The 137,072-nt window shown below is 34.4% G+C and overlaps 23 protein-coding genes and 1 pseudogene across 29 annotated transcripts; 5 read left to right on the plus strand and 19 right to left on the minus strand.

The window, feature by feature from the left end:
• Window positions 1–6,344: 6,344 nt before the first annotated feature.
• Window positions 6,345–9,360, minus strand: LOC118036681 (uncharacterized). Its single transcript, XM_035042467.2, has 3 exons — window positions 8,461–9,360; window positions 6,935–6,996; window positions 6,345–6,817 (listed from the first exon to the last, which is right to left on the minus strand). Exons 1-3 carry the CDS (start codon window positions 8,555–8,557, stop codon window positions 6,620–6,622), a joined length of 357 nt encoding a protein of 118 aa, XP_034898358.1. The 5' UTR covers window positions 8,558–9,360; the 3' UTR covers window positions 6,345–6,619.
• A 2,944-nt stretch (window positions 9,361–12,304) lies between these two features.
• On the minus strand, window positions 12,305–13,643 carry LOC118036664 (small ribosomal subunit protein uS14z/uS14y/uS14x-like). 2 transcript variants are annotated; one of them, XM_035042458.2, is made up of 3 exons: window positions 13,453–13,623; window positions 12,938–13,037; window positions 12,305–12,479 (listed from the first exon to the last, which is right to left on the minus strand). In XM_035042458.2, exons 1-3 carry the CDS (start codon window positions 13,512–13,514, stop codon window positions 12,471–12,473), a joined length of 171 nt encoding a protein of 56 aa, XP_034898349.1. In that variant the 5' UTR covers window positions 13,515–13,623; the 3' UTR covers window positions 12,305–12,470. The 2 variants fall into 2 exon arrangements, with proteins under 2 accessions (XP_034898349.1, XP_034898333.1); XM_035042442.2 differs by lacking the exon at window positions 12,305–12,479 and having other exon boundaries at window positions 12,562–13,037; window positions 13,453–13,643.
• An 833-nt stretch (window positions 13,644–14,476) lies between these two features.
• LOC118036663 (protein SYM1-like) lies at window positions 14,477–16,210 on the minus strand (annotated as a pseudogene).
• A 663-nt stretch (window positions 16,211–16,873) lies between these two features.
• On the plus strand, window positions 16,874–18,464 carry LOC118036653 (uncharacterized). The gene is made up of 2 exons (XM_035042418.2): window positions 16,874–17,650; window positions 17,794–18,464. The coding sequence occupies exons 1-2, from the start codon at window positions 17,060–17,062 to the stop codon at window positions 18,151–18,153; spliced, it is 951 nt and encodes a 316-aa protein (XP_034898309.1). The 5' UTR covers window positions 16,874–17,059; the 3' UTR covers window positions 18,154–18,464.
• A 147-nt stretch (window positions 18,465–18,611) lies between these two features.
• On the minus strand, window positions 18,612–25,320 carry LOC118036643 (transcription initiation factor TFIID subunit 4b). 2 transcript variants are annotated; one of them, XM_035042413.2, is made up of 14 exons: window positions 25,067–25,320; window positions 24,887–24,992; window positions 23,755–24,245; window positions 23,564–23,659; window positions 22,552–23,475; window positions 20,931–21,055; window positions 20,727–20,814; window positions 20,481–20,616; window positions 20,300–20,355; window positions 20,172–20,228; window positions 19,926–20,066; window positions 19,641–19,706; window positions 19,290–19,554; window positions 18,612–19,170 (listed from the first exon to the last, which is right to left on the minus strand). In XM_035042413.2, exons 1-14 carry the CDS (start codon window positions 25,103–25,105, stop codon window positions 18,998–19,000), a joined length of 2,763 nt encoding a protein of 920 aa, XP_034898304.1. In that variant the 5' UTR covers window positions 25,106–25,320; the 3' UTR covers window positions 18,612–18,997. The 2 variants fall into 2 exon arrangements, with proteins under 2 accessions (XP_034898304.1, XP_073260505.1); XM_073404404.1 differs by having other exon boundaries at window positions 22,552–23,471; window positions 23,560–23,659.
• Window positions 25,321–27,411: 2,091 nt separating this feature from the next.
• Window positions 27,412–28,811, minus strand: LOC118036634 (uncharacterized protein At2g23090). The gene is made up of 3 exons (XM_035042402.2): window positions 28,571–28,811; window positions 28,390–28,430; window positions 27,412–27,712 (listed from the first exon to the last, which is right to left on the minus strand). Exons 1-3 carry the CDS (start codon window positions 28,644–28,646, stop codon window positions 27,593–27,595), a joined length of 237 nt encoding a protein of 78 aa, XP_034898293.1. The 5' UTR covers window positions 28,647–28,811; the 3' UTR covers window positions 27,412–27,592.
• Window positions 28,812–34,311: 5,500 nt separating this feature from the next.
• Window positions 34,312–37,747, plus strand: LOC118036625 (acyl-CoA-binding domain-containing protein 3). Its single transcript, XM_035042385.2, has 5 exons — window positions 34,312–35,283; window positions 36,082–36,187; window positions 36,270–36,370; window positions 36,485–36,559; window positions 37,470–37,747. Exons 1-5 carry the CDS (start codon window positions 34,466–34,468, stop codon window positions 37,501–37,503), a joined length of 1,134 nt encoding a protein of 377 aa, XP_034898276.1. The 5' UTR covers window positions 34,312–34,465; the 3' UTR covers window positions 37,504–37,747.
• A 664-nt stretch (window positions 37,748–38,411) lies between these two features.
• Window positions 38,412–39,668, minus strand: LOC118035418 (uncharacterized). 2 transcript variants are annotated; one of them, XM_073404458.1, is made up of 2 exons: window positions 39,285–39,668; window positions 38,412–39,176 (listed from the first exon to the last, which is right to left on the minus strand). In XM_073404458.1, the coding sequence occupies exon 2, from the start codon at window positions 39,169–39,171 to the stop codon at window positions 38,584–38,586; it is 588 nt and encodes a 195-aa protein (XP_073260559.1). In that variant the 5' UTR covers window positions 39,172–39,176; window positions 39,285–39,668; the 3' UTR covers window positions 38,412–38,583. The 2 variants fall into 2 exon arrangements, with proteins under 2 accessions (XP_073260559.1, XP_073260558.1); XM_073404457.1 differs by having other exon boundaries at window positions 38,412–39,194.
• Window positions 39,669–45,888: 6,220 nt separating this feature from the next.
• On the plus strand, window positions 45,889–48,873 carry LOC118036610 (subtilisin-like protease SBT1.7). Its single transcript, XM_035042361.2, has one exon. The coding sequence runs from the start codon at window positions 46,163–46,165 to the stop codon at window positions 48,500–48,502; it is 2,340 nt and encodes a 779-aa protein (XP_034898252.1). The 5' UTR covers window positions 45,889–46,162; the 3' UTR covers window positions 48,503–48,873.
• A 532-nt stretch (window positions 48,874–49,405) lies between these two features.
• On the minus strand, window positions 49,406–51,507 carry LOC118036618 (protein arginine N-methyltransferase 2). Its single transcript, XM_035042374.2, has 3 exons — window positions 51,157–51,507; window positions 50,652–51,047; window positions 49,406–49,829 (listed from the first exon to the last, which is right to left on the minus strand). Exons 1-3 carry the CDS (start codon window positions 51,428–51,430, stop codon window positions 49,519–49,521), a joined length of 981 nt encoding a protein of 326 aa, XP_034898265.1. The 5' UTR covers window positions 51,431–51,507; the 3' UTR covers window positions 49,406–49,518.
• An 898-nt stretch (window positions 51,508–52,405) lies between these two features.
• On the plus strand, window positions 52,406–55,901 carry LOC118036599 (uncharacterized). Of its 4 annotated transcripts, none has more exons than XM_073404210.1 (5): window positions 52,406–52,828; window positions 53,329–53,443; window positions 53,533–54,174; window positions 54,290–54,473; window positions 55,524–55,901. In XM_073404210.1, the coding sequence occupies exons 1-5, from the start codon at window positions 52,791–52,793 to the stop codon at window positions 55,547–55,549; spliced, it is 1,005 nt and encodes a 334-aa protein (XP_073260311.1). In that variant the 5' UTR covers window positions 52,406–52,790; the 3' UTR covers window positions 55,550–55,901. The 4 variants fall into 4 exon arrangements, with proteins under 4 accessions (XP_073260311.1, XP_073260313.1, XP_073260312.1 ...); XM_073404212.1 differs by having other exon boundaries at window positions 53,537–54,174; XM_073404211.1 differs by having other exon boundaries at window positions 52,408–52,944; window positions 53,537–54,174.
• Window positions 55,902–56,934: 1,033 nt separating this feature from the next.
• LOC118036590 (uncharacterized) lies at window positions 56,935–57,561 on the minus strand. Its single transcript, XM_035042329.1, has 2 exons — window positions 57,420–57,561; window positions 56,935–57,339 (listed from the first exon to the last, which is right to left on the minus strand). The coding sequence occupies exons 1-2, from the start codon at window positions 57,501–57,503 to the stop codon at window positions 57,013–57,015; spliced, it is 411 nt and encodes a 136-aa protein (XP_034898220.1). The 5' UTR covers window positions 57,504–57,561; the 3' UTR covers window positions 56,935–57,012.
• Window positions 57,562–58,071: 510 nt separating this feature from the next.
• On the minus strand, window positions 58,072–59,623 carry LOC118036563 ((S)-8-oxocitronellyl enol synthase CYC2). Its single transcript, XM_035042293.2, has 2 exons — window positions 59,505–59,623; window positions 58,072–59,385 (listed from the first exon to the last, which is right to left on the minus strand). Exons 1-2 carry the CDS (start codon window positions 59,541–59,543, stop codon window positions 58,246–58,248), a joined length of 1,179 nt encoding a protein of 392 aa, XP_034898184.1. The 5' UTR covers window positions 59,544–59,623; the 3' UTR covers window positions 58,072–58,245.
• A 2,365-nt stretch (window positions 59,624–61,988) lies between these two features.
• Window positions 61,989–63,660, minus strand: LOC118036582 (3-oxo-Delta(4,5)-steroid 5-beta-reductase). The gene is made up of 2 exons (XM_035042317.2): window positions 63,506–63,660; window positions 61,989–63,412 (listed from the first exon to the last, which is right to left on the minus strand). Exons 1-2 carry the CDS (start codon window positions 63,542–63,544, stop codon window positions 62,276–62,278), a joined length of 1,176 nt encoding a protein of 391 aa, XP_034898208.1. The 5' UTR covers window positions 63,545–63,660; the 3' UTR covers window positions 61,989–62,275.
• Window positions 63,661–68,598: 4,938 nt separating this feature from the next.
• Window positions 68,599–70,172, minus strand: LOC118036575 (3-oxo-Delta(4,5)-steroid 5-beta-reductase). The gene is made up of 2 exons (XM_035042305.2): window positions 70,012–70,172; window positions 68,599–69,920 (listed from the first exon to the last, which is right to left on the minus strand). Exons 1-2 carry the CDS (start codon window positions 70,048–70,050, stop codon window positions 68,784–68,786), a joined length of 1,176 nt encoding a protein of 391 aa, XP_034898196.1. The 5' UTR covers window positions 70,051–70,172; the 3' UTR covers window positions 68,599–68,783.
• Window positions 70,173–73,963: 3,791 nt separating this feature from the next.
• LOC118036549 (3-oxo-Delta(4,5)-steroid 5-beta-reductase) lies at window positions 73,964–75,757 on the minus strand. The gene is made up of 2 exons (XM_035042266.2): window positions 75,598–75,757; window positions 73,964–75,505 (listed from the first exon to the last, which is right to left on the minus strand). The coding sequence occupies exons 1-2, from the start codon at window positions 75,634–75,636 to the stop codon at window positions 74,372–74,374; spliced, it is 1,173 nt and encodes a 390-aa protein (XP_034898157.1). The 5' UTR covers window positions 75,637–75,757; the 3' UTR covers window positions 73,964–74,371.
• An 824-nt stretch (window positions 75,758–76,581) lies between these two features.
• LOC118036557 ((S)-8-oxocitronellyl enol synthase CYC2) lies at window positions 76,582–78,313 on the minus strand. The gene is made up of 2 exons (XM_035042276.2): window positions 78,046–78,313; window positions 76,582–77,930 (listed from the first exon to the last, which is right to left on the minus strand). The coding sequence occupies exons 1-2, from the start codon at window positions 78,082–78,084 to the stop codon at window positions 76,797–76,799; spliced, it is 1,173 nt and encodes a 390-aa protein (XP_034898167.1). The 5' UTR covers window positions 78,085–78,313; the 3' UTR covers window positions 76,582–76,796.
• A 3,902-nt stretch (window positions 78,314–82,215) lies between these two features.
• Window positions 82,216–85,099, minus strand: LOC118036540 (uncharacterized). Its single transcript, XM_035042258.2, has 3 exons — window positions 84,530–85,099; window positions 83,374–83,721; window positions 82,216–83,279 (listed from the first exon to the last, which is right to left on the minus strand). Exons 1-3 carry the CDS (start codon window positions 84,980–84,982, stop codon window positions 82,656–82,658), a joined length of 1,425 nt encoding a protein of 474 aa, XP_034898149.1. The 5' UTR covers window positions 84,983–85,099; the 3' UTR covers window positions 82,216–82,655.
• Window positions 85,100–97,664: 12,565 nt separating this feature from the next.
• LOC118036528 (peamaclein) lies at window positions 97,665–98,400 on the plus strand. Its single transcript, XM_035042255.2, has 2 exons — window positions 97,665–97,853; window positions 97,960–98,400. The coding sequence occupies exons 1-2, from the start codon at window positions 97,772–97,774 to the stop codon at window positions 98,142–98,144; spliced, it is 267 nt and encodes an 88-aa protein (XP_034898146.1). The 5' UTR covers window positions 97,665–97,771; the 3' UTR covers window positions 98,145–98,400.
• A 2,208-nt stretch (window positions 98,401–100,608) lies between these two features.
• On the minus strand, window positions 100,609–106,636 carry LOC118036518 (aspartic proteinase 36). Its single transcript, XM_035042246.2, has 12 exons — window positions 106,255–106,636; window positions 106,047–106,167; window positions 105,370–105,797; window positions 105,116–105,272; window positions 104,038–104,120; window positions 103,811–103,907; window positions 103,463–103,535; window positions 103,133–103,336; window positions 101,911–102,035; window positions 101,548–101,649; window positions 101,348–101,445; window positions 100,609–101,080 (listed from the first exon to the last, which is right to left on the minus strand). The coding sequence occupies exons 1-12, from the start codon at window positions 106,500–106,502 to the stop codon at window positions 100,912–100,914; spliced, it is 1,905 nt and encodes a 634-aa protein (XP_034898137.1). The 5' UTR covers window positions 106,503–106,636; the 3' UTR covers window positions 100,609–100,911.
• Window positions 106,637–107,946: 1,310 nt separating this feature from the next.
• On the minus strand, window positions 107,947–112,041 carry LOC118036508 (pumilio homolog 12). The gene is made up of 5 exons (XM_035042235.2): window positions 110,911–112,041; window positions 110,651–110,813; window positions 109,194–109,357; window positions 108,834–109,092; window positions 107,947–108,462 (listed from the first exon to the last, which is right to left on the minus strand). Exons 1-5 carry the CDS (start codon window positions 111,729–111,731, stop codon window positions 108,340–108,342), a joined length of 1,530 nt encoding a protein of 509 aa, XP_034898126.1. The 5' UTR covers window positions 111,732–112,041; the 3' UTR covers window positions 107,947–108,339.
• Window positions 112,042–117,011: 4,970 nt separating this feature from the next.
• LOC118036491 (cytochrome P450 81Q32) lies at window positions 117,012–119,462 on the minus strand. The gene is made up of 2 exons (XM_035042219.2): window positions 118,482–119,462; window positions 117,012–117,913 (listed from the first exon to the last, which is right to left on the minus strand). Exons 1-2 carry the CDS (start codon window positions 119,358–119,360, stop codon window positions 117,293–117,295), a joined length of 1,500 nt encoding a protein of 499 aa, XP_034898110.1. The 5' UTR covers window positions 119,361–119,462; the 3' UTR covers window positions 117,012–117,292.
• Window positions 119,463–123,200: 3,738 nt separating this feature from the next.
• LOC118036500 (cytochrome P450 81Q32-like) lies at window positions 123,201–125,856 on the minus strand. The gene is made up of 2 exons (XM_035042229.2): window positions 124,913–125,856; window positions 123,201–123,952 (listed from the first exon to the last, which is right to left on the minus strand). The coding sequence occupies exons 1-2, from the start codon at window positions 125,789–125,791 to the stop codon at window positions 123,338–123,340; spliced, it is 1,494 nt and encodes a 497-aa protein (XP_034898120.1). The 5' UTR covers window positions 125,792–125,856; the 3' UTR covers window positions 123,201–123,337.
• Window positions 125,857–129,392: 3,536 nt separating this feature from the next.
• LOC140954301 (cytochrome P450 81Q32-like) lies at window positions 129,393–131,464 on the minus strand. The gene is made up of 2 exons (XM_073404648.1): window positions 130,508–131,464; window positions 129,393–130,195 (listed from the first exon to the last, which is right to left on the minus strand). Exons 1-2 carry the CDS (start codon window positions 131,384–131,386, stop codon window positions 129,575–129,577), a joined length of 1,500 nt encoding a protein of 499 aa, XP_073260749.1. The 5' UTR covers window positions 131,387–131,464; the 3' UTR covers window positions 129,393–129,574.
• Between the last annotated feature and the right edge of the window lie 5,608 nt (window positions 131,465–137,072).

Consider the following 137,072-nt stretch of genomic DNA (forward strand, 5'->3'; position numbering starts at 1 on the left):
ATTTCTTTAGAATTATGGAAAAAATAGCCGTTTTGATTTTGACATGTGTGAAACTACTCCATTGGAATACAGTTAAATCTGTTTTTTTTAGTATTTTTATTTAAAAAATATCAAAGCAATATTTTTTAAAATAAAAAATATATTTTTTAATTAAAAAAAAACTTCACGAAACTAATTTCCACCACATCGTTAAATACACAATAATTTTTATATATTTTTATTTTTAATTATAAAACTCATTTATATAATTAACTCAATTGAAACTTTAAGTTGCAAGGTTGATGGTTTAATCTAGGTTAATTCAATTTATTTATTTTTAAATTTGAAATTACTTTTTTTTAAATTCAATTTTCTTAACGAACTAATTTGAATTAAATTTCAGATTAATGAATTATAAATTAACTTCCAGGAGCAGGCTTAGATCACAAAAACAATGGTTTCGATTACCAAACTTTCCTAAAATGAAAGTGCTGAGCCATATCTACCGTTTACAAACAAGAACTCGTAGTAGGTGGAAATTATCATGGCTAAAATGTTAATATGTATATATAAAAAAAAAGTGTCAAAATAACGTTGATGATGATTTTTTTGGCCTTATCTAAAACTCTTAGCTTCACCTAAAAGTAAATTGAATGCAAGATCTACAAGGAAGAAATTTCAGTTCAAACTAAGTTGCTTAAGGTAAATGAAAAGTAATTTTCAAAGTAAGTTATTGTATTGGGGAGGACAAAGACAATCACAGCGACAAGAAAAAATATTTGTTTTTTTAATTAATATACATATTTAGATTAATTTACGTGTATTTTAATTAATTTTTGTAAGTTTTAAAAGCTAACAATCATGTAAACATCTAGTGATCATTATATTAGCAACTTTGAAGCTTGAGCTTAAAATTATAGAAAAAACAAATTTTTTGTTCTTAAACTCTTATTATTAGAATATTTAGAGAAAAAAAAAAATCTATTTTTTAATCTTTGTTTTGATAGCTAAAACAATTCTTCATCATCATTTGATCATATTCATCATGCTTTTCCTAGACCCAAATGATGGTTTATGTCTCTTGCTTGAGGTAAAATGGAAAGTGATATTCAAAAGTAAGACATCGGACAAATAGAAATCATGGTTAGACAACCTAATTGTGCTGACAAGACATTTATTCATGGATTTATTCAAGCAATAAAAGAGAGATGGGATGGAGAGACTTCAATGCCCTTTTGTTTTTCTAGTTAGATTCCAAAACATATCATCTAAAAATAATAATTTAATAATCATAGTTTAATCATCTCTTGAAGTAAAAAAAATTCACTATAACATGGGGGTAATGATGTTTTGTGCGTGGTAATGTGTTCTAAGGTTTCATTTAATTGTGATTAGTTAGTATTTTATGATAAAAAAGATAGGTACAAAGAAAAGAAAAGTTTAATTCAAAAGATATAAATAATGATAAAATAAATTTGTTTATATAATATTTTTTTATTGAATTTATATACTTTGAAATATATTTTTAAACATGAAATATATTCCTTGTGCCCTTACTATTTGATTTTTTTTTTCAAGATAATAACAAAACGTTGCTTTTTGAATTTTGAATTACATGCTTAAGTACGCTTTGCTTCTTGTAAAAACCTTTTTTTTCTTTTTTTTTTTTAATATTTTTTAAGTGTGTTTGGTATTGTAATACATGGTATTTTTCACTTAAAAATATTTTATTTTTTAGATTTTTTTTACATCAACATATTAAAATTATAAAAAAAAAACTAAAAAATCTAAATTATTATTTTTTTAAGATAAATATATTTTTAAAAATATCTAAAAACAATAATTATTGTATTTTCAAACAAACAAGTAGAACATCAACCACTTAATAAGGAGAATAAAGAATGTAATCACCAACTAAATCAAAACCCAATAATTAATATATGGGCCTAGGAAAGTCACTTGCGTCCCCAATAACCAAATGCTAACTAACTATAATTAATATTCTTTTGTTGAAAAAGGACTATCATCCTGCTTTGAGTTTTTATAACTCAAACTCTATATTAAGTTAATCCAAGTCATTAGTGTTTGCTTTATTAACCCGTGTGGTATCAAAATCAATCCAACTTCTTTCCACCCCGGACCCCACATTAATTCTTATTTATTTTTAACCTTCGAAATACTTTGGATAGTGCTTTCTTATTATTATTATTATTATTATTATTATTATTATTATTAATTTTTGTGTTAAGCATGCATTTTATCTACTTAGCTTGAGTATATATGTGGAATCATATTCAGGGTGTATGCAGGGCTATTTTGAGCCTTAACTCGCACTAACTAGCTGCCTTGTAGAAAAAGGGGGGGAGAGGTAGGCAGCTTTGGCAGAAATAAAAGCGTGCCTCTCTTGAATGAATTTAATTGAATTTAATTTATAGTTATTCTACCCACCCTAGCTAAAACATTACTGAACATTCATCATCTCCAACTGACATAACAACTCTTTGAAGAGTGGGGAAGGCCTTAAAAAGCACTCTTGCCCATCAAAATCAGTTATTTTTTAAATTTTAGGAAGTTATTAATACCAGAATTAATATTTTTCTCTCTAAAGTAACATGTCTCCAAATATAAATTTAATTAATTCAATTAAAAACTTGATTGTTATTGTTATAGTTATCAAATTCAACAAAGAGATTGATGTAGGACAATGTCTAGATCAAGGTTGGACAAATTAATTATTTTTTTTAATGAATCAAAGTAATATTTTTGTGATTTTTATTTTAAAAAAATAAAGGGTTTTGATTGGGTTGTGGGTCAATTAAGGTATTTTATCGGATCACAATTGATTAATTATTCCTTTTATTTTTATGAAACATAAATAAGTCTAGGTCACATGAATCTGTATTTAATAACCAAGGTTACTATATCTTAAAAAAAAAAGGAAATCAGTCGGTTCAAGGCTCAGGTTTTGACCGGGTTAATTTTTTTTAAAATCAAAACGACATCATTTTAGTTAAAAAAAAAAGTCAAAGGATTACAATTGAGTTTTTGACCGGATCTTGTCAGGTCAACTAGATCGCCGCGTCATCTTGGATTAATTTTGCCTTTCTTTATTTTTTTAAATCCGGTCTGGTTATAGCTTCGGGCAATCGGGTCTCAGGTTAACCTAAGTCGGGTTTTAAAACTATAAAAAAAAATTAAGGCTTAATGTAATTAAGATAATTATTTCGAGCCAATAAAAAATTAAAAGGAAGTTAGTTTTAGTGTGCAGTTATGTAACGAACAGGATCTAGTGGCCGCTAGCTTCTGCTACAGCTAGGCAAACAAAGCAGCAATGGAAAATCTACTGCGGAAAAACTATACAAATTGCCATGGACGAGTTTGAGGTCTGTGAATCAGAATCACGACTTGGACGCTGCGAGCAGTACTTCGCATGTGCTCGTAAAATTAATGTATAAAAGGACCACTCGGGAAAAGTCTGTTCCTTCGTTAGCACTCAAATTAATAAAGATCGACATTCTCTTTTTTTTTCCTTTTCTTTTTCTTTATAAACAATTCTCTTCACATAGAAATCATAAGTTCTACAAACCATAATTATTAAATTTGACCATAAATTGATTTATAACTTGTATATTTAAAACTTATTTTAAATATTAACTCGATCAAACTTAAAATATCCACGATCCAATTAATAGGTAAGGCCTAAATGAGACTTAATTGGGATGTTTATAAAAAAAAAAAAACATTTTCCAAAACTATGTTATTTGCGGATTGACTCGGCAATCAATGACTTGTGACTTAAACCGGCCGGCAACAATGACGCAAACAAGCTTTTGCCCAACCAGGCGTTTTTGTTTAAATTTTTCATTTTATTGGCAAGCTTTAATTATTAAACATCTTATTGATTAGATGGCAAGGAATTATAACTCCAGAGAACGATACATCATTATTTTATGAGGCAAGATGATGGAGATGGAAGTGATTGCTTTATTAACACTACTCATGTCAAGCAATATTCTTCTCTACAAACATTCATCAGAAGTGCTTAATTGCCTTGCAAAAATGGTGATAAACCTAACCCAAGCACCCAATCACACCCTCAACTTGTTCTTTCTCTTACAAGCACCTGACGTGAGTAGTTAGCACTGTTTTATTGCAATAAAAGATGTCCCAAGCACTCCGATATCATCACTGCGCGTAAGGATCAAGGAGAAAAACACTACATGAGCGGATAGAAAAGCATAGCTGATCTTTCTAGGATGCCCTGTCCCAAGCTGTCTGTTTCTGTCCTTGCCTCTCTCTCTAAATGAGTATTTCCCTTCCTTTTATATATAGGCTATTGATCTCATGTGCCCCAGTGGCTCCTTTTCTATTTTAATGTAATTTTGGTATTATGGTAGTTTTTTTACGTTGGGGTTTGAAAAACTGGTTTTAAAAAATTCATAAATTGTTTTTTTTTTTAAATTAAGTTACCTGTGTAAAACCATGTTGCGTATTAATTAACTAATTAAACAGACTCAAATTTATGATTTGAGTAAAACACAACATCGCGCCGCTTTATTCCTTGTACTGCAATACGATGCTAAACAGAGCTTTACACGGGCATTGAAACCTAAGAAATATGCACTAGGTTATAACTTTTTTGATCTGGTTCCGTTGATGGGAACCGGTGGTTTGGACGGTGATGGCTTCCTAACTGGAGATAGAAATTACAAAACTATTTTTTTAGAAAAAAATAAGAAAATAATTAAAATCCCTTAACATGAAATGATTTAGCAAACTAAAAAGTTGACAAGGACATCATTTGGTTCCAAGCTGACATCTGCACTGATTTACAGGCAAGCTAATTCGTTAGTAAATTAAAAAAGATGGCAATCAGTTTAAAATCAAATATTTATTAACAAATCATGATCGTTAGGACTTAGAAAGTGTCGTGACTTGAGCAACAATTTATATTATAATTGGTTTTAAAGTAACTAAGCTTTACATTAAGTAACGTTTCTAAACTAACGAGCGATGCCCCACTTTGAGAGTTAGGATAAATGGCTTTTTTCCTTGGTCCAACTGCTTTAATGAGTACGATGCTCATCTTTCCACTAGCAAGCCCAGAGAAGAAAAGAAGGAAAAAGAGTGAGACAGCACGTAGGGACTAAATGATGGTTGGGGCTCTCTTTTGCAAGTCTTATCATGATTCTCTCTATCTTCTCATTGAGAGATTGTGAAGAGAGAATGAGCTAGGAGAATATTGGTGCACTAGCTAGGTGAGACGTTGATTGATGGGAAAAATTGGATGGTAAATAAGATTTAGCTTGGAGAAGAAGGTATCGTTTTTGTTCTCGGTCTGGTCAATGAGGGTTGGTGCGTGGATAATTCTACTTTCCTTGATCTTTCTTCTGCTTTTAGGTTTGGTTTTGGTCACCCTCTAGATCAAGCTTGTTCATGGTTAGCACTCAATTCTTGTTAGGACTCTCGAGAGGGACAACATTTGGTTTGGTTTTTGGCTTGTTTTCTGCTAGCCAGTTGCTTAGTAGGTATATATAATTCTCAGTATAATATTCAGGGAAATTAAACTTCAAGCAATATATTCGTCAAGAATTGCAAAAACAAAAGTAGATGTAAAGTTAGAAATGGAGTTGCCATTGATTGAAGGTCTCATAATGCTTATAGCTGGAATCCCCAGATCCTTCGGTCAGGGAGGAATGATAAGTAGGCAAAGCTTATATTAATTAAGGTTAATTAATTGCTTAAACCTTTCTTGAACTGAAATGGACGAGTTTGAGGTCTATGAATCAGAATCAAGACTTGGACGCTACGAGCATTTTGCATGCTTGTGAAATTAATGTATACAAGGACCTCTATGAAAGACGTCTGTTCCTTCGTTAGCACTCAAGTTAATAAAGATATTTTCTTTTTTCTTTTTCATTTTCTTCATGAACAATTCTCGTAGATAAATAAAGAGTATACACTACAGCTATTAAACGTGATTGATTCTCTGATTTTGATTCTATGAATTTGATCAGAATATTTAGATTTTATTTCGAATTGTAATGGATACTGATCAAGCCAGATCCATTTAACTGGTCAACTTAGGATCTAGACTATTCCAAGCTGAAAAAAAAAAAAAACAAAATAAATAAAAATTCACTGACCTAGTTAAAAATTCATGTTGACCCGATAACTTGTTCAAAACCCGGCCATTAATCCGGTATTGAAATTATAAGAAAAAGGATACAAGAGCACAAGAAGAAGCTTTTAACAAATCTAAAAAGGTGCGTGGTAGGTTAAAGTGACCAACCATAGATTAGGAGACGAGCTTGAGCATCTCTTTCAGGCCACAGATATGGATAACGAAGTGTAAGCAAGTAATATAACGAAAAAGCATGCAGCAAGATCTGTCAATCATTACTCCACTCAGGGAAGAAAGCGATCTTGCTACATTAATTCACTGCATAAACATTAGAGTTATTGTTGAGGGATAGCAAATCCCAAGAACATCATCAAATTACAAGAAAATTCAAACCAGGCAAAGCAGGATACAAGAGTTAGCTATACGCAGACATTAAAACAGGCAAGGCACGTACACAAAACACCAGATAGAGATTAAGGGCTACTTCATTTTTGAGAAATGAGTATGTTCACCAAGCTAACCCAAGGGTTTTGGATGACCAGGTCTAGGAGGAGAAGGCTTGGGAATTAATGGGTTAAGAGGAGTGCCATGCTCAATAGGACCAGGTTTTATGGAAGCTTTTGAACTTGGAACTGGATCGATAGGGTGGTAATCTTCCAGGTTCACGTTGTGTGCATTGGTCCTAACATCATCGTTCAGATGATAGCCATTGTCCTGCAGTTTCATAGGATAAGAATAAAAAGGGATCAGTTAATTACTTCGTTGCATCTTCATAATTAAAGCAAAATGAATGATTCTTATATTAGCCTTTTATGCCTACAGTGCATGTACCTTGAGCTTCCTGCTTGTTGTTGCCATTGTCATGCTACCACTAGAGTCAGTGAAGACCACATCTGGAATTACATTCAGGAATAACATAGTGTTAGCATGTTTACTAGCCATTGGTTCCTGCTAGCCAATGATAAGAACAATTCAAAAATTGGTGTTTCAGCATCATTGAACAATTTCTCTCTGGAAAAACCATCTTACAAGATCTTGTGCACCAATTCCACAGCATAATCACTGACATGAATTCCAAAAGACTCCACATAACATTTAATTTGATCATACAAGGTTTGACAACCCTTATCCACTGTTGGAAAGGCAAAGAATACAAGAAATGGCCAAAAAATTGTTGTTTCCAAGGACTAATTGCCCACAAATGTATAATTGTTGCGGTCCTTGCTGCACAATGCGCACTTTATTGTTGTATCTGGAAAAGATTTCCAATTGTTCAAAGAATCCCATGATTTGAAGCCAGCATATTCTGGACTGACCCTTAAGTTGCAGCATGATTACAAGACAACAAATACATATTATTCACTCTTCTGCTAACTATTCAGTCTCTACAACCAAGGATCCATTCAAGAACAACGACAGGTGCCAGATGAATACAAGTTATGCCCTCTCCAAAGCAGGGATTTTAAGAAGGGAAAGCTAAGCACCTCTTCTTTATTTTTGTATCTAGTGGCTAGTCTTCCTTTGGTTACACAAGCCTTTGAACTAAGAATTCATTTTTGCATAAATCAATGCGCCTGATAATAGAATCCACCCAGCGCTCCATGTTTAAAAAGAATTTTGGCCACCGATGAATATTATTTAACAGTACTCTCCAGTCTGTCGAGTTGCAGAAATGCCTGTGTTCTAACTTAAAGCACAATAATGATTAAATATATTGATTGCTTGATAAATATTTCGGATTTAAAAAGCTTTACTCGGGCATGATTTGGATTTCTATGTATACTGTCACCTGATTTGTCATGGCGGCTAACTACAATAATAAATGCTAGCTGCTGGTATGATGATAGAACAACCCAATAGGGATCACGAAATTCGACTCTCAAGTAAAAGCAGGGACTCAGCTACACAAGGATTTTGTATTGCAAGCCCCGATTTCTTAGTGTGACTTCGGCAATTGATAGGTGAAAGAAAACAAACAGTTCTGCTTCAATTACAGAGAGAGATCAGAATCATAGCCTTGACATTGACAATTCGTAGTGAAGAGGGGCCGAACTCATTTTAGGTATCGATCATTGAAAACATATCTCCACACACAAAAAAGGTTATCATTGCATTATTTTCTCAATCTGTTTCCTAATTGTGAGAACCAAACGTGAACATGCAATAAAAAGAGCAAGCAATGTCAAGAATCAAAATCCAACAACCAAATTAAGAAAAGACAATGAGAATGAGAATCTCTACAAGATCCTACATGAAATCATAAATTTTCTGCCAATGTCTTTGTCTTATAGTGCGATGATGCAAACAAAACCACAAGTGGAGCTGAAAATAGTTAGTAGTACCGCTTAGGCACTTACCAGTAATTGCCAAGCAAGTTGTGCCTGGTGAGCAGTTAAGGAACATTAAGGCTGTCCCAGCCATCAAGTACAAAATCCAGAGACCAGAAACCTTCATAATGTATTGAGAATAACAGAAAGGACACACAAACAAAAGCCTGTCTCCTCGAACCTAACTGTAGAATCTTTCCTTAAGAAGACACCTTACAGCCCCTTAGTATGCAAGTAAGCCCACAGAGAAGACCAGAAGAAAAGGGATGGTCGCTGATCAGCTTTCGTCACAAAAGATTGAGAGAGCACGAAAGTCTTCCAGAAAATCAGAGGAGATAAGGAGTAAAAGGGTAAGAGCCCATGTCTAGGAAATTAAAAAAAGAGACTGCGTTGTTTTTATGATGGTAAGTGAACAATAAAAGAAAGCATGTGGGCATCATTGTCTCACATTGCTAGAGAGATGCAGGAAGGGATTAAATTGGGGTTTTGTCTTTGTGTTGTATGCTTTTTAGTGTGGAAGAGAACAGTGAGGAATGAATGAAAGAAATTAATGCAGATTTCGAAAGAGTTGTGGTGGAATGCGAGCCGTCAGGCACGTCCTCTGCTGCTCCTGAGTCCTGACAGCAAAGCAAAAGCAATTTGGCACCGAACAGCCATGCATCACCTTGTTTATTCAACGACACCGTTTCCTTTTTTGCTAGGAGTTTCCTATTAAATTTGATGCTATAACTATGAAGAAAGTAAACTCGTTTATCACTGGACCAACCCTCCTAGCTAGAGGATCATTGATACGATCATACGAAGTTCCAGCTCTTACATCTCCTTGGGGGCTAAGTTAGTTGATGATCCGAATACTCCTTGGCAACCAAGAAAAGAAAATCTATGAGATGTTAAGCAGTTTTATTAACTGAACTAGCTAGAGATCTTATTTTTCTTTAAGTACTGGAAAGCTGCTCCAGTACTCTTCTTTCAGTTCAAGAAGAGCACTGATCTCACTAACTAAAGAGTCAAATTCTACGGTTGGATGAACGATGTAAGACCCTCTTCTAATGACATGCTAATCCAGGGTATTTTGGAGTAGTGATGATGCTAACTGCCTTGACAAGACATAACATTTTTAATGCAAGAGATGCATGTCGCAGGCATCAAGATATGATGTTTTGAGGTTTTTCAAGACACCAAATTCTACTATTTAGACATTTGTTTTTAGTTCGTATAATTTTTTATTTTCTAAATAGTAAAAAAATTAACGAAATTTTCAATCCTAGCTGTTTAAAGTCACTTTGTGAGCTCTTTTGGATATCACTTATCAGAATTATTATTCAGAATTTTGATGTGCATGTGGTTCTCTCTCTTGCCTGGGAAACGACAACTGAAAGTTTTCTCGGTCAAAATTTGCAGTAATAATTTATCTCCTTAAAAGCCAAGAGCAGGACGATATCCATAATGGAAGGCAAGCAGCCAGCCGATATATATATATATATATAGAAGCATTAACTTTTGACTTGAAATTCTTCTCTTTCTTCACAGAAGAGTCATCGAAGTATGGGCAAATTAAGCCTTTCAAAGCACGAAATACGGGACAGAGACCCGACATTGTTGATGGGGAAGATGAAAGCGAGAAGCTGGACAACTGATTGAAGATCAAGATTTAACAAGATTAATATTTAATGGAAAATTTGATCCAATTTAATGCATCACAGGTCTTCATAATTGGAACTGCGAAGGGACGCAAAAAACTATTGCGCAGGCGGAAGCTACACTGTACAGTAACGGCAAGAAATCACAAGAGAAGGATACCGAAGATTAATTAATGGATTACGTGAATCCTCAATTCATCATTTTTATTGTGTGGAAATAAAAGATACTGTGGCTGCTTTATTTAAGAGGTTACAAGAAATTTAAATAGGTTAAAAAAACTCTACTATTCTTTTAGGAATTAACAAAGAATTTTAAAACATAAAGAAAATAAATAAATAAATCCGAATTAAAACACTGAATCCAAAAAAAAAATATAATAAAATACTAAAAATTATCATATTAGAAGCATCAATACTCAAAATATAATTCATCTGAATGGATCATGAATCAATCCATTTCTAGTAATATCAAAACTACCTTCGTCTACAAGCCTAACTACATAAACAAGTCTTGTAAGCTTGTAATCCCATCACACATCAAAATCACAACAAACAAACAGAGCTCCCGTAAGGGCATTGTGAGCGTGTAAGAAATAGATCGTAAATAACTAAGGACAATTTCAAGGTTGGAAGTATCATTGGCTGTGGGTTCTGTTTTTGCAATTTAGGCTCATTCTCTATCTGGACCAGGAGTGTTTCAGATACAACTCTTGTTAGTAATTCATTTGCCCTGATCGAGTCGAATTGATGCAAGAGACTCGGCAGATTTAAGCTATCAGATATGGATTTGTCATACTATGGCTACTAGTTTAAATCCATCAAACAGTTCATACGTGTCATATGAATTTTTTTTAACAAAAATATATATAATTTTTTATAGTGTTTAAATTTTACCATGATGTTCTGAGAGCCATATTGACCAGTTGAAGTCGAAAAGGTCCCTGAATTATACCCTGGAGATGTTTTTTATTTATTTTTTACATTTCGTAGGTATTTTCGGATATTTATATTTTATTTCTTTGTTTTTCCTGGTTATTTTATGGTTTTCTTTTCTTTCCAACATAAGACGGCCAGGTTCCTATTTTAATAATTGTAGATTATTCGAAATTATTTTCTTTGTGTAAGAAATAGAAGCGGCTAATAATTCATCTAGTTCAGACAGCGTCACGAATACCTGGGACTTGCATGTTCAAGCAATCTTTTGGAAACACGACCTTGCTAGTGACCAGACCCCAACAGGCATCAAAATCGAGGATGGTGAGTGGATTACACAGTGAGCCCCCAATACAAAGCCATGCAATACAAGCACGCGAAAGAAAATCGAGCGTGTGTGTATCACTGGTACGTGCCCTGTTCATAATTTCTCATTTGCTTAAAGAAAAAGATAAGGGTAGCAGTTTTGACTGCAAAATTACGATATAACCTAGTGGTGCAACCCATCTCTTCAGTGGTTTCTATTTCTTATAATCCAGAAAGAATTTTCCAAGAACTTCTTGGATCATAGCTGGTTAAGGTCCTCTATTTCAATTTCCTTGAATTTGGCAACCACGTTATACCATTTTACGAGCTTCGGGGTACACTTGGTCATTGGCAATAGCGATCTTGACTGTGCGCGCGCGCCAAGCGGCATGACCATTTGGCTATTTCGCATTTGGAACTTGTTTTCCTTCACTAATCACGTTTAACTGGATAAGCAGTACATTAAAATTAAGAAATTCACAATTCCAAGTCTTGCCGTTTGGCATTAAATTGAATTATTCGTGTAATTCTTGGCGGAGGACAGTCATTTATCATGATGCAAAGAAATTTAACTAACAATATGAAACATAAGAGATATGAAAGAACTTGGTAAATTGCTTTAACCGGTTGAATGTCAGGCTAAATTACTTTTGGAAACACGACTTTGATAGTAACCTGGCCCCAGCTGACTTAAAATCATGGGTCGGGTGACACAGGAACCTAACACCAAGGCCATCCAGGCGAACCAAAAAAAATTCCACTGTCTGAGCTAAGGTTGCAAGAATTACCATGTGGTACTTGAACATCAGTTCAATAAGGTATCTGGGTTGGGTTCCTCTTTACACAAATCTGTTGAACAAGTGCATGCTTTGACCAAAAACCACATCGGTAAATCCCCAGGATTGGCTAATGTTAAAACAGAACTCTTAACAAAGGAGAAACCATCACAAAACATAAACGGCGTGCTACGAATGAAATGAAAACACAAATCTAAATACTCTAAACAAATTCCTTTCGAAAAATAACACAAGACAATATAGTTAAGACTTCAGAATTCAGTAGATTACATCACTGGAGATGATAAAAGAAAAGGAAGATAAAACTCCCGCACACCATATTTCAGACAGAGCCTTCAAAAACAGATATCAACGAGTTCTCCATTCAGCGGTACTGCAGTCAGAAACAAATACGAATATGTCTCACCTCACTTAATAAACAAATTTACCACACTTCAAAGAATTTGTTTTTGAAGTTTGGTTAAAGTTCTTATTTTATTCCTTTTTCCTTTGCAAAGAGAGGACGGTTGAAGGCTCAAATACTCTAGGGAGAGTTCAAACCGTGAACCTTGCATAATAAAAGAGGCCACTACAAATTCAAGCCAAGTCGAATTGGTTCCTGTTTTGCTTCATTCTAACTTATGGGATTTATCTAAACAAACAGTTCATTGTAAAAATTATCAGAAAATATAGGATCTCTAGAGTTCAAAATTGTATGACAAACTATTTACCAATCCAAAATTAAAGACATTCCGAAAACAGTTCATGCAGCAACCATAAGACTGTATGAGCCAAAAAAAATAAATGAAAAAATAAAAATAACGGAATTAAAAAATATTTCTGTCGTCTTACCTTGATGAAGCCTATTTCCTTCGCATTGCTGCGGAAGCACTGCCTACAACACATCAGTCCATACTTCCTGATTATCCCATGAGGGTTTCCACACACTCGGCTGCCAACAAGGAGATTTCAAATCAAAATCCTTAACTGAATGAAGTAAGGACGGGAAATTCACTCAGGAAAGAGATTTAGTCCACATAGCAACTAGATAATCAATAGAAAAAAATACAATATCTTGACCTAAAAGGGATCACTATCATTTTACAAGGACCTAAACAAACAAGGCAATCAAGAAAAACATCAAACCTAAGCAAAAACTTAAGCAAATATGGATTTCATGAGTTGTTCTTTCAAATTTGAAAACTAAGCAACGAAAAAAAATAGCATACAGACATCGAACACCAATTCAAAAAGAAGACAGGACATTAAACAAAAACAACATGGGAATCATCAAATCAAGATGGCGGTAAATAAAAAAAATAAAAAATAAAAAAACAAACAAAGAGAAGCTGAGTTCCATAAAATACCAGGTTCGGGATCCAGGACCGTAGCTCTTGGGATGCGAGTTCCAAATATTTGAGTGGCCCATCTAGTTGTTGTGATCGACGGAGTAATGCCTGACTCGCTGCGCCGCCCTCAAGTGCCAAAAACCCTGACCGCGATTTCGTATACTTGGGAGGTGATATGTTGCTGCTTTTATAGGTCATTTCATAGTTGTCACAACTGACTTGGAAAACTACATGGGCTTGGATCAATTATCGGTATATTTTGATAAATTATAACGATATTGTTTTATTTTTAAAAACAAATCCTTAATATTAACCCGGTTAAAAAGTTATTAGGTTATTAAAATTTAATCAAATAAACTAAATTTTATTATGTCAATATTTTATTTAATTTAACTATGATTTAATCCTTAATTTTTTTTACACAGATATTTTCCAAAAGAATGACGAATGATGGTGATTAATTTCTTATAATATATTTAATTTTAAATAAAGATAGGAAAATCCATATACAGCAACTTTTGTATCAAAAAAATATTGGATTGCATTGTTTTTAATAAAAAAAATTATGAATTGCATTGTTCCCAGCAAAGAAAACACCCCTTTAGGTAAGTTAAGTGTAAATAGTTTTATTCTATGTATTTTACTTTAAATATGAGTTTGATTTTTTATTATAGTATTTAAATTATTGGTGTGAATTGATTTATAATTAGCAATTTGTCATTTTCTAAGTTGATTGTCTATGGCTGGTTGATCCACTTCTAAAAAAATATGACTATGCTACATATTGGTTTAGTCGTGGTTTCAAATGTAGGAATTCATAGTTTAGTAGTTTACAATCCCATAAGAGCATGCCAAACATAACTTTTTCAGGGTGAGAAAAAAACAATGAATAAAATACTAAACTGAGAAAATAAAACTAATTTTAAAAAAACTAGTTTCAGTTTTAAAATGTTAAAACCAACTAAACCAAGCTAAACTGATTTACACCCGATAAATTTTTAAGTTAATTGTTATATAATTAAATTAAGCCATGAAAAATAAAAATAAAAACAAGATGTGAAGACAAAAAAATAATATCTCATGCTCATAACAAAGATAAAAAGAAATTCAAAAAAAATACATTAAACTCATTGTAAAATAAAACCTAAGAAAAGCTTAGAAAAGCTTGAGCCCATTACTGAGAAAAACTTAGAAAAACATGTAGTTTCCATTATCATGTTGCAGCCGTAAAATCCAGTGGGGCCTGCTGTTTGAGCCTGTTTTAATTAGCTGCAGCACTGGCTAGGTAAAGAAATCATCAAAATGAGCAGTAAAACCCCGCGGAAGACCTATAACAGCTCCAAAGTTTTTTTTTTTTTTAAAAGCTAGCTTGCACAGAGTATGTCAGCAGCCAATAACATCCAGGATAACGCCAAGCTTTCACTGGTATCAAACAGATGGATCCCTACCATAAGGCCAAATTGATCCGAGCACGGGCATTGATACCTAGAGGAGGGCTCTGGTGTTGCCTCCACAGACTTGTACAAATAAGAGATGATAAAGAAGTGACCAATTACTGCCTCTCTATAACCTTGTGGTGGAAAAAAACACAAGATAGCCTGGAGAGCCAACTTTAAATGCCGTTATAAAAATACTAGTGCCATAGAACACTGAAATCATAATGAAATGAAAATTTTGTTCACCTTGTAAAGCTGCATTATAGGAGAAAAAAGGGTGGCATTAGCAGGTCCATAAACTGTTTGTCCCATAAAAACTTTCTTGAAGGTAGTTAGCACATCACGTTTTGGGAGAACTTTCTCATAAAATTGAACCAGAGATGCTGTGATGGCCCTAAAAATAGCAAACCATATCCAGCCATGCGTAATGTCCTAATGAAGTCAAAAGAACTAGATGATGTTGATGAAATCATCTGCACAAATGTTTATCATAAGCAATCAAGGAACTTAATTTCCACACCCACACCCCTCGCACACACAATGGGATAAAAAGAGATCCTGCAAGATCACTTAAACCAGAAGAAATATCATAAATCTACTAAACAAAGTAATTCATTACCTGCACAGCCAATTTTTTATACAGTTTTTAACCCGGTGAGCCTAGCTATAGAAAAGAGGAGTGCCTCATAAATACCATGCAATAGCTCCACAAACTATAATTGCAGTCCATGGAGATTGTGACAGCTAACTGAAGTTAGATAAAACTTCGCTCAAATGCCTTGTCAATTACATGAAGAGATTCTTTTTTCATAACAAAAAAATTGTTGGCATGCTAAAATTCAACTAACATTTCATCAAACATAAGTTATGCCCCCAACCAATGCTTAGTATACCCATTTAGAAACCAGAACTGAACTAGTGTAAATTGAAGGAAGCTAGGGCTCACCTGAGCGGTCAAATCAGCAGCAGCGTAAATAAGCAAAGTAGTGAAAGTTTTTGTAACAAACTGGGTGTGATTCTAGCTGGTTCAAGTACCATCCTATAAACCCACTTTTGGATTTAGAATTCGAACGAGATGGTCTTGGTGGTGATGTTGAAAATGGGTGTGAAGGGGATGGTTTGTAGAGAGTGTAAGAGACTCTTGTTTTGCTCGAATGATGACGAGGAGAAAGAGACTCTGTGTTTCTAATACATGTTTGCCTCATGAGATTTCCATGGAGAAAGCGTTTGCTAATTGTTCTTATGGCAATGCTGCCCATGATGACGAGGGGATAGGGACTCTGGGTATCGTATACCTTGTGCGCTGGGTTTTCTGATCCTCTGTTTCTGCTCGCTCCTCTCTCTCTGTTTCCTTCCAAAAATAACCTGGAGTGTTGTATATACACGAAAGCGAAAGAGGAAGGAAAAAAAAAAAAACACTACTTCGGGCATGCAGGAGAGATTCTGTTTTTTTTTTCCCCTGAATTTTTTAAAATGTTTTTTTTTAAAAAATATTTTTAGTTAAAAAATATATAAAATTAATTATTTTTAGTATTTTTTTTATAGTTTTGATGGGTTGATTTTAAAAATAAATAAATAAATTTTAAAAAATTATTTTAACATATTTTTATATAAAAATATATTTTGAAAATTATTTTATACTATAATCTCAAATACAAATTAAAAAATTAAAAATTTAAATTGAGATTAAATTTTTAATTGAATTAAATCAAATTTTATTGATTCTTACAATGTTTTTAATGAGTACGGAGTTTCTAGTTGATATTAATTTTAATTCATTAAACCCAATTGATTATGAAAAGATTTTCAATAATTTAATTAGCTTAACTAACCTTCTTCAAATCTGAAAATGAATAGATTTAGAAAATTTGAAATTCATAGTTAAATTTATATCGGATTTCTAGTTGAATTAAACTATATATGACTCAACCAAACCGGGAAAATCCGGCCAGTTTTTCAATAACCTGACTCGGCAAACCCAATTAAGATTTGACGAGTTAATATTAAGAAATTTATTTTAAGAAACAAAACTCAAACTCTTTGGAGAAACAGTTCTGGGATCGGATCCGGGAAGCGAGAACTATGTTTGGGGGCAGAAACCTATAAAAGTCATCTTAAGAAAATCAAGTGATTAACATCTCACGACGGTTAGATTGGGTTGGATCCAATCTTCCCTCACTTTTTCAGGGATGGCAAATGCCTGGAAAAGAGAAAGCAACAAACAGCCAAGATACCTCTCTCCAATCCTTCTCCTCCTCTCACTATCTCTCTTCCTCCTGTTTCTCTTCTTTTTCTCCGCTCGATCCACATTGAATCCTCCTAACTCCACGCTTTATGTACCCCAAGTTTACCCAATCCCACCTTTTGATTGCTTAAAATCTCCACAAGCTCATCCTGTGGTTGCCAACATAGTGGAAAACCTCAAATACCCCTTCCTCTACTCTCTCTCGGATTTTGGGTCCTTGCCCGACAAGCCCCACAAGAACATTGTCAGGCTCCTGAAAGGAAAGCCTTTCAGAAAGCCAGATATTTCAGCCACGATTCAGCAACTTCTTGAAGGAATGAAAGGGAGAAATGGGTTGGTTGTGGATGTTGGGGCTAATGTGGGAATGGCGAGTTTCGCAGCCGCGGTTATGGGTTTTAAAGTGCTGGCTTTTGAGCCAGTGATTGACAACCTTCTGAGGATTTGTGATGGGATTTGGTTTAATCGTGTTGCGGACTTGGTTACTGTTTTTGAGGCTGCTGTCTCTGATCGGATTGGCAATATCACTTTTTACAAGGTAAAAATTCACTCTATTCCCAAAATTTAATCTCTTTTTAGGGCTAAGATTTATACTGGTTGATTAATTTAGCCTAATTTGAACCCTACTTCTTCCATCTGCTGTACTGAATACTCATCATCTTAGTCCTTTTAAACTGGCAGCTGGTAGGTCGACTTGACAATAGTGCTGTTTCAGCCACTGGTGCAAAGTTGGCATTCAAGTCCAACGAAGAAATAGCCCTTCAAGTAAGGACCATCCCCCTTGATGAACTAGTAACAGATTCAGAGCCTGTGTTGCTTCTCAAAATAGATGTCCAGGGATGGGAATATCATGTACTGAAAGGGGCCGTGAAATTACTGTCAAGAAAGAAAGATGAAGCCCCCTACCTAATTTACGAGGAAGATGAAAGGTTGCTGCAAGCGAGCAACAGTAGTGCCAAAGAGATCCGGGATTTCCTCCGAGGTGTTGGTTATAGTCATTGTGTCCAGCACGGTACAGATGCCCATTGCACCAAGGATTAGTGAGCACCAGATCATTTCATGGGAAACACAACCTATCTAACTGGATGGCTTGGTTTCCACACCCCATCACTTGCAAGGAAATGTAACACGTTGGCTGCTTGGTGCCTGTCATTTCTTCTTGCCTTGAGAATTTTTTAGGTATGAGAGTTCGCATGTAAGCTGTAGAAGACTGCAATTTAGGGCCTCGGCATCTGTGCTGGCCGAGGAAAGTCAGATTTTCTTGGATGCATATTCAAGCTTTTCAATTGTAACTTCTCTTGATGCATTGATGTCTATGAAAATCTATGACCTCCTCTTTGTGTTGGCCAAAATTTTTTGTTTACAAACATGGAGCAAACTGTCCATTTCTGTAAAAAAAAATTGTTACGGGAGATCTTGCAATCCTTGTACCATTTGAAAAACAAGAGTGTCAATCATCTTGCAATGATAAAATCTTGCATGATTTTTCATGGTCCTGCTTCGGAGTGTCAAGTGTACACTTTTATTCGATTGGAGTTCCAAACTCACAAATCCGCTCAACGCTAATTTTTACAACAAAAACATCAGAGTATATTGTTTCCACGGAGGAAAGCAAGAATTAAGGTGGTGAAATTAACACGAGGAACAGCAAAAGCATTGAACGAGGCACATCTTTTGGCGGCCACAAGATTCTATGGATGCTTACAAGTCGAACTTCTGAGCCCTGTCATGCAGTGGCAAGAAAATTACGACGATTTATCTTACAAATTTGTCCTTCCAGCGAAATCAGACGATGATTGGCCATGCAACAGTCAGGACTCAGGACCGTAATCTTGTCAGGTACCGAACACAAAAAAGCACCATTTTTGGGGAGGCACGTGTGGCGTTATTCAGCTGTAGCATCAGACCTGATTCGCTCGTACAGTTGGTAAATCAGAGTAGACCTGGACATCTGAGGTTCCCTTTCCAGCACTGACATTACATCCTTAACAGAAATGGTACGAACCACCTTGGTTTGAGGCACAATTGCTTGATTCCTTCCACATTTCCTCCCAGCTCCTGCCAAAGGACAAAGGTAAGGTTAAAAACCAAACAAATGTAATGAACACCAAAATACATAATGTGATTACGAAAAGAAAGTTTGCTCCAGCATGTGTCCCTCGAATTGTCACACTTACCAGATGCAGAAGAAGGAACCACATGGCTCCTTTTTTCTGCGTCGAGATTTTCCATCATATTTCTTCCTGATGGTGATAGAGGTTTGCGGTTCACATCTTTAACTGGCTGGGAACCGGATGCCCCCTCCATCCCTCCTTCACGTTTCTGCCGGGCTTGCTCAGCCATTAGTTGCCATTTTGACAGTATGTCATCTCCCCCAACAGCTGCTCGAGCAGCAACATTAGCAGCTGTTGTCCTCATTTTGTCATCCTCCTCTTTGTTAGCCTACATGGTTATAGAAATTAGAAAAACAGAGATTTGTTTTATTTGGCTAGAAGGCAAACTTTTAATACTTGCAACATCTTTAATACCTTCACTGATTTCACACGACCTTCATCTTTCTCCTTCTCACCTTCACCTCCATTGTCACCATCCGGCTGTATACAGATACAAAGTACGTGAAAAGTTAAGGAATTCATGCTTGAACAAATATATCATATGTAGAAATATTACGTATGTACTTGTGTATTGTTCTTTGTGAATGTACTTCTTGAATCATATATAATGATAGTTTAAGAAAGTGTATTGTTCTATATGAGCATGCACTTCTTGAATCATATATTAAGAAAGTAGATAGTATCAAACAAAGCACACACTTCGTTAACTTTTTGGAGCTTTTCTGCTTCAGCCTGCTTTTTCTCCAATTCTTCCTGGGCTTTCCGGTTCATTGTCATGATCTGTTGCTGAACATCTGAAGTGATTAGAGTCTGGTGTCTTGGCTTCTCGGCATCAACACGCTGTAGAGATCCAATTTAAATCATGAAAGATGATTAAAGTAAGCAAATAAATCCAAGAACAGAGAAAGAGTCTGAGAAGTTAGAGAAAAGAAAACAAAAACTCACCTGTTTTGACAGCCTGATCATGTTACTTATTAGTCCGCGCATCCTTTCTTCCACACACTAAAAATTGCATTCCACAAGAAAACGTGTGAAAATTATCTCAAAAAATGGACCAAGAGCTAGCAACTCACCAAGGACAAGCATCGCTCCACATCAGTTCCAAAGTTCTTCAAACCACATTTGGCCACTGAAACAGATAGACCGATAAATATCAAACCATGTGAATAGTACTGCCTTCCATAAAGCACAAAGTGCATAGACAAATGGATTTACAGCAGACATAAACAGGGGCCAAAGAACAAAAATACTAACTGATCTCTCCTAATTTTTTCTTCAAAGGAATTTTCTGCAACATCAGCCTTTCTTCTTCTTCTTGTACAAATCGTCGTGATGCTTCTGAAACTCGACTATCCTCCTTTGGCCCTGAAAATAGCTGTTCTTCCTCTTCCTATATCAAAGCAAAACATCTTCAGAATTCCAAGCTTATTTGTCAAAGGAGTGCTTTTCCTTGCTAGATGATACTTTTTTACACACAATCTTGATGGTTGCAAAAAATACCCTGAGATTAACTCCACTGACAGCAGTGACATCATTGAGCTGTTCAATGCTTTGATCCGAAAAAGCCCCAGATACCTTATGCTTCTTACTGCATGTTATCCCATAGATTATGCATCAAACATGATTAAAAGAGCTTTTAATAGAATTAAAGAAATAAATGAGTCAATTAAAATCATTCTTGGTCCATAAAAGGAGCTATTTTACGTTGATGCAGGTGGAGAAGAACCCAGTGCTTCAAATGGCTTCTTTTGGCCAACAGAAGGCTTTTTGGGAGGTGTTCTTGCATTAACTCCAGCAGGAGAAGCTACAGATGAGATTCGCGAGCCTGCCTGATAACATATAGAAGCAAAAAGGATGTTATTCATCAATGGACAGAGAATGTCTAGTTTAATCATTCCAGCAGTTTTGTTTGTGAAATTGAGTGCACAAAACATATTTCTGATGAGTTAAATTAAAAAATCTTAATAAAATTTCATGGGATTGGGTAAAGACAAATTCACCCATATATTCCACCAGAGCTAGGAGCCAAACCACAGGGAAATAAGCTGGTAAAGACAAATTCACCCATATATTCCACCAGAGCTAGGAGCCAATGTTAAGATGCTTTTAGCTATATACCATGTTGACACAGGAGCTTTCGGAAGATTTTTATTTGCTTAGTAATTTTAGTTTTTTTATTTGGTTAAGAAAATGCTTGTGTTATTTGGATTCACTATTAGTCCTATAACTTTTAATAGAGCTTCCTTTTCTGATAAGGATTAGGATTTAAACCTACAACTAGTATAAATAAGGCTGCCTATGCTATTATTCCAGACATTTCTTATATTTTATCAATCGGTTTACGTTTTAGAGACTGTCTACAAACTGTGAACTTATTTTTCCAGTTCCAGCTTCAATTTTCTTCTAGTTTAGACATCACATTTACTGTTCTTTGCTATTTGGATTTGATATCTCTTCCCACTATACATCATATTCACACACCAAAAGAGTACTTGAGTTTTGCAAAATGCAGGATGACATTTGTGGTTCATTTTCAAGGATCTTGGAGAAGGCTGCATTTTTCAACTAGTTTCAAAGTAGCTTCCTTCAATGAAGCAGGTTCAAGTCCAACTAACTCCAGTTTATTTGCTCATATTGTGTAATGAGAGAGGCCTAGCCCCATTTGTGTAGCTCAAGACTCAAAAGGCCACCCTATTAACCAAAAAAAAACGTCGTCATGTTTCATCTCAACAGCTGGATAAATCATCATTGGCTAAAAGAGTTGGGCTTGTGCAGCACCCAAAAACTCCAACCTAATAACTATTGCTAATTGGTCCAACCACCATTAACTGATTGACAAAGAGTCGGGGATGCAGAGCAATTTGCATTATTTCTACCACTTTTTTCAATCCCTGTTTCCCAATCATACATGTTTGCTCTCATTGACGCTTGGTCTAAGATATCAAGTTTCTCCCATGCCCAATGGACAAGTTATTTTAATCCAGCCTCATCAATGTTCATGGTAACAAGAATAGAACAAAATCAAATGTTTCTAGCATTACATGAAATTAATTATCCATTGCAAATTAGTAGGAAGTACTGGGGGTTTTTCACCACTTGAAAACATAAGACCAAATTAAAAATGAAAAAAGAAAGAAAGAAAGTTTAAAAGTAAAGCAGCCATGCAAAAAACAAATGGTCATGTTCTTCTGTAAATGTTTAACCTGTCAGATTAAGAATCCATCTAGTGGTTAAAAAACGACCTATAAGATGGTAGATAAACAATGAAATCAAGACCTAACAACTAGATGTGTTAGAATTATATTCATGATCAGTATGAAAGTACCTGGCCATTGGGGTCCATTTGAGTCGCAATTGAAGGGGGGCCAGAATTGGGAGGCACTGTTGAAAAAACAATTTTAGTAGACTGCTTGTCTAAAGATTGATCCTTTAAATTTCCTGAAATTGCATTTCCCTTTTCAACAGGTGTTGGAGACAGCACTTGAGGGCTCGACAACTGGGGTTTGTTCTGCTGCTCACCAGCCTGTTCAAGCGAACCTGGTTTTACATAATTCAACGAAGAGAATGAAGCAGGACTTTTCTCTCTATTTGGTGGTGCTTGCCAAGGAGCTGGATTCTGTTGCAATGCTGATTTGTTTGTATAATGGGAAACAGAACCACTGTGCACTCTACTAGGATCATCAGCAGAATTTTGCCTCTCAAACTTCGGCGTGCTTATCATGCTGTGCGTTGGCCCTCCTATTTGAGTCCCACCCAGATTTTGATGATGTGAAATTTGCCTTGTTTGTGGATCATGGGGTTGTGGCTTCACAGATGGTCCTGAAGTACTAACATTTGTCCCAGAATATGGATGGTAATTACCACCACTGCTTCCATACATTGGAAAGGAAGTTGGTGGAAAGTTCACATGTTGTTGCTGCTTGTTCTGCCCTTGCATTGAAATAGAGGATCGCTCTCTTTCTTGATTGGAAATGCTGGCATTGGAGGAATGCGATTGGCTCGCTTGCTTTACAAGAGAATCTGGCTTCCATTCTACCGCTTTGGATTTCTGAGAATTGACAATGCTTGAATCAGTCTGCAATTGGACTGCTGAAGGAGGATTATGAGATGGTTCTGCAGGAATAGATCCCCTCGGATGAAGTACAGAATGATGTGGATCAGGAAACTGAGCAGCACTGATACCAGCAGGCATTCGCCCATCGAGCTGGCGACCAGCTTGAGGCTGTAACTGGGATTGGTTGGTACCTTGCTGCAGTGCAGGACAAGCTAGTTTTAGCCTAATATCACTAAGAGGGTCCTAAGCTCATTACAATTTCAATAACCCATGCATTACTTGCCTGTGATTGCAGTTGTGCAGCTGCCAGCCTGAGCACTTGATCCCCAACAATATTTCTCATGAGTCTGACAAATTGGTCTTTTGCAATTTCATTTTTCTAAAAATAACAAAGGAAGATATATCATAACAATAACCAGTCCCATGCATAAAAGAGAAAGCACAAGAACAAAGAAATTCATGTCAGAGACCCACCCTCAGTTTATTATATAAAGTTTGTAGCTGCATCTCTCTGTCTTTATCAAGATGAGGCTTTAAGGCAGGCAACAATATCGCAAAAGGTATCTGCTTGCTATTCTTTTGGTTACCTGGCTGATCTGTGCCTGCAGTCTGCTGATTGCTCATCTTCTGGAAATTTAAAACGTGAGGATCACCATCAGAACTTTGCAATTTATCAGGCTCGGATTTTGGGATAGGATTTTTCTCATTGCTCTGCATCCCAATCGATTGAGGAGTCTGGAGAGGAGCCTGTTCCACAAGCTCTTGTTTAATATCATCTTGGGATGTTTTCTTAAGTAATGGCGGGTGGGTTGGTTCCTGTGGGACACCCCCCTGCTGCTGTTGGTTCTCAGCATTAGGTCCATTCTGCTTTGTCTCCATTGCAGATGTGTGCTGCTCCTGATGATGTTGCCGTTGAAAATTTTTTGCATCAAGTTCCTCGGTATTATTGGCATTGCCGATTTTCCCTGCAGTTGGCCGATTAGGAAATTGTTGACTGGAACTTTGATTGTTTTCATGGCACAAAACTACTGTATTTTACAATTGTGTACAATAAATAATCATTATTTTAAATATATTCCAGACAAGCGAGAAGAGTATCGACAAGTCCAGGAAGAAATCTGTACTTTTCAAACAAGCTTTCTGACATGAATGGGCATAACTTTTAATCCAACTGTTAGATTGGACTAAAATTTGTCAGCTCATTCTACCTCCCTGGTTCTGTAGTAGGTCAGCTAATTATAACCAGCTATACGCTAGTTTCTTTCTCTACAGTTTAAGGCCATGAGATTTAGGAATTGAGAAATCCTAGCTTTCTATCTTTCGCTGCGTCAACTAACTTGACGAAAGTAGGAAAAGACTAAACACAAGCACAAGTATTACTGCGAATATGATAAACTGACTAGCTACATGACAACCTGCAGCAATTAAACGAGCACAATACCAAAAAAAAAATTATTAATTTCTCCAACTTTATATGCTTACATGTTAATCCTAATCTCCACTTTCTCATATTTCAGCCTAAATCATATAATTCTATACTGCCAGTAAATTATAAGAAACTGAATTAATTGATTAAAATGTGGTTGAATGAAGATCAAATAAATACCCGCACTCGAATCAGACGGCTGCAAGTTGGACACATCGCCCCCAATATCCCTGTTCAGGGCAGCTTGGAAAGCCTCCACATCAGCACCGGAATGCATGGTTTCGTCCTTTAAGCACAATTCCAAAAACCCCTCAAAATCAAACTTAAGTTGAAAATAAGAAGAAAAATAATAATGCTTACCTCGTCTTCTTCGAGAAGCCTCATTATGTTAGGGTCCATCACCAACCAAACAGCCTGTGGTTGATGTTACGGCTATGTTGCTTATTTCAACAATCCGTTTGCTTTTGGCGTGGATAAGATTTATGATTGTATTCGTATACGAGGTGTGAATTACTAGTAAGGAGATTAATCTGGGAGATTGGGAGACAGATGAGATACTGAAGCTATTTGATTTTGCTCAGCGTTCCTGGGACAGATGTTTTACGGAGTAGAAATAGGAAAAAGCTGCGATCTCGTTGTGCTTTGCAAAGCTATTAAAAACCGGTTCGACCCATGAACCAACTCAGTCAAAAATTTGGGTCACGGGTTGGTTAAAATAGTTAACTTGGGTTTATATCTTTTTAATTTTTTTTAAATAAAAAAATATTATTTAAAAGCACTGAAAAATTAAAAAAAACTCAAACCAGGTGCGTTTTATTTTTGAGACTGGCTTAAAAGAGTCATAAATCATTGGATTATTGGGTCAATCAAGATAAATTATTTTTGTTAAAATTAATATTTTTTTTTATGAGAAAATAATTTTTTTTTTTTAAACCAGACCCCTTCACGAGTCGGGACAACCGAACTGATTTTTAATAATTGTGGTGCTTTAACTGTTTTATATATGGTTCTTTTATCTAGTTTAGAGATTGGCCTGAAAAAACATGGATCATTGGATTATCTCGTCCAATGAAATTAATTATTTTTTATTAAAATAATATCATTTTATTTATTTTTTTTATTTTTTAAAAAATTATTTAATATTTACATGATTGATTATTTAATAACCTAGTTGATCAGGTTATACTAGTATCTTGTTTAATTTGACTATAGCTCAAGACAAATAATTAGAATTCAAATACTGAGTTTTTTTTTTCCAGTAGTTTTGTGTGTAACAATTATGGTTTTATATGCTGAAGCTATTTGATTTTGCTCAGTGCTTTTTAGACAGAAGTTTTACAAAGAAGAAAGAGGAAAGTGTTGTGATCTCGTTGTGCCTTTGCAAGGTTATTAAAATCAATTCAACCTATGATACCAACTCGATCAAACTAGTCGATTAAAATGGTTAACTTGAGTTTGTATCATTTTAATTTTTTTATTAAAAAATCATTTAAAAAAAGGAAATTTTTTTTTGAAAGAAATCAAATTGAGTCAATCTCATGTTGATTTTTTTTTAAAAAAAAAACCTATATCCGATTAAGATTTGGGCTGGCCTTGATTGAATTTTAACAATTACTGTGCTTTGATTTATATACAGTTCTCTTATTTGGTTTGGAGACTACTTTAAACAAAATCATAAATTATTGGATTATTAGGTCAATTAAGATCAATTAATTTATTAAAATAATTTATTTATTTTTCAAGAGAAAATAACCTTTTAAAAAACCAAATCCTTAAAAGAGTTGGGACAACAGGTTGATTTTTAATAATCATGGCGCTTTAATTGTTTTATAAATAGTTCTATTATCTGACTTGACATTAAAAAACACGGATCATTGGATCATCTCATCAAATGATATTAATTATTATTTTTTTTATTAAAACAGTGTTATTTTATTTTTTTTGTTTTTAAAAAAATCTTGGGTATTTACATGATTGATTATTTAGTAACAAGTTGACTGGGTTATTCTAATATTTTGTTCAGTTTGACTAGATCTTGAGCCAAGTTAGATTTTAAACCATGAATGTTTTTTTTTTTTTAGTAGTTCTGTGTTTAACAACTATAGTTTTATACACTAGCACTTGATGATTTAGAACCGGGTTTTTTAACCTTTCCTTCTCGGCCGACCCGATTCATGACGAGCTTGGGTTTGTTGTTAGTGTGGACTTATGTTTTAAGAGATCAGTCCTTTGTGTGCTCTTTTATCTGGAGGCCCGTTTTGTTTTGTTTTATTATTTATTTTTATTTAAGAACTCCACTTTAATAATAAAAAAAAAAGATTTAAAATAAATAACGAATGTGTTTGTTTTTAAAATAGCTTTTGTAGTGGTTTAAAACGTAACAAGTCCACGACACAAAGCCGTGGAAGTCCACACAATAAGGGGTTTCATCCAATCCGTGGTTTCGGATCCGAGTTTTCGTGACTAGCTCATTGAGGAGACTATTTATTACTTATCAGTTAAATTATACCTAGCCTAGACCTGAAATAATGCGATGCAGTGAGGTTTTTCAATTATAAAGAACATAATCCCCCCTTCCTACTACTTGCGTGGCAGCTTATCAATAAACTGGAACGAAGGAGGCAGTTGGAGAGGACACAAGTTTTACCTGCAATTAGGTATGGCGTAATCTCGAAGGAATCAGGGCAAAACAACGAGGGCAAAGATAAAGTCAATAATGTAACTAAGGCATCATAGTAATATAAACAAACTCCACAATACATAGCAAAAACATCCAAGAATCTGAACGAATTGCTTTGCAAAGTTCCAAACTCGATCACCTACGACAATATATATGGAGCTTTTAACCAATCCCCTCAAGTTCTTTCTTTCTCTCCTGCTTCATCTTCATTTCTGGAGGTGGGGGAAACATGCATAGACGTCAGATTTGGGGTGTTTGGCTTCTGCATGCTCCCTGCACTTCACTTCCGATGTGGTGCAAATGAATGTCTGCATACACACCTTGCACTGCAAACAAAACCCACCAGTTTATTAGACGACCAAAAACAAGATTTTCAGTCCAAACACTTCCGTGACTGAAATTACAGGTTGAGACCTAACGAGAAGGTAATCTCAGCGAGTCAACCGTGATAATCTAAGAAATTCCACTGGGACAATAACATGATAGAAGCCAAACAAAAGTATAGATATAACAGAAGATCAGGTCATCTCTCAATTGCCACAAATTCATTCAAAAGCCAATACTAAACCGCAGCCTAGCAGTGGTCAATAGACAGACATGGAAAAGCAAGTATAGATGATTCTTAATCATTGATTAGTTGTTGAGACTGGGTTTCTTCCAATGATTAATTCTTTCCTAGATAAGTGACTATAGAGGAGGATTATCTCAAAAAAAAAAAGTAACTATTCATCGGTAAAAAACACAGATCCTTTCCAAAATCTATCAAAAAACCAGTTTAACTCAAAAGCTCAAGCCGTTGGCTAAGATCATGAAAGTAGTTTTACATTGCACCCTAATGCATACTCTCATGTATGTATAGGGGTGATCGGGTTGAACTGATTCTTTGAAAAAATCAACCTATCTTGACCTAATTTCAGCTTTCACTGAATAAAGTAAATTTAAAAATTCTATGAATTAAATTGTTATAAAATTAGCGGCCGAGAAGAGCAAGATCGGTAAATACCTGGATCGACATGGCTTTCTTGTTTGATTCGAGCTGACTTCCTGCATATAAATCGGAAGAACAAAACCGAGTCAGGACATGAACATGACCACATAGATCTCCTCGGACAGACATCGAGCAGTCAAATAAACAAAGAGAGAGATTAGGCTTGCTAGGGTTTTATAAATAGTCAATCAATTACCCTTGGAACCAGCTTTTTGCTTCTCCAAGTTCTTCTCGCGAGCCATCTTTGCCTTCTGCCCGTTGCCGCCTCCCATTCTTTTCTTCTTCTGATGAAACAGGCACTGGAGAATACGAGATGTGGTTTGGAAATCTACCACTTAAAGAGAGGAGAGGAGACCACGGCCAATTCTACCTAGAGGATACCCTATTTATGTTCAGAGAAGATAGCCAACCGAAAGGACAATTCCATTAGAACTACGCCGACGGATTTTGTTATACTGGGTGGGGGTTTGTATGGGCCTACGGAGCTGTTCGGGACTGTAGCCTTTTTAAAGTGTTTTTTTTTAATATATTAAAGTACTATTTTATTTTATTTTTTTATTTTTTATTTTTGAAATTAGTACATTGAAAGTAATTAAAAGTTAAATTAAATTAAATTAAAATTTAATGAAAAATCAGCTACAGGCCAGGTTAAAGTCGACCCAATTTATTCGAGTGACCTTAAATTCAAAGAAGATAGCTTAGAAACTTCGTTAAAGGCAGGCTTGGATCTCGTTCATATGACGGGAGTAGGTGGGAGAATTTAGAGGTGTATTAATCTCATCTCGTGGAAGTTGATTTATAGATAGGGCCCATCCGTGGAAAGTTCACACGCTTTTTTATTTTATTTTAATAGAAAAGCAGCGGATACGAACAAAACTAGACCACTTGTTTGTTTGAAAATCAAACTAACCTTAAAATACATTTAATAGTCTCACTTAAATAATTTTTGTTTATTCTTGATTTGAATTTAAGATTTAAATAATATTTTGATACATTTTTAAGTTACATATATTTTATAAATTAATTGTTTGTTTGAATAGTTTATAGAAGTTATTTTTAAAAATATTTTAAAAAATTTTTTATTTATTTATTTTTGATATCAATATATTAAAATGATCCAAAAATAATAATAATTTAAAATAAAAAAAAAAAAATATAATTAAAAAGTATGGTTTGCCACAATACCAACCACCACTTAAGTAGTATTTGGTATTGTAATATTGATTGTTTTCAAAGTGTTTTAACTTATAAATACATTAAAATAATGCTTTTTATTATTTTAAAAAATTATTTTTTTATCAACAACAAGATAATAAAAAAACATGAAAAAATATTATTGAACAAGAAAAAATATATTTTTTTTAAATAGCAATCACACATTCCAAACGAGCCTAGAAATGTATCTAGGAGTATGGTTGCGATTGTTTTTTAAAATATTTTTTCATTCAAAAATGCATTGAAAAATATTTTTTTTATTTTTTAAAAAATTATTTTTAACATCAACCATCAAAATGATATGAAAACACAAAAAAAAATTAAAAAAAACTAAAATTTTAAAAATATTTTTAAAATATAAAAATAAACAAGTATATGATAAAATTGGTGTATTAGTTACTGTCACGGTAAACAACCACAGCGGAGCTTACTTGTTATAGCATCGCCAGAGATGTTAACTAGAAAGCTAAAAATAAACAAATAAAATAATATTTTACATGTTTAAAAAAGTGTTAAATAAAATGTTATTTAACTATTTATCTTATAAAAATATTATTCCTACATATTTTATGATAATGTTAAAAAACTATTTATTGTAATTATATTTTTTCACTGATATTTTTTTAAAATCTATATTTTTTTATTTATTTTTATAAAATTATATTGATCTCATGACTCTTGTTATGAGATAAGTGGGTTTATTCATACTTACTAGGATTGCTTTTTTAATTTTATTTTTTAATATTAAATTAATTAAGAATTATTTGAGTTTTTTTTTTAAACCTATCATACCAACTAACTTATATTAAAGTTTTAAAATAATCAGTACACTTCATTTTTTATAATTGAAATGATCATAAAAACTATATCACGCTGTAGTAAATATGGAAGATGCCCTTATTTTGAGGAACCGTGGTGGTCCGCGTGACAAGGCTTCTGACAACACGCATTAGTGGTGGACCCATGCAACCCAATAACAGAGAGCCTCCTAATAAATGGCCCAACCATCGGCGACTACCAGCACGCGTTTAATCGTTTCGGGTCTTTGACTCTGGCTTTCTTTACTTCTAGGAGGAGCCATTCTTTGCTCGTTGCACGGTGGTTGTATGGTTGAGTTCAAGAGCAAGCTTTTTATTTATTTATTATTTGATAATAGTGTTTTTTAATCAATTTAATTAAGAATATATTTTATTTTTAAAAATACATTATTCCTCTCAATTTAATACATTAAAATATATAAAAAAAGTAAACTAAAAATATTTAAAAAATTATCTACCAAACATTCGAGTGGATTGATCTCTCTCTCTCTCTCTCTCTCTCTCTCTCTCTCTCACACACACACACACACACACACACACGCACAACCCAAGGATTGTTTTTTATTTTTTTCTTTCCTGGTAGGTAAAACAACTAAATAAATGGTAAGTTATCCGTCATTTTTCTTCTTCCTCCTTTCACTCTTCTCAATCCATGTTCCTCAAGTCCATGGTTTTAAAATTCTGATGTCGTTTTTTATGCCGAGGTTAGATATTGTGTGTAAGTATTATTTTTTCTTAAAATTAACTATTTTAATTTTAATATTAGAAGTCTGGTACGATCCAGTGTAAAAAAAAGGCAGCAACAAAACCATGTACTTAATTCATTGATTTATCCTCTCAATCCACGAGCCTTGCCCAATCCATGCATTTTATAATTTATTTGGAACAATTTAAAAGGTGAAAAAAAGAACAAGCACTAACAAATATAAATAACCTTAGTTTATTAATTTAGAATAAGATCTATTCATAGCATGATTCTACACATCACAAATAAATGTTAATGAATTCTACACAAATAAGTCCATTTTCAATTGATAATTTGTCCCAAATTTATATATATATAAAGGACGTGAGTCCAAAATTTTGGTTTAAAAATCAAAATTATTGCACCACTGCCATACTCATTGCACAAGAGAATCCATAATCAGCTTTCATGCTTCGATCACGATTCATGCCATGGTAAAAAAAAATTATAAAGGCAATGCTTTTTCATAGTTAAATGCAAAAAGGTATCGTCATAGTTAGTCAACCAATGAGAGCTGGGGTGTGATGATAGTTGGAATTCAAAATATTTTTTTGTTTAAAAAAATATTAAAATAATATAGTTTTTTATTTTTAAAAAATATTTTTGATATCAACATTAAAATGACCTTAAAAATATAAAAATTTAATTTAATTTTTTAAATAAAACTTTAAAAAACATGATTCCAACAGCATAAGATCATTACCTAATATTTAGTGTATATTGCCACTGTTCGTCGTCAGTCCCTTGACATAGGCACGGCCACTCTCTGGTGTAGAAATCTGCACACCTATGCAAGAGCCTAATACCCTAGGAAGGCCAGGCTAAAACCAATCTGGTTTGGGCCGCAGTCCTGCACTGTCAATGAACAGAAATCCTATCACCCCCGAAGGTGGAACTCTAGTCCAAGCCGAAAGTTCTAAAGTACTAGGCTCTGGCCCATGTAGTCACTGGACCATCAACCCTGACTCCCTCTATATTTTCAGTCTAGCCCGGTTGCTAGGTAGTTGACTGGATGTTTATCTTTAATCCAGAGACCACCTTGAAAGGATTTGGATCATCGGTTTAATTCTTGATCATCAAGTCAATATTTTTTTTTTTAACTAAGATGATAATATTTTATCTATTTGTGTTGAACCGGTTAATTTTAATTAAAGTTCGATTTAATTATCTGAATCACTAAGAACTTGATCAGCCTAAACTAAATTGGTTAGATTAATATATTATTTTATTTAATTAAAAAACTAACCCGAGTAAAGTTTTATATCGGTTCATTAAAACAAATGGAGTTTAGCAATCATGATAGTTAATCTTCCTCTCTTTCCTTTTTCTTTTTTGTTCCCCTTTCCTTTCCTTTGTTTTTCCCTTTTCCCCTGGTTCGAGGCTATGCTTGTTTCGTTGAAATTTACATATATATTTGACTAATTGCATTTATGGGATTCATTTATAGTGATTTTTCAACTTGAGAGAAGATTCAATACTTTGAAATTAGTCTGGTTTCGTCCATGGAATCATTTATGGATGGTTGTCCGAGGGGAAACGAAGACCCACCCTCCTATCTTATCTCATCATCGTTTTATTATTTTTCCTCTTTGCAACCCACCCTCATTATTAAAGGAGGATGGATGCCTTTACCTGCAGGCATCACCGCCCCATAGAATATAGATTGAGATAAGCACGCCAGTGCATCACAGGATTTTCAAAGAAAAAACACGATCAACGTTGAATAAAAGAAAATCGTGAACCACGCATGGCTTGTCTTGAGCCGGTCTCTCCGAGTTAGAGGTTGACCTAGCCAAGACTCATATCGGATGAGCTAATTTGATCAAACCCAACAATTATTTTTATAAAAAACTCTAGAAAAGATTTTTTTTTTAATTAAATCCTGGATTTTTCGTTACCTTAAGATGTTTTTTTCTTAAAAAATCAAGTTTCTCCACCAAATCAATCCGACCGGTCCGGCAATCCGACCCGTCAAGCTGGACTGCAAAACAATGGGTTTTTGGTTCTGATAAGCTTGGAAATTTGACAGAATTGGTGCCGTTCTAAATTTCTAAATCCATTTTCCAAAGGAATGTATTTATGGAGACGCTGGCAAGCGTACTTTTTCTTTGTGGTAGTAAAATTATATCAACTTCGAACTTTATTTTCCTCTACAACGTATCTCAGAGTAATTAAATTAGAGATATAGAAAAAACTATAGTCTATAGATACATCTCAGGAACCTTTTGGTTAGGTGGAACAGTGATTTTCCAAGAATGTGATGGCAAGTGGTAAAGCAAAACAAAAACACACGCAGCGAGGTCGGAGTCTCGAGCAAGCGGTGATCTACCTCTTCGAAGTATGATCTAGACTGAATTTTATTTAGCAAAAATCCTGAAACAATCCGGTGATCTAGCTGTTCGAAGCATGATCTGGACAAGGTTTTATTTTGAATTATTCTCAATGCTGACTTGATTAGAATTAGGTGATGTAACTTGTCCAGTTCAAACACAGTTAAATTAAAACCAATAATTCCTTTTGTTTTGGCTTTGCTTGAGCAGAGTTTGGCATGAAACATTTGGGTTATAAATTACCTAATTTTGACTGGATTAATGTTCAAAGCAAATCCAATTTGATTCCACCAAGCTAATAGCATGAATCCTAAACGTATTCAAACCGACTTTGACAAGCATGAACAAAATGTTTATTGAGGTTTTGTTTGTTAATGCTGTACGGTTTGTATTTTGTTTTAATTATAAATTTAAAAATATTTTATTAATTAATACTTACGATAGTCTTACGGAATTCTTTTCTAAAATATTGGATAAAAATAATTACTATATATATATATATTAAACTTTATATTTTCAAATTATAATCGTAAAAGCTAACATAATACTAAATATATATATATAAAAAAATTTAATTAAAAATATATCAAAATAATCAATTTAGATTTTATTTTTTTAGATAAATATAACAAAATCATCTGAAATAATCTAAAAATATTTATTTGATTTTTAAAAATAATAATTAAAAATCACTTGTAAAAGGCGAACATGCCGAGTCACCATGGGTCCAGTTGGTTGATTGTGCACTTTTTAGACACCCAGCGTAGTGTTAGCCTATTTGGGACCCACATCACCGTATAAACCTAACCAAAAAGCAAAATAAAGATGCAGAATATGCTTTGCTCTTCCCTGCAAATATCCTTTCCCTCTCCTTCTCTTCTGTTTCGATCCCTTTATTTCTTCTGTCTTCTCCATTTCCCCCATCGAAAACGAAAGACCTTCCCCTTCTCACTGCTTCTTCTCTTTGCTTTGATAAAAAAAAGATGGAGCTAATTAAAGAACTGCTTGTGACTGGTGTTATTGCTTTTCTGTTCTCCTTTCTCATAGCCAAACTTGTTTCTATGGCCATGTCCAGTGGTGATTCTAGCCACCACGACGATTCTCAAACTCAAAATGTTGATCGAGAAGCTTTTTCTGCAGCAGAGATTGTCGGTGAAGAAGAAGAAAAGGGGATGACGGAGGAGTTACGGTATCGTGAAAGATTGGAAGTTGAGGGGCTTAAGAGCGAAATGAGAACAGAGTTTGTTGAACAAGTAACAGAAAAGGTCTATGAATTTGTTTCAGGAATTTCTTCTGTCGAGCACGCTAAAGATTCAGCAACTCGTGACGAGATACTACTTGAAAGTGAAGCTGAGGTTCAAGAATTGATCGAGGCAGTTTTAAAAGAGGAGGAGGAAGAAGACAAGCTAAAAGAAGGTGAATTTTACGATGAAGACGTCAAGCAAGTAAACCTGGTTAGTTCTAATAGAGAAAACAGAGAAGAGGAACCGATTGGCGTTGAATTAAACGTTGTCGAGGAGATTGGGGTTGCTGGGAGTGATTCAAAAGAGAGGATTGAAGAAATTGAAGTTAACGAGGTCGAGGATGATGATGATTGGGAAGGGATAGAAAGGAGTGAATTGGAGAAAATATTTGGAGAAGCAGCGAAGTTTGTTGAGGAGTCAGGAAATAAAGATGAGAGATTGGCAAGTGTAGGGAGTGATTTGCAGATGGAGTTGTATGGACTTCATAAGATTGCTACTGAGGGGCCTTGCAGGGAGCAGCCTCCCATGGCTCTCAAGGTTTCTGCTCGTGCTAAGTGGTATTAAATTTTCCTAAATTAACATAATGTCTCTGCTTTACTCTCTTTTTTTCTCTGTATTCTGTTCTTTTATTGTTTTCTAAATTGTCCGAATGAGAGCAGATAAACGTTTTCCATTAGGGGTTTTAAGTTTGTCAGAGGATAGGATAAGATAGTCTTGGGTGAGAGAATATGGTTTAGTGATACACAAAGTGAAGATTTACGGCATGTGGATCAAGAATTAATGGATGTCAAACAAGGTTAGAGTCTTTAATTTAGAAAAAAAAAAAGAAGAAATAGAAAATCAGAATATGAACACATGGAAATCGTTAGAAATCCACGTCTGGACAGGTAGTACTACTATAAATGATGTTTATATGGCCATTTTGTCTGTTTCCCGCCATGCTTAGGTCTACCATAGTAATTTCTTGTAGAAAAAAACACGATGATCCTATTGTCTTTATTTGGAAACTTAGAGCTGTCGCTCTTGCCGCTCCAACCTTTTCACGATTGGTCTGGTCGAAGTCCTTTTCCTTTTCCTCCACCCTAGATTGTTTACAGGTATTGATTCAATTGTTTGGAAATAGCCAAAAAGCCAGAAAGCTTAGCAAACAAAATACAAGATTATGGCAGCCATCAGCCATAATCTTGTGCTAGAGGGATTGTACACCTAAGAAAAAGAAAATGAAAGCACAGAACAACACCTTAGGGGCTGCCTATACCAAAAAATTGCACGGTATAGTTTGATAGTTAGTTACAATAACAGGGTTGACAGCTGCTATGTATGAGTGATCGAGGGCACTGGTTACGTTGTGCAAGGAATGCTTGGCAAAGGCTGGGAAACATGAGTCCAGAGGCGGCTATGGAGCAGTATATTGCCCTTGTATTGGAGAGAGCACCAGGGTGGATGGAAGAAAAACCTAGTGTAGGTATTTTCCACTGCAGCGTAGAGCACTTGTGTTTCCTGTAATGACTTTGAACAATCTCTGGTTAATTTCATTTTACAGGGAGACAGTAAACCAGGATCATCTGAAGTGGAAAATCTTGTTGCTGTGACTCCAGATTTAAGTACATTATCATCCCGTCAACCAAATTTTACAGATGAAATGTATGTCCTTGAATGTTTGGCTATTTCCCCCTTCAATCTTTATTTTTTAGTTCGTTTCTGTCTTTTCATTAGCTTATTATTATGTTATGATACTATCACTATTCTCATATGTAGGACATGTAGGAGTCCAGAACTGAAGCCTGTTGCTGAAGAAGGCGATCCGACAGGGGGCTCAAACCTGGATAGCAGGTTACAAATTGTTAATTCATGCATATTGCTTTCTCTTCCACATGCCTTATTCTCCTAAGCTGTTGCATGAACTTGAGGGTTCCTGAAAAGGTTTGAATAGAAAGTTTTTAGTTTCATAGGACAATATGATTAGTGTAGTTTCCATGCTTTGCATAGCAGAAAGGTAGAAAATATTTTACAGAAATCTTTATTTGATGTCATTTATCAGTAGTCTGATTTACAAGGTTTATTTATAACCACCACTTGGAAAACAAGCACCAGCGTTATAGTAACAACTAAAATTTCCCCTGGGTTGCCCCCCTGGCATGGGGTAGCTCAGGTGGTCGGGTATGGGAGTTTGAGTTGATATCTTAGGTTTTTGACTTAAAGTTCTCCATTGTACCGGAAAAAGAAAAAAGGCCCGTGGTTTCTGTCTATTTTGAATAATCCCTAATTACCTCTTGGAATGTTGTAGACAGTGTTTTCCTCAATCATGATTGAACCTCAAATGAGGCTGAGAAGAAATTCCTTTTCAAGAAAATCAGATCCCTTTAAAGAATAGTTTTTTATTGTTGAAAAAGAAACCACAGGCATCACGCTATAGATGCAACGTAGCAAATTTTAAGGAAAATGGGTGGATGATCATCATTCCTTGCACCACCACATTCTTATGTGAAAAGTTTATTGATTCTGCCACTCATTTAAATGAAGATTCTTATTTACCTGTCATCTGTAACTAGACAATCACCAGTGACAATCTATGAGGAATCTGCCATCCATGAGTTGGGTCATATTCCTGAGCACTGCTCTAGTGAATTTTCATGTAGTCTCGCCACTCATTTCTTTCTTATGGAAGGGTCATGCTTGCAATGATTTCAATACGCAAAGCCAATTAGGGCTGCACATAACCTATTAACATGAAATTTTTCAGGCCAAAGAATGACAAGCATTGCCCTGCTGCTTGATTCCTCCAACCATGGAGCCTTTCTCCTTTGGCTTGACCACAAACAAGACTGATTACTGTTGCCAAAGTATAATCTGTTTCAAATATGTAAGGTTCTTGCCTGTTTATACTATCATTATTATGTCCCTAGAAATGAACTACGCGTTGTGTGATACTAATAACATTTATGCGTTGTGCATTGATGCATTTGTATATATACCCTGCTGGTTGGGATCATTGAATTATAATATGATGTTTATGCACCATTCTTTCCGAGGCATGGTTAAGACTCGATGCTTATGCCAGTCTTTGTGGTCCTTTGTTTGACTCTTTATTCTAATCCATGAGAATACATGAAGCGATGTTGGCATTACGTGAAGGGAATGTGCTAAGAGTTTTGCACTAATTATGCTATTTTTGCCAAATACTTATCGAGAATACATTCGCATGCAATTGAAGTGCTCCTCACGTTTGGAATTGTTGAGAGGGAAAGTAGTTGCCTATCGTCTCTCTATTTCTTTTGGTAAGAACTCTCCTTTTTCTTCCCTAGCAGTAAACTCCAATAATATGGGGCATCCCTTGATGTTGATTGGGATTTAGTTGAGACAGGGGGGATATCATTCACTTGGAGTTTAGACATGCTCAACCGAGGTAAGGGTATTTTTTGGGTGTACAGCCCTAATAAGTATAGAAATATGGATCGGTAAAACAATTTGCAAGAATTTCATGGTTGCTGGCATGGCAAGTTACATGACCAAGGCCATTTGGGTCCACCAGAATTGTTCCAAGGGTCCTCAGATTTTAATTTTCCGTGTTGGAACTTGGAAGTGCATAAATAAGTTAGATTTCGTTTCAATTGTTAGGGACGGCTTCCTTATGTACTGTTTATCGCATTTATTTGTGGTGGAAATGGATGACCCTAGCACTGGATACTGATAACGATTGCTATTTATTAGAGCATGCTGCTAAACATCGACAAACTCACTAAGATGGAGAATGCATAAAAAGCTACTATGGAGGTTTCATCCTTATCCTCTGCTTAAAGAAACTAGGAAAATTAGTAATTCTTCATTGGTGAAACATTGGGGTTCTCATCGCCATATCAAGATCGGTTTTCTGACCCAGATCCTGTGATATGGACATTGTTGTGATCATATCCCCCGCCTCCCCCACCACCTATGCCCCCACCAGAACCCGAGCCATACCTATTTCCTCCACCATTACCACTCGAACCAGACCCACCTCCAAAGCCGCCACCCCAGCCGCCACCAAACCCACCACCTTGGCCCATACCATTCCCATTCCCATTCCCACCGCCACCGCCACCGCCACCTCCACCTCCACTGCCAATGCCACCTCCACTGCCACCGCCACCTCCACTGCCGTAGCCCCCGCCACTGCCACTGCCACCACCACTGCCGTAGCCCCCTCCACTGCCACTGCCGTAGCCCTTATCGCTACCATCGCCTCGTCCACCCCCTTGTCCATAACCACTGCCTGAACCTGCACCGTAACCACCAGAAGACAGCCGATATCCAGCCTTCACTCCGAGTAAACGTTTCACCTCATGGTCCATAAAACTTCTGCCCCTCAATAAACTCCCTTCTTTCTTTGCTTCAGCGAGCACATAACTACAAAGGCCGAGTCCTAAAAGGATGAGAAGCCAAGACACCACATGTTGTCTCTCCATACCTCCTGTCACTCAAAAATCAACTGCACCTTGACAAAGAACCAACCTTGCTCTTAGAAGAACAACACGGATGAAGGAGACAAAGAAAAGAACAAAAAGAAGAAGAAGAAAACCTGGTACAGTGTCTACTGTCTAGTAGCCTCTCTCTTATTGCAAGCTCACTGGTAATAGTCTATGAGTATTTGTTGGTAGTGGTAGTGGCCTGAAGGCCAAAGCTATATATAGAAATTTTACCTTTAGCTTCTAGGAGCTATGAAGCAGGTTCAAGGGGTGGGCATGCCTGCAGATTGTGCCTGATCGGGTGACGCGTGCCAGCTTAATCTGGTGATGGGAGCTATATGCATGAGCACGAGGGTACTGCAATGCGGTTTTGGTGTGTGAGTTTTGGGTGTCATGGACATGGAAGTTAGTTGCTGGGCTTTAGGCCTTAGCTTTCGATTACGGCCTTGTTGGTGAGGCCAGAGTCGAATTTCGAGTGGCCACACAGGCTAAATAAATTTACGTGAAAGTGTCCTTCGTGTTCAAGACTTCTTCGAGTTAAAGATCAAAGAATGTGCTCTCTGGCGCTTCAAACAAGATACGAGTCGGGCAATATGAAAAGCGGTTTTTTTAAAAAAATTGATTAATGAAAAATGTAAAATTAAAAAAAGTTGATTAATGAAAAATGTAAAATTTAGCTCTGTATTTATAAAAGTTTTTTTTTTTTTTTTAACTGAGAACACTTTCAAAAGTTGTGAAGAATTCAGAAATTTCATGCTATTTATTGATTATATTAATTTTTAACCCCCAAACTCTTGATTGCTATATATTTTGTTTTGAATTTTTTTTTTTAATTTCATCTCTTAAAATCTAATTTAATTTGATTTTTATATCAACTTTGATTCTTATTTTTATGATTCTTATTTGATTTTATCTTATTATTTTTTTCATTAAAATTTTGTATCTATTAGATTTGATCCTCATTCTTTTGATTTTTATTTATTTTATTTAAAATAATTTATGATATTGTAATTATTTTTTATTGCATCATCTTTTAATTTTTTTATCTGTTAGATTTGATCTCTATTATTTTAATTATTATTTATTTTATTTGAGATAAGTTATAAAATTAATTTTGTATCTTCAATTTTATTCTCATTCAACTTTTTAATTTGTAAGATTTGTTTCTTATTATTTTAATAAACTTGAAAAAAAAATATTAATAATTTACTTTTCTAGTTTATTTTTAATGATATAACTAAATATTGTAAATATTTTTCAATTTATTTTTTATGACATTACTAAACATTAAAAAAATAATTCATTTCCAAAAAAAAAAAAAAATACTAATAAAATGAATGGGGCCTTGATAATTTTTGTACCGAATAGGCGGTGATGGAAAAAGACTTTGCTCGTGAATTAGAAGTTGGGTTCTGTGCAGAAGAGTGATCATGGGCCCTTCTAGTATTAGGTAACCAAGATTTTCATCTTTCGATCCTACAACAATCAAACCCATATTAAAGACAACGAATTATTCTTTCTGCTCGGATCATTACATGGGTTCCACTAGAATCTCAAGGACTGTCTGACGGCCCATGATTTCTGTTTGTTTTGACAACGATTATTGAACTTGATGTGTGTTTATTCAAGGAATCTATTACTTGAATGAAACCCGACCTTATTTTTGGATTTTAAATTAAATTAAAATTTTGGTAAAACCCAGTTGATTTGAATAGGTTTTTAGTAATTTTATCAATCTTGGTCTAAACCGTAATGATGAATTTATGTTTTTTTTTTTACATAAAACAAAGTAGTTTTAATAAAAATAATTAATTCAATAATCTATAAATTATAAATTGATATGATAATTCAATATCACAAATTTATTTCCGGGTCAGTTTTTAGACTTAACACAACTGTATTTTCAGTTAAAGACAAAATTATTGTTTAATTCAGATAACTACGTTTTTGTTTTTAAATAGCATTTCATGAAAAAAAATTTACTTAATTATATATATATATTAAAATTAATTTAAGATACTATATCAAAAATAAATTTTAAAAAATAAAAAATATACCATCTTAATACATTTTTAAATAAATCAAATTTAAAAAGCAACATACAAATACTCTCTTGGTTTATTAGACGGTTTTGTCTTTGTTTCACGTGTCAGCGTTTAATAAGATAGCCAATTCTTTCAACGATGAGCTCAGTGCATTGATGGGATTCTTGCAATAATGTCTTTTAACATCAAGGAAAAAAATGGTTTAATAAAAATATTTTTAATTATATTTTTTAATAAATATGCTTTTGATTAAATTAACAAAAAAATAAATTTTTACATTTAAAATAAAAAAGAATATTATTTTAATTTTTATAAAACAAGATTTATAACACAGAATCCAACACATCAAACAAAAGCTATTACCTAACAAAATATTTTTTTTCTAAATGCCACGCCGCCCTTAAATCCTTGCCAGTAAGTTTTAGCCCATAAGGTATGGGAATATTTTTCCTTCATTGCACTTTAGATTCATAACTTTCGGTCTAGAGATAACCATCTAAATGGTGGCCTAATAATAAAAGCTTGGGACTACGAGGTTTGCTCTCTCTATAATCTTAGATTCGAGCAATGTGGTTACTTATATGATGATCACTTGAGACTTATATGATTGTTAACTTTAGAACCCATAAGATTAGTCGATGTATACACAAGCTGGTCCGGACACTCACGTTAAACTCAAAAAAATAAAAATATATTCGTCTTGGCAGAGCTCCACCTTAGTCTATGTGCGGAAAACACGCAATTACATATAAAGAAGAGTTGAGATCATCTTACTTTTCAAAAAATATTTTTATTTGTAAATATGTTAATATTTTTTTATTTTTAAAATTTTATTTCACAAACCAACCCTTTAAAACGGTGGACAAACACTAAATTAATAGTCATTTTTTTTTTTTAAAAGTACAGTTAGACCTCGAAAAAACAAAGACAACAAAAACAATGTTTTCGCACCAGCTCGACTCGGGTCAGATGCAAAACAACGACGTGTCATAATTAAAGATCGTTGAGACTGTTCGTGAACAGAACCCTACACCTTTGTAGGTTTTAACTTTAGCTATGAAGAACTTGAATGGCTGTGAATATAGTAATCAGAGAAGAAGGGCCCCCGAGAATAGCGAGCATTCAAAAGAGAAACGGCTCCTTGCTCTCTCAATTATTTGGAGTGTCGATATGCATGGGACAGTGACATGCTAGCAACTCTGGGCAGATTCTGAAAACATTTGCTGTGTTCGATCGCTTTATTTCCAAGTCTGCAACAGAGAACCTCAATCAATGCCTAATGCAGCCTTCCTTTCAAATCTGCTTCTACCAATCAGCGACTCTACGCGTGCTTTTTTAACCCCGGGTTGATTGGCAAACATAAGATTAGAATCATGCTGTAGCTAAGTTTTAAGTAACATCCACTCACTCGGCAAAGCTCGATTGACATGACTAGGTTAACTCATGCAAAATTAGTCATGATTTGTTTAGGTAAACATTATTTTATTTTTAAAAAACTTGAAACAATGTTATTTTAAGTAAAAATATAGATCTGGATTGCATTAGTGATTTTCAAGTTAGTGTAATAATCTAAACTCTTATAAATCAAATTCTAATTTGAATTTAATAATTATGATTTTATGTTGAATTTGATAATAACAAAGTGATTTCACTTCTTGTTAAAAAATAAATAAAATATATTTTTTTTATGCTAATTTAAAGTGATGAGAAGAAAAAACCAATAAAGTCAGTGGTTACAAATTTTTTGTTTTCACAATAATTAACTATTAGAAAAATAATATTTTTTATCGAGTCTAAAATTAGTTTAATTAGTTAGATTTTAAATTTATTTTCTAATAATTATGAATTCGAGTTTTTTCAGGATCTCTATAAAGTTTATATAATTGTTAGTTTTAAAGTTGATAGAACATATTTACTCAAACTTCAATATTAATAAAAAAAAAACAAAATGCACTGTCAAATCCAGCATAATCTTGTATGGAGTGCAAGAAAATCAACGCACTCAGCAGCCGTAGGAGTGGAGGTAGGGGAGGCCTGGTCCTGAAAATTGTTTTTTTTGATAAAACTCGTGTACAGAATCGTAGATATGGAGGAAGGAACAAGCGCTTGCTACCATTGTCATCCTCCGAACGATCATAATCCAAACCCCACTGCAAGGGGATTTGTAAACAATTCTTGATAGCCAATTTGTTAAGTTAGAGCTATACAATTCTTCAAAGATTATTAAACCACAGCCAACCATTGTTTCTTTCCATCCTTAATTTCCTTTTTTCACACCATTTGTTTAAAGTGTTTGCCGACTAGACTGTTGATAGCTGAAATTGATGAGATGCCAGCACGAAAAGGAAGTTTAAGCATGGAAAATGGTCCAATTCCACGTTGTTTTCTCATATTAACTACTCGATCACGACACCGACTCCATCAAAACCCCAAAACTGAAGAGAAATGACTGGATTTATCCATGTTAATCACATTCTTTATGATAAAAGTGTGAGATACAAATACTCTGTAGCAAATTAAATATACTGCCAGAACATCTGCAGCTACATATATCTGTTGACAGTCACTGTATTTACCGGAGGCATTAATCCCGACTCGGGAGAAGTTTTGGATTATGTGCTAGATAAATTAACCCGAGTTTTTAACCGCTAGATCAACTCGTGCTGATTTTAAAACCCAGCCCTGAATAGACCGGTTGCTGATTCGACCTGGGTGCCAGTCCGTTTCTCCACAGCTAATCCGCATTTAAGCATGAATCAAACAAAAGCCAGACTAACAAGTTGGGGTGATTGATGGATAAGCGTGTAATTATTTACATGTAGAAACTGTTCCTAGTTCTGAAACAATCAAGCAATTATTAGTGCTGGTGGTGGTCCATTCCAGCTAGTTGTCAAGAAAAATATGGCTGGAAGATTGTGAGGAACACCCATTTGGATCTCTGCTGTGATTAAACACTACAACGATTCAATTATCTAATCAAAGAAAAGGCTATTTTTTCTTAGGGCCTTTAATCACTTTCTGATAATTGCACAGATTACCTAATGTTCTTGGCTTTTCTCTTTTCTTTAAAGTGTTGTCGTATAGTACTCGTTTCTCCACCCTCCATTACTCAATCTAGATGCCCCAAAATCTGACCTTTGACTAGACATCCACCCATCACAATCTGGTATTGATAATTGCCCTTCAAGACAGTTGTTAGAGGGATACTGGTTGAATTTTGTTGGATTCGACATGTTCATCTAGAAAAAAATCTGGAATTAAAGCAATAATTCGGATTTGTTTTTTTTAGTTGAACTGAACGGTAGAATTCTTGATTTTTAGTAATTCAGTCCAAGTTCAAATCCCGATGAGTCAATATTAAAGAAAAAAGTAGTACTTTTCAGTTTAGTTTCCTACTTGGATATAAAAACTATGATCAAAGGGCACGCATTCAATCTTTCTGGATATAATTGAGACGAACAATTAGAGGTATTTCCACTAAACCTAAGCAGATTAGTATCTTCTGCAAGTGAAGTGATGTGTTGGGTAAAAACAGATCACATATTTTATCATATCTTTCACCTAAACCAGATGGGATAACATATGTTATTGATAACCAAAGATTGCAATCACAGAAATAATTGTCGAAGCTCTCCGATGATTGGCGTTCTTCGTACGTAGCCAAGCAAAAATCTTCGCCTAGTAAAAAACACTTCGATTGTCCTGTATGAAAACTTTATTTTCCCAATAAAGTTGTGGAAGTGCATGCAGCTATATTTTTATTACGTTAAAGGAACGCAGGATTCCATGATTTCTGACAAATTTGAAAGCATCAGGGATTCCCTAGAGCACTTGTTCTTATGCATGATGACCTGTAAAGTTTAGAAACAATGGCAGATTGAACGAATCCCTGCCCACCACTAAGGTCTATCTCATTTACCCTCTTGAGTGGGATTGTTCAGCTAGAACCTGCAAATCATGTGGCCAAACTGCTTGCGGAGAATTAAGACATGGATGTATACCTGCATCCGTTTACGTGGCTGCAAGAATTAAGTGCTTATTAATATCATTGATCGGGCACTTTCTCAAGTGTCTTTGACAGAAATCCAAAGACATTGGACTTGAAATGCTAGCAAACGCCTCGGAATCTTGAATGCTACACGAAATTTCGTAATCCTTCTTCGACATCCCACCCTTTTGAATTGGAAGTTCGGCGTCCCATGCAACACCTTTTTTGGCAAAATACATCACCTCTAGAGCTCTCCTTTTAACACTGATAAATATGCCGGCCATTAACTGGAATGAGATTCGGGAATCCAGATAATGATGCCTCGTAAGAAAATAATTGAATTGCCTGACCCGGTAACTCATGGATATAGAATATGGCTTGGTTAGGTTTGAATCGATTTGATTCGGTTCAAATGGTTGAAACAACCAAGTTAAATTTAATGAATTTTTTATCTTAAATAATAAAAAAGTTAAAATAATTTTAAAGTCACCAAATTACAACTTGCTATAAAAGCCGTTTAAGTCAGGTTAAGCCCGGACCCGTTTCGATAACTATGCCTTTTATCGGCCATCATCGTGCATGCCTACTTTAAAGCTTTTACTCGTGCATTTATCCTCAAACTTGATTAGTTTCTAGATAAAACAAAACTAGAGTATACTACAGTAGTGCCAATTGAAGAGATTCCAGAGGTTAAATAATTAGTTATAAAACATTGCTAATTTTGATCAGCTTCATAACCTCCTCTGCATAGCTCCGAATCTTTTTCAGAGTTCTAAACAATAATTCGTTTGAGTCAAACCGGTTGTCATCATGCTATATATATAAACCTCATGGAGACCTACCTTGGAGCCAAGAGAATCCTTCCCTGTCCTATGCAAACCTCACTTTCTATTCTCCTTGCACTTTAAAAAAAGAACAGTCGTCAGAAGCAGAACACTATACCGCCTGAATTCTCAACATGAAGATGGAAAGACAGGTCATGAGGGTGAAAGAATTGAACCTCGGGCTTCAACTGATAGCCACACTTCTGGTTCTGTGCTTCTGTTACACACACGCGGTAGCAGAAGAGAAGAGCCAGCAGACGAAGAAGACTTTCATAGTTCACATGGACATGTCCAAGATGGCAGCAACTTACGAAGATCATTTTCAATGGTACGATTCATCTTTAAAATCTGTATCAGAATCTGCTGACATGCTTTACGCTTACAACAACATAATCCATGGATTTTCCACCCGACTCACACCAGAGGAAGCTGAATTACTTGAAAAACAACCCGGAATTCTATCGGTCCTACCTGAAATGATTTACAAGCTGCACACAACTCATTCCCCTGAGTTCCTTGGATTGGGGAAAAGCGATGCTGTTCCTCCTGCGTCTGCCTCCATAAGCGAGGTGATCGTTGGAGTACTAGACACTGGTGTCTGGCCAGAGATAAAAAGCTTTGATGACACAGGGCTCGGCCCCATACCAAGTACCTGGAAAGGTACTTGCGAGGTGGGTAAGAACTTCAATTCATCGAGCTGTAACCGGAAACTGATAGGTGCACAATATTTCTCAAAAGGCTATGAAGCAGCATTAGGACCCATCGATGAGACAATGGAATCGAAGTCACCAAGAGATGATGATGGCCATGGAACTCACACTGCAACTACAGCAGCTGGGTCAGCTGTCTCAGGAGCTAGCCTTTTTGGGTATGCTCTTGGGACAGCGCGTGGAATGGCTGCACAAGCTCGAGTAGCAGCTTACAAGGTGTGTTGGTTGGGTGGATGTTTTAGCTCTGATATTTTAGCAGCAATGGAAAAGGCTGTCGCAGATGGCGTTAATGTCATTTCAATGTCCATTGGAGGAGGAATCTCAGATTACAATCGAGATACAGTAGCGATCGGAGCTTTCAGAGCAGTTGCACAGGGAATTCTTGTCTCCTGCTCGGCCGGAAATGGTGGGCCAAGCGCAGGCAGCTTGACTAATGTTGCTCCTTGGATAACCACTGTAGGTGCTGGAACGTTGGACCGTGATTTCCCAGCTTATGTGAGCCTTGGAAATGGAAAGAACTACTCAGGCATATCACTCTATAGTGGAAAGCCACTATCTGATTCATTGCTGCCACTTGTTTATGCTGGTAATGTGAGCAATTCAACAAGCGGCAACCTTTGCATGACAGGAACTCTGGTTCCTTCACAAGTTGCAGGAAAAATTGTGATATGTGATCGAGGGTTGAATAGTAGGGTTCAAAAGGGCATGGTGGTGAGAGATTCTGGTGGTCTAGGGATGATTTTAGCAAACACAGAGCTGTATGGAGAAGAGCTAGTCGCTGATGCACATCTTCTACCCACATCCACTGTTGGGCAAAGAACTGCGGATGCAATTAAGAATTATGCCTTCTCTGATCCAAAGCCAACGGCCACGATTGCTTCTGGAGGCACAAAGCTTGGAGTTGAACCATCGCCGGTGTTAGCAGCATTCAGTTCCAGAGGTCCAAATCTGGTAACTCCAGAAGTACTCAAACCAGATCTAATAGCACCAGGAGTCAACATACTGGCGGGATGGACCGGGGCAGTTGGTCCAACTGGGCTAACAAGCGACAAGAGGCATGTGAGCTTCAATATCATTTCAGGCACGTCAATGTCATGTCCTCATGTCAGTGGATTAGCTGCGCTCATCAAGGCCGCTCACCAGGACTGGAGTCCGGCAGCCATCAAGTCCGCTCTCATGACCACGGCCTATGCAACATACAAAAACGGGCAAAACATATTGGACGTGGCTACGGGACAACCATCAACGCCATTTGATTTTGGCGCCGGACATGTAAATCCAGTAGCAGCCCTTGATCCTGGCCTTGTCTATGATGCCTCTGTTGATGACTACATCAACTTCTTTTGTGCTCTAAACTATAGTGCATCTGACATTAAACAAATCGCGAACAAAGACTTCACTTGCGACTCGAGCAAGAAATACAGTCTGGGGGATCTTAATTACCCATCGTTCTCTGTTTCACTACAAACTGCTTCAGGCAAAGAGGGCGGTGCTGGTGTAAAAAGTACAGTCAAATACACCAGGACTCTGACAAATGTGGGTGCTCCAGCAACATACAAGCTTTCCATGACTTCAAAAACTCCGTCAGTTAAGATCCTAGTTGAGCCAGAATCCCTGAGCTTTGCTAAAGAATACGAGAAAAAGACTTATACAGTGACTTTCACTGCTACATCCATGCCTTCCGGTACAAACGGCTTTGCTCACCTGGAGTGGTCAGATGGGAAGCATGTTGTGGGTAGTCCAATAGCTTTCAGCTGGACATGATCCGAAATCCTGAAGAAATCCCATAAATGATTGTCATTCACGGGACAAGCGCCTGAATTTGTATGTATTTTCAATCTCTTCCCTGATGTTCTAACAGCTGTTCCAGTACAGCAAGCTGTTTCGTTCATAATTGCTCTCTGAGGTGATCAGAGGACATATAAAAAAGAAGGGGGGGAATAATTGTACAGACTCTACAGAGGATAATGGAAAGAATTGTGTGAATTGAAAATGACTCTCCAGTTGCTTTTAGTGCCTCTCAATCTGAAGCCTTTAACAATATACACTGCATGGCTGAGATTTGAGGGACTTGAGTATGTTTGCATAGCAATACATTAAATAAAACTTAGCTTGACAGGGGAGGAGAACAAAAATGCTCACACACTGAACTTCTTGTGACTGCTCAGGTGAAATTAACATATGCCCAAAAACTAACTGGGAAAAGGAATTTTACAAAGCTCAACCTAAGATGAATAAGATGAGGGGGTGTGAAATCATCAAATACATCCCTCGAACTAATTTAACTGAGATACGAGGTACAATATAGATACAATGTAGTGTTAAGTTCTAATCCCAAGAAAATTTGTGGATATTCCCGCCACTCAACTGATCTGACACCCCACGAAATGAATTCCTCCATGTCATTCCTTTACGTCGAAAGCAGATATCAATTCTTATTAACCTTCATCTAAATTTCAAAACTCTCCAAATTTGGCAATTGCCCGGCTCAACTGATTCACTAACAGGGCCACGGCATCATAGAAAAGTATTAACTAACTAATTACTTACGTTGCGAATGCATTTTTCATAATCTTATAACCTAAGGTTCATTCTTGATCAAACAATGGTAGGTTGCATTCCAATGCTAACAGACTCAAATTAACAAAATGCAGTGAGCAATCCATCAACCTCAAGACATTAGAAGGATACTCCTAAATTGCATCAATGAATAAAATTGTTACAAAACTGAACTGTCAGATATAATTTATAGATTTCTAAAAAATGGAGAAAAGGTTACATCATGAATCCTCGATAGACTGACAAACAGGGAGATAGTACGTATCAAGCTGCCAATACTTGTGTCTCACACCTTGCCAAACTTCTTCTCCCAAACAATCCTTAACAGGCAAGGGAATTAACTGTGTAGAGTAGCCCACGTGCTCGAGTTCTAGCGAGACTAAATTACAGTAAACAACATGGAAGAATGCGTTACCTCCACAAAGTCCATTGAAAAAAGAGTAGATTCCTCCAGGCTTCAATAGCGCAGGTAAGTGTTGGTGAAACTCCCTCAGATCTTCATAATATTCTCCATAAGTGTCAAAGAAAATACCTGCACAGATTTAGCCCATATTTCAGAAAGTTATATAATACGCAATTGCTCTGCTGAAATTTCAAAGAATACACTTCATTATATAACTATAATTTTCAGTCCCTGCAAGGACAAAATAGTTTGGTGACATTACAAAACTTCTTGAAACCTTTCCTTATGTCTGCAACACTGCTTGGACTCTACAGAATGACCAAAATAATACTCATACTCAAACTACCAGTAGATAAGAATTATTCAAGATGGATTTATAAGGAAGGTTGAGTAATATGAGAAGTTCAAAACTCAAGTTAGTATACTTCATGACCAAATATGAATCCATTTGTACTGCATGCTCCTAAAGATACATTGTATGACTTTCAATGCTGACATTAAATGAAGATCTACAATGAGGAGTGGGTTATTTTCTTTTGGAAGTTGACGGGGTTTAAATTCAAAAGAACCATTTCTGAGCACCTGTCTCGTGCACACACCACAAAAGAATACAGCGTATTATATTCCTCGAATGAACATAAATTCAGATATGCAGTGCATCTTTGCAAAGAGAATCTGCTTAATAGCTAAACAATAAATTACCACTCTATTGTGAGTTAAACAAGCAGTACAAAAGTATGCATTCTCAATTTCTCATCAAACTATATGATGAACTTATGAACAAACTGTTAGCAAGCAATATAGGTTTCCCTAACAAACTCAAATCACGGAAGCTATACATTGTTACTTTGGAATGACAACAATAACAATACATATCACGATATGCCACACCCTTTTGCAAAAATATAAATACAAACACAATCATGTTTAAAACGGGCATCGTGGATTTACCATCATAAGTTCCAAGTTGAGAAAGAACATCTTGCCACCGCCCAAATACTATCTTCAAATTATCCTTCTCACCCCAACCATTTCGAATCATCCGTTCATAAACCTCCGGATGCGCCTCAACAATCGTATGCATAGCCGGATTATATTGTTGAATAGCTGCATCCACAAGGCCCATTCCAAAGCCAATGTTCAGTATATGACCACCACCTGAGCAAACCGCCTTTGCGTGTGCTTCCATCAATGGCTTCTCCCAAGCCATCATTATCGCCTTGCTATCCGAGTCCATTATCTTGTCTTCACTAAAACTAACCCTATCTTCTAAGTAATTCTCACCATAACCAGAATTTGACTTCTCTTTCCTGGCAATTGTTCCTAAAATTAACTCAGACTGAATCCCTGTTCAATTAGAGGTTATTTTAGTAATTATAACGAAACCTAAGCAGTTTTAATTAATTACGATTGGAGTTGATTAAAGAGGAAGCCAAGATAATTTTTTTTATTGTACCAGCGTTGAGGAGAGTTTCGAAGGCGTCTTGGTGGCCAGCTTCCATGGCGAAGTCTCCTGCGGAGATATTGGAAGGAGAGAGAGCGTTCCACGGTGCGCCAGCTTCGAGGAGGTCCTTGACGATAGCGGCGTGGCCGTGCTTGGCGGCGTGCATGAGAGGAGTGAGCCCATTGCTGTCGAAGTAAGTAACGTCGATTCCTGAGTTTATGAGAGATTTAACTTTGTCTACGTCGCCGTTCTTCGCTGCTTCGCAGAGAATTTCGAATTCGTCCATGGCTGCGCGCGATAATAGTGAAACCCTGCTCCAGAGTCCAGTGACTAGGTGCCTTTCTTTTGGAATTCCCGGTGAGTCTGACGGCTAAGATGAGAGCTACGTGGCATAATCAGGTATGTTTTCTGGTTCCTCAATTTGGTTTGGTGGGCTGGAGCTGATGGTTTTCTTGTGTGGGCTTAGCCCGATTTCGAACGTAATTGGGGGCTCTTTATTTTTTATATTTAATCTACACTTCGGCCTTGGGCTTTTGCCTTTTGATTATGAATATCGGTCTGAAAAAAAAGGAAAAACAAATCAATTGCATCTTACCTCCTTATAAGTTATAACTATATAGGTTTTATCGATTATTTTTCTGAACAAATTTTTTTTCATCGATTAGACATTTTATTCAAACGTAATTGACTTTTGATGATCTAGTAGCCCAGTCAAATTTAGTTGGGATAATTTTAAACACATAATAATATTACTTAATAAAAATAATTGATTTGGATTAATTTAATAATCTATAAGTTAATCCAATAAACTAACTGCTAAATTTAAAAAGGATCAATTTCACCTTATTTCCATGAAATTGTATATGTTTTATTAAATTTTTTTATTAGTGCTAGCATTTCATTTAGACATCATTAGAGGGTGTTTGAGAACATAGTGTAAATCCTGTTTCACTAAAATTTAAATGTTTTTTACTAAAAATTATTTTTTTTATATGAAATCATTTTGATATGTTAATCTCAAAAAATAATTTTTAAAAAATAAAATAAATATATTATTTTGATGTATTTCAGCATAAAAATACCTTAAAAAACAACTGCAACCATATTCTAAAATAATTACTAATATAACATTAATTCTAAAAAATTTTAAAAAATTATTTTAATGAAAATAATTAATTCGAATTTATCTGTTAACGTTGGAGTTAATCCAACAACCCAGTTACTCAAATTCTTTTAGATCAATTACGACAATTATTGTATTATCTGAATGAATTTCGTTGAAAAAATCAAAAGCAATAGAACTTGTCTGTACAGCAACAAATTAATACGGATAAGGACATTTGGCGAAACAGTCCGATTGCATGGTAAAGTTCCTACTCTTAATTTGGCGCAAGTGGAATGACGTTTGCCGTATTTTTATATCCCAAATAAATCCACCAACTTTGACCGCTGTTTGATTAAACTGCCCGCGTTGAAACGTCATCGTTCAGAAATAAAACCATTCGAGTACAGAAATAACCTCGGTCGTCGATGTAGTTTATTTGTTAAAATCATGTGGCACAATTAAAATCATTAAAAAAAAGCACCCCCCCCCCCCCTTTCTCTAGCAAATATTTAGATTGCTTTGGATCCGCATCTTCATTCAAATGCTGTGGAGAAGCTTAATACTCAGAGAATCTACAAGGTAGGGTTTTTTTTTCTTCTATTAATTTTGTTTTTTTTAATGGCTTCAAGTTTTGATCGGTGGGAGAAGGATCCGTTCTTCTCTGCGGCTGAGGAAGTTCAAGAATCAGCAGACAGGTACCGTTTCTAATTAATATTAGCTGATTTATAGTTTTTTCATGAGAGATTTGAATTTTTATGAGTTTTTTCCTGATTAAATTTAATTTTTTATTAGAGATTTTCATATTTTCCTGATTAAATTTAGTTTTTTTTTTTTTTTTACGAGAGATTCTGACCTTACCTCTTAAGTTTCGCTTGTAGTACTAAAAAATTTAGGTGAAACAACACAATATTTGATTAATTTATTGTTTTCGTACTTTTAGGAAGCGAAGGCAATTTTTATTTTTTTATTCTATCCTTTAAGGTTTGATTAAAGCTAGTTTTTTTGAGGGAGTATGCCTGTCTGCTTGACGTTTTTTTATATTGATATATTTTTTTGTTAAATTTGTATGCTATATGAAGGATGGAATCAACGTATAGAACATGGATTCATTCAAAGAAAGAGGAATCTAGCATGTGGGATTCCGAGCAACTATGTCGGGACCTACATACTGCGCTAGGCACCACCAAATGGCAGGTCATCTCTCCCTCTACTCTTTATTGAATGTTCTGTTTTAATCAGCTTAGTTGAGTTTAATTTGATCTGGGGTGGGAAACTCAATGCAGTTAGAGGAGTTTGTTCGGGCTGTCGGGTCGAGTTATGTCAAAAGCTCTGTTGATGATGCGAGAGACAGGCATCGTGATTTTATTGTCGCGATCGAAGATCATATATTAAGAATAGAAAATTCGTTAAAGGAATGTGCCCTTTCAGAGGGAAAGACTTCGTTGCCTTGGGTGCATTTGGATGAAGGGGAGTGCAATGAACTTGCATTGTTTTTGTCAGGGCCACCAACGACATCTAGAGAGAATATATCAAAAAATCATGTCATGGAGAGTGGGATGACACAAGAAGGAGGTGAAGAGTCTCCCCCCCATTCTTCAAAGAACTTCACTAATTTGGTCATGTGCTCCTCCTTGGAGCCGAGGGACGAGAAGTTGCATGGGCATAGGAGGACGGCTAGTGCTAGTGCTGATATTGGTGCGTGGAAAATTGCTATAGCTGAAGATGTTTGCCTGTCTGATCCTTGTAACGAGAAGGCCCCCGTCCCGCGACCCCCAAGAAAGGTACCTAGTTTGTCTGGAATCGTATCTTCTATGGAATCTGTTTCTAAATTCAACTGGCCAAAGAATGGAGTTCGGAAATGGAAAGCAATGGATCGTCAACAAGAATCTGATACAATACCATTGCAATCTTCACAGTTAACTAGGGTTGGTGTATTTCTATTCTATTTGACTTGTTGATTGGGATTTGCTTCTTGATTTTCTTATTATGTTTCTGTTATCGTTAATTAATAGAAATGGGTATTCTTAACTTTTTGTATAGGGCATAGATGCATGCTATGAGAAAAGTAAGAGTTGCCTGGATAGTTATAATGAATGTTATGACAAGCAAATTTATGGCTGGTATGGAGCTATGCAGCGCCAACTTCAACGGTCCCAGTATCAAATGCAATATAGTCGGCCTGTCCAAGCAGCCTTGTCAGTTGTTATTCTCTTTTGCTTAATTGGTGAGCTATTTAGATTTGTTCAAATCTTGTTTTGTTGCATGTGTGGGGTTATATATGTTGCTACAAATGTGCCACTCTTCATTTTGTAGTTGTATTTCCAACAAGCACTCTAGGCTTTACAGCAATTGGGTTATATATATAAATTGATTGACTTAAAATAATTACTGGATGCATGTAGTTTGACAAGCATTTTAAGAGTGTGATTAGATTGGAAAAAATCTCAAGATTGCAACAAGATGAGATGATGTGGTATATACGATGTTTATTACTTTATGTTCTTTGTTGTTAATTTTTGGTCGTTGCATTTTGCTATCAGGCATTTAATTCATTTTATTAGATGAATAGGTAATGCATAGTTCAGGTAGAAATTAGAAGCTGCTGCATCAAATGATGATCATTGTTGTCTATCAAGTTAAGGACTTTCTATTTGAATCATGTAATTTTCTGAATTGGGTGTGCACTTGAGAATGCTTTTGCTAAAGTTTTTAAAAAAAAAACAGGAAAGGAGAAACAAATGAGCCATCATAGGTTTGCTTTTGGGATTTTGCTTTATTTTGAAGTCAGTCATCATTCAGAGTAGTTTGTTGCCTTTTTAGCACTGCTCTGTGTTGCTTCTTTAGCACTGGATTGAGTTTGGTCAATAGTAATAACCACTTTTAAGTTTGTTATAAACAGGTGTAAACAAGGTTGAACTGATATGCAAATAAAGCTACGAAGCTTCCCTTGTTTTTCTTCCAATATTTACAATGCAACTGACATAATTTTGAGTGGAATGATAAGTGAATAAAAGCATTCAAACCACCTGTAACTGTAGTGATATTGTTATGAATAGCTGTTCATTGTGAACCAAAAAAATTTGTGAAATTATGGTAAACTATCATTTTATAAAATGAGGAAAACAAAACTTGTGAAGACAGCCATGGACATATCTAGAAACCCATATCAATAAAACTTACGATGGATCTTCTATAAAAGAGTTTATGGATGATAAAGAATTTTAGTATGAGTTTATTGGTTTATAGAAGCTTATGTTTATTGGTTTATCTGCAGTCTTAATTGTGCTACGTGCAATTTAAGGTCTTGTTCATCCTACAAATTACAGCCTGGGGCAATAAATGGCTCGAAGGGCATCACAGTGGTGATATGCGGAAAGATGTTTTTGAGAGAACAAGAGCTTTTCATTATTATCAAGTGACCGGTTCAGTATAGGTATGTGTTCTCCTGTTATGCAGTAGCCAGTATTATTTCTGTAAATAAACCCCTTGCTCACCCATTTTTTCCCCTTCCTGACCACCATTTCGCCCTTCCTCTTAAACTTTTGATTATGTTGTATAATTGTAAGAGCCAAGAGATGGCGGAGAAAGTTGGCCAGGAACATTTCTCAAGTGCCATCTGATCCTGTATTACATCTTTTTTTTTTCAAAGCCACTTTGGTGTAGTATTTTCAGTTTGGTAAAAAAAACAGCTCTCTTTTCTTTTTCAAAGCTACTGAGGAATTTTGATCTGATATGAGCAAAAAAAACATGAAAAACTAAGAAAATCAAAAAGAATTAATCGAAAAAACCAAACCGAGAAAAAAAAAAAATTAACCGATTAGAAAACTCAAAATAATTTTCTGGTTCGGTTTCAGTTTCAAATGTCTGAAATTGAATGAACTGGAATAAATCGAATTCAGTTCACCCGTAACTCTAAAAAGATGAAAAAAACCATAAATAATTCACTAACCTAAAGCAACCCACTCCCACCTTTTATAATCATTAACCACGCTCGTAGCCCTCCCTCTCCCTCCCTCCCTCCCTCCCTTTTTATTTTTAAGTTCATCCTTGCATCTTATTTTTTCCATCACAATTTTTTTTTCTGGCAACAAATTTTTGAACTTTACCATTTACTTCAACCAAACTAATCCATTTGCTCAATTGCTTCTTAAGAACGACAATGCCTTTGTTTAATTGCTTTTTCAAAATGACTAAGGGTAGGATAAATGTTTCATAGAAGTAAAAATTTGAGCTTTCATTTGATCCAACTTCATTCATTATGAGTAGATTTGTTTTCCTTCCAATCTCAATTGATTTCTAGTTTTTATTTTTCTTGATATTTTGTGGGGTTTTTTTTATTATTATTATTTATCAAGTTGTAATTTGCAACTTTGATTTTGCTTGTATTTTAAATAGAATTCAATCATGTTTTGGTCTTGCAAACTGGAATAGGTTCTTGAATGATAAAAACGAGATTTGCTTCTTGGTTTTACCGGTTTTTGAACAACAAAAACCAAACCAAATTGAAATCAATCGGTTTAAACCGGTTTTGGTTTTAAATTTTTAAAAAATAATAATTTTAATGTTTGGTTAATTTTTTCATTGAAAATGATTACTCCTGAATAATGATACCCTGTTCATGAAGTGGGGGAATTGGAACTATCAGACTACAACTGGACATCACCTAGATTTTGTGGTTGCTTGCGAAAGGAAAGGAAATGTTCCTGATACATTTTATTCATGATAAAGCCTTACTGAGTTGCTGATCAAGTGACAGACAACTCTTAAAGATACCGGTAACCGAAGTAGAAACCAGTAAACAATAATGGCAGGACGAACTCAAGAAAAGCTTGATACTTGGGCATTTTATCATCCTTGATCACAAAGGCACTCATTTCTTTGTGCTTGGATTCCACGAAAGAAGCATTCTTGTCTGCCTCATTGAAAGCGTGACCCTGAAGAACACCAACCTGGTACTTCAGGAGCAAGTTTTGGGCTTCCTTGCTGTGTCCAATGTTACTGAATTCCCTCGTCGCATCCTTTCCGGCAACCTCTACAAGCACCTCTCCTCCTGCAGGATGCTCGTCCAAGAACTTCGTCACGTCGAGTACCTGTTAAAACGGAACAACTTCATTACCCGCAAACATAAACGGAAAAATATAGGAGTATATGTTTCCAAACAGAGGATTACTCTGCCGTTGATGACAAACCAGCAATCTTTTTTGGATCTGTGTTGGGCAACCTGTGAGAGAGTGAAAGTTTTCTGCCCAGACATTTTGCACGTGGGAATCCAAGGGAGTCGTCCAAGTAATTTATAAAAATGGACGGGTTAGGTATTGATGTTGGTTGGTCACGTGCGCGCTAACACCACGAGTGGGCCATTCACGTGTGATCTAACATTGTAGTCGTAGAGTGGTAGCTGACGCCATCTTATTTTTCCGGGCTTGTTCGGTACCACCTGAAGCCCTAAAGTCCCTAAACCCAAGTGATTTAAGCAAGATTGTCGAGGTAAGTTTTTTTAGAGGATGTGAGGTGACCCAGGTGGAGACCTGGTTGTCTTTTGTTTTGGCCTGAAACACGAGCAATCCATGAGAGTAGTTCTTGTCATGAAGAAATGAACTGTCTCCTTAATTACCAATCCAGCAAATTATGTGATAATGTTTCCGAAAAAATAGAGAGGAAACAGCGTGCAGATTATCTCGCTTGTGTCCGTTTGTCTGCGTGTTTGAATGCCTTTCAAGCTTGAAAACATCATTTTTTTTATGGTTTTCAACTCCAAACAGTGTAGAAACCGGCCCGGAAGCTTAGATCTGACACCAGGAAATTTCTTTAGAAGGGCGAAATGGTGCATGAACAGATTATGGTACATTCTTTTATTAGTAGTTCAAAACAGACAGACTGTTCTCAACACATGATAGAACGTTGTTTCCCCCCATTGTCCCTATGGTACAATCTACATGGTTCTTATTTTTGTACAAAAATCACAACACCAACAAAAGCCAGCATGCCCATGTTTCTCAAGGCACGACCTTGCAAGCCTTCATCTTCTCTATCCAATAAATGAACGACTTCTTGGAATTCCTAAACCCCAGGAACCCATGCTCTTTGCTCTTATTCATGCTAGGTATAGAAACTTCCCCGCCAAATATCAAATCGACAAACCACCACGCCCCCACTTCCTCCAGTTTGGTGGGCGGCAGAAGCTGATTCTCCCTTACTATCTCCTCCCAAACTGCTCCTTTTTCTTTCATCGTCTCTGCCAAGCTTATCCTCTCCTCTGTCTCCACAAACCCGTACTCCTCTATTCCAAACTGTTCTCCCAAAACCTTCCACAAATGCTTCCACTTAAACACATCTCCATTGTGGATATTAAATGCTTCGTTTTTGGCACTAGGATCCACACACGCCCAAATTTCATGCTCCGCGATGAGATCAGCATCTGAGGCGATGGCGTAACAATTCCAAACCTCTTTCACCCCGGGAAACCGCATTGGAGTTCCCTCATGCTTGCATATAGCAGCGTAAACACACAGAGTGCGAACAATACTCATCAAACTATGAGGCGAGAACCCGAAGATGTTGTCAGGTCGGTGAACAGACCAAGTCAATCCTTCTTTCTTTGCCACTTCCTGGAACAGAATATCCTCCAGAGTGTAGTAAAAGTTGGGGAATTCCAATCTAGGTAGATCCTCAGTGAATGGCGGATCATGGGCTTCAATCTTGCCGAAGAACTGGAAGGGCCCAACGTAGTGTTTGGTGCCGGTTTGGAGGCAGATGTGGCGGAGATTGTGAGCATTAAGGATAACAGCCTCGAGAACATTGCGGAACATTAGGCCGTTTATCTTGCAGTTCTCAGACTCCGTCTCTCGATTGGCCCAGGTAACATAAAAGATGTGAGTAACATCCGTCAGCAGTGAGAGCTTTGACTGTGTTTGGTTCCTGTCAGAAATGTCACACTTGATGTACTCCACTGGGTTGTCTTCATTCCAGTTAGGCCGCTTACCTCGGGCAACACCATAGACTTTCCATGGACCGCCAGGGGTGTCAGCAAGTGGGAGAATCTCAGCCAAACTGTTGCCAACTATTCCTGTTACACCCACCACCAGCGCCACACTCTTGTAGTCCCGTGATGTCCCGTCATCGTCATCAATTTTTCTCTGCAAAAATTAACACCCCAACACCATTCAGAGGCTACATACGTTAACAGAATCATACATATTTTCTAGTAAAATAAATTTAACAGGGGCAAAAGATATCGGAGTTGTGTTTTAATTACCCGGTTATTGCCAAGGGCACCAGCCCACCAGCAGCTCATTTTGTTATCGGATAATCGATTAAGAGACGGAAAATTCTAGCTAGTGAAATATCAAGGAGGCTAGCTGTTGTGATTTGTGATTTATAAGAGAGTTCTAAAGAAAAAAGAGCGGGCAGATGACATGAGCACTGACGTGTTCGGGGTTTGACCTGTAAAATGAATCGAGTCAATAGTTATCCATATTAAATCAATTTACTAGATTTTTCTAATTTAATTAAGTCAATATTAAAATTTATTTATATAGAAATTTGAGTTAGGTTGAAATCACCGTTTGGCTATGTACCATTTGATGGGGGATCGAAACTTGGAAGCGTTAAAGTGGTGGAATTTTTCTTTTATCCACCACTCTACATGTATCAATGTTCATCATTTTATATTTTTTGGGTTGGATATCAATATATGCACAGCTAAATATTAACAGGTCAAGGGAGATTTTGATCCAGCCCCATCTCGAGATTTAGGTTTCGATCTTCAAGCAAAACAAAACAAGAAAACACCAATTAAAAATTAGCAATAATATCTTCTAAATTAATTTTTCCTTTTTTTAACATTTTTTTTTAAAATTTAAGACAAGTTCTTTGTACCAATCATCCATCACGTTTATTAAACTTGACTCGGCCGGTTCTTGCTAAATTTGCAGAAAGAAAGAGAAAATAGCAGTAAAATACTGATTTTGTGGTGGTTCTTGCTAAATTTGCGAACAGAGAGACAGATTGACTGTGGTTCTTGCTGGGTTCGCAGAGAAAAAAACAGAGAGAAGGGTAAAATATTAATTTTGACGGGTTTTTGTTTGTTGGAATGGATTTTTTTAATCTCACAACGTTGCTAACACATGACGTTTTTCTGTTAACAATTTCACTGAATCCTGTTTTGATTTAAGGATAGATTAAATTAAATAAAATAGTTTTTCCAGGAAATATTAACATAAGAGCTTCAATTTAAAAATCAAAAGTATTCTTACTAATAATTAAGAAATGCTCAATGCTCACGTGTTTAAAGTGGATCTCGACTCGTGATTCAAAAGAACACATAAAGGGAAAAGAAAAGCAGGTGGGCATTGATATCGGTTCATAAAAGGAAAAGCAGGGCACCTTGGAATTAGAAGATTTCTTGGCTGTTTTCGAAACATCCAAACAACAGCAGCAATTGTTTTTTTTATTATATATTAGATGTCTGGTCCGCTATCAGACCACTCATGTCTCAATCAAATATTTATATAATTTAATTTGCTAGTGTTTGGGTAGCATAAATTCAAGATTTTTAGTAGTTCTACGGAGATATGCTATATCAAGGATTCAAGGTCAGATTCTGTGAATATTCTAGTGGGATAGTGATAGCATAAAAAAACCTCTGTTCGCGTTAAACCAGTAAAATAACTAAAGGAAGATAAAATATTCGATTTGACTATTGAATTCAGGTCAAATTTTTATAGGAAATTTTTTAAGTTCATAGAGGATCACTTTTCTAGTCCATCTGTTCCATGAGTTTTTTTTTAAATCAGGCTACGAAGATTTCGTTTGATTTAATTCTGTTAGCTTTTCTTTTATTATTATGAATTTTATTATTTATTTTAGGATTTTAACTTTTTTTTTTTTATCTTGTTAAGGTCGATTTTAAGTCTATATAAAAAATTATAAATATCATAAAAAGATAGGATTTATCATATTAATATTTTAAAAAAATTATTTGTGTTTAACCATGTTTCAGCCAATTTTCTGTTTTTTATGCTTGTATCATATTGACAAAAATGGGTGAAAAAAAAAATATCCCTTTTGTATATAGTTTAAAGTATAGAAATTTACTAAAAAATTATCATAAAAAAATCTTTTTATTTCACCATTCTAAAATATTTTGTCTTAATTGTTTCCATTTCATCAAGGGATTTTGAAGTTTTATAATTCTAAAGAAAGATTGACTGATGGTTTGGAAAAATTATATAGTTATTAAGAATTTATATTCTTACAAACAAACATGTAAAAGAGATTAATAGAATTTTTAGATTTCTTGAAATGGGTTAATGGATAAAATCGGTTGTTAATTTACAAATCAAATCTTCTCTTGGCGATGAACACATTTTTGTTGTTCTCGATTTTTTCTTTATATTAAAATTAAAAGACTAAGGTTCCTAATATTTTATATAAAATAACATCTTGACAACTTAAAATCAATTTTTTAATGATCAGATATATTCTCACTAATTTATATATTAATAAGAAAAAATAAATTATTCTTAAAATAATTTTAAAAATGTATTGTTCATATTAAACTAATATACTAAAATAAATAAACTTTTCTACCCTAGAAAACAAGAAAAATAGCAATCCTTCTTCACCAATGCATCTAACCACTACACACAAATCGTGAGCAGCAAAGAAACATGCATCAATCTTGCCAAGATGAAACACACATTGTCGAGATAATCTTAAATGCAGATACAAATTAAAATTGGGTGAAATTTGATGTGAGCAATCCACCTCTCCATCATCCTCTTATTTTTCGACTCTAGCGTGCAGCAAGTTACCAACATGAAGCAGCTGATACAATAAAAATGGAAAACAAACCACTTCAATTAAGGATGGTCCTCTGGGATCTCATCTTAAAATTGGGTGAAATTTGATGCGAGCAAACCACCTCTCCTACATCCACTTATTTTTCGACTCTAGCAGACAACAAGTTACCAACATGAAGTAGCTAATACAAGAAAAATGGAAAACAAACCATGCAGTACTACTTCAATTAGGGATGATCTTCTGGGATTTCATCTTACCAATCCAGTGCACAAACGATTTGTTGGAATTCCTAAATCCCAAGAATCCATGTTCCTTGCTCTTATTCATGCAAGATATAAAAGCATCACCACTAAGCATGGTGTCCACAAACCACCAGCCCCCAACCTCCTCTAACTTCGTAGGAGACAACTGGTTCTTCTTCACGATCTCCTCCCACACTGGCCCCTTATCTTTCATCCTCTCAGCCAAGGTCGCTCTTTTCTCCCCCTCTTCGAACCCGTACTTTTCTATCCCGAACTGCTCGGCCAGGACTTTCCATAAATGCTTCCACTTGAAGTAATCTGCGTTGTGGATATTGAACGCTTGGTTTTGAGCATTAGGCTCCACACATGCCCAGATTTCCTGCTCCGCCACCAGATCGGCATCTGATGCGATCGCGTAACAGTTCCACGCCTCTTTAGTACCTGGAAACATCAACGGAGCTCCCTCGTGCTTGCATATAGCAGCATAAACAGAAAGGGTTACAATTATATTCATCAAGCTATAGGGCGAGAAGCCAAATATGATATCAGGACGGTGAACAGACCAAGTCACTCCCTCTTTCTTTGCCACTTCCTCGAACATAACATCTTCCAAAGTGTAGTAAAAATTGTCTACCTTTAATCTCGGCAGATCCTCCGAGTAAGGAGGATCATGGGATTCGAAATTGTAAAATGACTCGAAAGGGCCAATGTAGTTCTTGGTTCCGGTTTGGAGGCAGACGTGGCGGAGATTAGTGGCGATGGGGACAACAGCCTGAAGAAGGTTTCGGAACATGAGGCCGTTGATCTTGCAGTTCTCTGCTTCGTTGGTTCGGCTGGCCCAGGTGACATAAAAAATGTGAGTAACATCAGTGAGATGAGAAAGCTTTGATTTTGCTTGCGCCGAGTCGGAGATGTCACACTGGATGTACTCAACTGGGCAGTTCTCATGCCAGTTTGGACGAGGACGACGGGCCACTCCATAAACTTTCCATGGACCGCCTGGTGTGTCGGAGCGTGGGAGGATTTCTGCCAAGCTGTTGCCGACAATTCCCGTTACTCCTACTATCAAGGCCACGCTCTGGTAGCTTCCTTCTCCCCCTTGAACTGCCGGTTTCTTCTGCAAAATGAGCCATGACAGGAGAAACAAATGAGGTCACAAAATTATAATAATTAATCAAGTATATATATAATTAAATATGATCTTTTTTACCCAGGCAGCGCTAAGATTACCAGCCCACCACCAGCTCATTTCGCTATAGAAGATTGTAGCAGAGGAAGATTGTAAATGGATACGATAGGAAAGACGGGTGGTGGGAGTGTTAAAGCGACACAATTGCTGATAACTTGTCGCATTAATGGGGGGTGGGGGGGCGGTGATGGGCCCATGCGCTACGAGTCTCGAACTTACCTAAGGCTCTTACGAAATAAAGTCTGAATCATGGAGTCATGACATCAAATTATTTTTTTATTTTAGGGGGGCGGTGATGGGCCCGCGATGAGTCTCGAACTTAAGTTAATGGGGGGCGGGGTGGGCCCATGCGTGACGAGTCTCGAACTTACCTAAAGCTCTTACGAAATAAAATCTGAATCATGGAGTCATGACATCAAATTATTTTTTTATTTTAGGGGGGCGGTGATAGGCCCACGATGAGTCTCGAACTTACCTAAGGCCATGCGTGTTTTTTGAAAAATTATTTTTTAAATTTTTTTGTTATTAAAAACATTAGTTAACAAAAAATATTTTTCAGTAAAAAAAAAAATTAGTTTGGTTTTCAGAAAAATGTTTTTTCTAAAAAATTTGAGCGAAAATTATTAGAAATTTTGAAATGTCATATTATTTTACTGATTATATCAAATTTGATTCTCAAAATTTTGATTGCTATATGTATTTTTTTTTTAATATTTTTTTTTAATTTTATTTCTTAAAATTTAATTTTTATATTAATTTTGGTCCTAATTTTTATAATTGTTATTTGCTTTTTCCTTGTTATTTTTTTATTGAAAATTTTTATCTATCAAATTTGGTCATCATTCCTTTGATTATTATTTATTTTATTTGAAATAATTTATAAAATGTTAATTATTATTATTTAAATTTCTTCATCTTTCATTTTTTTTAGATTTGGTCTCAATTATTTTGATTATTATTTATTTTATCTGAGATAATTTATGAAATTAATTTTTTTTTCAATTTCATTCTCATTCAACTTTTAAATTTGTAATATTTGTTCTTCGTTATTTTAATAAACTTGAGAAAAATAAAACATTAATAAGTTATTTTCCAGCTCATTTTCCATGACATAACCAATACACTGGAAAAGTATTTTCCAACTTATTTTCCATTACACTATCAAACATCATAAAATAATTCACTTTCTCGGAATTCACTTAAAAAAAAAAACTATTTTTCAACAAACAAATGGGGTAGGGCTCTTACAAAATAAAGTCTGAATCATGGAGTCATGACATCAAATTATTTTTTTATTAAAATATATTTTTTTAAATGTTGATTTAGTTAGATGGATAAAGGATGAATAACATGTAATCTAGGTTAAACTTTAGAAATTAAGGTTTTTTATTTGGATTTTGGCAAAGTTTAATTTAGTCCATGCTCTTTTAATTCCTTTTAATTACACCTAGAATTATCTTCTAAATTTTAATTGCATATAATTATACCCCTACTAAATTCAAATAGTTGGAGGAAAAGTTCAATTTCAGTCCATAAACTTTAATTTCTTCTAGTTAACATCCAAATTGACTTCAAAAACTATTTTTCCTTGTAATTAAGTCTTCAATAAAATTAACTAAGCCTTCCAAATTTCTTATTAAGTCCTTAACCCTTCAAATTTGTATTTTTTTATTCTAAATAAAAATATTTCCATCCAAATTGACTTGAGTTTTGTGATTTCACCACTGCAATGTCGCAAGAAAGCATTAGATTATTTAGATGGTTGAATGTAGAGGTAATCAAAGAAGATGAGCTATTAGGATTCAATGATTTGGTAAAAAATAATCCATCTTATTTGAAGATAATTAAGGGTTATACATGCCCAAGTAGCGAGTAGTTGGAGGAAAAGAGTCATTTGCAAACTGGTAAGAAAAATGAAGCCCAACAAGAAATAATTGATACATAGTGTGGAAGATTCATTGAATTCACAGGCCTTTGTCAAAGAAAAGGAGACAGTGGAGCCAATGTTATGTGAAGAGGCATCAAGAAATGTCCAGTGACAAGAACAAGAGAAGAATTCTCACGTCGAAGCAAAGTGAGACAAGGAAGTCAGAGGAGAAACCACCAGACGAGTTGATAAAAATTAAAAATATATAAGTCTCTTCAACTGATTGAAAAATTCGTACAACAACACAAGATGAATCTATTAACTGGTAACCAGGTGCTAGCTGCAAGCGTTGGAAGAGAAATGCGAGGGATGCTTTCCTATACACGAGAGCATGACCCAGTAAAATGTAATTCTAATTACTTTTAAAATAACTTTTTATATTTAAATACATGTCAATAATATTTTTTTTTATTTTTTTTTAATTATTTTTTACTTCAACATATTAAAATAATTTGAAAATACTAAAAATATATTTATTTAAAGTAAATAAAAAAATAAAAAAAATTAAACTTTTTTAAAAACATTTTTAAAATATAAATACAAACATGTTATATAAGGTGGAGAGCTTTGCCAAAAGAACAACTTGAAAGCATTCCTTTTGCTGTTTTCAAATTTTCTCCCATTTAAACCAACCTGACGAGGGAATATTCAAGTTGCGTCCTTCATCGAATAGTCAAACATTTAGGTACAATTTTAGAAATATATTTCGAATTATCTCAGAATACCTTGAAAATAAAGCATGTTAAGTCTCAACCTCCTCTTTTTTTAATGTATGCTGCTCGAATAAATGTTAGTTTTTCTTCCGAGCAAGCTATAATACGTTGAAAATGTATGCGAATTAAGTTAAATCAAATAATTTATTCAAAAAGTACTAGTATTAAATTTTTAATTTAAAGATAAGTGATATTGTGACTAATAATCGAGAAGGATTTTATACTATGTAGCCCAACGCAAACGCAAGAGTAGACATGTAACTTGGAGTTATTAGGTAATTTTCATTTTCAAACACGAAAAGCTCCCTGCTCGAGTGTTTTAAAAGAGACCCAATCTTGTGATTCAAAAGCAAACAAAAGAATCCACCAAGGGAAAAAGAAAAGCAGCTCCCCTTGGAATTACATGACTCCTTGGATATACTTGGAACATCCAACGACACCACTTCCAGACACTGGAGATGTTTGGTGTGATGTCGGACTCATCGTGACTTAACCAGATGATACATCTAGTGTGTAATTGTCATCTCGAGATAAAAACAAAAAGTCAAGATCGAGGCAATATTTTTTTTTCTATTTTTTTTAAATAAAAAATCACTATAAATCTTTTTCATATACAAATTTATTTTAGATTTCTGCCTTTTTACTTTCATTATCCTTTTTCTATGAAAAGTCGCTTACGTCTTGGATACTACTTGAACACAATTTCAAAGTGATTTTTTAGTGTTCTTTGAGAAAATAGACAAAAATAGAAAACACAAATACATGTTTGGTTTGCTTTGATCCAGTTTTTTTTTAAGTGCTAAGGTAGTAACCAAATGTTATACTTGCATTAAGGGATTTCATGAGGTTTTATAATTGCAAAGAAAGCTTTGTTTGATGGTTTTGGAAAAATTATATAATTATTAAAAAAAACATTTTTTCTAGAAAGACACGTGTAAAAGATATTAATAGTAATTCTTATTTTAATGAAAGAGATTAATGGATAAAATTAGTTCTTGGTTGTGTGTTTTGGTTTATTTTACCACACTTATAAAAGTTGTGTTTAAAAGTACTTTAAATTTTTATTATTATATTTTAAAAATACATTTCACATAAACAAAACATCCAATTGATGTTTGATATTTTTTTTAATATAAAGTACCTGCATCATAGTAACAACTAGTTATTCCTGACCAAACATTGAATATGAAAAATAATTTCTTTTTAAAGGTGGTATGATTTATTTTTGGCAAAAAAAAATAAATCTCCACAACTTTGCACAATCCTTTTCAGATTTGGTGACAAACAAAGAATGAAAATATGTTTAAAATAATATGAATTATATTTTATAACTTTACCTAATAGTTTAAGTTTTTTTGGTTGAGATTGTTTATTGATATGGAATCAAAACCTTAATAATCAAGTGGTTATGAGTTCAAATCTCACTATTTCTATTTATTTAATAAAAATTAAACACAAGATAATATAAACATATAAGTTTCAAGTTTAAAAAATATATTAAAAAAGTTTAAACTTTTGGATTAAGATGATTATTTGACAAATCATGCATTTTGTTTATCAATTTGAATATAAAAAACAACCTCATGACTTGAAATCATTTTTTTTAATAATTAGAAACATTTCAAAATCACTTTGTACATTAATAAGAATGAAAAGAAAAGAAATAATTTTAAGAACGTACAACTCTGGAAATAAAACAGAGGAGCCATCCTTTTTTACCACTATACATGAACCGTTGAAAACATATATTATATTAAATATCAATCCAAAAACTTCTCACCACCTACTATTCTTGAATTATATAGACGACTCCCATTAAATATCTAGTCATTCTTATCAACTCAAGGTAGGAAATATCTCATCTCCAGAATTACTAGTAGGCTAGCAAAATAAAAATAAAACTACAAAACTCTGGAATTGTCTTAGCTTATAGGGGTGTGCAGGGGAGAAGTGTCCAGGTGCAAGAAGTGCAGGTGTAAGAACAGTGAATCGTGAATCAGTGTGCGAAACATCATTAATCATGATCATGATCATGATGTGATGTGTATGTATCACCACTTAATAAAAGTCTAGTGTGGTTTTTTACCCATCATCATTGTCCTAAAAATTCAACAAGTATTATCAGAGTTATTGCCTATAATTCATGCCCAATAATTAATACCAGGGCTTATCGATCAAGGAACTATCAAAACCGATGGTCGGAGACTACGATAAAGTAGCTAGCAGAACTGCAGAAGTGTTTACTCGATTGTGAAGGGACCTATAAGAGCTTGCGGTTTGGGATCATCTTTTTATTTTGCCGATTAGAGATCAAAACTATTGAGGAATCATAAGAAGAGGCTCTGCTTTTTTTGGGATCGTCTTTTTTATTTTTATACATTAATGTGAATAAAAAAAAAAATCTTAAGACGGGACCAAATCGAGGAGCAATCCTTTTTTACCACTATATCTAAACCATTAATCAGAATCATGAGTAACAAAAAACACATTTATTAATCTTGCCAAAATACATATTATTAATATTGCCAACCATTAAAATTGGGTGAATTTTGATGCGAACAATCCACCTCTCCCTCGTAGCTCTTATTTTTCAACACTACCGGGCAGCAAGTTATCGACATGCAGCGGCTAATACAAGCAAAATGGAAAACAAACTTCTTCAATTAGGGATGACCTTCTGGGCTCTCATCTTACCAATCCAGTGCACAAATGATTTGGTGGAATTCCTAAACCCCAAGAATCCATGTTCCTTGCTCTTATTCATGCACGATATAAAGGCATCACCACTAAGCATGGTGTCCACATACCACCAGCCCCCAACCTCCTCTAACTTCGTAGGAAACAACTGGTTCTTCTTCACGATCTCCTCCCACACTGGCCCTTTATCTTTCATCCTCTCAGCCAAGGTCGCTCTTTCCCCCCCCTCTTCGAACCCGTACTTTTCTATCCCGAACTGCTCGGCCAGGACTTTCCATAAATGCTTCCACTTGAAGTAATCTGCGTTGTGGATATTGAACGCTTGGTTTTGAGCATTAGGCTCCACACATGCCCAGATTTCCTGCTCTGCCACCAGATCGGCATCTGATGCGATCGCGTAACAGTTCCACGCCTCTTTAGTACCTGGAAACATCAACGGAGCTCCCTCGTGCTTGCATATAGCAGCATAAACAGAAAGGGTTACAATTATATTCATCAAGCTATAGGGCGAGAAGCCAAATATGATATCAGGACGGTGAACAGACCAAGTCACTCCCTCTTTCTTTGCCACTTCCTCGAACATAACATCTTCCAAAGTGTAGTAAAAATTGTCTACCTTTAATCTCGGCAGATCCTCCGAGTAAGGAGGATCATGGGATTCGAAATTGTAAAATGACTCGAAAGGGCCAATGTAATGCTTGGTTCCGGTTTGGAGACTCACGTGGCGGAGATTAGTGGCGACGGGGACAACAGCCTGAAGAAGGTTTCGGAACATGAGGCCGTTGATCTTGCAGTTCTCTGCTTCGTTGGATCGGCTGGCCCAGGTGACATAAAAAATGTGAGTAACATCAGTGAGATGAGAAAGCTTTGATTTTGCTTGCGCCGAGTCGGAGATGTCACACTGGATGTACTCAACTGGGCAGTTCTCATGCCAGTTTGGACGAGGACGACGGGCCAATCCATATACTTTCCATGGACCGCCTGGTGTGTCGGAGCGTGGGAGGATTTCTGCCAAGCTGTTGCCGACAATTCCCGTTACTCCTACTATCAAGGCCACGCTCTGGTAGCTTCCTTCGCCCCCTTGAACTGCCGGTTTCTTCTGCAAAATGAACCATGACAGGAGAAACAAATGAGGTCACAAAATCATAATAATTAACCAGGTATATCTAATTAAATACGATCTTTTTTACCCAGGCAGCGCTAAGATCACCAGCCCACCACCAGCTCATTTTGTTTTGGAAGATTGCAGCAGAGGAAGATAGGAAATGGAGTAGACAGTAAAGACAGCTACTGGGAGTGTAAGAGCAAGCGAAAGTAGGAAGCCAACAACCTGTGGTTTGGAGCTTCCAAGTTCTCGCATTAATAAGAGCTGCTTTGCTTTTGGTGGTGTCGACGTGTCGTGTTTCTTTCTAAAGTTTTTTTTTAAAACAAAAAGTGATTTTTTTTAAATTAATTTTTTATATATATTTTTAAATTATTTTAATATACTAAAATTAATTTTTAAAATATAAAATAATATTATTTTAATATATTTCTAAATAAAAATCACAATAAAAAATTATAATTTTCAAACATCCTAATACGAATATGGCTCTTCTAAAGTCGTTGTGCTGAAATGCCTACGTGGCATGAAATCTAAAGTTTTATTGTATAATTGAATCAGAACCGTTGAAGATAGTATGTTTGGAAATAGGTTTAGGATTGCTTTTTAAAATATTTTTTATTCAGAAAAATATATTAATAATATTTTTTTATTTTTTAAAAAATTATTTTTAAAATTAGCACATCAAAATAATTTAAAAATATAAAAAATATTTTAATTTAAAATAAAAACATTTTAATTTTTTTTAAAATATTTTTAAAACTCAATACTAAACACATCATCAACGACATAGCTTACCTGAATCTTCTTTATGATACGTTTTTTCCTAAAGAATAGCAATTTTTTTATTGTTATTTCCTGCACAAATAGTTAATTTCTTTATGGAGACAAGTTATGTAATACTTATCTTTTTTTATATTTTTTTATTACATAAATTCTTAATAACATATTTTTATCGGTTTCATCTTGCGTTTTGTCGTTGTTTATAACAGTACTCACGCACCATAACCATTATTTTCTTTTACTTATCACATGTGGTATTGCAGACGATAATTTTCAGGGGAAAAAAAAATTAAATTTGAGTTATTTTAAAGGACAACTAGGGAAATTTTTATGCTGTTAGGGAAGCACCGTACAAATAGTTATTTTTTTGGAATTTAAAATATAAAATTCATAACTCATAAAAATTAATAAAAATATTTCTATTCAATATTTTTCTTTTAATTGTATCTCTGTTTCTTTAAATTTTATTTCAATAAATAACTACTAAAATGTTGCGAAATAATTCACAATCACTATAAAATTTTCTGTACGAGTTTATTAGATTGACAATATTTATATAATATCTATTATTGATAGAATAAAATGATTTAAATAAAAGAAAAGGAAAACTGATTCCAAACTTTTTGTCACGTCTTTGTGCAGTCGTCCTGGAAAATGATGGTACCCTTCCCCACCATTTCCATTTCCACTAACCTTGAGAAATGCCGTGCTACAATATAACTTGATTTTTTTCATAAAATATTTTTTTTATTAATTTTATTTTTTAAAATTTCAACTAGGTATTTTTATTCGCAATCTTGTTTAAATTTTGTTTCACTTGTAAAAATAACGTTTTGTAAGGTATTTAATGTTTCAAGCAAGTAATTTTAATATAAATTCTTAATTAAAAGATCAAAATAGTATGAGAGTAAAATTAATAATAAAAATATTTTAAATATATAGTTAAAACTACCTCAAAAACTTAAACATATAAATTTTAAAAATTTTTCTTATGATTATAGTAAATTCAAGTTTGAGTTATTAATTTATTGATTTGGTGTACTTTAATAATATGTTTTAGCAGTCAGTAATTTAATTAATTACATCATAATTGTGCTAGATATTAATCGGATGTCATAATTTTAATTTAATAAATACTTTGTTACCTTAAAAAACAAATAAATTCCACTGCTAATACTAATAACAAAAGTGAGCTCGAAAAAAGAGTTTCTAAAAAAAAGAATTTTGAAAAGTGCACACAAACATGCTTTTGTCCGCTTGACCGCATTTAATCCATGCAATCCTGTAAACCAATCGTTTCGCCACGTCAGCGCCTTATCTTAATTCTCTCAAATTTGATCACTCTTTGCGTGTTAATTACAAGAAGATGAATACGGTATCTGTCATCATGTACCGTCCATGATGGAACAATACGGTATCTATCATCCCGACAACATCATTTTAAGCCACGTCATTGATACAATATAGCTCGATTTTTTTTATATAAAACACTTTTTATATTAATTTTATTTTTAAAATTTTCAACTACGTATTTTTATTTGTATTTTTTTAAAAAATTTATTTTTCTTATAAAAAAACAACATTGTTTGGAAGGTATTTAATATTTTATGTCAAGTAATTTTTAATATAAATTATTAGTTAAAAAATCAAAATAATATAAAATTAAAACTGATATAAAAAATATTTTAAATATATAACTAAAACTAATCAATAATATAAATATATATTTAAAAATTCCTCTGATAATTATAGTATTTTCAAGTTTGAGTTATTAATTTATTGATTCAGTGTACTTTAATAATTTGTTTTATCAGTCAATAATTTAATTAATTACACCATAATTGTGTTAAATATTAATCATATGTCATAATTATAATTTAATAGATACTTTTTAACCTTAAAAAATAAAATAAATACCCCTACTAATACTAATAATAAAAGTGAATTCGAGAAAAGAGTTTTGAGAAAAAGAATTTTTTAAAAAAACACAAACACATGCTTTTATCTCCTGGATCAAATTTAATTATGTAATCCTTAAAATCAATCGTTTCGCCACGCAAACACTTTATGTTCACGTTATCTTAATTCTCTTAAATTTGATCATTTTATGCGTGTTAACTATAATTTAATTTATGTAATTTAATAAAACTTATTAATTGATCATTAGTTTATTTATTTTCTTTAATTTAACGTTTTTTTTTTTCAATTTCTTTTCTTTTTGAAGAAATATAAAAGAGGAAACGGGAAGTAGATAAAAAGGAAAAATATTGGCAAGGAAAGGAGGTATTTTTTTAATAAAAAATATTTAATCAACCCATGATTAATGTTGATAAAAAAACTGAGTTGTTAAACTTTATATTACATGGATCAATTAATTATTTATGATAAGTTATAAAGATTAAGTCATTACAAACTCCTCTTTCCCCTTGAATTTTCTATCACTATATGGTATATTGACTTAATTCGTGACAAAATACATTCAAATCACAAGCTAAATTTTTAAGTTGATGGCGTAAAGTAATTTAACATGCATCTAGAATTAAACTAGACTAATTTTATACAAATCATGAATTAAGCTGCTCGAGTTCTTCTTTTTCTTTTTTATACCTGTGAGAGTTCTTCTTTTTCTTTTTCATACATGTGAGTATTGTGTTAGTTTACGCGTATCTTAATTAATTTCCTGATATCTTGAAGTTAACGATCATATAAACTTTAAGTGGTCCTGAGGTTTGTGACACTTGAATTGATGACTTCTGAAGAGCAAATTTAGAGCCTAACCAGTTAAACTATACCTTTCATTGTTAAGCTACTTAAATTCTTTTTTTTTTTTTTTTTTATCAACGTGGTTGTTCGGATCAGCTTGCACACTTCTTCTTTTGTTTTTTTGCTTATCCATTATCACTTCTGTTTTTACATAATTCTAAAAATTATATTTATTTTTAAAAGATATAAAATTAATATCTGCTTTAGTATTTATTATTATTATTATTTTAATTTGTTTACATCACAATATCAATAAAAATCATATTTTGATAAGAGATGGATCCAAGTGAAATGAATGACTCGGAACAGGTTGAAAAATACTAAAATATCTTGGGATAATTTTTTAATGATTAATAGAATCTGAAAAAAAATCAAAATTACCCTTTGTTCCTTGCAACAAAGGCTTTTATTTCTTTCCACCCAAAGATAAAATGATAATTTCACTCCACAGTAAATCTTTTCTAGCACTACAACGAAAAATCCAAGCCCTTGGCAGTACGCAAGATAAAATCAACTAAATTACTAGGGTTTTACAGGGAGATATAATTAGACCAGCTCCAAATGCAATTTGACTCGATTACAAACATAGCTGCCAATCCGGTCTGGCAATTTAACCATGACTCAAAACTTGATCCCGGGTTGAATTTTAATAATCCAATCATATCGAATAAACCCGATAGGATCATTTACAACACAGAAAAAAATAAAATGAAATAATTGACACATGTTTATTCAATGCCGGCGAGTTGATTCGACAACCTAATACAGCAGGGTTTTTTTTTTTTTTTTTTTTTTTTATCAATTCGGAATCAGGACGACAATGTGATTACAAACCTTGATACAGAACAAAATGCCTCCAATCTCCAAGTTTATTCTCAAAAACAGACATAACACCACCCGTATCAAGGCACAACCTTGTAATCTTTCATCTTGTCAAACCACGAAACAAAAGATTTCTTGGAATTTCGAAATCCCAAAAATCCATGTTCCTTGGTCTTGTTCAAATTCGTGACGATACCCGGACCACCGAACATCAAATCTGCAAACCACCACCCCCCAACTTGCTCCAGCTTGTTTGGCAGTAGCTGATTCTTCTTCACAATTTCCTCCCACACTTGTTCCTTATCTTTCATCGCCTCGGCGAATGTTATACAACTCTCGCCCTCTTCAAATCCATATTCTTCGATCCCAAATTCTTCTGCTAAAATCCTCCACAAATGCTTCCATTTGAACAGATCTCCGTTGTGGATATTAAAAGCTTCATTTTGTGCATTAGGATCCACACACGCCCAAATTTCATGCTCTGCAATCAGATCTGCATCAGAAGCAATTGCGTAACCATTCCATGCCTCTTTTGATCCACGAAAGATTAAAGGAGCTCCCTCGTGCTTGCATATTGCAGCGTAAACAGAAATGGTGACAATCAAATTCATCAAGCTATAAGGCGAAAACCCAAAGATAACATCAGGCCGGTGAACGGACCAAGTCACTCCTTCTTTCTTTGCCACTTCCTCGAACATGACATCTTCTAAAGTGTAATAAAAGTTGGGAGCATTTAATCTGGGCAGATCTTCCGTGAAAGGTGGATCATGAGCTTCAATCTTGCCATACAGCTCAAAAGGACCTACATATTGTTTCCCTCCTGTTTGGAGGCATACATGGCGGAGATTGGGAGCGTTTGGTATAACGGCCTGGAGGACGTTACGGAACATGAGACCATTAATCTCGCAGTTCTCCTCCTCCGTGGGTTTACTGGCCCAGGTGACATAGAAGATGTGGGTCACATCAGCCAGCTTAGAAAGCTTCGATTGGGTTTCGGCGGTATCGGAGATGTCGCACTGGATGTACTCCACCGGATGATCCTCGTTCCAGTCGGGGCGTGAACGTCGGGCCACGCCGTAAACTTTCCATGGGCCACCAGGTGTGTCGGCGAGTGGGAGAATCTCCGCCAAACTGTTGCCGACAATCCCCGTAACTCCTAAAATCAGGGCCACGCTTTGGTAACCTCGTGGTGCTTCATCTTCTTCGGATCTTTTCTGCGGATTGAATCAAATACAACAGATGAGTTTTATTTATTAACATGGGCGTGGATGTATCATAGCTAGGGAGAGGATTGTTCCATTCTTACCTTGGCAGCGCCAATAGCACCAGACCACCACCAGCTCATGTTAACTTGTTGCTGCTTCTGGTTATGTTTTGATTCGGAATCGCCCTATTAAAATTGGTTCTCGCGTGAAAACAAGAGCTATGTGACGCGAGCCATGACATACGTGACACCTAGATAGAGTTTTCTAGTAAAGCCTGCCTGTCGGGATTATCCGACAAAAGTCATGATAAGAAACGTGATTCGATTTTTACTTTTAGTTAAATTTAACATTAATTTAGAGGATTAGTATGTAATTTGATTGAGCTTGTTAAATTAAAAAAAAAAAAAAAAAAAAACTAAAGGAAATGAGTTTTTACTGTTAAAAAAATCCCCTTTGATTGTAATTTTTTTTCCTTTTGTTTTCTATATCATATCAACCAAACTTTCATTTTTCAACAGCTTGTGCAGGACACTCTGCTGACTCGGATGATTAGAAGCAAGTAAACACAACAAAAATACCAATTTTCTACCTTTCCATAATACAAAATCAGGCAAACAAAAAATTGTAATCTACAAATACACCCTCCATCTATCGAATTGGTATCAAGTTGGTCCCTGTTGACTGCACCAACAACACCATCAATTTGTGCATTTTATGACTCAGTTGGTTTTGTTGCAAGCACTTAGCAACCCATGACATACAAATTGGTATAATTAATCGAGTTTGAGCGGGTTTTGATTGTCTCAAATTTTTATTTGATTTAACATATTTTTATACTTTTTTGGTTATCTAGGTGGAACAGTTTAGCTAAGGTTGATTAAATCATATTAAAATAATTTTTACAAAATTTAATTGAAAATTTAAAATGAAAAAAAAATCAAATCAAAAGATTAAATTTAATAAAAATATCAAATAATTATATTTCATGATACATGCTTTTTTGTATTGTAGGCAGAGTTGTAACTTTAAGTTGCCTGTCTTGTGGGCTCTGGACTCTGACCTCGAAGGGAGGCAGCCAAGACAAGTTGTTAACTAATATTAATTCCAGCCCAGTCGGAGTTTTTTCTTATAAAATTAAGAACAAAGAGAAATAGACCTCCAGCAAATACATTTTTTCTTCAGAATTCAGATATGCTTTAATAGAAATCATCAACAATAAGAAAATCCACCAATCTTCCAAATTATTTTTTAAAACAACATGACAGAAGCAAAAAGACCAGCAAACCTAAATCCACCAAACTCACGGCACGATCTTGTGAGCCTTCAACTTATCCACCCACGAAATCAAGGCATTCTTGGAATTTCTGAACCCTAGAAACCCATGCTCCTTGCTCTTGTTCATACACGAAATAATGGACTCTGCACCCAACACAAAATCGGCAAACCACCACACCCCGACCTCCTCCAACTTGTTAGGCAACAGCTGATTGTCCTTCACAATTTTGTCCCACACTGCTCCTTTATCCTTCATCAACTCCGTCAAGCTCACTGTCTTCCCACTCTCAGGTAACCCATATTTTTCTATCCCAAACTGTTCAGCCAAAACCTTCCACAAATGCTTCCACTTGAAAACATCTCCATTGTGGATGTTAAACGCTTCATTTTGTGCATTAGGATCCACAGCTGCCCAAATTTCCTGCTCAGCAATCAGATCTGCATCAGAGGCGATGGAATAAGCATTCCAAACAGATTCAGTCCCGGGGAATAGTAAAGGCATCCCTTCATGTTTACATATAGCCGCGTAAACAGAGAGAGTGCCCATCATGTTCATCAAACTATATGGAGAAAACCCGAAAATCGTATGCGGCCTGTGCACAGACCAAGTCACTCCCTTTTTCGTTGCCACTTCCTCAGCTAAAATATCTTCTAAATCGTAGTAAAAGTTGGGGGCGTTTAATCTGGGCAGATCTTCTGTGTAAGGAGTGTCATGTGGTTCGATCTTACCTACCAACTCGAATGGACCAACATAGTGTTTAAGACCAGTTTGGAGGCAAACATGTTTGAGATTGGGGGCGTTGGGGATAACGGCCTGAAGGACATTGCGGAACATGAGGTTATTAGCTTCGATGTTCTCGGCCTCCGTGAATCGGAGGGCCCATGTGACATAAAAGATGTGAGTAACATCAGTTAGCTGGGAGAGTTTTGCTTGAGTTTCGGCCGTGTCAGAGATGTCACATTGAATGTATTCAACTGGGTGGTCTAGGTTCCAGTTTGGCCGTGGACGACGGGCCACTCCGTAGACTTTCCACGGACCGCCAGGCGTGTCGGAGAGTGGTAGGATTTCAGCCAAGCTGTTGCCAACAATGCCAGTTACTCCTACCACTAAAGCCACGCTCTGGTGTCCTCGTGATGCATCTCCATTTTCAGATTGCTTCTGCAAAACATTTGCCAACAGATGAAATTAATGTTAAGTTAAAACATAAATATCAAGTTCAAATATTAAAGTGATGAAGATTAGTAAATGGGGTAATTGGTTTAATCTTAATTACCTTGGCAGCTCCAATAGCTCCTGCCCACCACCAGCTCATTTTCTAGACAAGATTCTAAGTTCTAACCAAGAGTCAATCTTCACTGTCTCGCAAACTTGTTTGCCGTGTTAGGTTTCTATGGTGCCAATTCTTGAAGATTGTTATATAGGTGGCGTGGACGACGGTCTGGGATGGTTTAATGATTTTTTCAGGCCTGGCTCACTGTCTGTGGTCACACATGCAGCGATTCTAGCAATCTTTTCTTGGCAAACTCTGGTGATATTTATTATCTATCTATCCATGTATATATAACGAAGTGCTAGTGCCCACTGCCCACCAACGTTTCAATTGCCAGTCTCTTAATTCAATTTTTAATTTTTGCTTAAAAGAATATTTTTTCTATAAATTTTTGTTTCTGATATTATTAAAAAAAGAAGAAGTTATACCTCCTCAGTAAACACATATTCATTCTATCTGTAATAACAAAACGACAAGTCGAGAAAGTTAGTTGAATGGTATTATTGCTTTTTTTCTTACAATCACACGATACAAATATGGGGACATGGGCCTCTGCAAGAGAGGGAGGGAATCGGTGAACCGCTGTTCAAGATTCACAACAAACATTTATTTGTCTTTTATGGGCAACAGACAAGTTAATCCAACGCCACCTGGTTTAGCATCATAGCAGATTTGTTCCAAGTCTAGCTTGGGCCATGAAGCGATGACGCAGGGGCTAGCCTACCTAACTCGAATCTGGCTTCATCTGGCACTTGCAAGTTTGATGGGTGTAACTATAGGGTGCTTACCCTCGCTGCCTAGTTGAGAGTGCAATAAAATATCTCATTAATATTTTTTTTTTAAATAATTTTAATATGTTAATCTTTTAAATAAAAAAATAAAAATTATTTTACTTTATTTTTAAAATAAAAAATACTTTTAAAAATTATCATACATCATAATACTAAACCCACAATATAAAAACCAATGGATTGTTGTCTATGGATCTAAATTAGATACATTCTAATTTTTCTACAAAAAAAAATCAATGATGAAAATTTTAAAAAAAAACAATTCAGTGAATCATAAAAAAACTAGCAATAAATCTACAAATTAACGGTAGTAAAAATATTATCCATAATAGTTTTTTTAAAAAATTTATAATGGAATTGTAATTCATGATTACTTTTTATATATATTTTCTTGTAATTTTTTTTATTAACGTAGATCTTTGAGCCAGTTTACATGCATCTCAACTAATCTCACGAGAACAACTATGTAAATCTTTAATGACTCTAAAATAACTCGAATTCGTGATTATTATAAAGTTAATCTAAGATTTAATCAATTGAGATGACTAGTACAATGACTACTAGTGTTAACCACATATGTTCACCCACTTGAATAGTATAAGAAAAAATAACTGAAAATATTTCAGGAATTGATCAAACTGTGCATGGTATTGAATTTTCACACCTTCGGCAGTATCAGTCTTGATGCAGCCATTCAGGAATATTACACAGCCCATCAAGCTGACTTGGGCCAAACCTTTTATGTCAAAGGCCTGCGATCTTCTCCACGGGCTCTTTCTGTGAGAATTTGCAGGAGAGGACAGGCAGGGAGCTCTAGTTAAGTCGCTAATGGCAGCATCTAGGTCTCCAAGCAGTGGCTCTGAGCTCGGTCACTGTGAAGGACCGCCCTCTCTTTTTCTTAACCTCAATGGACATTATTCTTGCATTGTTTCACTAGCAGCTCTGACAGAGATGGTACTTTGCTGCATCTGTTTCTGAGCTTGAGAATGGAAGATCCAATGGTTACAAGATGTTATTCGTGTTCATCCTTCTGAAGGGTATAAAGGCATTCCACATATCTTATACAAGCACGAAACTGATCCTATGATCACCATGCTGTAAGATGTCAGGATGAGAGAAATTTTTTTATTATTCGGAGCCCAGTGGAGGAGGCAGCATCTACATTTCTCCACCCCTCAAAACCCAAAATAATGGCAATCGTCAATCTAACCCATTAAATAGCAAAAGAATTCTCTTTTCTCAGCCGTTAATGAGCATAAAACAATCCATAGATTTTGCTTTGTTTTCTCTTCTATGCTCTCCAAGTGGTTCCCACATCATAAACCGAGTGGTCCTCGCCAGCCTCAAGGAGAGGACGATACATGCTCTCTACACTTCTTCACCTCACAAAACCCATACAATTGAGAAATTTCAATTGCCTTATCTTCCCGAGCAGTTCATGGACCTCAAGTAACGCGTAAATTGAACATCATTTTCTCTTCATAAAGCAAGTGGTCCTATCACTCGGCATTTTAGACCTGAACTCACATAACAGCTCTGCTTTGCTTTTGAATCTCACTATTTTCACTCTCTAGATCCTCTAAAGGGATCGCATAAGCAACAAGATAAGTTTTCGCAGATTCCTGGATGTTACAAAACAGTTAAAGTACTCAGATTAATTACAACAAAGTTTCCTGATTTTCTATACGGGTTCTTCACCATGCCGTCCAGAATCTACATTTTCGTTTGAGTTCCTTCATTAACCTTTCCATTACTACTCTCACGGTCGCATTTTCGTTAGAAAACTAGTTTAACCATAACTGCATGCAAAAGTGCAAAACATAAAACACTGACAGGAGAGAACTGAGAAGCTTAGCACCAAATGTTGATGGTCTAACCAACTGCAACTTTGGTGAGGGTTTAGTTTCTTCTAATTAGGAAAACTTTCCCCTTTTCACCACAATCGCACAAACTATGCAAGACTGAAGTGATGGATGCCATATGTACAGGGTTAAAATCTTAACCCTTAGCGTGCACTCTCCCCTGATTTCTTCCACTTCCAAGTTATGATAATGGTTACCGTAACATGATCTCAAGTGGGCTGCAAAAGGAAGTGACGGACCGCAGGGTGAACATGGAACATGGCCCTTTCACATTCTTCAACTTATAGCTTCAATTACATACTAACTCCATAACTAACAAATCTGAGAACAGAAGCTTGGAGAGACTAAAAAGCAGGCATACGGATTTTAATCCATCTAAAGCAAAGGCAATGCAGCCACATTAGACTCTGTAGCAATGGTAGACATGGTTTGCTTCTGTAACTTTTTGAATAAAAGTTTGAATGTTTCTTTCTACCAATTTCTTGAGTCAAATGTTGAAAGTATCCAAAGAAACAAAGATTTGGTTTTTTCATATATCAATATCAAATAAAGATTTTGTAGCATTCTGGGCATGGCACAAGGTGGAGAGAACCTCCTCCAAGCATTAATGCTCTCCATAACAGATTATGGCACCTTTAAGATACGTTTCTGTTGTGGAGAACTACTAACCTGCTAATTTGGCACCTACTTGGAACTTTTCAGGCTGTTCAAGGCTGAAATGTTTTCTTGGAAAAAAGGGAAATCTTGATAAACTATGCATATTGGCAAATAATCCACAAAAATAGAAAAAAAAAAAACTCAAAAATCTTGCCTTTTATCTGGCAATCTCAGAACCCTAACAAAACAGTAAGGTTCCCTCTCGCAGTCAGTGACCGTGTCCTGATGTCCAGGTCCATAACGCGTAGCTTGGTTGTATTTTGCATAATTAAAGCTCCCTTTTTCCTCCAAGGTAAACTTTTAAATTTCACATTGCAGGGATTTTACTTAGCTTAAGCACCAAGGGCGACACTGATTACTCAAAGCTTCAAAGAGACTAATTAGTTTTCAACTTTATTTTCCTCGAGCTTAAAAATCCCTAATCCTTCTTTTTATTCATCTCAAGCTCAAGACCAAGTACTTCTCCGATGTCACATTAATCAACAGTTTGGAGCAACACAAACAGATGGTTTAAAAGAAATTTGTTTTATATTTTGGAGAACCCTAAAATCATAGTTACAAGATTCAGATCCAGATCACAAACTGATTGGGTCAATTCTTGGGTCAGCAGTTGATTGGGTCAACCTAATTTTTTAAAACCAAAACAACATTGTTTTGGGAAAACAAATTCAAAATAAAACCCTATTTAAAACCAGGTTTAGCGCGGTTGTTCACCAAATTGATGACAACAATACCACGAGGCGTGAAGCAAAATCAAGGCTATGGACCATCGAGGCTTGTGCCCCGACAACACGGTAAAGTAATCGCCCAGGCTGGGGAGTCCATACAGAAATTATCTACCTAAATTTCTGCAACAGCGTCAGTCAACAGAGAACTCGAGCATAAATTGAGGAAGTGCACTTACGAAAGGTAAATGATACACCACAATTGAATGGCTTCATAGATGAAATCTTTTTGAGAAGCCAAACAAAGGAAATGGAACCTCAGATATCCACTATTCCAGGAGGGTGAACGGAAAACCAACCTTTGTTAGCTGTCACCCACCATAAACACAAGCTCTGGCTCCATGATGGAATTCTTCCTTGAGAATAAGTTTTCAACCAGAACCTGAGAGAATATGTAAATGGCTATGCTCTATTTACAAATTCAAAGGGACATTGATTCAATGCCAATACTTCACAAAACCACTAATAAGTTCCTACCTTTACCATTCACCTTCTAATTGGCTGGTAAGAGTAAAACTAGACGCCTAATCTAGCAGTGTGATGATAAGATACCACAAGCCCTTTCCAGCCCCTTCCTTCTAAACATCTGTTTTCCACATCATATTGTTAGTAGCATTTTCATGAGATCTCTCTAGCGCAGCAACTTTAGCACGATGGGCTGAAGCAGTCACAGCAGGCTTTACCCTCTGACTGCGAGGAAGCTCGCAGGTTTCACTAATAGAAGCAAACCTTAATTCAGCAGGAGGAATAAAACAGTCCATGGACAGGCCAGGGACATTGAATGCCACTTCTTCAATTGCCCATGCTTCTTCCATTCGGGTCCTAGTGTGGCTCATTGCCGTATCTCCAAACCGGAAAAGGGTTACTACTGAACGCCCGGAATGAGCAATCATGATACCATCCACTAGCCTGTAATCATCAAGGAAAGAATTGATTGTGGTCTCCCAGTAGACGGCGTCACCTCCATTGTTCTGGATGCGGGTCAAATGAGAGTCTTCTAAATGAACAAGGAGTCCTGTTTTCTGGCTGAAGTAGCCAAACAAAACATGCCTTATGATCTCTGCTGGCCCTTCACTCCTGGCCTTGAGAGTTGCAGGATCTGCACATATCTTGAGGATAAAGCAATCATCTCCATTGATCTTCTTCTCCCCAATGCATCTTGCATTAGTAAACATGCTTGCAGTTGTTCTTGGATCAAGGCCCTGGGAATGAACATGAGCATTTAAACAATCATTAGATCAAAGAACTGCCTGTTTGTTAGGTAGTAAAATGAGTGAAAGATGAGAAGCATCTCACCTGAAGTGCACGGCGCAAGGGTCTAACAGGACCTTTAGCAGCATGTGCACCAAGCCAAGGTGTATGCCTCCACACAAGCTTCCCATTGCAGCCAGCATGAACCTTGCTTCCACCAAGCGCAAGCTCAACATACCACATATCTGGATTCATTTGCCACAAGACAAACCCACCAGACTCTGCAGCTTTGGAAGAGTTCCTATTTCTAGTGACCTTGTTAGCCGTCTCAAATTCTGAAGCTATCATCCTCACCTTCCCCATAGCATACGCATTGTGAATGGAATTCTGAAGCCTTTGCCCTCCTGATGCTGCTGTATACTGCTGTAATATGTACTGTGCAGATGAAGTTTCCTGCAATCACCAACATAAAACCACCTTAGCATGTATATTATTAAAATAAAAGAGCATACCCCATCGATCAATCTAACAATAGCAAAGATTCAACTAATCAACACCATCTTTATAATTATTATTTTGAAGTAAAAAAAGAAAATGATAATTCCAAACACATTTCCCCCTTTGTTTTAACTACAAGCACAAGCAACGAATTAAAGAGTAATCATATCATATTGCGTATATTTCCAGATACACAAACCCAAGGAATAGAATCTTACATCACAAAAAATATGAGTGATTGTCTCGAGAAACTCTATAATGCTCAAGCTGTAACTACTAAAACTTATAGCATAGGAGGGAGACTGATACAAGAAAATATTTTTGAGAATTAGAGAGATATTCTTTTCACTTTTAGTGCGTCAGAATATGATTTTCTCTCTTATTTTTGTTTCTATCTTTTTTCCAATGCTGTAAATATTGATAGTTACAGCTCCGAGTACCGCAAAATCTTCCGAGTGATTCTATCAACAAACATCCTTTTTTCTTAAAAAAATGTTGCTCCTAAACAAGCATGAAATGAAAACAAAGAAACCCACTTTGATTTCAACATTTCATCAAAGGAATCAACTTTTTGCATAAGAACACAGTAACTTTACTCAACTGAAGCAGTGACATTACTGTAAAGTAAATTAATGCTGAAAACCGTCAAAAAAATAGCAGAAATCCAGAAAAAAAAAACTTCATTTTTGTGTTATTTTTAAGCAATCATCCAGTATAAAAACTAAAGCAGAGAAAAATTGCAAGAGAGAGAGAAGGGGCTCACAATGGGAGTATCTTTTATACTAAGGTGAGGCAAAGGCTCAGCAGTGCTAACGTGAACCGGAGCAAGCGGGGCACCCAAGACACCAAGCAATAACCTCAGATCGGACCGTTTACTAGTGTTATTACAAGCATTTGATGAGGAAGACACAACTGAAGACGGTCCTCCTCTTGAAAGTTGTCCTTTCATCCACTGGCCCCACTTACCTTCCATCCTTGAATCTCCACCATCATCTTGATCTGGTCCCTCTTTCAACGGTGATAAAGCTTCCGCTGGCCTCAAGCTCCCTGATCTAGGAATGATCAAGGGCTCTGGCTTCGCCACGTGCTGTCCATGTCCTTTTCTCCTCCTTAGCAAACTAGACATCGGTGATGCACTCCTCGCCGGACTCTTCGCTCGTGACCTCCCCGGTGATAGTCCTCTAACAACTGAAAAGAACCCCTGCTTCCTCTCCATTTTTACAGTCTTTCACTGTTGCAAGAGCGAAGCTAGCCAAAAAAAAAAACCGAAGCAAAGCGAGTGGGGAGAGAGAGAGAGAGAGCGAGGGAGGGAGGGAGGGAGTGGTGTGTGAGAGAGAGAAACCTGTAAAGATAAACTGATAGAACTAAATCATTTGCCGCGAGACAAGAAAACTGTAAAAGGAAGCCAGTGTGTGTCTATATATTTTGTTTTTACCGTGCTTGTGTTTTTTTTTTTAATTAAGGTGAGGTGCCCGGAACAATTTGAATGTAGTTTGATTAATTTTTATAAGTTATAAAATTAATGATTAGATAAAATTTTAATGGTACTAATATTGATAATTTTAAAACTTAAATTTAAAATCATAAAAAAAATTTAATCCTATATTCTTATCACTAACTCATTTACTATATCCTAACTTAACTGTGCTTTTCATTATACAAGGAGGGGTTGATGACGTTGTATCAATTCCGTTAAGTATGTTGCTCCTCAAAAGATATTATTTCATGTTCTTTCATCTGGCTGACCAGGGCCAAAATTAGGTTAAATTTTAAAAAAATAAATGGAAGTAAAAATTTAGGTTGACTTTGCTTGATCTTATTAAAAAATCGGTTAGAACCCATTAATTATTTATTTCTTAACAAAAATAGTTTGGTTCTCTTTTATAAAAAATTAAAAATTAAAAGTTTATTTGAAATATAATGACTGATTAAAATTCATAATTAAAATTTTAAATTTTAAATTATATTAACTATCGAGCTGAATTTAAAAATCTAGTAAATTTTTCTTAAAAAAACCCATGTAAAAAAAATTATAATATCTAGAATTTATAAGATATTAGTCGATGAAAAATACCAATATCATCGTAGTTATTAGATGAGGGATTTGAAAACTAGAAGTATAACATGTTATTATAGATAATATAAATGATGATGTTGACTTAAATCCCTAAATTTTGACTAAAAATAGCTTCAAATAGTATTTCGAAAGTTATTGATAGCATTAGTGAAGAAAAACGATATTTGATCAAAGTTCAAAAAATCAATAATAAAATTTTTAAAATATTTAATTTTTATTCATTAAAGTTTTTACTTGCCAAAATTTATTATAACTCTTTTTATATAAAAAATTTTATTAATATTGAATAGAAAAAAAAATTATATTTAAATAAAAAAAACTTAACAACACTGGATAACAAAAATAAAAAATAAAATTAACTAAAAAAGTATTTATTTTAAAAAAAAAACTCCCCCACCGCTGATTTCTGATTTGAAACTCGCAATAACTTTTATCCTGAAAAAATGACTTTTAAAAGGAGAAATAGTATCCGAAATTCGGACTTACCTAATACAGAATTATTATTGCTACGAACAAAACGACAAGGACACACAATAATCTTTTTCTCGTGACAGAAATTATTTAAAAGATATTGACTGCCATGGAAAATCGTATCATCGCCGTTAGTAACGGTCAAATGGGGTCAGGTTACGGTCAAAGGATCGATAAAGAAATGCTAATGGGCATGGGGTGTAGAGCTTAATTTTTAATAATTAGAGAGTCCAGTGATCATTAATTAGTAATCAGCATGTTAAGCACGCCAGCAAGGGTGCAGTTTGTTTTTTTTTCTTGATTATTTTTTAATCCTAATGTTTCTTACACTCACTTTTCAGTATTTTCAGATTTTCAAAGTTATAGGTTCCGTTACTCCTTTCAATTTTTTTTTAATAAGTATATTTTAAAAAAAAACTTTTGGTGTTTGTTGTTCAAAAAAAATTGTTAAAAAGAAAACATATGAATCAATAAATGTTAATTGTATAATATTTTATTTTTTTAATTGATAAAAAAAAGTTAATGAATTCATATAAAATTTCCATATTTTCATATGTGAACATAGAAAATCATGAAGACGTACGGTTTTATTGCTGCTAGAGCTTTTATGGCCTTTCCCCATTATAAATAACTTCTCAGAAAAAAATGATAAAAGCATTTCCTTATGAAGAATTATATATATGAATTCATATAAAATTTCCATACAATAGTTACTTTCTTTTAAAGAAAATCAATCATTTAAAATTTACGATACTCTTATTTTTAAAAAAAAAAAAAAAATATATATATAAAATATATATATATATATATATACACCTCATAATTTTCAATGAAAATTGTATGGAACGATGGGCAAAAAATCTTGATTGGACTAATTAGGACATACACAAAGAGAACACGCTGTTTAAAAACAACATCATTGGTGAAACTTCTTTACAGAAATTATACTCGTTTTTTTCCTTTCTCCTTCTCCGTTTCGGGCACAAAAAGTGACTCGATGGCTTCGTGAAACATGGCCATACTTCCTTGTTTTTTCATAGCCAAAACTTGTGAAGTTTTTGGCAAGGGAGCCATCGAATGGACCCTGTCTCGAGCAAAAAGATAGGTAGCCCCCCCAACTTTACTGTCTCTAATTAATTGCTAAGTTAGCCACCTTTTGAATCTTTGCGAGCACTGTAGCTCAATCACCATCGCCAATCACGGCCACAGCCCACAGGAGCTTCTTCTCCCTCTATTTTTCTTGATGTTTTGCTCGGGACGACGAGGCCTGGTATAGATACGGAGTGGTTCAAATTTGCACTTCTAAATTGACCTAAAGTCGATGGACATTATCAACAAGGGGACAGCTCATGCGACTCCCAGAATTTTTCAACATTATGCCATTGTTTCTTCACTTTTAGTCAATGGCCTTCTAGTCAAATGTTCTTCCCTTCCCTTTCTTTTTTTTTTTTTCTTTGTTTTTGTTTTTAAATACAATTATAATAAATCAAATGTTTCCTGTCATGATTGCTTGAAAGAATGCTCCACTTATTGAATGAACATGGTGTGATCTGAAATCAACCACAATGATGTCTATTGGGTTTTTTTCCTTTTTCTTTTTTCTTCGATGATTGATTTGTCAATCCAACGGCTTCTTTATTGAAAATATCGCAATTGTTTGATTTAATTTAATTTGATCAAGATATATATAAAATATATGAATTTAGCATGATAATAAAGTTGCTGAGAAGATGAGCATCTACTCACAACTAACTGAATATAGTAAGCATAAATAAAACAAGTATAAAAAAATTCAGATAGAATAAATAAAATACTTTCTTGTTCATATTTTTTGTTATAGATGTTGTTATAAAATATCATGTTATCTGTCTTTTAAAGCAAAATTACTTGTTATTTGATATAAATAATTTTTATATAACCAATCTTTCATGATTTCAACTGCACCCTTTTACATTGTCTAAAATAAACTTAAATTCTCTCTACAAAATAAGAATCAAGAGCTGGTTAAATGTTTAGCTAGAAAAAATCATTCAGTCTAACATAATCTTTAATTTAACATTAATATTGTCTGATTAGTGTAGTGTTTAGCTTTTGTAATTTTATTTTATGCTAATTGGATGTGTTCTTAATTAGCATGCTATTCGGTGTATCTTAATGTACTCACCACCAAAGAAAACCATCAAAATATCAAAGAAAGGAGAAATTAAAGAGTGTGGTTTGGGAGTGTAGTTATGATTGATTTTTAAAGTATTTTTATTTAAAAAATATATTAAAATAATATATATTTTTTATTTTTTAAAAATTAGTTTTAAAATCAACATATCAAAATGATTTAAAAATATAAAAAAAATTATTAATTTAAAAATTAAAAAAAAAATAAAACATTTTTAAAAATATTTTTTAAATATAAAATCAAACACGACCGAAATCACACTCTATCTTCAATGGTTTTATAATAACATAATCTTGCTGAATTTATTTGAGAGCTATGTGTAGCTGCCTAGCCACGTCAAGTGATGCTAGGTAGGTGGGCATCAAATCAAATTCCTACCAAATCTTAGGATTTAACGACAAAGCAAAAGTAAAAAAGAATACAAAATCGGCGATACCTTCAAAGGGTATCGGATCACATGTAAAGCTCCAGTGGATATCAGGACATCTCGAGATCTAAATATGTTCTCCCATCAAGATCCTACAGCTCCCCCGTTCTGCCATCGTGCCATTCGATGCTTTAGTATCTCAGTTCATGTGTCAGGATCATGCATGATCCACCCAGTACAAGCTGCATGCAACAAGACAAGCAATTCTTCGACAAGTTCATCCACAGTTCTTATATCTGTTCTGGTTTTTGGCTAAATCAACTGAATATATATATCCAATTTAATCAATCCTTGAATCCACTGGGGATATTAAATTTAATGACTATGGTTTATTTTCTGTGTTTAAGACACATATGATCCACCCAGTACAGGCTGCATGCAAGAAGACAAGCAATTCTTCGACTAGTTCATCGCACAGTTCTTATATCTGTTCTGGTATTTGGCTAAATCAACTGAATATATCCAATTTAATCATTCCTTGAATCCACTGGGGATATTAAATTTAATGACTGTTTTATTTTCTGTGTTTAACACATATATGATTGGTACGAGGGGCCCTCGAGTTGCATTTCTGTTGGTCACTCAGTCCTTTTTTTCTCGCTTTATAAATAAATGCCATGTTTCCTTTTTATATTTTACAGTGAGACGCAGCTGCCGAATCATTTCTTCATTCTTCAAACTCAAGCAATGTATTCTCCCCCCCTTTCATTTCTGCCCTCTTCATCTGTCTGTTCATGCTTTCTTTTTCGGCCTCTCTTTTGCCATCCCTTTTTCAACAGAGCACTAATTAAATAAATAAAAAATCCAATTCACGTATATGCTAAGCTTATGATTGCTGTAATGACTTTTATTTATTGTTCTTGCTGGTTTGGTTCCATTTCCACTTAAAGTGTTTTTAAATTGTTTTTTATTTCAAAAATATAAAATTTATGTTTTTTTATATGTTTTTCGATAGTTTTTGATAGACTAGTGTTATATACTAAAAAAAATTTAAAATGTCCTTGTTTACTTAATTCATATACAAAAATAAATTATATTTAATCAAAACTATGGTTATTTGAAGTAATGAAAGTAAATTGAATCATTTCTTCTTTTTTAGGTACAACGGAAAAGGAGGGGGGGAAAACTAGGAAGCTCTAGAGAAACAAAGACCCGTAAGATCTGCTTGAAGAAGGTGATTCATTCCTGGTGGGGGCGAATCCCAAATGATTAAAGCATTTGAACCCTTCGCTGCTAGCTTCGCCAAATAGCCAGCACAAGCATTGCCTTCCCTGTACGTAAGAGGAATTCCGACTTCTCAACCCCTTGCAACAAGTTTCTGATGTATAAAATCCATTAGCAGGTAACTTGTCATGAAAGATGAGCCAAACAAGATTCCTAATTCTCTCTGGAGCCTGCAGCTTGATTGACCAAGACCATTTATGCTCAGTCACCATGTCTCTAGATCTTGATATCAACTAAGAGTAAGTTAGCTAAGGTTTAAAGAGACCCGGAACTGAAGTGCTCTAGGCAATAAAGTCACAAGCTACTGACGAATTAGGAATAGGAATAGCCATATTCTATGCTGCAAGCTCTCTGGAAGCATTGTGTTGAGTTCATCAAAGTTCTGTATATGAAACAGAATTCATTGGTATTGGATTATGGAACCATGATTATTGTTCAAGTATTTGTGCGGTAACATGTTAATTTACCCATAATTTATAGGGGCTATTAAAGATATGCCACACAAAATATTAGCTAGCCTAGCCTCACGAACTCCAAGTCCACCGTATTTCCTAGGCTTCGTGATCGTCTCCTATTTAACAAGGTGAAAGCCTCTTCCCGAATCCTTATTTCTCCACAGATAAAGGTTCTCACCACCCTATCAATGCCATCGCAGATAGCTTGAGGCACCCAATAGTTATGCATTGAAAAAATATGGATCGCAAACACTACTGACCTTGAAAGAGTTGTATGCCCTACTCTGTTTCAATAATCTTCCTTTCAATCCGCTAGCTTTCTGTTGATCTTCTCTAAAATAAAGTTGAAGTCAGCCTTCTTAACTCTCACTTGAAGAAGCGGGAACCCCAGATATTTTCCCAAGTCATTGGCAACCCTGATAGATGAGAGCTGAGATATCTTAGTTCAGTCTCTTCTACTCACAAGTTTCGAGCACATAAATCTGGACTTTTCATAGTTCATTTCCATCCCAGAAACTCTTCAAGAATCAGATAAGGCTTTATTGACAAGCCTTACACGCGTAGTCGCGGCCTGTGTGAAAAGGAGGATATCGTCTATAAAAAACAGGTGAGATATGCATGGCCCTTCTCTAGACACATGAATAGGCCTCCACTTATTGTCTTCCACCATCCCTGCAATCAGGCAAGACAATTTTTCCATACAAATCACAAAAAGATATGGCGACAAAGGATCTCCCTGACGCAGACCTCTAGTAGGAGCAAAACTGGGAATCTTTGACCCATTCCAGAGTGAAGTCAAGTTCGTAGACCGAATACAAAACATAATCAGCCTAACAGTGATCGATGTCAGGAAAATCAATTTTCATAAGCGTGGCTTGCAAGAAATCCCACTCGACCCTATCATAGGCTTTTTCCAGGTCAATCTTCGCAGCTAGAGACCCTTGTTTACTCGTGGACCTGTGCATAAAATGCATTATCTTCTGAGCAATTAGAGCATTGTCAGATGTTCCTCTGCCAGGAACAAAGCTACTTCGAAGTGGGCCAATCAAACTGTCTAAGAAAGGTTGAAGCCGGTTCACCAGGACTTTGGTAATAAGTATATAGATCACACATCACACAGACTTATTGGGCGAAACTGCTTCATATAAGTGGGATTATCCTCTTTAGGAATTATGAAAATTAGAGTCTCCACTAATTGAGGATCAAAACTGCCAGAAACAAAGGCTTCTTTCACTAGCTTCCAGACAACATCTCCAACCACACTCAACATTAGTGCAAACCACTCTCAACACCCTCAACATTAGTGCAAACCAGGGATTTATAAAAGTTGAGTGCCTTATTCTGCAACACACTATACTCTGTGCACCAGTCTCCATTAGATAGAAACAAACCATTCACTCGGTTTCTCTTCCTACGAGCTGCAACCAATATGCGGAAGAATTTTGTATTCTTGTCCCCAAACTTGACCCATTTTTCTCTCGAATTCTGATACCATAAGAGTTCCTCTTGACAAAGTGCCTTGTTATATTCCCATTGCAGGGACCTCCCAAATGAAGCCAGGGAGTCTGTTGGAGAAGATTCCAAGCATTTATGAACTCCCTTCAATCTAACTTCTAGCCTTCTTTTATTTCTGAGAACATTACCGAAAGTTTTTCTATTGAATATAATTGCTCATGCTCATATTATTCGCTAGCGCAGCGCCTGTTGTACGAACATGCATCGCATCGATAATACTAAGGTTAAATATAGAATGAGCCGAATTCCTCAATCTCTCCCTGTCATTGCTCATATAAAGACCCTTCTGAACTCTTCTTCCCTAGACTTGCCCGGCACCGCTTGTTGGCTATAGAACCAACTCTTCCTTTCTAGTTCTTTTCTATTTATGGAATTTCTTTGTGGTAATTAGATCTTTCGGGCCTGCTATATTCTTAGATCCACTGGGCTCTCCTTGAACAAAGGTAGGCCTCGGACCCACATCAAACCCCCATTAAGGCCTGCACTATGAGGCCCATGATCCCTCTGAAGCCCATCTGACTTGTCATTCTTAGACCCAATTTATTGTTAATCTTAGTACTATAGTTTTCCTTAACTGAATCCCCTTTATTACTCATTGACTTGGATTTTCTGTTGCGGGCAACCACTAGCCATTCTCCATGAAATTCGGGATCACCTAACTGCACAGCTTCTTTTGCGGGATTATCTAGATTTACTGCACCCTTATGGACCTTTATGGTTTGTCTCAATCGCCGTTGTACTATCCCTTCCAGACATTTTTTCCGGCGAGTCATTCTTATTGTCTAAGGGGCAGGATCTCCCATGATGACAATAACACCCCCATCCACCACGAATAATACGCAGGCCCTCGTATTCCAACCTGTAGCGGTGGTCTCTAATCCATACTTTCCCCGCCACTGGAAGATTTAAATCTATTTCTAATGCATTTCCTTGCAAATTGTCCCATCTCCATATTCAAGGTGTTCAAATCAATTTTGATAGGAGTGCCTAGCGCAGTGGCTAGGGCTAAAAGAAATCTCTCGTCACAATACACCACATTAAGATCTAGAATTCTGACACAGACTAGAGTGTGATCTATTTTATCGTAAAATCCAAGGACGTCCATTGACCACTTTCAACCTATCATACTCCAGATCAAATTTCACCATAAAATATCCATGCCCGGCGTCCATCAAGTCAAAACCACCCGTGAGTTGCCATAGCCTTCAAACGAATCTTCATCTGAGTACCCTATGTGTTTCCCTAACAAAGAATCGCGACCAAGGAATATCTTAGGCAAGAGGCGATTCCCATTCTCGAACTCAGTCATTACCAACCGATTCCCCATCATATCAGTTTTTTTCACGCAAGGAAAAGGGGTTTTAGCCCCTAAAAACTTTATCCTGAAAGGAGAGTTTGTCTCTTTGTGGCACTTTTGGGACTCTGGAATCTCCTCCACCGTCAGATGGCTTGTCTGGGATAGTATTGCAAAAGGTTTCTCTTTCCATGAACTCCACTTCCATCGGAAGTTTTAGATTCTAGAATCACGACTCCAATTATTGTTATACTGTAACTTGACTCACATATCAATTCAAAAACTAATCAGATAAAAAAATAAAACTCTTAAGAATAAAATAATATATTTTTATTTTATAAATCAAGTCATTTCGGTGTGTGTATTCATTTTTATTTTACATTGCTAAAAAATAATATCCTTGTTTTTCATATTTAACTCACTTAAGAGAATTGGTCTAATAGAAAAATACTTTACAATGAAAAATTAAAACATGAAAAAAACAACTTATCAAGAGCCGGTGAAAATTCCTCATTCATCAAAATAAAGGGGTCCTGCTTTAGTTGCTGGGCTAATTATCATTTGTGGGCTTAATCTAGAGTATTTAGCCTTTGGTTCGGGACCTCTATTATTATTATTTTTTTAATTTTTATTCAATCCTTTCTCGAGACCAAGGCGTGTTCAATGTAAAATTACATATATATTTGGGAATATGATTATAATTGTTTTTTAAAGTACTTTTCACTTAGAAAAAACATGTTAATAATTTTTTTTTATTTTTAAAAATATTTTTAAGATTATCATATTAAAATAATTTAAAAATATCAAAAACATATTAATTTAAAATAAAAAAATTATAATTTTTTTTTAAATACTTTAAAAACAGAGTGCCAAACAATCTATATGTTTCCAACAACGCATCGGTCATTAAGGCCAGCTTCCAAGGAGACAAGAAATCATGAAATGATATTATTTTACGCAATAGGAACCTTACTGTTCCTTAAAAAATCTTTTCATCATTCATCTACCGAGCATTGGAAACTCAACTTGCTTTACATTTCCTCGAACTTTCAAGGACACAAACCTATTATAGGGTCACACAATTCACAAACAATTTGCTTTGGTAATGGGTGGGTCATTCGTTCGGCAGGGGAGTGATGGGAGGCTTTGAACATGACAATCACAAGCATGCCCCCTTTCAGCTTTACAGCTGCAATTTGTTTGATTGGTGAGATTAGGTGAAAATTCCTTCAGTGTGTGCTGTGCTAGCTACCGAGTTTGTTTGATCGCTGCTGAGATTAGGTTTGTTTTCTTTTCCTTTTCAACGCTGGATGCTGTTTTGGCTTTTGATATATATATATATATATAATTTTATTTTTTTTTGTTAATGTTAGTGTTCGGGTTAGTTTATACGTATCTTAATTGATTTTACGGGCCCCGAAGTTAATGACCATATAAATCTCTAGTAACTCTAAGAAGACTCGAATTCAGTTATCATTTGAGAGCAAATCTAAAGTCTAGCCAATTAAATTTCGCAACTCGAACTCATGACAATTTACTTATGCTATTCTTATTAACCTAGATGATGCATGGTTGTTTTAGGTGATTGCGGTAGCAGTGATAGCAGTTATACATAATAAAAATAAAGCTAATCATTATGGTAGTAGTGATAAAAATAAAGGGTATAAATGAAGGTAAAATTAAAAGTGTAGGCAATGATAAGATTGACGACACTAATAAAAAAGGTAATAGAAATAACGGTGGTGAAGTGATGATTATTAAAATAATTAAAAGATATTATAAAAATATTATTATTTATAAAACATTTTACAAAATTTAATGGGATAAAATTTTTTTATCAGATAAATAAAATTCAAAAATTAAGCCAGTTTTTCAATAGAATCAAAGAAATAAAGTGGCTCCTAGGTCTAGACAAAGTCAGAGGAACACAGCAAGGAAAAGATATATATACTATATATATATATATATAAACAAATCCACGTGCTCGTCTAAAATAAGGAAGTGCTTTACATTCAAGCATTGAATCATTCAAGAACAAAGGGAAATTCACAAAAATGGTTTAGAACGCAAATATATAGTAAATTAGGAGGTGGAAACAACTTTCTTGTTATAACGTACGATTCACATGACATGTCATGCTCTAGAAATCGAAAGGGCCATGCTTCTTTAATGTTGCGTCGCATCTTTGCAAATCATTGGAGTTCTTCGTTCACCCTTTTCTGTCACCCCCTCTTTTTCCTCCTTCTCGAGAGTCCTCAAAGCTACCGTCGGTGCTAGGAGATGCCTACGAATTAATCCCCAATCCATCCATCGATATAATAAATAAAAATATGTTTGATTAAAAAAAATAAAAATAAAAATTATTTATCTCTAAAGTAATTTGAAAAGAGAGTTTATATTATTTTATAGAAAGATTATTTTATAGAAAGATGTAGTAATTTTCTTTTTAGAAACAAAAATAAATAAAATTAACTATTTCGATAAAATTAAGAAATACGTTTAAGGTTTAAAAGAGCTTCTAAACTGACCATATTTTTTCCCACGGGGAAACTTGTATAATTACATTTCACTATCAAAGCAATTAATGTTAAAATTTGTGTTTGGTATTGTGATAAATTATAGTCTTTAAAAGTATGTTTTTAATTAAAAATATATTTAAATAATATTTTTAATTTTTAATTTATATATCAAAATCATTTAAAAACAAGTTTAAAAAAACATAATGTTATATTTTTCAATTTATAATGGAAAAACAAACACTATGTGTTTGGCAGTGTGGTAGCAGTTGCTTTTCAAATAACTTTTTGTGCCGAAATACATGTCAATTATATTTTTTTATTTTTTAAAAAATTATTTTTAACATCAGCATATAAAACGATTTAAAAAGTACAAACTGTACTCAATTTTAATAAAAAAAATTAAAAAAAAATTAAATTTAATGAAACACCGTTTGGAACGCAATGCCAAACAGTGTAATGATTATTCTTAAACATTATGCTATTTCCATCGATCAACCATCATTTGCCTTGATTTCCGTTAAAGAGCAAGGATTAAATATGCAGGAGAAGCAGCAGATAAAGCAAAAGCTTCACGAACAGCCATTATTCGGTGAAATCTAAGTTAGTAAATGCAGTCTGATTTCATAAAATGATTTGAAAAACCTGTGACTTAAAATCTGACACCACACTTGTTTCTGGTTTTAATTTAAATAAGTAAAAAATATTGATTTAGTAAGAGTTTTTATGCCTCATGACTCAGTTAAACCGATAAAAAAATAATATGATAAAAAAATAATAATTTATTAAATCAATATAATGAATCACATGTTAATTCATAAACTTAATGCATTAATGCTTGTTTAATATTATGATGCATTATATTTTTAAATAATTTATTTTATTATTTAAAAATACATCATGAGTTTTTAGATTTTTTTTAATTTTTATATGAACATATTAAAATTATTAAAAATAACTAAAAAAAATCAATTAATATTGTTTCAAGTATAGCACATTACAAAAAAAAAAAAAAACCACTGCAATCGTATTAAAGATGTATTTAAAATGTGGTAGTGATTATAATTTAAAGTGTTTTTTTATATTAAAATAATATTTCATTATTTTTTATATTATCACATTAAAATAATCTAAAAATTAAAAAGAAAAAAAAAACAAATTTTTATGGAACACATTTGAACCTAATTACCCGAGGGATCAAACTCTAAGAATCAGATATGACAATCACTCGATAGAGGCTACACGACACTGTTCAGAAACTGTATTCCATAAAAAATTAATTTTTTTTATATATAATTTAGATTGGTTTTAATGTATTGATTAAAAAAAAATATTATTTTAATATTACAAATATTTAAAAAACAATTACAACGACTCCAAACATATATCTTAAAGAAAAAGCTGGCCCGAAATAAGGAGGGTAAGTAGTCCAGCAAGGAAGAAACACAAATGGATGGATGCCACTTAAGCAAAGCAGTTACTGGGAAAACAAGGAAGAACCCTTTAAATTACAGTCATTGTTGCATGTAACAAGATTGGTCGTCATCATGGTGATTTGCCCGTTGCTTTAAAGATTCTGGAAACTGGAAAGCATTAATCCACCCTGGATGCTTCCTTCACCGAACCCCATGACAGTCTGTAATTTTTTTTTCTTAAAAACAAATTCTACAGAATCAAGCACTTTCCTGACCTCTCACCTACCCTTACTAATTTGGCCCCTATAAATACCCTGTATTATGCCCAAGCTCTCTCATATCAACTCCTCCCTGGGAAAATCTCGTATACAGGTCTTTGTTAAATTTTCTGCTATATAGAGAGAATTCCCATACATACTTTCAGATCGTATAACAGAAATGAAGCCTGTTTTTGCAGCTGTTTTTCTTCTGTGCCTTGTTTTCAGTTCCTCTTTGTTTGAGGTCACAATGGCTGCCTCGGGTATAATTATATGAGTTGGATTTGTATTTTTGCTTCTTTGTTTTGTTTCTAATACATATTTAGTAAAACTAACTGTTAATTTATGGTGTATGGCCTTACAAAATAGGATTCTGTGACTCGAAGTGCTCAGCGAGGTGCTCCAAAGCAGGAATTAAAGACCGGTGCTTGAAGTACTGTGGGATTTGCTGTGAAAAGTGCAAGTGCGTGCCTTCTGGGACTTATGGGAACAAGCACGAGTGCCCTTGCTACAGGGACATGAAGAACTCCAAGGGCAAACCCAAGTGCCCTTGATGCTGTATAATGATGCGGAGTGTTACAGATGTATGTCTGCATGTTGAGCTGGTTCGTAAAACTACTAGTAATTAGGTCGTCGCTAGAATATCCATCAGCTGGGAAAATAACGTGGATGATCTGTGTCTATTCCGGTACTTGCCACCGGAATACCCTACAACCTGAATACCGTTCCGGTTAAATTAGCAGTATTATCCATAATAATAATAATCTATATTTATAAAACTCTCCAGCAGTTCCCTTTTCTTCCAAACAATGCTAATTGCGTGTGATCCTTCTCGATCCGTTTCTCAACTCCTGATCTTATAGTGAATGTACGTAAGATCAGTCCATCGTTTGGGTTCTGATTCTAGAATATATATGTAGTTATTAAACCGGTAGCTTTTACGAGTTGATCCAGTAACTCAGGGTTTGAACCGGACCAGATTTAATTCCAAACCACCCTTATGAACTAGCAAGTCAGCATATAATTTGGTTGATGTAATTAAACTCGAATAAGATCGTGCCGGTCAATTACAAGAAATTTTTTAATATTTATCTAAAACATTATTTCAGTTTTCAAGGTCAGGTCTAAAAAACATAAAAACACAAGAGTACGTAAAAGCATCTTTTGATTAGTCAAAACTTCAAAGATCACCCCCTTTTCCTCTCCTGGCCCGTCCTCTTCAATTAGGGTCTTCAAAATGTTCGCCATTCATGTGGTTAAGATATATAAATGAATTGATCTCCAGTAAGAATTTTGGCTGCAAAATATTGCTTGAAATACCGTGCCTGGAATATATTGTTACTCCGGCAAACAAGTTCTTGTAATATGCAAGCTTCAGGAGTGGTATCAGTCTTCCATGGTATTAATTTAAGGTAGTATGTAGACTAGCGTAGAAAAACTGGAGAATAATGTTATTGTGGGGGTATTAAGAGGATGAGAAAGGATGATTTTAAGATTTTAATATGTTTATGAGGATATTTTTGGGAAAATAAAATCATTACCTCTATTTTGTTTTTTCTTGTGTCCCCTATATTCCTTTAAAAATAAACGAGGTGACGAAATTTAAGAAATCTTTTAATGAAGAACTAAAAAATTTTAAGAACTAATTTATAAGTTTAGGTAGAAATATTTTGATTTTTTTTTTCTAGTGTCTATATATATACATAGTAGACCATTACGAGTGTTTAATAGCAATGATGTCTTTTGAAATATTGTTTTTTAACTTTACATCTACTTAAAACTTGATTAATTTAGAATTTGAATGAATTTAGATTGAAAAAAAATTAAAAATTAAAAATTGATTGGCTTCAAAAAAAATATTTTGACTTAATTAATCTGAACTTGATGTTATTTTTTTTCAAAATAACATTATTTAAAAATTTTAAAAAAATTCGAGTTAGTTTAAATAGATATTTCTAAACCGTAACCCAGGTATTGTTCAGGTAGGATTTTATAACTATGATTTCAAGAATTCAAGGTTGACTTAACTTTTTACGCGGCATAATCATGTGAAGTGTACGATATAACAGACACTTTGGGCATGAAAGGTCCCCGTTTCATTGTCATAGCCTCCTGATTTATGCCACCTGTGTCTGAGACTATCGGCTGCAGATAGCCAAAGGCCTACTTGACCTGTCCTGAAAAGCAAAAGAATATTTCTATTTGTCCTATTAAAAAAAAAAACAGAAACAAATTAAGAATATTTCTAAGATCATGTTAATAAATTTATATTTCAGTCTTTCAGCATTTATCACAAGAAATCTTCAGACAACATGCTTTGCATGTAAGAAACTTCCATGGCAGTTGAAAAATAAGCAATCACAGAGCAATTCAAAGGAGAAGAAATTGGAAACTTAGTAGCATATATGATGATTAACGTAATTTCACTACTGTTAAAAAAAAGAAAAAGAAAACTCAAGAAAGCTTGACGAAGGATGAAAATATGGAGATCCGTCCTTAATGCAGACTGGGCCCAGCATCAGGTTGCTTGCCTGCTGCTCCATGCCAAAAGCAGCTTTCCGCAGGCCGCGATATTACGCAACATTAGGTAGGTGCTCCATGCCAAAGGTTGTCCGGGTAACCGCAACCGCATTCCCCTTGGGCGGGGGAGGTTGAATTCTCAGTTTCTGTTCGGGTGGCGCTATTGTGTCTCGCCGTTAAACCGAACCCGATTAACCTCAGGATCCGAAATCCAATTAATTAAATCAAATCAAATATTAACCTAGTAAGACTCAATTGATTTTTTAACTCCATTGACCCGTTTAACCTGATTAGATCAACATTAAAAATTAAAAAAATAATAACCCTAAATTTACCGGTGACCTTGACAAGGAGTCTTTCTTGGATCAGTCTCTCCAATTATTTGAGTTAAGGCCCTTGTGATATGGGGGGATAGCACTCTCGCATCTTGTCATAGCATACAATGAACCGACGAGACAAGGGCAAGAGGCCAGAAGTAAGCATTGATGCCTTACAAAAGGAAAAACAGAACTCAATTTTGCCTTTATCTTTATCCAGTCAATGTCTCAACAATTACCCCCGTTGTGTGCACCTATGAACGTATAAGCATGGTATTCTAAACAATAAGAGTCCAGTCTCTATTAAGAAAAGAGGGGGGGAAAGGCTTCTGATTACTCTTCTATATATTTCCCCTTTCAATTCTATTCATTGTACAGCAGGAGAGTGGAATCAAACTTCATCACCGCATATTTGTCACCACTGTGATTGATTAGTATTGAAGATGTTTATTATCATCCTCGTGCAGTCAACAATAACCTAAGATCACAAAGGCTGAAGTTCTTGCTCAGGACCAACAGCACCAACAGGCGTGTACGTTCCAAGCGCCTTTTGACGTCTCCAGACCAACCATAGGCCAATACTTGATAAACTAACGGCCAGGGTAACAACAACTCCAACAGTCACAGCCACGAAATGTTGCTGCCACCATGTCCTACAACACAACGAAAGAATCAAATGTGAAAGCACCAAAATGCATCAAAGTTTGGAGGAAGGCCAGAAGAAGGTAGATATCCTAGTATAACAGCTAAAAACAAAACAAGGGCTAACACAACGCCAAAGCCAAACAGCCAAACAAACACACTCAAGAACCAAGGACAACACCATATACTGCACTGTTTGAGATTGTCAAAGAAATGTGAAATCGGAAGCAAATATCAAGTTTGGCAATGGAGTTCAGAGAGGGGAAGAAAACACATACCTGTTCTTTTGAGGCTCAAACTTCCATTCGACTAACTCATAGCTTCCAAATCTCTCAGGAAAGTGTAATCGATGCTCACTTAATTGCTGAATTATTTTCTGCACACAGGAAACAAGTATTGGTTATGATACTTCAGTTAGCAAGTGAAAAGGTAGCCAGTTGCATATGCAACAACTACAACAGCACAATGGTATGATTACCATCGCTGTGGTATTGGAAATGTACTCAGCAGATTCAGAAGGAAGAATGGCCCATTTAACAAGATAATTATTTCCTGTCGACGTGAAATTCAACATGTGAACCTGAAAATCAAGCAATTGCAAGAGTATCAGATTAAATTTATGCTTCATCTCAATCAGCTAATGTTGAACAATATTTGAGATATTGTTGATGTCAACAAATTGAATGCACCAAATGTTATTAACTACGTTGATCTGCTATGTTAGATTAATTTGAATGGTAACAATTCATGAGCTATAAACCCAGCCCATCAGGTTAAAAACCTGTTACTCTGCAGCAAGGTTTTGAGAAAGCCATGTCAAGCCAAAGTAACTCAATTGTACCTGTAAATTATCAACTTCCAACTCATGGGCAATGAACTCTGCCACTTCTGTGAAGTTGGGCTTTGTGTTTGAGTTGTTGACACTGATCAACATATCAAACGTTATAATTCCAATTCGAATTTCACCTAAATATCACATGGAACAACACAACATCATTGGAGAGATTTTATAGTACAAACAAGCACCAAAAGAATGTTAAGAGCAGAAGTTGGAAAAGGACGATCATCATAACCATATCGATTACATATTTAGGGCACCTGAAAGTAAGCATCAAACAAATGAAAACAATAAGAGTCAATAATTGGCTCAAAATCACTGGGTGCCCCTCTACATTTATTTTTTGGTGCTCTACAACATTTTGGTCCGTAACAACCCTTTTACTAGCAATTTTAGTGGGTTTCAAGTCTTCCATCCATCCCCATTAGTGGTAGAATAGATGTTTGATTAACAATGTTAGTTGACTCAAATGAATGGTATTGATCATGCCACATGTACGATTGTTTATGACTGTGATATGCATAAATTATATAAAAAAATTTTATAAGATATTCCAAATAAAAATCTTGAAATAAATTTATTTTATTAAATTAAAGATTGATGTTAGAAAAAAATGCAAAGGAAATCCAGAACGAAATAACCCTCAATTTTCCACACTTGTGCATGCAACCGCCAACTACTGATGCAAAATCACAAAGCTGCAGCAATCTATTTTTCTGCTGTCACATAAGACACCTTTGAAGTTACAGCATTATACTTATACATTCCATTCCAATCAAATTGTTTTATGAGGCCCTTGATTATTTTTGAGATTCTTCTACTTAAAAATCCTATCCCAGTTCTCATTTTTGTTCGATTCATTAGCATCTCAAAAAAGCCCAAATCCCATCCCACCATCATTGTTCAGCTTAAGCACTCCCATGAAATTAAGCAGTTAAAAACCCAAGTTGTTACTATTTATTCCACATCAATTTCCAAAGCTTGCAAAAGCAAACCAATTTATGAACCATCAAATCAAGCACTCAAGAAATCTTATATAAAACCCAAATCATGAATGAAAAAAATCACAACTTTGTCATGAATAAACAGCTTACATGTAAGCTAAGCTCTTTAGAAGCTAAATTTGCAAACCATAGAAAATAATCAAAAATCCAAATCAAATTTGCACTCCTATTTTATGATGCATGCTTGACATGAGGCCGTGTAAATGATTAAATCAAAGTACCTGGATGGAAAAATGGCAAGCTGCTTGGAGCTTGCACAGGTGGCATTGCTTGACTTCTATTACTGCTAGGGGAAGGTACAGGTGCTGAAGCAGGCACACCAGGAACTTGCAACCTCTTCCATAGTTCAGAACAGTTAGTTTTCCAGAAGCCAATTTTATCATTCTCTCGATCATAAGTTACTAGTGTGTTACGGACAACAATTCCTGCCACGAATGATAAAAGGTAAGAGAGATCTGTCAAGTGTATCTGCATATTATAGATCGTCAACTATTGAATTCAACTCTAACAACTGTCAATTTCAGACATGCACGCTAGAAGATGTATTATACCTCCTAAAAGAGTAGTCGGATCATTTCCATTATGGAAAATACCCAGGCAATATGCACCGCTGACCTTTGTGTGCTTTAGCCCATGCCATGAGAAAAAAAAGGAGAGAAACAAATAAGAGAGGACAGAGCGAGAGAGAGAGAGAGAGAGAGAGAGAGAGAGAGAGAGGAGGGACAGAAAAGGAGGGACAAGAAAAATATTGCTGTGTAAATAAAAGAAATAAATTGAAACCACAAGAAAAGAAACAGAAGGAGACATCCTGAACCATACTGAAGTAATTTTGCTAGAATCCCAAGCTTATTTTTGTTCTCAAGAAGAAATTTAAGAAGAATAACAAAAGCCAAAATTACCCGGAAGAGATAATTCTCTGGAGACAGTGACAGCTTTTGACCACTGCCAAACACCATATTGACTTCTGGAAAAACTTTTGACAGATGAGAGACCTCCCTAAATCACAATTCAACCAAAAAGAAACGAACAAAGAATAAAATAAGCACTCAACAGATCTTACAGCCAGGACAAGTTATAAAGAAAATGATGCTAGACATCAAAATTCTGTTCTTATTATAGGTAACACCTTCCAGCACCAGAAAAGCAAATATCATGGTAATTTGGATCAGGGCCTGGGATCTGCTTGAGATGATGGATTTCCTTCATAATCTGCATTTCAGTACAAAGTTAACCTTGAAATAACAGTCCAGTTTAACAATATATTCTCCCATAGCTGAAAAAAATGAAACCAATCTTTATACCAAACAGTAGCAAGACTTTTTTTTTCCAATCAAAGCACAAGATATAAGAACTACAGGAAACAGGTTATGGGAATAAATAGTAAAGAAATTAAGCCGAAAGAAGTTGAGATTTAGCGCCAAACTCAAACATAATCTCACACTTAATAGACAACTTCTGCAATCAGCCGCAATTAACCTAGATAGAGCCAAGCAATTCCGTCGAAAACCCAATCTTATTGGATGGAGATTAATTCTCAAAATTGAGATGCATCATCCAAATTGTTAACCTTATCCTCTGTATACTTAATATATGGTATTTGCTATAAAATCAATTGGCAATTGCAAGGAAGTAACAAAATAAGCACACAGCTAAAGTTGAGCATGGAGAACATTAAACATGGATTCCAAATCTAGTTAACAAGGTGAACCCTCTCCTAACTAGAAAGGAATTAATAAAATAACCTCACTAGCATTCAAAAGAATATTTCACTTAACCTACAGTAAGATTGTAGAATATGGATGCTTTGATGTTTGACTATGAGATAGCCACATAGGATAAAAAGTTCCTACTTGGTTAATGCAAGCCTTAATCATGAGTTCACATAGAAGCAAAATTAAGCATGGAGAACATTGGTATTCCAGAAGCGTACCCATAACATGACGAGTGATGATTTGAGTAATTATTTGTGTGATTATGCTTAAAATACCATTATATAATGGTTTATTCGCAAATTCAACTAAACAGCACAATAAATTTTCAGATGAAACTTCATTTGGTATGATAAACAGTGACATTGATAGTTATAATTGAAAAAAAGTTGGTAAGCAGAAAGAAGAACAATAAAACAGTCACAGCAGAGCTACAACTCGACTTTTAGACCAACCATGGTAGAAGAGATTGAAATTAGAGCCATGATATCTTACAGCATCTTTTAACGCATGAAAAGCTGCTTCTGGAAAGTAAGCGTACGTAGTTCCACTGTCCAAAACTGTTCCATGCTTTTCATCAAAGACTTTCGGTTTTAATTTCAATGGCTTCCCAGCTACATGTAGTTCTTTCAGCTCAATATTGTAATATGGACTGTCATCATCCAAAAACTACATTAAATGTGTGAGATGTACTAAGATGAATACCAAGAAAATTAATCAACGATAACCATGTTGATAAAGTATCCTACCTGCGATAAGGGTTGGAATGGGAAAAAACCATGTTGGGGGGAGGAGAAATCTGACCAAGTACCATCGCACCCCCACCCACATCCATCCCACCATAACACAACGAAAACGAATCACCAATAACACCCTTGTCAACAAGTTGATCAACAACACTGAGCCGGCCACGACCTAAACCCATTATCCCATCAGCACGTTGGCTGTAAAGATCACCAGTTTCCACATTTTCACAACCGAAAACAGCACGTTGAGGTTTAAGCTCACTTTCATTTCCAAATGAAACAACATCCTCAGCAATCACACCACTGCTCGAGCTCATCTCTGCATAGCGTCTCTCATAAGTACACTGCTTTCCCTGATCATCACAATTACAACCTGGGTTGCACTTTACAGGCTGATAAGTACTAGACAATTCCGGTTGAAACCTCGGATCCTATATAAAACCAGAAAAAAAAAGCTCTCAAACCACCACGTTCGATTTAGTTTGAAAAATTCAAAACCCCCATTTCAAATTAAGCATTATTTAAAAAAAAAATCCTTTCATTTAAAAAGTAAAAACATTGCACCAATTAATCAACATGTAAACTGATGAACTGTACACCAACCAAAGATACGGTCAACAAGTACAGGATGAAGTGTAGATACAGCAGAACCTTAAAAAAGCAGGAAAACAAAGCCAAACCTGATGCTTGCCGCACCGTTCACAGCTAGAGCACGGAACATATGTCACAGTACTTCCTGTATCCACAATAAGAGCAAATTCCTGTGGAGGCGTCCCAATAAACAGCCGCGTTGTATAATAACTGCAAAAAAAATTCATCAGCGACGAAATTCAATTGTACAACAATACACAAGAAACAAAAGCAAAAAAGAAAATACAGTGTGTATACCCGTTAGAGAGGAGATCGTCGAAGAGGCGCATGCGAGCGTTAGGGAGCTCGGAATTCTGGAGATGGCGCCGGCTGTAGTGGCCGTCGAAGGGCATCCGGTGAGCGGAGATGTTAGGAGTTGAGAGGAGGAGAGGAAGTATCATGGGATGGTGGCGATTGTTGAAATCGGAAGTTGAAGAAACGATGGCGTAGAGATTTAATAAAATTAAGGAGTAAGGGATCATGAGAGAGGAGGAGGAGTTAGCCATGAGGGTCAACGGGGTTGGGGAAGAGGGAGAGAGCAGAGATACAATACAAGTAATACACACTAGTTCTCTCCTCTCCTCTCTCGCCAAAGAAATGGAAAGCTATGTCAGACCGATTCGAGATTAATGGGTGTTTGGGGTTTTGTTTGTTGTGGAAAAATATTAAATTTATATTTTTTTTAGTAGTTGATAGTTTTATATGCTCATAATAAATATAAAAAATTAAAAAAAAATTGTTTGATATATTTTTAAATAAAAAGTTATTTTAAATAGTTTAAAAGTTTGTTTTTTTATATAATTTTATAAAAAATATAAAAAAAATTTTTTAGTATTTTTTTATGGTTTTAATATATGGAGATAAAAATTAAAAAAATATAAAAATATATCATTTTAATATATTTTTATTTAAAAAAATTATATATCACATTACTAAACATATCATTAACTAAAAAAATAGAATTATTAGATTAATTATTTAAAAAAATAAAAAAAATTAATTTGAAATAAAAAAATTAAAAAAAAAAATTAAATTTTTTTAAAATACAAAAACAAATATTACTTATTTCCCTACTTGTAGTTAAAGATAGGCTAATCATACTTCTGTAAAACTCGGAGAAATAAAACGACAACCATCCATAATTACAACTAGACGAAGCACGTAATTAATACGATCACCAATAATTAATAGTTATTCTTATATTTATAAAGTTATTTGAATATTTTGTAATTTGTATTCATATATTTTGAGAATATTTAGAAGAGATGAAGACATTGAGAATATTTTGTATTTTTTTTATGGAAATTTTTTTAAAAGTTATTTGAATTAATATTTATTCTTATATTTATATTTTTATATATTAACAATAACTAATCAAGCAGGGAAAATCACCATTCTTCTCCTCATATGTTATTATTCATTAGAACAGCGACATGTCTTTTTTTTCTTCTGTTTTTTTTGTTTATTTTTATATTTCAACATGAATTATTAAGAATTAGATTTTATTATTTATTTTTTATTTATTTTATACATGTTTATCACCGTTCTTCTCCTCATATGTTTATTAAGAATTCTCTGTAAAGACTCGCCAGCTTCCATGAAATTTCTTTGCACTGGAAATGGATGATCAGATCACGTTAGCAACTCTAAGATCTAGCTGCGAGGTGTGGCTATCTCAAGCAATTTCCACTGCATTTTCCACAGTAATCCACACGCCTTAATTTCGGGTTTTTTTGACTTGTCAATTACATGCGTCAAGAACCAAAATATTGATGGTAGTGCTCTCTTTCTTTCCTTCTCTCTTCCATGACCATGCCATGTTCATGTGGGACTAAACCAAACACATCCGAAAACCACATTGTTTGAATGGATCAAATTATTTTATTATTTCTTAATTGAAAGTAGTTAATCAAACTGTTTTTTAAAACCTGAAAAAACTACATCTACAGGAGCTTCCGCATTTATAAACAGACTCCAAACATGGAAGTAGGAAAACGGCGGGACAATCACAAAATATACAGTTTAACCTTCTAATTTCTTGGAGATTGCTGCCGGTAATTCAAGCTAGCTAGTTCCTACTCAGTTACAGAGTCACCACAACTCCCAAATTCCCTTCGTTCTAATGCTATAACAGTACGTACCAGAAAACAGGGGACACCTAAACAACAACAACAACAACAAACAAGAGACACTCGCACAGCCATTCACCATGATGAAGCGTCCAAGGTCAGTTACGAGCACAACTGAACAACAGCAACAATGGGGTAAAACTCGAAAAAAAAAACCAGTACCAAGATCTGTAGGAAAATTTTGGTTAGAACAACTCCCTCAGTTTACACATGCCTACAGCTGTAGCGGCCTCATGTTCTTGTTCAACCAAACAAGCACCTTTTGCCCATAGATATTGCTGCGCATCTTTTGGGCGTTCATTTGTATTAGAGCTACTAAATATCTTTGGACTTGTCCCTGCTCTTGCAAAAAAACAGCAACAAATAATCAAAGCCTGTTTGAGGACAACATCTTTGGGATTAAACTACACTTGGGACGATACTAGAAAATTACTAAAAACCTATACAAGCCATGCATGAAGTTGGTACTAGAAAACACACTTGTCTGGCAGAGATACTCACTGGCAAGCTTGGTGAATGCCTGCCTATTAACTAGTATTGTTTTCGAGAAAGTGGAAATTCAAGAAATGCAAGTCCAAAATCAGCATCCCAGGATGCAGAGGCCGATTTTAAGTTCAGTAATCCATCCCACTAAACAAAGAACCGTACATGGTTTGCAGTTACCTAACAAACATGTAAATGTATATCTTGGAGTGTAAATGATCTAACCTGAGATACTGATAGTGCCTTCTGGATAACAAAGTTTCCAAAAGGATCCACAAGGAGAATAGAAGCAAGTGGATTTCCTAGCAACTCCAAGATAATTTGTGTGGATTGTTCCTCTCTCGTTGTTAACAGGCAGCTTTCCACAACGTTGCTTCCATACTTGTTACATGAAAGAGCCATGTAACTCCCTTTAAACTGTGCTAGGAGATTTTCTGTGATTTCCGGCAACTTCAATTTCAGAATATGTTGCACTACATAGTTTCTACAGGAAATCATGGAAAATTAGAAGAACCATATGAAGTTAATATTACACTCGCATGTGAAGTAAAGCGTAAAGCATTGATGAGGTTTAGTAAAACAAACCCATAATGATCTTCTGCCAGGAGTAGTGCGTTTGCTATTATCTCAGCCAACAGTCGATCTCTGGCTTCTCCCTCAGAATATTCAACACATCGCTGCAGCACACAGCATCCGCTCTTGTTGGTTGCAATCCCAAAGCAGTTCTCTGCCACCTGTTTCAGAATATACTGGAACAATAATCCACTATCAGGTACACATGACGCCAGAATATGATTCGGTTTCAAGCAATACTTTTTATTGCAGAATAACATCACATCCGAACTTGTTGAAGATAACAAGTGCGTCAGGAAAGAGGAAAGGAAGAAAAGAGAAACATCAGGCAACAGACGTGGAATAACCTATGGTACATATGAAACACTGCTGATTCAAGTCAAAATATTTTAGAAAGCTGCGAATAAAACTGCAGCAAGATCAAGAGATATTTCCATTATTGCAGCCTTTTAAAACACTAAAAGTTTTCGCAAGCTTGTTGGAGTTCGCAAGTTTTACACCTAATTCAGTTGATTGAGATGCACTGTTTCTAGCTAAATTCTCCCCTCAAACTGCACACCAATGGTTAGGCAGAGAAAAAAGTTTCACATTGATCCTAAGTAAGTGCCTGTAGAAAGGAGGAGCCTTGCAAAGTCACAAAGATGCAAGCCCAAAACGAACCATTGGACTGATAACACGTTTGGAGTCCAATATTCCAAGGAATGAAGAGAGCACGGAATAAGCAAATAAATAAATTGATTCGAAACCCTTATGCAATGATTAAGATTAAAAAAATAAGTGCACAAAAAATCCGAAACAATCAGAACAGAAGCCATAAAGCCATCATAGATCCCAGCCAGCTGAATCAAATGCAAGCGTAGCATATACTTATACTAAACTTATCCTAAGGGAACCCAACAAAAGCCAAAGCCATGGAAGGCGAAAACCAACAGAGAAGTAGCCAATTATTCTTCATCAAGAAAAGTGACTAAGTTATGGAGTGGGAGAAAAAAATGAAGCCCTTTTCCTCTCCCCTAAAAGATAAACGATTCCAGTAGAAACTGTTAAATATTCAGGATTATAGGCGATAGCATAGATGCATATACAGAAACAAGAATGTTGCAGTAATGATTGTACCTCTAAGAATGTTCAGGTAGATGGCAAAAACTAGAATATATATAGTTGTCACCCACTAAGTATCAATTAAGTCGAAATCCACGGACAAAAAAGTTGAATTAATAAGATAGAAATAAGGATATAAAAGAACTTGATCCATTAAGAAAATCATTTGACAGAGACAAAATGTGAAAACAAATACAATAATCACCATATTGAAGCGAAGTGATGAAGCAAATCATCTAGCAATACAAATAGCAGCATGTCACAAGAAATGAGAACTCAGATTACACTCCATCAGAAAAGAACACAGGATTACAACAAAATTTATTGAGAATTTAGCTTTTTGGGGGGTCAATGAATAGAAAGATCACCTTATTGTCTTCAGTAGAAAAATGCTTGACAAAATGCTGGATCACATGATGACCATTGGAATCCGTAATCAATGCAACAGCACCTAGGCTTAGAGCTGATACAACTATAGAAACTTGCTGTGGGTTCGTGATACAATTCAACAACTTTTGTACCACCCGAGTTCTGTTGCCAGAAGAAAAAATAAATCAATTCAACAGTTAATAAAACAAAAGGAAACAAATAGAAATGAGTAGGATAACAGCCAAATGTATGTACATACCCATGCACATCAAGACAAATCCTCACTAGTTGAAAATCAGTTCGAGTTAACATTCTCAAAATCCCAGTCCTCTGTTCCTCGCTAAGCACCTCTACAAGCTTTTGTACAACATAATTCCCAAATGGGTCCACTATCAACCCACCCACATAGCCTATGACCTCGTAAAACAACATATTAATTTGTTCTCTTGTTGCACTCTCGATGAGTTTTTGCAAGAATTTACATCCGTACGGATCCTTAGCCAATGCCACAACCTTACCACTCAAATCTTCCCAGGACAAGTAATCTTGTAACCTAAGTGGCCTCCTGATCAAAGAATTCTGGTTTTTAGACACCAAACCATTATTGATCGACCTATAAATCGATTCTCTTTGCACTAATCCTCTCCGATCGTTAAAGTCTGGATTTTGATACGCGCCGCAATAAACAGAACTGTTAGTCCTCAAATCAGAATTAGACCCGGCTATGATTGGATTACGAAGAAAATCTTGAATCCTCGTGGCCCCAAAAGTATCTATATCATTGTTTTGCGTTGTCGAGAAACCAGCCTGGTAAACGCCACTAAGGGCAAAACCATCAAAAGAGTTCAAATTCACAACAGACCCATCAAGGATTTTGCTATTAAAACGTGGATATAAATCTTGGGTATCATTAGATACATCAAGTCTTGAAAATAAAAATTCAAGAGGGAAAGGGTTGTGTGTAGAAGTTTCAGGGCTCATACGGCTTTGATCCGTCGAACGGGAATTGGGAGTCTCTGAGGAAAAAGGCCCCGTTCCAGCAAGAAATCTGAGGCGCTGTTGTTGGTGGTGACGGTCCATATTTCAGGGGAAAAAAATATGAGAGAAGGGTGGGGTGCGGGAGGGTTATGGCCTTATGGGGGGGGTTATACTGAAATTCTCAAGGGTTTTGGGAGGTATTATAAAGGGGCTGGAGGGTTTAAAGGAGAGAAAATCGGCGATTCAATTCGGAGAAGAAGGATGTGAAGGAGAGATTGTATTAGTGTTAATAGAGTTTGTGTAAAATAGAAATAGAGTTATAGATGGACAGTGAGACTGCAAGCGTGAGCCTATTTTGCATGCGTTTTTGGTAAGAATACATGCAAGGATAGCAAAGCTGATGAGCCATAGAGGCTGGTCCTTTTCTTTTACCTGTTGTTTTGGGTGGGGGAACAAAATACAAATTCTTCTGTCCTCCCATGTGTACCTTTAATATTATTATTTTTTTTAAGGTTGTTTCTCGTACTTTTCGCTTCCTCGGGACCCATCGTCGAGGACCCATGTCGTCAGGTTTTAGCTTGTAAGTGTTAAACACGGTTTAAAACTCTCTCCCAAATCAACTTACGTTAGAATCAATTTCGAATTAATTGTATATGTCATCACCAAGTTGTTTCGTTTTACTTTTAAATTCATTTGAGTTGACCTAGTCAACTCATACCAGATTTGTTCTTTGTTAGTAGAAAAGTCGACAAAGTTAAGTTTTTTGGTTAACCGAGCTCTAACTCGAATTAAAATTTTCTAGAGTTACTTATCAAGGATAAATTGGTTTCATAATTATATTTTAATTAACTAATTCATTTTTTTCTAATATATATTTTTTAAAATTAAAAAATAAAAAATATTTAGACACTTAACAAGCTCACAAGCAACCAAATACTTAAAAAGATCACTTTCTATTTATATTATACACAAGAGTTTACAACGACTCAATTAATAGAGTTTTAGGATATAATAACTACACTATCACAAGTCAAATGTGAAGGATATTAAACATAAGGGATTTTGCTGTATTTTATAATATGATTTTATATGAAATTTATAGTGGCTCGATGAGTCATGGGACATGAGAACTACACTATTTCAAGTCGAATGTATCCCTATGGGATACCACATTAAAAAGATTAAAAAAAATTATTGTACTTTATAACTGAGAGACTAATTAATTAATTTTGATGTTAGATAGAAGATTTGGATGAAAAATCATATATGTGTGTGTGTGATGGCACCTTGGCATCTAATTATAAAATTTTTATTTTTTATTTTTAGAATTAATTAATTATGATTCGAAGAAATGTGCCTTTAAATACTACTTATATACTGGTCTGAAAGCAAAAAATTTTAAAAAACTTATAAAAATTGTTATTTTATAAGTTTAAAGATTTTGTTGTATCTTAAAAGTATATTATTTTAGCCTTGTAGCAAATATAATAAGAAAATTAATACATGATAGTATCATGAAGGTGTGTGTAGTTTTTGTAAGGATTAAACTGTATTTTTCAATGAAGGACTTAAAATTTTCAAAATAAAGACTCCATCAACAACAAAAAGACACCCTATAAGAACTAGAATAAAATTCCGTGAAAGCCTCCGTTACAATGCATTGTACCAAACATGTTTAATTTCATTCTTTAACACATCTTTGATTGACACCACCCAAGAATTAATTCATACATATTCACGTAATAAAACAAATTAATTAATAATTTAAGATTCAGTTTCAAGGTCTTGTTTGGTGCAAATTTAAAAATTAAAACATAACCCTAAATAATATAATTTTTCGTCAAGAAACATATTAAACTGGTCTGCAGTTAAATTCTTGACCTTCATATCCCACATCTTTCCTTGTTGGTTGGTGCTAACAAGTTACCAAGAAAATACCATTGACAAGTAATATAACTGAGAGAGAATTAATACTGAGTTGGCGAGCTTTGTCGTTTATTTACTTGCCTTCCAAGATAAAGAATTGATATGGAGACCAAAAGGCCCCAACCTTCCAAGACTGTTGACTCGTGGATTCTATTGTAAGCTAAATTATTGGTCGGAATACGGAAAAAGGAACCTGTGACCAACAGTGGGAAAGAATAGAAAACGAGTCATTTGCCATTTTTGGCAACTCGAAGTTATTACCAGTGCGGGTAATTGCTGGGATTCTTCGCTAAATCTAATCTGATTTCACGAGCTGGTTTGGAAAGTTTGTAGCTTAGAGTTTAATCCACGTTGAGTTTTAAAACTTGAATTAAAAAAAATGTAGTTGCTTGATTGAATGAATGACCCAAACAAACAAGGTTAATACTAAGAAAATTAAAAGAAAAACCTATCTAAAATATAATATTTTTTAAAAGCATTCATCGTTTAAAAAGATATTAAAATCATTTCTTTATATTAATACATTGAAATTATATAAAAAAAATACACGAATTTAATACTTTTTACACCAAATACATTCTCAAAACACAATTTCAAACACAAACAACCAAGTTACTCTAAATTGATGTTAGAAATGTCTCGATACGCGGCAGCTTTGAAAGTCCATGTTTTTCTCATCGAAAGTGACGCGATAGTTAAGGTCAAATGAAAGGAGGGTACCATATATATTCTCTGTAAAGACTCGCCAGCTTCTATGAAATTTCTTTGCACTGGAAATGGATGATCAGATCACGTTAGCAACTCTAAGATCTAGCTGCGAGGTGTGGCTATCTCAAGCAATTTCCACTGCATTTTCCACAATAATCCACACGCCTTAATTTCGGGTTTTTTTGACTTGTCAATTACATGCGTCAAGAACCAAAATTTTGGTGGTACTCTCTTTTTTCTCTCTCTTCCATGGCATGTTCATGTGGGACCAAACCAAACACGTCCGAAACATTGTAATTAAACCCCATTTAGATGTTAATTCATGCTGGGTATTGAGTTTCATAGATCAACCTGAATCAACTCGGATTAATCCAAAAAAATTAAAATATATAATATATATATATATATAATATTTCATATGAAAGAATCCATATAAATATAGGTTATACATAATATAAATAATGAAGTTTAAAAGAATATTTTAAAAAAAATTGATTCTACATTAAAAAGATATTATGTTAAGCTTCTAAGTTGAAGTATTTAAACCAAAAAAAAATTTTTTTATCTCACATTGAAAAAACATAACTTTTTTCATAGTGACATAAAGTGTGTATACGAAAAGACTTCAAATCTCACATTAAAAAAATATTATGTTATCATTTTAAGTTGAAGTATTTAAACCAAATGGTTTTTTATCCCACATTGAAAAAACATGATTTTTTTTCTTGGGAACATAGAGTATATATACAAAAGGTGTTATCCTTTTTAGTTGAAATATTTAAACAAAAAGGTTTTTTATTCCACATTGAAAAAATATCTTTTTTCCTAGGAATATAGAGTATATATACTAATGAGTTTCAAATTTTATATTTTTAAAAAAAAAAACTAGGTCTCATCCGGGTTCGCTCAAGTTACACGGGTCATGGATCGACCCGCCGGATCGCTCGGTTTGGCCAGGTTGTTGCCACAGCCGGTCCCTTATTAAACTTAAATAAGTCCATCCACCGAATTCCAAGCTAGATTGGGTTTAATAACACTAATATGAAAAACCACATTGTTTGAAACTTTGAATGAAACAAATTAATTAATTAATTATGAACCAATGTGCCCTTAGGTGCATTGGTAGGATGTATGTTGCTTTAACAGTGTTTTTTTTATTGTGAAAAATATTTTTTATTAAAATAATTAAAATAATTTTTTAATATTTTTTATTAATAAAAAAATCATTAAAAAACACTAAAAAATATCAATTTAATATTTTTTTAAAATAAATATATTTTTTAAAAATACTTAAAAACAAAGTTACCATATTTCCCAGAGGATTAACGTTTGACTCTTTCTTGGTAATGATTTGATTTATTTGTAATTATTATTTATTTTTTTATTTGTAATTATGATTTGACTCTTTCTTGGTAATGATTTGATTTATTTGTAATTATTATTTATTTTTTTATTTATTGATTTATTGTATTATTAAATTAATCGTCTATTAAACCTAATCAACTCAATCACTATCTAATCACTCTTGCTTTTTTAAAATTTCGACCATCACATGAGTATTTTTTTTTTTCTGTAGAAAAATTTTTGTCCAGCTCACGAGGCACTAATCTAGTGCGAATCTAAAACTCTTCATGCTCACCATCTTGTCATTAAACCTCTCCCTAATTCAAGCTTCGAATTGATGGATCTTAATGCGTCTCCGTAGACCCAAAAACATCGATTTAAATGTTAACCTGCAGCAATTTATTCCTTCAAAATTTCAACAATTTATTCTTTTAAAATTTTAGTCAAAATACATATAAACTAATCTGAACATCTATAATAATAAATAATAATAATAATAAAATATAGTTTAGTGTAAGATGCAGCACATACAAGAACTGGGGACTGAGCTAATAGTTCAGAATCATTGATCAAACAGAAAGGAGCCCAACAAAACCGAAATTACAAAATGGGCTCACACATTCCACGAAGTCACTGTATGAACAAGGTTCTTAAATTTCTAGAGCTAGCCCAGTCCAAAAGAGGCTAGTGAAGGTCACATGAATGGAAAGCCCTTGATTCCTAATTTAAAAAAAAAAACAAAACAAAAGATTTGTTGCTTTTATTGCCAAATAGTATGTGAACAAATTTTATTTGCTGCAATGCTCCCTTGTTTTCTAAAATCTTAGTCATTTCGCAATTGGCAATTATGAAAATTAATAAGAAAAAAGTTTTCTACAAGAATATTTGGTAAAATTAAGGGTTAATTTTAAAATAATTTGATAGCATCAAATTTATTTTTATTTAAAAGGTCCAAATAGTACATAGATAGTTTATATTTAGAAGTATGAATATAAAAATATATTAAAATAATACAATAAAAATAAAATAAAAATTACATGCAAGCAGAAAGGTTGCCACCCAATAAATCAAATTTGTCTTTAATTGATAAAAACTACCGAAGCAAAGAGACTGTGAACAAATGGCAAGAGTAAAGGTTTCCCTACTTTCTTTTGTGCAGCATATAAATGGAGGTAGGATATGTGATACGTGGCAGTTATTCTTTCGATTACAAGTGAAATGGAAGGCAGCCATTTTTTTTATAAGCAAAAGTAATGAAGGCTGAGAAAGGCACAAACCAGTGCAGTAGCGGTTGCTTGCTGATAGAGATTCATCTCATGCCAGATCTTATTTCTTATCAACTACCAACTATCTATTTTTTAAAACCATAAGCATCATATCCCTCAGAAATTAATGAAAATCAAATTCAAAGAAGTCAAAAACCTGAAAATTTCCATAGCCATCATAGCATATATAAGCAACCTGAAAAAGTTCTTGTCAAAACTAAGTCAAGTTACCTGCTCACAATTTCTAGCAACGCCTTCTTTTATAAGGGCATCTGCTATATTGTTACCCTCTCTCAAAATATGTAAAGTAACTCTCTCAAAAGTAACTCAAATGGCAGCAGCATGGTTTATACAGGCCTGATAACCTATGGGTAGAGTCACATCAAGATTCAAATCACGGGTCATGGAAGGATATATGTTTCATATTTGAGAGATATGCCCTATCATGCTTGGGCGTGCCCTACATATAGCTTCTAGTGGTTTTGCCTTCGGAACGGTGAACCCGGGCTCCTCAGTCATATCCACCATTTTATCACCAATCCTCTGCCACTCGAAACATTGAAGGAGCGAACCCAATGCTAATCCCACCACTCTCAGGGCCAAGCCTTCTCCAGGACAGCTCCTCCTTCCATGCCCGAAAGGCATCAACTTAAACTCGTCTCTTCCCCCCTCCGGGTTGTCGAACCTCTCAGGTCTGAATTTTGTAGGGTCTGGCCAGATTTTAGGGTCATTCTGAATGGCCCACATATTTACAGAGAGCATCGTGCCCCGTGGAATGCGGAATCCTCCAACCAGGCATTCTTCTGATGACTCATGAGGTACTAGCAACGGGGCTGGCGGGTACATCCGTAACGTTTCGTTGAGGATGCTGCGGAGGTAGGGAAGGTGGGCAAGATCAGCTTCATCCATCAAACGATCATGCCCAATCTGCTCGTCGATTTCTCTCTGAGCCTTCTCGAGGACTTGGGGATGGTTGAGCAAAAGTGAAAGTGCCCATTCCATTGTAGCAGATGAAGTATCTGTTCCCGCCAACAAGAGGACCTGCACACCAAACCAAATTGTGGTGTAATGAATTACATAGACGATGCAAGCAGTGGAGATATCTTGTAGAAATAAATAAATTAATTTAAAAAAAAAACAGACGATGCAAAGAAAATCACCAAAGTGACCTCCTACACCCTTGTCAGTTCAATGCACCTTGGCTGTGTCTTATGAGTTATGACTTGAATATTCTAATTCACAGGTTTGCCATTGCGCATTGTCATTAACCATTATCTTGACAAAATCTAGATCCAAAGACAAAAAATGTCCATGCTTCCACGCAAAGTAGCGGTGTCCGTACTAACTTCCATTATCTATATAATTGGTGATAACATTAGTCCATTAAACATGTCAATGTTAAAACGGATACTTAATGTTAACATTTTAAAGCTACAAGATTCCTCTTACAAAATAACTAGTCCATTTAAAAAGATCGATAGACAAAAACATGTCCCTTCAATGATTCACATTACAATATAATGAAGAACATTTGAGAATTCTGAATTATGATCACAACACCATTGATCATAATAATCAGTAAATCAAACAACATGATTAAAGATCTTACCAGTATAATCCCTTTGATGACATCGTCCGAGTAATACCCAGATTCCGTTTCTTGCAGGGACAGCAGAACCTGAATCAAATTCGTTTTCTTTTCGCCACAACAATCACTCTCCACTATTTTTCTCCGCTGCTCTTCTATCAAGTACTGCATGAAACTATCGCTCTTTAGATGGCACTCTGTCAATCTCTTCTCCATCTTTTTTGATTTAATCCACGGTATAAAGTCTCCAATAATGGTTTTGCCACCTAGCACGAAGCTTTCAGCATGAATTGCGCGAAACCTTTTTGCTTCTTCCACATCAGAAACATCCTCTCCATAATATCTCTTTCCAGCTATCATCCGCATCATTATATTCAGTGTCAATTCGAAGAAAACTGTCTTCATATCTACAATCTGATTTTGATTACGAAAGAGAACACAAATCATTGACTTCACCTCCTCCAGACGTATGGCAGAGAGCATTTGGAGGCGGTGTGCAGACAAGACTTCAATAGAGACGATTCTCCTAAGGTTTCGCCAGTGGTCGCCATAGGGAGCCCAAGCAAGGCTTGTGCTGTTGTAGGCGAGGTGTTTTGCAATGAGCAAACGTGGGCGGTTTGCAAAGACAACATCATTTTTGGTAAAGCATTCTTCAGCTATCGAAGGGGATGAGACAACAATCTGTCGACGAGACCCGAGTTGGAGCAAGATTACGGGGCCATGTTTACTAGAGATTTTTGATAGTGTCCTGTAAATTGGCTTCTTAAGTAGGTAGAGATGGCCAATGATTGGTAGTGAAGGGAATGGACTCGGTGGGAAGTTTCTTATCTTGTTTAGAAAGTGCCTTGTTATGATATACAAGGCTAAAAACACAGGAAAGTAGAGAAAGAAGGTTGCCATGGATTTGGCAATAGCCACTGCCACTGTCCTTGTTTTTTAGGAAGGTGTGTGAATTATATTGTGCGTGTCTTGATGAGAGCATCTATAGAAAGAGTTGAAATTTCTCATCTTATCTTATCGATATAAAAAGCAGCTATGGACGTGATGAGGTCAGTGCAGACGTGTTTGTATTGAACTAGTTACGTGCGAAGTTATTAAACGGGACACGACACGAGCTTTTGGTAATGAGATGGCTAGTTGGAGCTTGTAGCCTTTGTTTTTTTTTAAAAAAAACAAAAAAAAAATATATATATATATATATATATATATATTTAATATATTAAAATAATATTTTTTTTATTGTTTAGAATTTATTTTTAATATTAATACATTAAAATAATTCAAATATATAAAAATATATAAAAATAAAATTTAAATTTTCAGAGAACGCACACAGCCGGCCATCAGCATTGTGAAGCATATTCTTTTTAAATATTAAGCATAACATGCGTTTGAAGATTTTTTAAAATATTAAATATAATATTGTTTAAATTTCTTTTCAAAAAATAATTTTTATATGGTTAATTCAATTAAAAGTTGACTTATCAAGTCAGAAATTCATTTGAAACTTAGCGCAGGAGCTAGAAACCAAAACATATATAGATCATGTAAGGAACGCCATAATCAACTAACAGCTACGATCTCTAGAGAGATTTAGTTGCCAAGTTGGGAAATCACATGTATCCCTTCCAAGGGTGCCCAGGGCCCCAGAGGACGGGGCAGACGCATCAGAGCGACAACCCGGGAGCGGATTCCCCACCGGCAAGGGGGCAGGAGACGGTCATCTCGAGGCACATCACGACCGACAGGCAAGATCGACGAGGCTAGTGAAGGTCACGACCTACGGCAAGGAGGCCTTCCACGCAGTCACTATATCTATATGAATAGCGTTCTCGAACTTCTAGAGCTAGCCCAGTCCAAAAGAGGCTAGTGAAGGTCACATGAATGGAAAGCCCTTGATTCCTAATTTAAAAAAAAACAAAAGATTTCTTGCTTTTATTGCCAAATCGTATGTGAACAAATTTTATTTGCTGCAATGCTCCCTTGTTTTCTAAAATCTTAGTCATTTCGCAAGTGGCAATTATGAAAATTAATAAGAAAAAGTTTTCTACAAGAATATTTGGTAAAATTAAGGGTTAATTTTAAAATAATTTGATAACATCAAATTTATTTTTATTTAAAAGGTCCAAATACTACATAGATCATTTATATTTAAAAGTATGAATATAAAAATATATTAAAAAATACAATAAAAAATAAAATAAAAATCACATGCAAGCAGAAAGGTTAACACCCAATAAATCAAATTTGTCCATAATATTGAAAAACAAAAAACATAATTCACACCCTATATAATTCTCTCATCAAATTGTGATATTTATTAAATTATATTTATTTCATTCATTGACGAGTTTAATTTTTAGAAATAGCATTAAAAAATTCCTTCCTTTTTCAAATTATGTACAAAAGCATGTTAGGGTCTCCATTCTTCCACGAGTCTCAACTTACGAGAGCAGGTGTTATCTGCTAGATTAGAAAAAGGCATGGCAATGTCTGAAAGAACAAGGCAAGTTCAACTGATAAAAAACTACCGAAGCAAAGAGACTGTGAACAAATGGCAAGAGTAAAGGTTTCCCCTTTTTTTTATACATTATATTAGATTTTATGGATCACAGGCTGCATTTTTTTTTTTATAAGCAAAAGGTAATAAGCCCAAGAAAGGCACAAACCATAGCCATGTGATAATATGGAAACTGATAAAGACTTGTGATACAGAGAAAACATATCAAAAAGGATCCCAAACATATTTTAGATAAATTTTGAGGTCCAATTATACTCCATTATACCCAAGATTGAAGATACAATGCGGATTCAATGTCAAATTAAAATTACTGGATGAATTTGGATGATATAATTAAATTTTAATAGGCCCATTCGATTTAATCATGAGCCAAATTAAAAATTTAATTATGTTTGAGAATTAATTTGGATCCATTTAATTAGGTGTAAGGACGTAATTATACTTTAAATGAGTCAAATTAATTTTATTAGGGTTTAATTGGTGAAAACTTAAGTTTGGAAGCCTAATTTGGGTTTAATTGAAAATATTAATTTTAAGAGATCAAATTTAATTTTTACAAAAATCAATTGATGAAATCATGGATAAAAAAAAAAAGTTTTCAGGTTGAGCAAGGGATAAATTAAAGAATTTTATAGCTAATGATCAATTTACAAAAGTCATCGAACTATAAGGGCTTAATTGATTGCAATCAAGGTAAATAAAAAAATTAAAAGTTTCATGGTTAATTAGGTGCAGAGTTATATAAATTCGAGATCAATGACCGTAATGGAAAACAACATAAAATTAGGATTGATATTGTAATTCCAATTAAAGAAATCAAAAGTCAAATGACCAAAAAGAACTTTGACTAAAATTCATAATTCAAACATAAAATAATGAAATTTCAAATAAAAAAAAAAAAACCAAATATTATTAACAATACTCTAAAAGGCATGGGAAAGTACTGCACATGCCTTTTATTTTCGTTCTACTAGTATTTTTTTTTTTTTTGTCTTTAAATTCCTCACGCCTTTTTTATGTACTAATTTTTTTTTTTGTTTTTACATGTTCCCACCCCCCAGGATTCACTTCTTTTTTAAAAAAAAATATATGTTTTTTTTAAATTATTTTTGCTGATTTTTTTCTAATATTAAACTGGTTGAGAATTTCGCTCTGTTATTTTTAAAAAAAAAAACATTGTAAAATGTTACAGTAATTTCCTCTCACATGGTTTTATATTTTTCTACAATATTTCTCTATATGTTTTTTTTTTTTTTTCAAAATTCTCTTTGTTGATTTTTTTTTTAATATTGAGCTGGTTAAGAATTTAGCTTTAACTTTCTTTGCATGTTTTTTTTCTTTATTTTTTGTTTTTTATCTTTTTTCCCAAAATTGTGTTATTTTTTTGTGTTTTTTTTTAGAATTTTTTTGTCGACTTTATTTTTTGAATATTGAACTGGTTGAGAATTTAGCTTTATAGTTTTTTATTAAAACACTGTTGATTGCTATAGTGTTTTTCCATATGGTTTTTTTTTTTTCATAATTGTCTTTGTTAATTTTAGTTTTTTTTTTTCATATTTAGCCGATTGATAATTTAGCTTTGTAGTTTTTTTTCTTTAAAAAAAAAACATTGTAGATTGTTACAATATTTTTCTACATGATTTTTCCTTGCTACAGTGTTTTTCCACATGTTTTTTTTATCAATTTTTTTTTTAAAATTATCTTTGTCAAATTTATTTTTTCTATATTAAACTAGTTGAAAATTTAGTTTTGTAGCTTTTTTTCTTCAAAACACCGTTGATTGCTAAAGTGTTTCCTCACATGATTATTTTTTGTTATAATTATTTTCAAAATTATTTTTATTGATTTTATTGTTTTTAATATTGAACTGGTTAAAAATTACAACTGTAGATTTTCTCATGAAACACGTTATAGATTGCTAAAGTGTTTTTCCTGTATAGTTTTTTTTTTCCTTTAGTTTTTAATGATTTTTTTTTAAATTATATTTATTGATTTTATTTTGTAATATTGAGTTGGTTAATAATTACAACTATATATTTTATCACAAAACATTTTAAGATTGCTGCAATGTTTTTCTATATAATTTTTTTTTTTTTTTTTTTATGATTTTTTTTAAAATTATCTTTGTTTATTTTATTTTTTTAATATTAAATTGGTTAGAAATTTAGCTTTTTAGTTTAATTTTTCTTGAAAACATTGTGAATTATAATAATATTTTTCCATATAATTATTTTTTATGATTTTTTCTATAAAAGCATAATAACATATAAACATGCCATAAATCCGCGCAGTGTCCGGCCATGGCAACTAGTATCATCTAGATACTGTTTATTATCTTTATATTATTATTATTCACCTAAAAAGCCATAGGATGCATCCTTGGGCGTGCCCTACATCTAGCTTCCAGTGGTTTTGCCTTTGTACTGGTAAACCCGGGCCCCTCAGTCATATCCACCATTTTATCACCAATCTTCTGCCAACCGAAACATTGAAGGAGCGAGCCCAATGCTAATCCCACCACTCTCAGGGCCAAGCCTTCCCCAGGACAGCTCCTCCTTCCATGCCCGAAAGGCATCAACTTAAACCCGTCTCTTCCCCCCTCCGGGTTGTCGAACCTCTCAGGTCTGAATTTTGTAGGGTCTGGCCAGATTTTAGGGTCATTTTGAATGGCCCACATATTTACAGAGAGCATCGTGCCCCGTGGAATGCGGAATCCTCCAACCAGGCATTCTTCTGATGACTCATGAGGTAGTAGCACCGGAGCTGCCGGGTACATCCGCAACGTTTCGTTGAGGATGCTGCGGAGGTAGGGAAGGTGGGCAAGATCAGCTTCATCCATCAAACGATCATGCCCAATCTGCTCGTCGATTTCTCTCTGAGCCTTCTCGAGGACTTGGGGATGGTTGAGCAAAAGTGAAAGTGCCCATTCCATTGTAGCAGATGAAGTATCTGTTCCCGCCAACAAGAGGACCTACACACCAAACCGAATAGTGGCTATTAATTCCATAGACGATGCAAAGAAAGTCACCAGAGTGACCTCCCACTCCCTTGTCTGTATATAATTCACAGTGAAGATAATAGTGGTGTAACTTGACACGGAAACAACTTCTAGCAGTGGAGGTATCTTACTGCTTGTAGAAATATCAAATAAAGATGATGCAAACCAAATCACCAGAGTGATCTCCCACACCCTTGTCAATTCAATAATACACCTTGGTTGCGTCTATGACTTGACTATTCAGATACATAAAGTTTGGTGCTATGCATTAGACTTGTGGGTCACCTAATCTCAAGGCAATTAGACTCAGCATGCTAAGTTCTAGGTGAAGTAGGTCTAATTGATATTTATTTTTCATTCAGTATTATCAATAATTACAATGCAATTCCTCATATTTTACATAAAAACAAGATTTAGAAGCTATATATACATGATGAAAGCTTCATAAAAAAGCTTATATTTTTCAATTCTATACTCCTTTAATATTTAAAATTTATCATCGAATGATTTTTAAATTCCTGCATTTAAAATTGTTTTTTTAGTATTCAAGACTATCTTTGTAAATTTAAAGTTTTTTAAAGTTAAAAAAAAAACTGAATACCTTAACTTAATAATTAATCTCCTATCCCAAAAACTAAATAAACTACTAATTTATGTTGAAAATTTTAATACTTAATATGTCAATGTTAAAATGGTTACTTTTTAATGTCAACATTTTAAAGTTACAGGACTCCTGAAACAAAATAACTAGTCCATTTAACAAGATCGAAAGACAAAACATGTCCCTTCAATGATTCACATTACTATACAATGAAGAACATTTGACAATTCTGAATTATGATCTAAACATAAAAGAACAGTGCTGCATATAGGTATCCCAACTCAGTTGATCATAATAATTAGTAAATCAAACAACATGATTAAAGATCTTACCAGCATAATCCCTTTGATGATATCGTCCGTGTAATACCCAGGTTCAGTTTCTTGCAGGGACAGCAGAACCTGAATCAAATTCCTTTTCTTTTCACCACAGCAATCACTCTCCAATATTTTTCTCCGTTGCTCCTCTATCAAATGCTGCATGAAACTATCGCTCTTTAGATGGCACTCTTTCACTCTCTTCAACATCTTTTTTGATTTAATCCACGGTATAAAGTCTCCAATAATGGTTTTGCCACCTAGCAATAGGGTTTCAGCATGAATTGCTCGAAACCTTTTTGCTTCTTCCACATCAGAAACATCCTCTCCATAATATCTCTTTCCGGCTATCATCCGCATCATTATGTTCAGTGTCAGTTCGAAGAAAACTGTCTTCATATCTACAATCTGATTCTGATTACGAAAGAGAACACAAATCATTGACTTCACCTCCTCCAGACGTATGGAAGAGAGCATTTGGAGGCGGTGGGCAGACAAGACTTCAATAGAGACGATTCTCCTAAGGTTTCGCCAGTGGTCGCCATAGGGAGCCCAAAGAAGGCTTGTGGTGTTGTAGGCGAGGTGTTTTGCAATGAGATAACCTGGGCGGTTTGCAAAGACAACATCATTTTTGGTAAAGCATTCTTCAGCTATCGAAGGGGATGAGACAACAAGTTGTCGACGAGACCCGAGTTGGAGCAAGATTACGGGGCCATGTTTACTAGAGATTTTTGATAGTGTCCTGTAAATTGGCTTCTTAAGCAGGTAGAGATGGCCAATGATTGGTAGTGAAGGGAATGGACTCGGTGGGAAGTTTCTTATCTTGCATAGAAAGTGCCTTGTTATGATGAACAGGGCTAAAAACACAAGAAAGTAGAGAAAGAAGGTTGCCATGCATTTGGCAATGGCGACAGTTTTTTTTATTATTATTAATATGGAAGTCTGGATTTAGAAAGTTACCATAAATTGTATTGTGCGTGTCTTGATGTCTGGATCTATATGTTAATTACTTGGCACTAGGAGGCACAGTAATGAAAGTAACAGGGTTGAAATTTCTTGTGGTCGAGCATGCTTGGCTTATCTCATCATTTAAAAAGCTAATTAATTAGACTATATATATCTAATCTCATGAACTTTCTCCATCATTTCTTCTTTTACTGCTATCAATGATAACTCCAGATGAAGAAAGTGTGAATATATGGAGTGCCTGCCTACAATATATATCTTGTTTTTGTGTTCTTGTACCCACATAATCAACTTTAATTATAGATATATACAAGGAAGATAATAATTATAAAAAAAAACTTGGATCATTTAGTAATTAATAAAAAAAAATTAAACTTGTTAAGTTATTATATCAAATCAGGTTAATCCGTCAAACTCGAGATTCATGTCATGAAAGTTTGATAGGTAAATAGAAAAAAAAATTGAACTTTAACAAACTAAAAATTGACGGGTTAACCAAAATTAATTTTAAGAAAAAAAAAAACAAAAGGCATCAGTTTATACAAAAACAGCAAAAAAAAAAAAAAAAAAAAAAACTAAAGGCATCAGTCAAGTAATTAAATAAAAAAAAATTAACATTGATGAACGAAGTTAAATCAAAAAAATTAATTAAAAAGAAAAAAAACTTATAAGAAGAAAAAAACTAATGAAGAAAAAGAAAAAAAATATTAAATTAACTAGGTTAACCCGTCAAACATGAGATCTGTGTCATGAAAGTCTGATAACTAAATAGGAAAAAAATTAATATCAACAAATTAAATAAAAAAATTAATTAAATAAAAAAGGTATCAGCCTTTTCACCATGGACTGCATTTTGCACTCCATCGTGAAAGGCATAAAAAGAAAAAAAAAGCAAAAAATAAATAAATAAAGACATCGGCCTTTTCATTGGGAATTGCATACAATATTAAAAGATGAAATCGGAAGAAAAAAACTAATAATAAAAAAGAAAAAAAATCTGAATCAACTGAGTTAGCTCATCAAACCTGAGATTCGTGCCATGAAAGTATGATAACTAAATAGAAAAAAATATTTAATATTAATGAACTAATTTTTTAAAAAGATTAATTATAAAGGAAAAAGCAAAGAGAAAACAACCCACGGGAAGAAAAAAACTAATGAAGAAAAAGAAAAAAAAAATAAATCAACTAGGTTAACTCGTTAAACCTGGGACTCGTGCCATAAAAGTCTGATAATTAAATAGAAAGAAAGTTAATACCAACAAAATAAAATAAAAAATAAAAAAAACATCGAAAGAAGACAAAAAAAAAACTAAATGCATCAACTTTTTTATTGTGGACTGTATTGTGGAGTCCACAGTAAAAAGCTTAAAAAGGAAAAAAAAAAAAAAAAAGACATCCATCGCGGGTTAATTTTTTTCTTCCATAAAAAAATATAAAAAAAGAGCTAAAATTTAAGAGTGTTAGGTTTTTATGCGAAGATATACCCAAGAGCCTTTGGTATAGCTGCAACAATTGACCTAAGAGTAATATTGATAATATTAATAATAATAATAATAAACTTACATCACTCAAGTTTAAGTGAGTCTGGCTGCAACACCGGACCCAAGAGTCTTAAATGTGGGTTTGGCTGCAAGGTCATGCCATAAAAATATGATAATTAAATAGATTAATTAAAAAGAAAAAAACAAAGAAAAAAAGCCAACAAGAAGAAAAAAAACTAATGAAGAAAAAAAAAATTGAATTAACTGGGTTAATCCTTCAAACCAGGTTAACCTAGTCAAATCTGGGATTTACGTCATGAAACTTTAATAACTAAATAAAAAAAAAAAATTGACAGGTTAACATGTCAAGTCAGGATACGTGTTATGAAAATCTAATAATTGAATAGAAAAAAATTAATTAAAAAGAAAAAAGCAAAAATAAAATTTTGAGTTCACTCTTCAAACCCGGGATCCGTGTTATGAAAGTCTAATAACTAAATAAAAAAAATTAACATTAACAAACTAAATTAAAAAAAAAATTATTAAAAAAAACACAAAAAAAAAAAAAAAAACCTTAAAGACTTAAAAAAAAAAAAAAGATTGCTCCGCATTTTACTGACTAAAACATTGAGCAGTCTTAATATATATTTTTAATCTAATTGAAGAAAAGACTAGACTTCAATAGAGGATTTTTCTAAGGCCACCAGGGCTTGTACAATTGCAGGCAAGATGATTTTTCCAAGGTTTTGCCATTAGTCCCCATAAGGTGGCCCAGCAAGGTTTGTACAATTGTAGGCAAGGTGTTTTGCAGCAGCAAAAGACGGCTGTTTGCAAAGACAACATTAGAGGCCAAGGCCCACGGGTAGGGCACACACCTAGTGGCTGGGCTCGAACAGAGGGTGTTGGATGTTTGCCCACCACTTCGGCTCGGGTACACTACGCCAGCACCTGGGCTCGGTCATGTTTCCCGATTCTAAAAGGAATATGAATTTAGTAATTGATGCTGTAATTATTATGGATTTATGCTAAAAGTGAACATCTTTTTATAAGAGTCAATTGAGTAAAACTAGCTGAATTAGTTTTTTTATGCCCAAATTAAACTTAGAAAAAGGTTGTTGTTTTGGAATTCTTTTTATTATTGTTGGATTTTTTACTTGATTAGGGTTTGAAATATTTATTTATTTTATATTTTATTAGTTATGTTAGTTTGGCTTATTATTTAAAACAATCTTGCAAATCATTGATATTCAAAACCTGTTAAATTAAAATTCTCTTTACAGCTTACCTGTAATTTTAGAGTTTACTAGTCAATTGCTTACACACTATCCTGAGAAGATGTAATGTTATTAAGCGTATACAAACTCGGTGAGTTATTATGGTGATTTATTGATTTAATCTTTAAACCGAACTAAATTTTAAAATAAATAATGAGAAAATTTATTTAATTTAACATGGTTGACTTGTTTACCGCACTCATTATTTAGTTAATCCGGCCAAAACATAAATTTAATTTTGTTCTTTTTTAGGAACGAAGAGGATTTAGATTTAATTTTTTTTTTTTTAAATGCTTATAATGTTTTATCATATTGCATATTCACAACTCTCCAATTTCCTAATGTCTTGCCCTGGTTGCATACATGTACAATTGTGCAAGTTGACTGCCATACAAAAAGTAGCAAATCAATGCAGGCAGGATACATGACACGTGACTGTTATTCTTTCCGTTAGAAGTGAAATAGGAGGGCAGTAGTTCAACACTTCAACTGATAGTTAGTGGATGAGGGAGAGCATGATAATAATTATTTTTAATTAGAAATTTATTAAAAATGTATTTTTTATTTTTTTAAAATATTAATACATTAAAATTATTTTAAAAAACTAAAAAATAATTTTCAATAAAAATCAAATTTTTAATGAAAAATAAATTACCCCGCAACCCAAACAAGATCTAAAGATATTTGGGATTGACTTGCGGTGAAGTGAGGTTAGATTTTTTTGCAGTACAATGCCTTTTGAAACACAAATATCAAGAAAAACCACACCCACTGAAAATTAAAAACACATACTCTTTATTGATTTTTTTTTTAAATCCCATAAAAAAACCAAACCTTATCTACCCTCACCCAAGTCCAAAAGACACCTTATAATGCTTAGGTTATGCAGGCCACGTAACCTATAGGTAGAGTCACATCAAGACATCAATCAAAAGTCATGGAAGAATATATGGTTCATATTTGAGAAAGAAGCGTAAGCATGCGTGGGCGTGCCCTACATCGAGCTTCTAGTGGTTTTGCCTTCGGAACGGTGAACCCGGGACTCTCGGTCATGTCCACCATTTTATCACCAATCCTCTGCCACTCGAAACATTGAAGGAGCGAGCCCAATGCTAATCCCACCACTCTCAGGGCCAAGCCTTCTCCAGGACAGCTCCTCCTTCCATGCCCGAAAGGCATCAACTTAAACTCGTCTCTTCCCCCCTCCGGGTTGTCGAACCTCTCAGGTCTGAATTTTGTAGGGTCTGGCCAGATTTTAGGGTCATTTTGAATGGCCCACATGTTTACAGAGAGCATCGTGCCACGTGGAATGCGGAATCCTCCAACCAGGCATTCTTCTGATGACTCATGAGGTACTAGCAACGGCGCTGGCGGGTACATCCGTAACGTTTCGTTGAGGATGCTGCGGAGGTAGGGAAGGTGGGCAAGATCAGCTTCATCCATCAAACGATCATGCCCAATCTGCTCGTCGATTTCTCTTTGAGCCTTCTCCAGGACTTGGGGATGGTTGAGCAACAGTGAAAGTGCCCATTCCATTGTAGTAGATGAAGTGTCTGTTCCCGCCAATAGGAGGACCTACACACCAAACCAAATTGTGGTAATTAATTCCACAGACGATGCAGGCAGTGGAGATATCTTTTTTTTTTTTTTTTTTTTTTTTTTTTTTTTTTTTGCTGGTCGTGTCATATGACTTGAATATTCTAATACACAAGTTTGCTATTGCGCATTTTCATTTTCTTGACAAAAGCAAGATCCAAAGACAAAATAATGAACACTTAACAATCCTGAATTATGACCTAAACATAAAAGAAAAGTGCTCCATTATGATATCACTACTCAATTGATCATAATAATCAGTAAATCAAACAACATGATTAAAGATCTTACCAGCATAATCCCTTTGATGATATCGTCCGTGTAATACTCAGGTTCAGTTTCTTGCAGGGACAGCAGAACCTGAATCAAATTCTTTTTCTTTTCGCCACAACAATCACTCTCCAATATTTTTCTCCGTTGCTCTTCTACCAAGGACTGCATGAAACTATCCCTCTTTATATGGCATTCTATCAGTCTCTTCTCCATCTTTTTTGATTTAATCCACGGTATATAGTCTCCAATAATGGTTTTTCCACCTAACACGAAGGTTTCAGCATGAATTGCTCGAAACCTTTTTGCTTCTTCCACATCTGAAACATTCTCTCCATAATATCGCTTTCCAGCTATCATCCGCATCATGATGTTCAGTGTCAGTTCGAAGAAAACTGTCTTCATATCTACAATCTGACTCTGATTACGAAAGAGAACACAAATCATTGACTTCACCTCCTCCAGACGTATGGCTGAGAGCATTTGGAGGCGGTATGCAGACAAGACTTCAATAGAGACGATTCTCCTAAGGTTTCGCCAGTGGTCTCCATAGGGAGCCCAAGCAAGGCTTGTGCTGTTGTAGGCGAGGTGTTTTGCGATGAGCAAACGTGGGCGGTTAGCGAAGACAACATCATTTTTGGTAAAGCATTCCTCAGCTATTGAAGGGGATGAAACAACAAGTAGTCGACGAGATCCGAGTTGGAGCAACAATACAGGGCCATGTTTACTAGAGATTTTTGACAGTGTCCTGTAAATTGGCTTCTTCAGTAGGTAGAGATGGCCAATGATTGGCAGTGAAGGAAATGGACCAGGTGGGAAGTTTTTTATCTTGTCTAGGAAGTGCCTTGTTATGATATACAACGCTAAAATCACAAGAAAGTAGAGAATCAAGGTTGCCATGGATTTGTGAATGGCCACTGTTCTTGTTTTTTAGGAAGGTGTCTGAATTATATTGTGCTATGTATCGAGACTATCTAGATACCCATTACTTTAGTACAGTCACTCGAATCCAAGAAATTCTCGAAAGCCGTCCATGCCTGTCTTATCTCACCAATTGAAAAAGGGTACTATGGACGTGATGAGGTCAGTGCAAACGCATTAGTGGTGAACTAGTGACATGCACATTTTTCAAAGCTCCGGAAAATAATTTTTTTCTAAAAATTAAATTTTTTAAAAAAATATTTTTTGATATTTGATAATGTAATGGAAAATAAATTGAAAAACATTTTCTAGTATTTAGTTATGTCATGAAAAATAAGCTGAAAAATAACTTATTAATATTTTATTTTTCTCATATTTATTAAAATAATGAGGAACAAATATTACAAATTAAAAAATTGAATGAGAATGAAATTCAAAAAAATATATATAATTTCATAAATTATCTCAAATAAAAAAAATAATAATCAAAATAATAGACATCAAATCTAAAAAATTAAAAAAAAATGAAAGATGAAGAAATTAAAATAATAATAATCAACATTTCATAAATTATTTCAAATAAATAAGTAACAATCAAAAGAATGAGGACCAAATTTGATAGATAAAAAATTTCAATAAAAATATGATAAGGAAAAAGAAAATAGCAATTATAAAAATAAGAACAAAGTTAATATAAAAATAAAATTTTTAAGAGATGAAATTGAAAAAATAAATATTCAAAACAAAATATATATAGCAATCAAAAGTTTGAGGATCAAATTTAATATAATCAGCAAATAATGACATTTCTAAATTTTTCACAACTTTTGAAAAGTGTTTCCCCACAGATTTTTCAAGAAAACACTTTCCTGAAAACCAAACCAAATTTTTCTTTTACTAGAAAGTGTTTTCCATTTACCAACTTTTCTACTGCCAAACAAACACAAGAAAGTCTGGAAAGTGATTTCCTGAAAACCACTTTTCGAAAAACAAACACAGCTAAAAAGAAAATACTTTCCTGAAAACTATGTCAAATTTTTCTTTGACTGAAATTGACTGGAAAATATTTTCCGTTGAGCAGAAAGTATTTTTCGTTGACCAACTTTCATAATAACAAACAAACACAAAAAAGTTTGGAAAATAATTTCCCGGAAACTACTTTCCGGAAAACAAACATGGCCTAAGACCTTTTTAAATATACTTGTCTGATATGAGAGGCATGTTTTTTTTTTTTAAAAAAATTAATATATAATATAATCTTAATTAATATATAAACTGATTTTAAATTATCATTTAATATCAAATAAAAAATATTAGAAGATAAGCTATTTATAAAATATAATTTGAAAAAAAAAATTATTTTATTTTTTAAAAAGTTAAGCGAATCCACGGCATACTCTAAAAAAATAATTTTATTGGTGTTCAATTTTTTTAAAATAAAATTCTTTAATTTTATTTAAATAAAGTTTTTTTAAAAAATAAATAAATAAAGCAAAGCCCTTTAAAAAGAAGTTCGGGAGTCTGGCCCGATGGACACCAATAACCATAGCTGTGTAAACCAATCGTCCAGTCATGTTGACTCGGAAAACTGAAATTTAGAATTTGATTCAGACAGGTTTTCTGGTTTAACTAGTTTCATGACCCGCGTGATGTTATGGGTCAATTTTTATACATAAAAAATCTAAAATCTAAAATTTTTAGTTTTTTCTGCAAATCTATACCCAAGAATCTTAGATTTGACTGCAACACCTGACCTAAGAGTAATATTTATAATATTAATAATAACATTAAACTTGCATGACCCAAGGTTAGGTGAGCCTTACTGCAACACCGAACCCAAAAATATTGGATGTGAGTCTGGCTATAAAGTCGTGTCATAAAAGTGTGATAATTAAATTGATTAATTAAAAAGAAAAAAACAATGAAAAAAACCAACAAGAAGAAAAAAAACTAATGAAGAAAAAGAAAAAAAAAACTTGAATTCCCTTCAAACCAGGTTAACTCATAAAACCTGGGATTCGCGTCATAAAAGTTTGATAACTAAATAGAAAAAAAAAAATTACAGGTTTACCCAGAATTAACTGGGTTAACCCTTCAAACCAGGTTAACCCGTAAAACCTGGGATTTGCGTCATGAAAGTTTAATCTAAATAGAAAAAACAATTGACGGGTTTACCCAGATTTAACTGGATTAAACCATCAAACCAAGTTAACCCGTCAAGTTCAGGATACGTGTCATGAAAGTCTGATAATTAAATAGATAGAAATTAATTAAAAAGAAAAAAAAATTCGGTATAACTCGTCAAATCATGTTAACCCATCAAACTCGGGATCTGTATAATGAAAATCTGATAACTAAATAAAAAAATTAGCATTAACAAACTAAATCAAACAAAAAAAAATTCATTAAAAAAAATTAAAAACAAAAATAAAACGACAATTCTATAATATAATAATTATAATATATTAATAAGTGAAAGGAGTGGAAGCTACAGTGATTTCACAGGCTTTTAAAGTATTACTTAATTATACAAGATAAGACTGCACATATATAGAGGATTTTTCTAAGGTTTCGCCAGAAGTCCCCACGTGGAGGCCAAGCAAGGTTTGTAAAGCACCTTGCTTGCAGGGCCATGTTGAGAAGCAAATTTGGACCCAAAAAATAAAGGTTTGTAAAGCACTCTTCGGCTATTGAAGGGGACGAGTCGAAAAGAGCTCTACGGGAACCGAAGGGGAGCAAGATTGCAGGGCCATGCATGTTGACAAGCAAATTTGGACAGGAGTCCAGTAAATTGATTTCTAATGGAGGTAGAGATGGCGGAGACTGGTGGCGGAGGGAATGGACTTGGTGGGAGAGGGAGGTTTCGGAACGAGGACAAAAAACTTAGTGAATAAAATAGCAAGATGATGGAAAGAAAGCAGGCAGAAAGCGACAGCAAATAAAGACAAAAATTAACATAGCAAAAACATAATAGCATTTCCCATTATCGAGTGTCGAAGATATTATCAAATCCAGTAAAGATGTATTGATATTAAGATAATCATGCAAGATAAAAGAATAAAAAGAGAGTTGTGTGGAAGAAAAATTACAGAATCGTATTTGATTGCTTAATTGAATACTGTTACATCATGATCCTATGTATATTACCATTATTGATTAAAAAATTGTTATAATTAAGAATATAATGAATGAGAAGATATACACTTGATTTCTAGAATATCTGTTACAAATATGATTATAGTTATTTTTAGTACCCGTAATTTTTTATACAAACATGATTAAAGATCACGATTATCTTTAGTATTGGTGATCTCTAATTATGATAATAATCTCTAATCATGATTATTTTCAATATCGGTTATCTTTTGTGTAGATATAATATTATTTTTAATATCAATAATCATTAATTATAATTATCTTCAATATCAGTAATAATATCTTGTACAAATATAAACAAAGATTATAATTATTTTCAATATCAATGATCCTTGATTATGATAGTAATCTCTAATTATGATTATTTTTCATATTAATATTATTTTTAGTAAATTTGATAATATTTTTAATATCAGTAAGACGATATCGATTGTGCTAGATAATGAATATGTCCAAAATGTTGTTGGTAAGCTGTTAAATCTTTGAAGCATATAATATTCTTGCTTTGTTTTGATTTAAGAATCTAAATTGATTTTTTTATTCATTAATCATTTGTTGATTGTTTATATGACATTGGGGGCAATAATTAAGAGCTGGTACATACAAAAAAAAAAAAAGTAGAAAAAAAGGTTGATGATCTTCGAGCTGATTGGCTTGCATATAAATCCTTGCATTGCACATAGATCTAACAAGTTTCTATGAATTAACTTTTAACAAATTCAGAAATGGATCGGCAAAATTGTGTTGTTAGCCGGTACAGGAATTTCAAATGTTTAGTTTATCGGTTTGAGATATTGGGGATGTTTAAGTATTTTTGAGAATAATATAGATAATATTTTTGAATTTTATTTAAAAGCTTAAGTTTTTAAGTTGAAATGATTTTATGATATGATATCAGAGTTTTAATTACTAAGTGATCACGAGTTCAAGTCTAAAAGATCTTCACTTAAGAAGTTATATTAAAAAATAATATAAATCATATATTAAAATCTTATCTAAAAGTTTAAGTTCTTAGGTTGTAATAGTTTTTTGATCGAAAAAAATAATAAAATTATTTTTAAAATATTTTTTATTTAGAAATATATTAAATTAATATTTATTTATTTATTTATTTTAATATCAAAACATTAAAATATTATAAAAATACTAATTTAAAACAAAAAAAACAGGTTTTTCTCAGCATAATCAAGATTGATATGATAGAATAATTCAAAGTTAGAAATTTCAAACACGTGGATGATAAAGAAAAGGTCTCCTCGAGAATTTTCTTTTCATAGAGGAGTGTCGTTGGTTTCTAGGATCAGGCTGCTACGAATTTATGCACTAGATTTGGAAAAGTTATTTTTACCTTTCAATTATATTTGTACTGTTGTTTCATGATTCTCTAAATGACTCTGTACTTGATTTTGCCTTTTTCTCTGGTTATCGATCTTTGATTTTCCTTATTTCCAGATATATATTCCAGCAGCAAATTTGGACGATACTGATTGGATAAGGGAGCGCAAGCAATGAATCATGTCTAGCAATTTTTTTTCCCTTAAAATTATTTCAGTGTTTTTTTTTTGGTAATATAAAAAACAAAATAAATATTATTTTAATATATTTTTAAATAAAAAATATTTTAAAAAACAGCAGTATAATACTAAACACTATTTCAGATATTTGGGTTCGAGGGTTTCGGGGCTTTTGTCATGTTAAAGTAACTATAATGCTGGTTAAAATTGCAGGCAGTTTAGTTTAGCACAATCCAATTTGATCATGTTGTTCTATTCCTCCTGCACCTATTTACAAATTATTATTATTATTATTATTATTATTATTATTTGAGTTTACAATTTTAGCTAGCGATCATTGAAATCCAGTAGCATATCATTTGGATAGAGTTGCTAGAAGCATATGGTATGGACACTGATTTTTCTAGATAATAACCATATAATATAGTAAAGGTGTCAAAAATAACGTTGCAAGAAGACGACTTTAAACCCAGGCTGCTCTGATAAAGCAAGGAGACACAAGAGGTAGGGTCATGCCACCACGCTGTCATAGCAAAAAAAAAAGGAAATGGGCGGCTGAGAGTGCTTCCTTTCCTTTAAAGCATCCACAACATAGCATTATCCCCCGCCCTAATGGTATGGGCGTCAATTATTGTTCTTATGAACACTGCTTCTTCTTGCATTTTTTTTAATAGATCCGCATTTTATTGGGTTAATTCCACCTTTATGAACAAGGTGACGGGTTTGTGAGATTAGCTTTAGTGGATTTTGGTATTTTTTAAAAATCATATCTTTTTATTTTATCATTAAAAATTAAGTAGGTTGAGGGTTTTAACTTATTTCTTTTATTTTTTTATTGGGTTATTTTAATCTTGTATTTCAAGTTATGAGATTAGTTGATTAACCTGTCTTAACTCAGTTTTTTTTTATATCATTTAACATTGTGTTAGTTTTGAAATTAAATTTTATACTTTTATTCAATTTGATTTCTATATTTTTATCTTGGTTCTATATCT

This window comes from Populus alba, chromosome 14 (genome assembly GCF_005239225.2).
Source record: "Populus alba chromosome 14, ASM523922v2, whole genome shotgun sequence".
Lineage (NCBI taxonomy): Eukaryota > Viridiplantae > Streptophyta > Magnoliopsida > Malpighiales > Salicaceae > Populus > Populus alba.

Coding starts and splice junctions, on each gene's coding strand:
- LOC118036681 (XM_035042467.2), bottom strand. CDS start 8,557: ATGAAGGTTTCTGGTCTCTGGATTTTGTACTTGATGGCTGGGACAGCC. Junction 6,997..8,460: donor AACTTGCTTGGCAATTACTG/GTAAGTGCCTAA, acceptor ATGTAATTCCAG/ATGTGGTCTTCACTGACTCT. Junction 6,818..6,934: donor CAACAAGCAGGAAGCTCAAG/GTACATGCACTG, acceptor ATGAAACTGCAG/GACAATGGCTATCATCTGAA.
- LOC118036664 (XM_035042442.2), bottom strand. CDS start 13,514: ATGGGCCACTCAAATATTTGGAACTCGCATCCCAAGAGCTACGGTCCT. Junction 13,038..13,452: donor GGTCCTGGATCCCGAACCTG/GTATTTTATGGA, acceptor CCTTGTTGGCAG/CCGAGTGTGTGGAAACCCTC.
- LOC118036653 (XM_035042418.2), top strand. CDS start 17,060: ATGGCAAATGCCTGGAAAAGAGAAAGCAACAAACAGCCAAGATACCTC. Junction 17,651..17,793: donor GCAATATCACTTTTTACAAG/GTAAAAATTCAC, acceptor TTAAACTGGCAG/CTGGTAGGTCGACTTGACAA.
- LOC118036643 (XM_035042413.2), bottom strand. CDS start 25,105: ATGGACCCTAACATAATGAGGCTTCTCGAAGAAGACGAG. Junction 20,067..20,171: donor TGATCAGGCTGTCAAAACAG/GTGAGTTTTTGT, acceptor GGATCTCTACAG/CGTGTTGATGCCGAGAAGCC. Junction 19,555..19,640: donor GTCGTGTGAAATCAGTGAAG/GTATTAAAGATG, acceptor ATAACCATGTAG/GCTAACAAAGAGGAGGATGA.
- LOC118036634 (XM_035042402.2), bottom strand. CDS start 28,646: ATGGGAGGCGGCAACGGGCAGAAGGCAAAGATGGCTCGCGAGAAGAAC. Junction 28,431..28,570: donor GCAAAAAGCTGGTTCCAAGG/GTAATTGATTGA, acceptor ATTTATATGCAG/GAAGTCAGCTCGAATCAAAC. Junction 27,713..28,389: donor AGAAAGCCATGTCGATCCAG/GTATTTACCGAT, acceptor TTTTGTTTGCAG/TGCAAGGTGTGTATGCAGAC.
- LOC118036625 (XM_035042385.2), top strand. CDS start 34,466: ATGGAGCTAATTAAAGAACTGCTTGTGACTGGTGTTATTGCTTTTCTG. Junction 36,371..36,484: donor CCAAATTTTACAGATGAAAT/GTATGTCCTTGA, acceptor TCTCATATGTAG/GACATGTAGGAGTCCAGAAC. Junction 36,560..37,469: donor GGCTCAAACCTGGATAGCAG/GTTACAAATTGT, acceptor GAAATTTTTCAG/GCCAAAGAATGACAAGCATT.
- LOC118035418 (XM_073404458.1), bottom strand. CDS start 39,171: ATGGAGAGACAACATGTGGTGTCTTGGCTTCTCATCCTTTTAGGACTC.
- LOC118036610 (XM_035042361.2), top strand. CDS start 46,163: ATGAAGATGGAAAGACAGGTCATGAGGGTGAAAGAATTGAACCTCGGG.
- LOC118036618 (XM_035042374.2), bottom strand. CDS start 51,430: ATGGACGAATTCGAAATTCTCTGCGAAGCAGCGAAGAACGGCGACGTA. Junction 51,048..51,156: donor CGAAACTCTCCTCAACGCTG/GTACAATAAAAA, acceptor CTAATTGAACAG/GGATTCAGTCTGAGTTAATT. Junction 49,830..50,651: donor TCAACTTGGAACTTATGATG/GTAAATCCACGA, acceptor AAATCTGTGCAG/GTATTTTCTTTGACACTTAT.
- LOC118036599 (XM_035042341.2), top strand. CDS start 52,868: ATGGCTTCAAGTTTTGATCGGTGGGAGAAGGATCCGTTCTTCTCTGCG. Junction 53,444..53,532: donor TAGGCACCACCAAATGGCAG/GTCATCTCTCCC, acceptor AACTCAATGCAG/TTAGAGGAGTTTGTTCGGGC. Junction 54,474..55,523: donor TATTCTCTTTTGCTTAATTG/GTGAGCTATTTA, acceptor GTTTATCTGCAG/TCTTAATTGTGCTACGTGCA.
- LOC118036590 (XM_035042329.1), bottom strand. CDS start 57,503: ATGTCTGGGCAGAAAACTTTCACTCTCTCACAGGTTGCCCAACACAGA. Junction 57,340..57,419: donor GGTTTGTCATCAACGGCAGA/GTAATCCTCTGT, acceptor CCGTTTTAACAG/GTACTCGACGTGACGAAGTT.
- LOC118036563 (XM_035042293.2), bottom strand. CDS start 59,543: ATGAGCTGCTGGTGGGCTGGTGCCCTTGGCAATAACCGG. Junction 59,386..59,504: donor GTGCCCTTGGCAATAACCGG/GTAATTAAAACA, acceptor TAATTTTTGCAG/AGAAAAATTGATGACGATGA.
- LOC118036582 (XM_035042317.2), bottom strand. CDS start 63,544: ATGAGCTGGTGGTGGGCTGGTAATCTTAGCGCTGCCTGG. Junction 63,413..63,505: donor GTAATCTTAGCGCTGCCTGG/GTAAAAAAGATC, acceptor CTCATTTTGCAG/AAGAAACCGGCAGTTCAAGG.
- LOC118036575 (XM_035042305.2), bottom strand. CDS start 70,050: ATGAGCTGGTGGTGGGCTGGTGATCTTAGCGCTGCCTGG. Junction 69,921..70,011: donor GTGATCTTAGCGCTGCCTGG/GTAAAAAAGATC, acceptor TTCATTTTGCAG/AAGAAACCGGCAGTTCAAGG.
- LOC118036549 (XM_035042266.2), bottom strand. CDS start 75,636: ATGAGCTGGTGGTGGTCTGGTGCTATTGGCGCTGCCAAG. Junction 75,506..75,597: donor GTGCTATTGGCGCTGCCAAG/GTAAGAATGGAA, acceptor TTCAATCCGCAG/AAAAGATCCGAAGAAGATGA.
- LOC118036557 (XM_035042276.2), bottom strand. CDS start 78,084: ATGAGCTGGTGGTGGGCAGGAGCTATTGGAGCTGCCAAG. Junction 77,931..78,045: donor GAGCTATTGGAGCTGCCAAG/GTAATTAAGATT, acceptor AATGTTTTGCAG/AAGCAATCTGAAAATGGAGA.
- LOC118036540 (XM_035042258.2), bottom strand. CDS start 84,982: ATGGAGAGGAAGCAGGGGTTCTTTTCAGTTGTTAGAGGACTATCACCG. Junction 83,722..84,529: donor GTATAAAAGATACTCCCATT/GTGAGCCCCTTC, acceptor TGGTGATTGCAG/GAAACTTCATCTGCACAGTA. Junction 83,280..83,373: donor CCTTGCGCCGTGCACTTCAG/GTGAGATGCTTC, acceptor GTTCATTCCCAG/GGCCTTGATCCAAGAACAAC.
- LOC118036528 (XM_035042255.2), top strand. CDS start 97,772: ATGAAGCCTGTTTTTGCAGCTGTTTTTCTTCTGTGCCTTGTTTTCAGT. Junction 97,854..97,959: donor GGTCACAATGGCTGCCTCGG/GTATAATTATAT, acceptor CTTACAAAATAG/GATTCTGTGACTCGAAGTGC.
- LOC118036518 (XM_035042246.2), bottom strand. CDS start 106,502: ATGGCTAACTCCTCCTCCTCTCTCATGATCCCTTACTCCTTAATTTTA. Junction 103,337..103,462: donor TCCGACTACTCTTTTAGGAG/GTATAATACATC, acceptor CATTCGTGGCAG/GAATTGTTGTCCGTAACACA. Junction 102,036..103,132: donor CTTGCCATTTTTCCATCCAG/GTACTTTGATTT, acceptor TGTGATATTTAG/GTGAAATTCGAATTGGAATT.
- LOC118036508 (XM_035042235.2), bottom strand. CDS start 111,731: ATGGACCGTCACCACCAACAACAGCGCCTCAGATTTCTTGCTGGAACG. Junction 110,814..110,910: donor ATTTGTCTTGATGTGCATGG/GTATGTACATAC, acceptor TTCTGGCAACAG/AACTCGGGTGGTACAAAAGT. Junction 109,358..110,650: donor TTTCTACTGAAGACAATAAG/GTGATCTTTCTA, acceptor TTATTGTTCCAG/TATATTCTGAAACAGGTGGC.
- LOC118036491 (XM_035042219.2), bottom strand. CDS start 119,360: ATGGCAACCTTCTTTCTCTACTTTCCTGTGTTTTTAGCCTTGTATATC. Junction 117,914..118,481: donor TCATCAAAGGGATTATACTG/GTAAGATCTTTA, acceptor TTTGGTGTGCAG/GTCCTCTTGTTGGCGGGAAC.
- LOC118036500 (XM_035042229.2), bottom strand. CDS start 125,791: ATGGCAACCTTCTTTCTCTACTTTCTTGTGTTTTTAGCCCTGTTCATC. Junction 123,953..124,912: donor TCATCAAAGGGATTATGCTG/GTAAGATCTTTA, acceptor TTTGGTGTGTAG/GTCCTCTTGTTGGCGGGAAC.
- LOC140954301 (XM_073404648.1), bottom strand. CDS start 131,386: ATGGCAACCTTGATTCTCTACTTTCTTGTGATTTTAGCGTTGTATATC. Junction 130,196..130,507: donor TCATCAAAGGGATTATGCTG/GTAAGATCTTTA, acceptor TTTGGTGTGTAG/GTCCTCCTATTGGCGGGAAC.